This window comes from Amblyomma americanum, chromosome 8, assembly GCF_052857255.1.
Source record: "Amblyomma americanum isolate KBUSLIRL-KWMA chromosome 8, ASM5285725v1, whole genome shotgun sequence".
Taxonomy (NCBI): Eukaryota; Metazoa; Arthropoda; class Arachnida; order Ixodida; family Ixodidae; genus Amblyomma; species Amblyomma americanum.
The window spans coordinates 82232068-82376246 of record NC_135504.1 but is presented as its reverse complement, the minus strand read 5'-3'; the positions used below and the strand labels follow the sequence as shown (position 1 = coordinate 82376246).

The following is a 144179-nucleotide window of genomic DNA, read 5'->3' as shown; positions in this document are numbered from 1 at the left end:
TCTGCCGCCCCCTGCTATGCTTACTTTCTCTTGGAATCCACTCCGTTACCCTTAAGTATCAGCGGTTATCTTGCCTTCGCAGTACATGCCCTGCCCAAGCCCATTTGTTCGCCTTGATTTCGACTAGGATGTCACTAACCCGCTTTTGTTCCCTCACCCACTCTGCCAGCTTCCGGTCTTAGTCGTAGTTTTGAATGGCATCTGAGTCGAATAACATTCGAGACTTGGAGTGGCATTGATTCGACGGACTCCCGCGGTACTAAATGACACTTTCCAGCCACATTCGAAAACTTCTGCTCATTTTCAGCGTACAGTGACGATGGTGGCGGTCACCGCGGTCACACTAGTCCAACAACGGCGCCGTCACGATCAGCAGCAGCATATTACTGCAGTGTGTCGTTTCTTTAGGCCAGCGGCACCAAGGAATCCAATTGTTGGGCGGTCAGCCCTCATGTCCTCGGCACGTCGGCGGCTCAGCGAAAACTCGCGCTGATGAGGCGATGGTGTGGATATATTCGGGTTCCTGCATTATCCGTAATGAAAGTAACAGAAACGAGGGGCTACATTTGACATCTCGACATACGGATGCTAACCAGCGATATACGCTTGTCAAATTCTTAAATTTGAAACAGCGAGGAAATCGGTCTATGAATTAGGCGGCTATGGAGAGCGAATTCACAACGAGTTATAACGTTCAAGGAGCGTAGTTTTGATAACAGTGACCCGAAGTAGTCATCGCAGGACGCTCATATAATGAACTGGATGCGCCGGTGTGACCCAGACTGCCGAGCAGTGCTTTACGGCCAGCAGGAGCCGTTGAAGTTACCAGCTTGTGGATAAAAAGTTGAATGTTTTATTTAACGCAAAAGGTCACCGAATATCAAATCATCATCAGCCTCACTACACCCACTGCAGGGCAAATGCCTCTCCCGTGTCTCACTAATTAACCCTGCCTTTTGCCAGCCGCATCCACCCTATGCCTGCAAATTTCTAAATCTCATACGCCCCCTAACCTTCTGCTGCCTCCTGCTACGCTTACTTTCTCTTGGAATCCACTCCGTTACCCTTAAGGACCAGCGGTTATCTTGCCTTCGCAGTACATGCCCTGCCCAAGACCATTTGTTCGCCTTGATTTCGACTAGGAAGTCACTAATCCGCTTTTGTTCCCTCACCCGCTCTGCCCGCTTCCGGTCTCTTAACTTTACACCTATCATTTTTCTTTCCATGGCGCGCTGCGTTGTCCTTAACTTAAGCTGAACTCTTTTCGTCAGCCTCCACGTTTCTGCCCCGTAAGTGAGTACCGGTAAGATAATGCTAATTGTACACATTTCTCTTGAGAGAATATACACCGAATATACATCAGGATAAAATGCTTTAAAATCAAGCACTGGCCACGTTGAAGGTAGGGACAATCAGCGAGAGCAAGTGGCCCTACACCCGGCTGTCAACAATCCGGCTGTCAGGTGTTTCCTTCAGGGGTGTGATCGTATCGGCGCTCTCCACAGATTGCCGCACTTCGTAAACAAGCACAGGTAACACCGGTATAAAAGAGGAGAGATTACTTAATAGAACTAAAGCGCAGATTCTGTGTTATGCCACGCAAACGAGGACTGTGCGCAGCCTCACCGGCGTCCTGCAGCAAATTCCACCATCACGCAGTAAGCGCTCAGTGGTGGACTATTTAAGCGCTCAGTGGTGGACTATTATCTTCAAGTACTCACTGAGCAAGCGCAGGAGCCTTTTTCCTAAACAAGCAGCAGAAAAAACAGCCACAAAGCCGAAAACAGTATTGTAGCGCAGGTGTGGGCGGGGCGACGTGAGGCCGAAGGCTATTGGTCGGTGCGGGCTGTGTTCGCGTTTCGAAGGCATTCCAAAATCTCGAGTGTCACCGCGGAGCCCCATGGACCCGAATATCATCTGAACCGAATGCCGTTCTGTGTAGAAGCGTAAGTTCGGCAGTCGAGTCAAATGACACTCGGTTCGAAGGCATTCCGAAAGTCCGTGTAACTGCGCCCTGACTGTCCGCTACAATTATCTAATTGCAACCCAGCGCTAATGAATGAAACTAAAAAGCCAAGTATCCGATATTAGTTGAATGCCCCAGTGATTAAATTCTCACAATGTATTATGACCCCGCCATTGCCGTCGCTATAGATTATTGCGAAAAAATAAGAATTCTATCTCGAAAAGCCTATTTGTGAAAATTGCACTCGAGACCTAAGCGATTTAGCCCCGCGTCAAAGCCCCACCGTAAAGGCTGTGGCCACAAGCGTAAGTAGATTTGCCGCCTGCTCGTGTCAGCGTATCATACACGTTAATAAACATAGCCATAGAAAGTCGACAACGATTTTCGCGCTGTCTTATTGCACTGAAAAACATAGAGAACGTACAAATGTGCGGAAACAAACTATTGAGAGGACAGTTCGCCATGTCTACACCAACACTGCACCACTCTCTAGCACTAAAATCACTAAAATAGAAGAGATCTCTTCCACTCCTCAAGCATTATTGGGATTGCTTTAGAATTTGCGGTGACAATTGCTAGCGGCATAGTTCACGAGATAAAAGCTCGCAAGGCACGTGTCTCCTCACGAGAACGTCGGTGCCTCGCGTCGCGACCTCAGACAAATCGCGATGGACGGTGGAAGGAGATGGAAGGTCAGCAGAAGAGGTCTCTTTCTCCATTCATAAGATCCTTCTTGTTTTCAAGTGTAATTAAGCTTGTAGCACTAGGTAGTACACCGCGCATAACCCAGCCATATGTTTTTTCCCTTAGGGCCTGTTTGCTGCCCGCCACCATACCAGGTGTTTTCTCTAAATATCTGCGGATTTTTCTGCAAAAAATTGTGACCGATACGACAGTGCGGTTTTGGCAAGTTGATTTTACAGCATGAAGGACATTATATACTTGATAGTGCTCGCAAATCAACGCTTGACTAAATAAATTTACTTAATTGACCGTTTATTTCTGATTGTAGGGCTCAAGAATATATGGCAATTTTGAAAGTCGTCAACAATGAAGCTGAGCAGAGTTCTTAACTTGTTGTTCGAAACTGGGTTTGCCTAGAAGGGGCGCAACGGTGTTTGCGGAGCCTCCTCCAAGCACACACCCCTGAAGAAGCCGGGCGCCGGACCGGGGGTGGCTTGTACCCACTTTTACTGGTGGGTATCTAACAGAAACCGAGGCCTTAATGAGGACGATGCCATGCGCCCGGTACGCGCGTTCGTCGTGTCGCGGGTTACGTACTCCTTCCCGTATCTCCAGCTGACGAAAGCGAATAGGGACACCCTAAACACGGTGCTTCGTAAGGCAACGAAGCAAGCACTGGGCATGCCCGTATACTCATCCACGCAAAGACTGCTAGACATGGGCGCCCACAACACGGTTGAGGAGCTCATCGAAGCCCACCCCTCTAATCAGAGAATCCGGCTCAGTCCCACGGAACACGGACGAGCCGTCCTACGCAAGATAGAATGGCAGATCGAGCCAGTACCCATCATGGCGGCCCTTCCGGAGGACTGGAACACGAACATTGAGACCAAACCCCTTCCCAGGAACATGATGCCGGGCAAGGACGACGAGAGGCGCACCGCGCGAGCCAAAGCCATAGCCCGGAAGCTGGAAGAGAACCCCAGGGTACTCTACGCGGACGCCTCGATCCAAAAACACAGCGACCGTGCAGCGGTGGGGGCTACGTCAAAAGACAGGCTGATCGTCAGCGCGTCCCTGAAGACAACAGATCCCACAGTTGCCGAAGAATTGGCCGTGGCCCTCGCACTCGCAAAACCGAATGTAGACACTGTGGTCACTGACTCAATGACAGTCTACGGAAGCTTACGCGGGGGGGGGGGGGGGGGGGTAATCTCCTCCGCGGCTCGAGCCATTCCATCCAAGTTCAAGCCTCCTGGAAGAGCCATAGAGCTCGCGTGGGCCCCGGCTCACTCGCAGGTAGCAGGCAACATCATCGCCGACTACCATGCCCGAGAAATGTCAATCCGTGCCGAGCACGGGCCGGAAGAGGTACCGCACCCGGTCACCAGCTTTCGGGACATTATCCGGATGTACCGCGAGGAAAGGTGCAGACAGCCATAACCGTACCCCAAACTCACCAGGCAACAACAGACGATCCTGCGTCGAGCGCAAGCGGGATAGCTTGCACATCACGTACTGATGAACCGCATGTACCCTGCGGAACACGATATGCTCTGTCCCTTTTGCAAACGAGAAAAGGGCACCCTGCCGCACCTCTTAGCAGAGTGCACAAAACGCAAGACCCCCCTCCTCCCCTTCCCGCCAACGCCCCCAATCTCCAACCCCTTGAGCGATGGGAGACCTTGTTGTCCAGCCCCACCCTACCGATTCAGCTCGCATTGACGGACAGGGGCCAGGAGCTGCTGGAAACATATGAGTCCCGTAACCAGGGAACCACCCCATCTGGTGCCTGCGTGCACCACCGATTTATTTCGGGCTTAATAAATGTTGATTCATCATTCCATGCGCCCATAAATCGCAGCGGCGTACGCATAGTGTGAAGGCCCGTCGCTTTCGAACAACGCTATATAAACACCAATTAACACCCGTTCGTCCTTGTTCAAGAGAAAGAAACACGGTACGAGATAGTGGAACAGTAACGATGGTGGGAGTACCACTAAAGCCACTAGAGCAGAATTCTAGCCGCAGAAAGGTCACGCTCAGGCCATCGAGAAGAGAGGGATGGTTGGCAACAGTGATCTCTGTCTGACCCTCCGATGCGCAAACGCATTGATCGCTTGTTGATCAGCGCCGCAGCTGCTAGACCGCGCGGAAGATCAGTTCGGTCACGGATCGCGTGCTTTGGTCACCTCTGCGCACGAAAATAAATTCGTGGCTTCCTATTAAATGAAATAGAGCAATAGCAGTCTCACGTCTCGGTGGACACCTAAACTGCACCGTAAGGGAAGGGAGGAAGGTAGGAATAAAGGAAGAAAGAGATGCCATAGTGGAGGGCTGCGGAATAATTTAGACCACCTGGGAGTCTGTAACGTGCACTGAAATCGCACAGCACACGGGCGCCTTTGCGTTTCGCCTCCATCGAAATACAGCCGCCGCGGCTGGATTCGAACCCGGGAACTCCGGATCAGTAGCCGAGCGCCCTAACGACTGAGCCACCACGGCGGGTGTTTCTCCGTCCACGGTAAGAAATTCGCCGTTTGCCGTCATCTATGGCACGAAATTAGGATGCTAAAGTAGACCGGTGTGCGTTGTCACAACACATGTAGCTAACATGTAGTCATCAACGATGAAACTAAACGTACAAAGGCCTTGTCATGACTCATATTCATTTCGCAGTGCAGTCTAACTCAGCACTTTATATGTAACGCAATATAAGTGTTGTCGTCAGCCTTACTACGCGCACTGCCGGGCAAAAGCCCCTGCCATGTCTCTCCAATTAACCCTGTCTTTTGCCAGCTGCGCCCACCCTATGCGCGCAAACTTGTTAATCTCATCCGCCCAGCTAACTTTCTGCCGCCCATGATACGCTTGCCTTCTCTAGGAATCCACTCCGTTACTCTTTGCCTAAATCACAAACACTTGTTCTTTCCCACCCTCTACCTGGACAAATGCCTGAGCTACGAAGAACACCGACCTACACTTTATGATTCCGCTTGGGCCTGCACAACAGCACCCGACGGCGTCTCACCCATAACCCTTCTCACCGCTTCCTCTAGGAAAGATGCTCTCTCAAACACGGAGCCGACCGACCAGCGCCGGCTCATGGAGTGTGCCGAGAAAATAGCGGTGGATATCTGGACCACGGACTGAGAGCTCTTCTTGAGACCGCTCTGACCGGCACGAACCCGCTAGACCAGCGACGGCAGCTCTGCCTGCAGTATACAGCGGCGGCACATGGGAGCCCTAGACTGAAGGCTCCACTCAAGAAGATGAGCACAGTACAGTTCTGTAATAAAATATTTCCCTCTTCCTCATCAACAAAAGCGTAAGAGACTGGGTACGTGACGAAGACGACGGCATTGCAGCCCGGGTGTTAAGATTTCTCCTAGTTGTTTGTTCTTCTGAGGGAAGTGTATGAACCGACCGACTATAAATCGGAGTGGCACTCCCTCTTGGTGATGTGCTCAGGCTTTCCTCGCTCTAGCGCTCTGCTGCTCTGTATGTTTTCGGTGTGTTTCATGGCGTTTCCTCAAAGCTTTGTAAATTATTTAATGTAAATGGAATATACTTTCAATGTAATGAATATCATGCTTAAAAAAGATGTGGTGGCGTAGTGGTATGATGCAGCGGCCAGCGGAACTGACTTGTTAGCGCCGCCACGTGTTCGGATCCCACTGCCCTGCACCAGCTGCTAAGTTTTTTATTTCTTTAGTGTCTTCCTTCAGTGCGATGCCGGCCTTCCGTTGCAGTGAGGATCTGGTGCCGTAGCTTAGAGTAAACCGTTATTCAGGCCACTCGGAAATCAAACGGGTGGCTAAAATGCAGCATTTGGGCTGAATAACATTAATCACCAACTCCCCGAGCCTGGAGTGAACGATTCCTGTTTTGCCATTTCGTCCCCTAGCGGTTTCACTACGTCGAAAAGCGGTTGTCTGTCTATCTGAAGCCTGCTTCTAGCACGTGGGTCAGTTCTGTCGCGTGCCGTTGTGATGTCATAACCAGCTGCCACCTGCCATCGCAGGGCAGTGGCGCGTAGCTCAGCCGCTGCAACTCTGCGCCTGGAGCAAAATCAAGACTCCCACGGGTCCGTGAATGCAGACAATGACAAATTTCACCGCAGTAAAAGTCTAAAATGATGCAATATTCCGAAAACTTACATCATATGATATATCAGCCAAAGTAAGCGAGTACAGATCAAGCAAAACCAAACAAAAGTCAAGTTAAATCATGCAATACAAGGGTTGATGGTGCTAGCGCACGATAATTCGTGGTTGACCCCATGGTAAACGGCCCATGATTTTGCTTGCACCTCCTCGCATTGCAGGACCTTTTTCTTATACCACAATTCCACCGAAAACAAAAGTAGCAAGAAGATAGGACTGTACTTGACTACTCACACGAGTACTCACACTAGTACGAGTTCTCACATGAGTACTGTCGACTGTACTTGACTACTCACTCATTCACACGAGCTTCCACGAAGTGTACCTCAGAGTAGTTAAAAAAAATAGCTCGCGGTTCAGCGTTACTAAGCACGAAATGTTGTGCGAAAGCATAGTTTTTGCAGTTGAACACCACAGCCACGTACTTCAAGCTCGATTCTGTCCACTGACACAGGGAGCCGGTTACACGCCTTTACTTTCATCAACATCAACAAAGGCTCCGCAAGTGGGCCGGAGTTCCCGGACTTGAACCCGGCCACAGCGGCCGCGTTTCGATGGAGGGTAAAATCAAAAGGCGCCTGTGTGCTCTGCGATGTCGGTGCACATTGGAGATCTCGAGGTTGTTCAAACTGTTCCGGCGCCACCACTAGGCACCTCTTTTTTCTTTCACTCCGACCTTCCTCCCTTCCCTTACCGTGCGGTTAAGGTATCCACCGAGATATGTGAGATAGTTCCTGAGCCATTTTCCCTTCTTCATAAACAAAAAAAATCTCTTCTAAACCTTCCATTGGTTCTGAGATAAGGAAAGGCACATACTTCCTCAATTTTTACATGGACGCCACCGGCTACTCGAAGCGAGATTGAGGTGTGTATTGAAGCAGTGAGCCAGTTACACTTGCTACGGGACGTTTCACACTCATACACAGATACACACCACTGAAACCCGGGGTGTGTGGTTAGAAGTGCTTTCACACTGAAAAAACAGCCGTAGTGTTCCCCCTCCTATCGTTTAACCCCTCCTACTTTCTGCACGTGGCAGCGAGCGTGGCTCGGCTTGAGCCAGTAGACAGGTCCATGCACTTTCCTTTTCCTTCTTCTTCTCAGCAACAACAGTCAGTCAGTAGAGCTGCCGGAATTTCATGCTTAATCACACAACGCAGCTTCTAGCACCTTTCGCTGATGGCCAGAATGTGCAAATTGTTAACAGTCTAACGGGATTTACAGGGGAAACAGCCTAAGGAGAGCTAGCCAAAATGGCAGTCCGGCCTCTGAACATCAGCACAACGATCTCCAATAAGGAAGGCCGTCAGGCAAGGAGACACGATCTCGCCAGTGCTGTTCACCGCATGTTTACAGGACGTATTCCGAGGCCTGAATTGGGAACAGTTGGGAATAAGAATAAATAGAGAATACCTAAATAATCTACGATTCGCTGATGACATTGCCTTGCTGGGTCACTCAGAAGGTGAACTGCAAATCATGATCAATGAGTTAGACAGGCAGAGCAGAACGATGGGTCTAAAAATTAACATGCAGAAAACCAGGGAAATGTTCAACAGGCTAGCAAGGGAACAACAGTTCACAATTGGCAGCGAGAGCCTGGAAGTTGTGACGGAATTCGTCTACTTAGGGCAGGTAGTGACAGCTGATCCGGATCACGAGAGGGAGATAACTATAGAAGGATAAGAATGGGGGAGGGGGGGAGGAGCGCATATGGCAAGTTCTCGTAGATCATGAGTGGCAGTTTACCAATTTCCCTCAAGAGAAAAGTGTACAACAGCTTTATCTTACCGGCACTCACCTACGGGGCAGAAACGTGGAGGCTAACGAAAAGAGTTCAGCTTAAGTTAAGGACAACGCCGCGAGCCATGGAAAGAAAAATGATAGGTGTAACGTTAAGAGACCGAAAGCGGGCAGAGTGGGTGAGGGAACAAACACGGTTTAATGGCATCCTAGTCGAAATCAAGAGAAAGAAATGGGCTTGGACAGGGCATGTAATGTGAAGGCAAGATAACCGCTGGTCCTTAAGGGTAATGGAGTGGATTCCAAGAGAAAGTAAGCGTAGCAGGGGGCGGCAGAAGGTTATATGGGTGGATGAGATTTAGAAGTTTGCTGGCAAAGAGTGGATGCAGGACAGGATTAATTGGAAAGAGATGGGAGAGGCATTTGCCCTGCAGTGGATGTAGTAAGGCTGATGATGATGATGATAACGATCTCGCGCTGTGCGCTCGCGGTGCGGCTGCCGTTACTGTCCACCTTGCTCGTTACAATCACCGCCGGCTGAAGGCGAAGCCATCCTGGCAAGTCAGAGAGACAAAACACACGGGTCATCGCACGGCTTCAAGCGGGACACATGAACAGCATCGCGGTTACATCGGCATTGAACTGTCACGGGTCTACAATGTAGTTCGCCGAGGAAATGCGCTCTACGACGCGATAAAGTCCGTGATACTTGGGGAGAAGCTTTAAAGAGAGGCCTCGTGTGGTAGAAGGCACGCGTAGCCAGACGAGAGACGGGTAAAAAACTGTCGGCAGTGTGGGTGGTGTCGAAGCAGAATTTTTGACACCCCTGCTCGCCGGACGTTAACGACCGAGCTAGCTGACGACACTCTTCGGCATGCTAGGAAGCTTCTGAAATGTTGGTGCACTCAGACTCGTCAGGCCGGTAAGGAAGCGCAGTATCTAGCTGTGAGGAAGGCTCTCGCCCGTAGAGGAGAAAAAACACTTGGAAGCCAGTGGTGGTCTGCGTGGCGGTGCTGTAGGCGTAGGTGATGAAGGGGAGGACCCTGTCCCAGTCGGAATGGTCGGAAGGCACGCACGTGCACAGCATATCGCCCAAGGTGTGGTTAAACCATTCCGTCAAATGCTAGTCTGCGTATGGTAGGCCGTTGCGGTATGGTGAGCGACCTTGCATTGCCTGAGCATAGATCCCACGACCTCGGACAGAAAGACGCGCCCGCGGCCGCTCAGCAGTTCCCGCACTCAGCAACCCAGCGGTTGCCAGCATCAGTGTAAGGAAGCGGTCCGTAGAGGTCAATCCCAAAAGGTCAAAAGGCAGAGAATGGCAAGGGAGAGGCTGCATCAGGCCGACTGAGTGGTGAGGACCGGGCTTGCGATGCTAAACAGGCAGGCAACGAGCGGACGTACTTGCTGACGTAGGTGAATATCTCCGGGTGGTCCCCAGGTGGTAGAAATTATCCGGAGACCTCTCCTGCGGTACATCTTTCTTCTTTAACTCCTGCTTTATCTCTTCCCTTATGGAGCGGGTCAGGTGTCCACCGAGATATGTGAGACAGTTACTGCGCCATTTACTTTCCTCATAAACCAATTTTCATTTTATTAGGCAAGTAAAACTTTCGGTTCAAAAAATAAAAAAAAACATATATCCATGACTCGAAGACGAACTCGCGGTGGCACGAGCTGGTCAACTTCAAAGACCACTGCGCGAGGCGACTAGGCTACGGCTGCAGCCGAACACGACTCGTGTTAAACTGCAGCACACACTCGCGCTGAGCACTGCAGAGCGTCGTCGTCAACTTCTATCTGCGGCGCGGAAAAGAGCGAACCAATGTTTCGCTGCGTGTTGCCAGTGGTTAGGAACGGCGCCCCCAGGAACCGGATCTGCGTCTATAGAAAGATTTTGACTCTTTGTGTAAATAATGTACATAGTATATTTATTTTGCATTTATAGTGTTCACTTTTAATGTTTTTATGCAGTGTATATTTATTTTATGTAGTGTACTATTTACCTCTCCCCATGTCTTTCTTCTGTCCCCTCACCTCTTTTATTTCATTTCTCCCACGTGCCTGCTATCCTTTCTTTCCGCTGCCCCAGCTCAGGTGCCGCCGCACGTGATGGCAGATGCCGGGGCTAGCAAAAATCTTTTACCTTCCTTTTATGTTATTTTAAATAAACCACTACTACTACTACTACTATAGAAAGAGGCAGTTGCTGCGCCGAGCTCTGCGCATCGCCGCGGCCTACCTCCGTTGCATCGCTAGACTAAGATAGTTTATAGTTTGTGGGGGTTTAACGTACCAAAGGGACTCAGGCTATAAGGGACGCAGCAATGAAGGGCTCCGGAAATTTTGACCACCTGGGGTTCTTTAACGTTCACTGACATCGCACAGTACACGGGCCTCTTAAATCTCGCTTCCATCGAAATTCCGTGCACCGGCGCAGCCGGCATCGAGCCCGCATCTTTCTGGCCAGCAGTCGAGCGCCACATCCACTCAGTCACCGCGGCGGTTACTAAGATAGTAATAGTCGTGTACTAGTTAAAGTGGGTATAACCATTACGATATCATAGTATGGTAATCAGCATTATTAGCAGCAAACATACAAAGTCCACATGTAATACATAAGTGGAGACAGGAAACTTGGCTTAGTTAAGTGACACTGAAAATAAAGATTAATTACCGTAATTAATCAGTTGATATGTTGGTATAGCAACGGAAAACTACGAATGCTGAACTCGTGACGTGACCTTCAGCTTCACCTTGAAAAAGAATTTAGCGAAATGTGGCAATGGGTGCACGGATGCCATCATGTACGGTACAATGCAGTGTAAGTCACGTGACAGCACGAAGTCAATCGGCGCGCTGAAAAGGCGCCTACTGAGGGTTCTCTCGCCAGAGACTGCAGTGGCATGGACGGGAATGAAGACGCAGGCGCTTCGGCGAGTTCCGGTGCTCGCAGTTGTCCGGAACGCACTCACCGTTACGGACGCCAAGCCGCGTCTAGTTGCCCGATACATCACAGCTTCCGCTCTCTAACCAGGTTCAACAGTAGTTAAACCACAACTAATTTTTCTCAAAACCAGTTTAGACTCCATTGATTCTGAAGGAAGGAGACGGGCATAACTGACACTTCTGAGTCAGTGGACACCTCATTCGCGCATTGTGGTATGTGGCGGTGGTGTCCGTCTGCAAAAATTCAAGGGGGCACTTTCATGACCTAAAGTGTGGTGAGGCGAAAGCTGCTGCTTGTGCCACTGATGTGTGGTGAAGATGTTGATTAAAGGCTACACAATTGTTGACTTCACATAAAGAGTGCACAATTGTTCGCTTCACGACACTTTCGCTGACGTTCATTAGCGCGCACACGCTCGGTTGCTGGAGACACAGGAGAGCGTTTAGGCGGCATCCTTCCGGATCGGCATAAAGGAGGCGTCTGGCAAGATTGCCTGGGGAGCGCTCTTCTCGAATAATGGAGGCGCTGCTCAATTACGTCACACGCATGCGCAGTAGGCTGAAGAGCAGGTGCATTGTCTGCTGGAGCCTTGCGTATGCGCAGTGCATTGTCGTATACTGAGTTCCGGAGTGACGACATAATACACCAACAACCAGTATTACTAAATAACTGAGACTGAGAAAAGAAAGAAAGAAACAGGTGCCGTAGTGGAAGGCTCCGAAAAAACATTAGAGGGCACTGCGGCAACCGCCTTGGAGTAGTCAGAAAGCATTGACGCCTCCTCGGCACTCGTCGTCTCTATTTGCTCCTCTTTGCCTCTATTTGCTCCTCTTTGCCTCTATTTGCCCCTCTGCATCTATTTCCCCTTTTTGCCTCTATATTCTCTTTCCTCTTATGCATGCAGTTCTCTTACCCCCTTCTATGCCCATCATACGTCACTGATTGGCACCTAATTCAAACCTAATTCACATTTAGTTCAATGCATTCACATTTGATTCACTTTAATTCACACTCACCTAACTACAATTCACAATTAACTCACAATTGGTTCCCTTAATTCACATTTAATTTCGTCAATTTACAATTATATTACCCAATCCAGAATCATATGTAACTCACTTGCACTTATTTCCAACCTAATTAGCATTTATTTCACTGCATTCATATTTGATTCACTTCGCTCCACACTCACCTAACCATAATTTACGCATTGATTCACAATAACTTCACTTCATTTGCATTTAAATCATTAGATTAGCACCTAGTTCATTTCATGTACGATTAATTGCTTTTATTCACAACTATACCACTCCAATCCAGTCACTCAATGCTTGATTAAGTAACATTGCAATCATTATGAACCACATCAAGTATGCTTAATTCGCCTTAATTCACAATGAATGCACATTAATTCATCTATATTCACATTTGATTCACCCTTATTCACACTCACCTAGTCATAACTCACAATTAGTCCACTTGATTCGCATTTAAATCATTTGATTCACTGTTAACTGCATTGTTCACAATTATACCATTCTATTCTAGCTACTCAATTATTCATAAAGTAAAACTGCAATCACATTGAAGCACATCAAGGATGCTTAATTCGCCTTAATTCACAATGAATGCGCCTTAATTCATCTACATTGACTGTCACATTATCATGTTAATTGATTGGATTCGAGTAACTCCACATCACATCGACGCATCAGAATTAAAGTTCCCGACATTCAAATTGGCACCACTCATTGGCTCTGCCCACCCTTCCGGTCACCTGTTCCAACACGTGGTACGTGACATGGTATTGCACTTCCTGTGATTTAAATTTCGCGCAACTCGTTCTCGACCACGCCCACTTTTGGTCACTTTTTGGCTCTAATTACCTAGTGCTCCGATCGTCACCAAATTTTTCCATCGCATGCTCACATCATCTTCCTTCGATTATAACCACTTATTAGAAGTTCTCGCTGTTTAGTTCCCCACAATGGCCGCACCCGTTTGATGACACGAAACCGCCGACATAGCCTAGTAAACCTTTCGCTTTAATAATTTCGACCACCTGGGTATTTTTAACGTGCGCTGACATCGCACAGCACGCGGGCGCCTGTTGCGTTTCGCCTCCATCGAAACGCGGCCGCCGGGCTCCGGTTCGAACCTGGCTACTCCGGATCAGTGGCCGAGCGGCCTAACCACTGAGCCACCGCGGCGGGGTGAGGAATGCGAAAGCATTTGTTTTGAGGAGAGGAAAGGCCTTTGAGAGAAAGAAAAAATTGAAAATTCTTTTCGGGGAAAGGAAATGGCGCAGTATCTGTCTCACATATCAGCGGACACCTGAACCGCGCCGAAAGGGAAGGGATAAAGATGAGAGTGAAAGAAAAAAAGGAAGAAAGAGGTGCCATAGTAGAGGGCTTCGGAATAATTTTGACCACCTGGGGATCTTTAACGTGCACTGACACTGCACAGCTAACGCGCGGCTCAGCGTTTGGCCTCCATCGAAACGCTGCCGTGTTCCAATACTACCTTTTCACTTGCTCACCTCATGCACCGGCTCACTTCCTTGTCTCCTCTTTGCACACAGAGAGAGCGAATAGCTTTCATCGAAGAAAAAAAAAGAAATTGTGGTGGAGGCCTAAGCCCTCGATGGGAGGGAGAGAAACATCACTGGTCGAGTGGTAGACGAAAAAACGCTTATTAGGCGAAGACCCCCATATTCACACCATTAAGTCTCATGACACCTATATAAGCCAATTACGAAGTGCACAACTAAAAAGACAAGACAATCCACTCAACTTAATCAAGAATGAAAACCATCTAAACAACGCGTACTGATTTTAACGCGACAGCGTTAAGGAGCTCGTGTAGCAGTGTCGGCGTAGGCGGTGTCGGCCGTGAGCGAAAAATCCTCCTCCTCGCAATGTACGCCACTGCCCACTGCCCCAACAGATAACGTGGCTCCTTCGCTCACTCAAACCCCCTCTCCCCCGCGACTCGGCGCGCGGCGAGCACTTCCCCTCGTTTCTCTCCCACTAACCCCCACCCCCAGCGCAGCGATCATCCTCTCAGAACAGAGACAAATGCACGCACTGTGTCCCCCTTTCCACTACCAACAAGAATCAACTCGCGCGACGGCACCGCCTCCCGCTCGTCTCGTTCGAGCACAGTGGGGCCGTGCGGGCACTCAGGAATCACGCGTTGAGTGGGGAACAACGCAGCGCACATCCAAACAGCGTTCACCAAGAAGCTTGCGGCTCGCTGCCCGTTCCTTCGGGTGCAGAAGCTATGCTGGGTGTGCTCCCTGCGTGCGGCTCTAGCTGCTCGGCTCCCGAGGTGGGACACGGCCGCCCGTGACAACTGTGGACGGCAGGAATCACGGCTGACCCCCCATCCCGGATCCGTCTGGACCTCGGAGCCAGCCGACCACTTGGCCGCCGTCTCAACCGAGGATGCTCTTCGCTGGCGCGCGCGGGCCCCACGCTGCCCAGGTGTTGTTATGGACGTCCCATATGCTGTGCCGCATCCCGGCCTGCCTTCCCCCTCCAGTGCCCCTTCTCCACCCCAGACCCGACTCCTCTCATGTATTCTCTCATCCCCCTACCCAGCGAAGCCCAGTTGTAGTGACCCATTCCATGGAGGCAATTACCGGGCTGAGCTATCCCATATTTCCCCCATCCCCACCCCGCCGTACCTCCACCAACCGAGAATCACAATATATATATATATATATATATATATATATATATATATATATATATATATATATATATATATATATATATATATATATATATATATATATATATATATATATATATATATTCGTTGGCGTCGCGTTTGTCGAGAACGATATGCCGACGAACTACGACAGCAACGAGTCCCGCGCGTTTCGGCAAGGCGCCTGGCAGCGCTTCTACGCGGTGTGCCGCTCCGCGCGTTCGTTTCACTGTACGTAGCAGAGCGATTTGTCTAACGGGCAAGGCATCGCGCCGAACGGGCGATGGCGTTCCGTGGAAGAGTCCCTCGCAGTGCTGCAACACGCTGTCTCGTTCCACTCTTAAAGGCGAAGCTTAAAGGGCACTGCACGATCACTTTTTTCCCGCATGCGCACGCGTCCTTGCGACCATGCGCACGGCCGCGCCAGGGCGCGTTGCGGGTGAGGTGCTGTACGGTCAGGTTTGCAGCATGCGACCGAGCGGACGACTCCGGCGTTCTGATTGACACGCTCGTCAGTGCCGCCCGTGCGGCAGCACAGGCATGTGCCGTAGCAAAACACGAACATACCTTGCCGTACGAATACACACACATTGATATGGTGGCTCACCCGAGACATGTTTGGCTGTGAGATTTTTCGTAGCTGGTAGAACCGCGATCGGCTGTGACAGCCATGAATCTCGGCGCGGCCGATTCTGACGTCCACGAATGAAGTCGCAACAAACTTTGCAACACCGCAGGCGAGGTTCTCAAACAGCATCGCGGGAAAAGATTAACGTTTGCGCTATTTATACTTCAGAAATTGATAAAAGGCATCACAGCGCGATCGTGACACAACTTGCTCGACCGCTAGTCGGCTAGACTCCGCTGAAGACCACCCATATATGCAACCGTTCTAACTACGATCTAAGGCTCTCGGCTCCTATTTGAAGAGTGCTCCCATTGAAAGTTACGCTATACCCTAACATGCAATAACTATTTCAGAACGACGACGCGATTCGTATCACAAATGGTCGGAGCCAAGGACACGGGATTAGAACAAGCTATAGGTTAGCAGTACACATTCGATCGCTTGAAATTATAACAGGGAAATTCACACAGCTGAGACAAGGCACAGGTGAAATCATCAGTTATTCAAACTAGCACACCGCAGTCTTTTTACATGTATTTTAATTGCCTTTATTTTGTAGCTTTTCCATTAATCCATGCACACTTTAGTTGACAGTAACAATGTCAAGTAAACAGGCCTCCTTGCTGTCTCCCCACTTAACTGTTATTGCAAAAGACACTTCTCTATTCGTCGATATATGTAGTGTGTATCTGAATTGTGCATGTATTAATAATTTCATATTTTAGTACTCTGCGGTCCAATACGAACCCAAGCACACAAGAATATAACAACATTCCCAGTAATTTGGAATATGTAAAATCAGTTGTAACTACAGCAGTTGTGCATTTCACAGAAGAGTGACCGTGCAACAGCGCTGCTTTCTCTCTGTAATGTTATTCAGTCCGTTAGAAAAGGAAAAATTGAAATAGCACAGTGTGGTGACAATTTAAGGGGCTAAGCCATCTATCACTGCGCTGAAATGCATAGCTTTGTTTTTTCAGTGACAGCGGGCGACCAGTTTTATTTTAGCAGTCATTCCTTATCTCATATTGCAATGACAATTGCACAAGCTAGAATGCAGCAGTGCAAACAAGCCTGGAGAGTTGTGCTGAGAGCCAGTCAATGGTGACACATGCAGGAACAAGCTGGCATGTTATTTATACAACTCCAAAAAATTCTGAAGGTCCCCATGTGAGTGAAAACAATGTGGTTGCTTAGTACTTAGTAAAAGGCATGCAATTAAGCCTTTTACCTTCAGTGTAAACATAACATGATGTGGGAGTTGGTAAACTGGCTTACATCTGGACAGCTCCTGGTTGAGGTTGGGGAAGAATACTTCATATATTCAGGGAAACAGGATGCACTGACCATGCATAGTGGTTATCTCAAGCAGAATCTGTAGTAATATATTTACAATGTGAAAGCTGTGTTGCAGCAAAACACAATGAAATAAAAAATAAGCATATATGTGTGTGTAGGGCATACATGCGTATATCCTCTCATATAGCTTTACAGTAATGTTTAATATTCTTTTCTGAGTAGTAAACAAATGAGGGATCGTAACAGTGATTCTAATTCCCAGAACACCAGATAAAGGTGAGCATTTCCTGCACAACTTGTCATGTATAAAATTTTTGACCATGCTAGCTGTTGTTATTAGTAACATCTTCTGCAAATTAAAGCTTATTTCATTGCTTGAACTCATATTTTCTAGCGCTTAGTGAACACAAGGGACAAGAACACAAATACACAGGACGTACGCTAGTCTTCAACTGTCGTTTAATCGAAAAAACATTCAATATAAGACATCTCAAATGCTGAGATTCACACACGCGCAGTAGCAACACCACTGCGTTCTGTCTTTTTCTGCGTTCTGTCTTTTTAGCATACATTGACCAACGCATTGTCGCGCGGATTAACACTGACAAAGTTAAACGCATTTTTAGATATGTTGATGACTACCTTGTAGTAATGAATCTAACACAGTCTGACAAACCGAACGATGTGGTGAAAAATGTGCTTGATGTTTTTAATTCCTGTAGCCTGGGTCTAGCCTTTACAACCGAAATTCCAAACGACGAGAGGCTGCAGTTCCTTGTTATATGCATTAGGTTTGAAAAGGCACGTGTTTGCTGGATGTATCAGCCGAGAACAAAAAAAGAAATTCTCAGTTATCAATCGGCGCACTCTAAACTTGTAAAAAGGGGTATTGCCATGAATGCCTTCCGCGCTGCTCTCAACAAGTCGTGCGAGCATTGCATCACAGAAAGTGTGAGACTGCAAAAGCTTCGCCTAGAGAAGGCCGGGTTTCCAGAGGAAACTCTGACATCTGTTGCGGAAAAGCTGCTGAAGGAAGTGAGAACTGGGAAGCAACATAACCGTGACGATCCCCAGCGGCGGACTCAGCTTGTGGCTATGCCGTATGTTCACAGCATGTCGCACCGTCTAAAAAAGGTGGCGAAAAAGTGTGGCGTCGATCTTGTTTTGACTGCCCCAAAGAAACTAGTGCGCTTGTGCCCACTCGTGAACAGCGAGGCAAGGAAGCCAATATGCACTAAGAACCACCAAAGGAAGTTCGTACCATGCAAAATGGATGTTGTCTATAAAATCCCGCTCACTTGTGGCAAAGCTTATATCGGGCAATCAGGAAGATGCGTTAATGAAAGGCTGAGAGAGCACAGCTTGGCAACAGAATCCATATCGGCGGGGGGGGGGGGGGGGGGGGGAATCTCGCGGTGCACTGCAAACGCTGTCTCATCGAACGGTACCCTGGCGACCCTGACCCTGTACCCTGCACACCAATCTTGCATGAAACAAGCATTCTAGGAACACTAAAAACGCAATCGGAACGGGAAATTTTCGAAGCTATGTGCATTGATAAAGAAGGTGCAAAATGTGTCAGCACCCCATCTGTTTATCTATCAAAAAAAGAATTGTTGTTCTTGAAACGTGGCGTTGCTACTGCGCGTGTGTGAATCTCAGCATTTGAGATGTCTTATATTGAATGTTTTTTTCGAATAAACGACAGTTGAAGACTAGCGTACGTCCTGTGTATTTGTGTTCTTGTCCCTTGTGTTCACTAAGCGCTAGAAAATATGAGTTCAAACAATATCCAACTAGCCCAAGTTTCTGCCTTACTAAATATTTCATTGCCATTTTTAGGTATATCTTTTGTTAAAATGGCTTACTCGTAAACCTAACTGCTTGAAGATCTTTGCCAAGGCTATGCCCACTTTTCGGCTTCATACAGGGAGAGCATGTGAATTTAAACAGTTCTAGAAGGGCTGCATGTATTAGGGAAACAAATGTCTTGTTTTGTGGCCTCTTTTTTCAAAATAATACACCAAAATGATAATCCTCCTAAGGGCTTTATATGAAAACGCTTGTTACTAAGGTAAGGAAAACAGCAACTCTATGAGTGAATTAACACTGAGTACAGGTTTGTGCCCATCCGTGCGTTTCACTGCCGTCAATGTAAGAAATCACATTCACACGCAAAATTCACAGCAGCTGTGATCAGACTCCATTCATGACAACAGAACTATCAGTGAAATTTAGCTGTATTGTAGAGGAGAAAGAGGCACTCTTTTATAAACACTGTAAATGCTGGCCTCATAATGTACCTGGATGGCCATTCTAGATGAGGTTAAGGATCAAATGACACATGTGCATAAAAGTCACATGCATAAACACATGCACATAGCATTTTAACCACATCACATAATGGAAGTCTCCACATTGCTTCGCTTTAAACAGGGTAGGATACAAGCTTAAAGGAAATACTGACACATATCAGCTCGCAATGGAAACGGGTATGGCTGACATTAAAAACTATTAATGCAGTCCTTTTAACTTTGCCAAATAGGCCATTCCCGAGTATGCAGACGGTTGTTGTGGAGGGTTGGAATGTTGATATTGATATTGGGATGGCAGGCCATATAGCAATCAATGAAGACTAGTTAAATGAAACAGCGAAAGGAAGCAACGCAGCAATGCGGGCTAGTTGGTTGCACATTTGATAGGAATAACGCACTACACACAGATGAGAACCGACAACTAAAAATGACGGATACAGGACAAGTGTGCACTAACCACTAAAATCTATTCTGGTACGAGGGCACATAAATACATTTCATGCACATGCTTAAAACAATCAATTCATTGCCACCGGCTGTGTCGCACGCTCCTTCGTTTCTTGATTAGATCTAACTCCTCACTTGATAACAACACCGAGGGTGTGCTTATGCACTCATCTTCACCTGCCTCCCGTATCTCAAATGCTTCTTTTTTTTCTTCCCTTACATGAGCTAAAATTGTAGGCTGTTCAAAGTAAAGTGAACATTTGTGATTTGCCCAATGGGGGAGGGGGGGGGAGGCTTGTCCTGTGTCCATCGTTTCAGTTGTCGGTTTTTCTCCGTGTGTAGCGCATTAATCCCATCAAGTGAAACGAAGGTCATTAATGAATGTAAGAAAAAGGGATGGGCCAAGTACAATACCTTTGAGGTTGCCCGAGATTCCAAAAGAAGAAAGGCAGGATGACCAAACGTCATCATGGGCCAACTGCTGTTAACTGGTTAGGATCACTTAAATCCCACTCAGAACAGTACGATGCAAGACATTATTTGATAAAGGATTTTATCACATGCTTTCTCAAGGAAACTAAGGAGCAAGTGTATGTCATGAAGAACGAAAAGTTGGCTATCACAGGAATTCGTTTCAAAAAGCGCACCGACCAGGAAGGAACAATTTAATGGGCCACAACAATTTAGCAGTGTGAGAGTATATAGTATTTTTCACGATTGGGAACCCATGCTAGTCATAGAAATGGTGCAATGATTTAGTGCTTGTGACATTATCAGAGCTAAAAAATTTAACACATTCTGCTGTACATAGCCATACTTCGTTAATTCCACCCTGTGATATGATGGCTTGAATTATGGACAGTTTTTCTCGGGATGAAACGTTATCAAAGCATGCATGCCTTAACGTGGAAACTTGCTGTTTGGACAAATGACAGGGCTTAAATGCGCAAAGCCAATTGGGACCCACGTATTTTTGTCGTGTAATATGGACTGCAATGCGAACGTCGACTGTGGTAGCCAGATACTATAACATAGTGCAAGGACTGTTAGAAGTGTTTGGCAACAAATACAGACTGAATCATATGGCTGTTGCACACTGGAATTGCCCTCATACCACTTACAGCATAGCGTGCAGTTTTTGTTAAGCATTGAACTGCCAGGCACGCCGACTCTCTCCGCTTGCATTTGCTGACTGACAAAGCACTTCTCTTTCTGGTGTCAAAATCATTGGCACTGAAAGACTGGGCGACTCATTTCCTGGCGCACTTTGTTCACTGCACAAATATATAATTAAGCAGCTTGCTAACTGCATAACCTTTTTGTTATAATTTCATAGATGTTTACTTGCAACACTAATGTTTTTTTTTAAACAGAGCACACGGCAAGAAAAAGAACTACTCGAGTTAAAGCATTTCGGCCATGAGAGTTCAGCACAGGTGCAATGCAGGGAATCTGCAAATACAATCCAAGCAGTAAGGAAATGGGTTGAAATTAAATGTGATCTCAACCTAAACAGGTCGATGGCTGCACCGACACAGTACGACTTTCAGAAACGGCTCAATGTCAGCATTGCAGGACCAACCACAGTGCAATAGCGCATAGCACGTTTTGAAAAATCAAAATAAACCTTGTTAACGTGGTTTTGGCAATATGCACAAATGTGGCCCTGTCACGAGCATACGACAAAGGTGAACAGATGTGCGTCTACAGAAACCTATAGCTGAGCATTGTGGAAGGTGCAAACAAGCATCTACATTCAAGCAAACAAATTTACAAATGCAGCAAATGTAAAGAAGGCGAAGGAAATCTAGGAAGCATTCCACATTTCTGAAAAATACATTCTCATTCTCACAAACACAGCAGATGCCTGTGCATTGATGAAATATGGTTTTAAAGGCTTCGAGAATGTCTCACACAAGCTGGTACAGCTTACTTAGGAAGCGCTAGTTAACAGCTGTTCGACACCAATAAAGCCAAGTTGTTGAGCATCTCGGCAACTGCAGTGTAGTGAAAGCAACAATAAATATGGGATCAGGTGCTTATTCAAAGAGTAAAGTTTCTATCCCGATTGTCATGGCTCACGGAGCACTTCGTGATTGCTGCATTCTACCAATAGCCAAGGCAACCATGATAATGGACTTAATATTGCAAGCATTTGTCTAAAATGCATTTTCACTGCACGCTGCTAAGCAAAAAATAAATTGTAATCACAGCAGTTTACTGAAAATGCTTTTCATTTTTAATCACGATTGACTGCTATGGAAAACTCTATTTGTACAGATCTGATACAGAACCAAAGTGTTCATATTAATAAGGCACAATTGTATATGAGTTACTTGCTTTGAAAAGCTTAAGCATCTGATGTGGTCTTTTTTGGCATCAGATGAAATGCTCATGAAAAAGAGGTGCATTAGTGGGCCCACATTAAAGACTTCTGCATTGTGAAACACCGGTGAATGAGTTGTGACAATGGTTTTTGTTCGTACATAAGTGTTCCTGATCTGGTGATACATTACAACCCAAACTTAACACTAATGCTTTGGCTCAGACCATGATCACATGCAGGGGAGGCTGGATTCATTCAATTTGTTACGCAAATATTTACTACAGATATGGGCCCGCGCAGCCAGCAGGAAATAAAAGCAAGACTCTCCATATGTGAGAGCTGCTAAGCACACCGATGTTTTCACGCAGATTTCACAGTGCCGCCAGCTTACCTTTGTAGTCCGGCCACTCATAGTCACAAATTGCACTTTATGGAGCACAATGCCGCAGATTGCTGACGACGCGTCTGTAGTCCCGGTCGAAAACAGCCCAACGGCTGTGCAGCCGAGGTCGTTTCGCATACTCAAAGCACAAATTTCAGAATGGTCTCGTCGCACTCACGGCGGTTGTCTAACACAGTACACACGAACTACGATCAATATCGGTGATGGATATGCCGCAGTACGACGACTTGCGCTGGCGATCACTGCAACCGCTGCAACGAATGCGACTCGCTACAGAGCTCGAAGCTGGTAAGTTCATTTCGTCACGTAGCACTCACGGCAGTTCTCAAACTCGGTACACACGCGTGCACCCGAACCAGGATCTACTGTACAGCTCTAAGTTCATTTCAGCACTCGGAAAACAAGGCGTGCGTAGTAAGCTTTTCAAACGTAACTATACTTGCAGGCGATATCACTGACTTACGAAAAAGCACTCGTTCCGATTGCAATCACTTTCACTACACTGACGCTTGTCACTGCGCTGTGAAGCTTGCTGTATGCACAGGAAATTCATCCTGGGGAGCTGCTTCTCGGTGCTGTTCGTGAAGATCGTCGTGCGAATAAACAACACTTGAAGCTATCACAAATGGCTCCAAATAAACATATCGCGACACGGCACTGTTACGTCTGGCGTACCTGCTCAGTCATCTCAGTGTAGACGGCGCCAAAACAACTAGGGGGAAAGCGCCGCTTGCCGCTGTTGCACACAATAAAGCTCGAAGTCGCTGTGAACACTCGTAATAGTAACAGGCGGCCAAAAATATGTTTCTCGGCAGAGCTACTACCTACATGTCCTGGATTTTCACTCCGCTTCGCGGGGGCCGTCTTGCTGAGGAGGCGCGGCCTGGCGCTGGTGCGCTGCTACGTCACCGTACAGCAGCCAATAGCGTGATCCGACCATCCGCTCGTGCGGAAAATGTTGAAGTTGAACCAACTTTTGCACACAGTCGGATGCGTTCATGCGCTCCATTGTTCGGCCCTTGCGCAGCCCTTGCGCACTGTCTCAACGACCCGTAGGCATGCGGAAAAGTGATCGTACAAGTGCTTTTAAGCGTCCTCCAATTTTTGTTGCAGTTGGTCTGTTCTCTTGACTATGTCTGTTGCCTTGTCGCCAGAAGCACTGCTGATGCGGACGGCGTCGCATGTGTCCTCTCAACAAGTTTTACTGCGTCGAACACCCCTGCGTCCGCCCCTGTTTGTTTATACTGCGTCGCAATACGGGCACCCGTCAAGAACATCACTGATTATCCCGGTCTTTCACGGACACCCTCGGACGCCCCTCCCATTATGAACTGGTCGCAAGTCAGCTCCAGACGCGCCATAGCAGCACGCGTTCACTAATTCCCGCAGAGCTGAAACATACTCGGAAATTGTCCATCCTGGCTCTTGCCACCTGCGTTGAAAACGCTGGCGCTCGATGATGACATGTGACGGTAGGGAACAGAGTTGCTTCAGAATGACGACCGTAGCTCTTCGTCTGGGGCGTCCTGGCACGTTGCGTTCGTCGTCGTTGCAGGTGGCTGAGTAGCTTAATTTTTTCGTGCATAATAATTGACACCATCCTAATCATCGATGGGGATAAATGAGGAGTGCACCTTTATGATCTGCTGGCAGTGGCGAGCCTTCTTACAGCAACCCTTGGTACCAACTAATGAAAAGCCGGGACCCAAGGCCGGCCCGGCTTCAGTATAAACGCCGGTAGAGGCTGCATGTTGAATTTCGGTATAACCGCGTGCTGAGGCATTCTAGAAAACTCTGGAGTCTTCCTCGAAGAAAAAAAGAAAAGTTACTGTTTTTATGAACGCTGACCTTCCAAGTCTACTACGCAGCGTGGAAAGGAAAGGAGAGGGCGACGGACGGTCTCCGCACCACCACTGCGCGGGCATGAAAAAATATAGGAGGCTATGGTGGAACTCTCTTGGTTCCGTTAGGCCTCGCGTCTGACCGTTGCCGCCATGCGCTTCCCACCTGTCGGGGAAGTGGACGCCGCCGTCGTACACTTGCGATTCATGTTATAAAAGACTATTTTTTGGTTCCCCACAAAACTACTATGTGCTTGGCACTGTCCTTCTACTTGTCCCTACATTACGCCTTGAATTAAGGCCGCTTGGCTGTATTTTCTGTCGATGCGAACGGATTGTAGAGCTGGGATCTCGCATGCCCGTTCTGTTGAGACGCCATATTGTGTGCCGGAAGAAAACGCGTCTGCGTCCATAAATGAAGCACTCAACATTAATTTCAGCGTTTCCATTCTAAATACTTGTAGCTATACAGTATAGGCTTTCTATATACTTCACTTCTTCACTTTATTACCTTAAAGGGCCCCGGGATTGGGGGTGTTACATAAGTAGATTATGCAATTTCTGCTGTAATCCGGATCTACTTCCCGATGTTCATGGATTTCGAAGTGATGCCTTCGCACCGCGCTTACCACAGGGTACCAACGATGCCTGCCAAGGCAACATCGAAAACATGAAAAATAAATAAAAACTCCATCAAAAAGCAGAATGCAGATGAGCAAGGTACATGAAACGGAACATCCCTGTAATGAACCATTTTGATCCCTGTTGGAGGGCGACGCTCAGTCCAGTCGAGCAAAGGAAAATGACGTGAAGGACTCACATTTGCTGTCGAAGTTGCGCAGACGAGGCTTGATGTGGCACCAGAAGCATACGGACACAAATCACTATTATTTGCCATAACTTTGCAGTGGCTTGTGCCGTACGACCTAATTATATCAATAGTAAGAAACTCTATGAATTATATAACTAGGGACCAATGTCGGCGAGATTTTGAACGCAGGCCGAATCAGTCAATGCGGTGGAGGCAGAAGACACCGAAGGGACACACATGAGGCTCAACAGTCAAGTGCTATACGAATGCCCTGAGGAAAGGACGCAGTAGATGAAATGAATATTGGCTTTTGAGGAAAGGAAAAGGCGCAGTACCTGTCACACAACTGGGTGGACACCCGAACCGCGCCTTAAGAGGATGGATAAAGGAGAGAGTGAAAGAAGAACGAGGCGTGCGTCGGTTCAAATCTGGCATGGTGAAACTTTTTTTCGCACATTTTTTTTTTCATCGCAGTTTGCATTTAGCGTGACCTTAATGAGAAATCTTGTTTTGTTCAGAATCGCTTGAATATTATGTCGCGTTCTGAAATGAACTGCAAGCATCCTTTCTTTTAATGCATACCACGTTTATGTGAGCTGTCGAAAATCCGTTGTTAGTGAGCTGAGCTCGCACCAAGTTTCGAAAGCTTTCGTTCGCAGCGCCGCCAGACAGGTGGTTGCGAGTAGTTTACCTTTTTTTTTTTTGCCTAAATCTCTAACGATCAGCTGCCTTAGTAATTAGAACAAAATTTTGCCTCGTTTATTGCACCACGCATATGGCAAAAATAACGTTACTAGTTTTCTTTTAAAGCGTTTAACGTTACGCGACTTTAGCGCCGCCTTTTCCTTCACCGGTGGTAGTGTTCCTGCATATTGCACGGCGCAGGAACACTAGCCGGTGGCGGTTTGAGCGCACCAGGCGTACTGTAGGCTGTGTGCTACACTACCACTTTTAGTACGCTTAAACGCAGTCTGCGACGATTGCTGGCGGTTGTAGATGTTGTGGCTTTCTTCAGCTTGTGTTTGTAGAATGTGCGGCCTCCTTGGTGCTCTGGTAGTGTAACTGAACTAGAAAGCTGACGTATGGCCCCTGCGCCGCGAAAGACGTTCTTACGCGCATGGAGTTCTCAAAAACTGCTCTGACGTACCGCACCCAGTATCACGCCGGAGCGGCCGGAGGGCCCGGCGCGCGACGTCCGACTGAGTGATTTCTGACGAATGTAAGTACAGAAGTGTAAAATGACTTCTGTGGTGCGTCGTGGGGATGCATCAGGGCTGCGAATGCATTTAGGCTTGGTCTTTACGTCTGGTATGCGAGCACGACACGATCACTTGTAGAGAGTAGATGTTTTGACAGGCTCGCGTGCCAGCTATGTGGCTTTTAGATTCGGCCCCTTGCGCTCTTTGCGTCAGCACCGTTGCGAAAAAGTCATGTGATAGAATTTCGTAGCGCGCTGAGGACTGTGAGGTGCCGCTTGATTTGTTATTCTGACTGAACAGGAGCAGCGGGTAAAAAGTAGACCATTAGAACGAAAAATGCTGTAGCGGCGCGCGTCTTTTGTTCTGCTGCCTGAGTGTGTACTCGATATGGAACATTGCCCGTCCTACGTCGCAGTCGCATGAAGTGCTGCGTTTCTTAATACCTTTGGTCAATGAAACTACGTTTAATAATATCAGAACCATTCCCTGGCAGTGCAACTGAGGTAGTGGCTCACTGGAATGTCTGTTGTCGTTTTATTTGAATTACGTTCAATATACTGAATGGCATTCCCCATTTTCAGTCTGAAGCGATAAAAGTATAACGTGATTCGCGAATAATAGCTCTAAGGAGAGTATGACTGGCTTTGTAAACCATTTTTATGCAAAATAATGGACGCATAGGTAATTACTCATTAGCATCTACACCTGAATACATTGGACTGAACCGCTAGAGGCTGTAATGGGATGTTGCTTCTTTCATTATGTTTACGAAAGCATCTCTATCTAATTCAGCCTTTCTTCAAATGTGTCCGCAGTGAAGGACTGTACAGCTACCCCATTGTTATCATCACGCTGCTATTGCACCTCCTTTCATCCGTCATTGAGCCAACGCTACCTCAACCTGAGGTTAATGGCATCATCGACCTGCTGGTGCAGCCTATGAGCCATTGATACCGGATATCAAGCACGACACCTATAAAAGAAAAGGTATGTGTGGGTATCACAGACAGTTGTTTTTTTCTTGTCGTTGCTTGTAGCCTGACAAAAGTCTTCTGGTCCAGGATATGTCTCTCTCTTTCATTTGTTTTTCATCTTTTGAATGAGCATCAAGAAGGAAGAGAAAAGGTATTGCAGGCGTCATGAGAGCATGGCTCTAATCAAACGCATTGTGTTACAGTGTGTAATGCTTTTTTTAGTTTTTATGCTCACGCTTCTCCTGCTTGGGAATCTTGACCACAGTATAGACCAAATAAAAAAAATATATGTGCTTCATGACCTTTCTGTAGTAGTCCAAAAGCAGCAATTAAATTTCATAGCTTTACTTCACCAGTACCTACCTGTTACAAGGCACAGCAGGTTTGAAGTGAACCAGTGGTGTGATAACTGGTAGACATAGCAGAATGGGCAGTACATTATTGAATATTAGCGTTCGAGTGGAACACTATGCTTTAGAAGCACAGGTGTGGCTAGCATGAATGATTCGTACCATACGAGATCGTCCTTGCATTAACATTAAACCCTGTGAAGCTTATATTGAAGCTGTACTATTTATTGAAAGGCATTTGTTCGATATATCATGAGTGTCGCTAAGGTTATTGTTCTTTCACACTCCCTTTGTCACAACTGATTGCACTATAGTGTTGAAATGCATTTGGAATCTTTAGAATATTTGTTCATTCTTGTTTTTATTCATACAGACATTCAATTTCTGGTTGCACTACACTAGCTGAGCTTACGTCAACAGTTATTACCATGACCTTAACCATACCCCTTGCTTTACTTGAACCGATGCATTTGTCGTTGCCCCCCTCCTGAGCCGTCAAGTTTTGCTATAAGGTGTGCAAATTATTTCATTCACTTTCACGAGGTATTTATTGCTGCAATTAGTGGCATGTAATTGGCTAAAGAACATCCTCGGTACTCATTTTTATCTTCTTTGGAACACATTTTTTGTTTACTTGTTTTTCTTGTATTGAGCATGCCTCAGCACTGTAGTGATTCGTTGTTGGACAAGTAAAGAACTGTCAGTCCAGCTGTTCCCTTAGGGGCACATTGCTGAGACTTTTCTTGCTTGTAGGTCTGTGTGGCTTTACTTACAAGCATTGTATGTGACAGTGTGTGCCTTAATGTTCTGATATATATGCTTTAGAAAGGGCCACCCTGGCACTCCGACAACCTTGCTCACCCGTCTACTGTTTGTTTATACATTTTATGCCCCACACACCTGCTATAGCTCCAAATGGTGATACATTACAGTGGTGGTCCAACTGCGCCATTTGCGTTATTTTGCTGCAATTCTACTTGTCTGCACCTCGCTGCGCCCAACAAAGTGCAACTTGCGCCAAGTGCGCCAAAGCGCCACATTTGCCTTGCTAACACCACCGTAGAATGCTTAAAGCTTCTATTTGATCTTGTTCTGGCAGCCAGCCCCAGACATGACGATCGGCTTGCTTGTCAGGCTATGGCTTGTCCCTTGTCTTTCAGTTTCCCGCGCATTCGTCCAGTGTTGAGCAACAGGAAATCGCCAACACACAGTTCGGAGAACGAGCAAACGTAAGTATGGTCCCTTCATTAGGCGCTTGCGTTGTTATCGCAGAAGCTGTTATCGCGAAGTTGAAACGAGCCGGTAATTACATTGCAGCAGTCGAAACAAGTTGTCGGTGAATCGCATCATGCAAACGCGTACTACCACGTTGGTACTAAAGCGACAGCGAAGCAAACGTCATGAAACGGCATAGTCTGTGGCATATATATATATATATATATATAGTGTGAAGGAGTAGTATTATAAAACAATGTCTTCGGCGATAGTTTCACGGGATTAGCACCGGGCACGTCGGCATCTACGAGCGAAAACATTTCTGGTCTTGTTCGCTCGTAGCCGCTGATCGCTCGAAAGCGCCGATATCATCGCTAGGCGCTTGGGAATTAATAACCGACGCTCACTAGCCGCAATATATTTTTATCGTTGTTGCTCATCGCATTAATTGTACACGAAGAAGAAAATGCGCTTATATCGGCGGCGCCGTCGGCTGCGATGCGAGCACAGGCTGGGTTGCCTGCCGTCGGTAGCCGTGTGCTCAGCTGAGCTCGAGAAGTATCAGAGCTTTCGTTGGTGTTTAACGTTTGACAGTGGATATCGTTTTTCATAAAATGTAAAATTTAGGCATCGCTTTATCTAGCGGAAATTGTTTTGCTTGAAAGGAGCTGCAGCCGATGTTTGTGTTGCCGGCGGCAGAGGCGCGCAAATTTGCAGTAGTCTAGAGTTACTCTATATGCTCGCTTATACAGTAACTCTATTGTAGTCGATTAGCCCGTCGGTTGTGCAGTGCGCCGGCCGAACTTTGGACACCTCTCGCGCGGCACACGTCTACGGCACTGGAGACTGGTTCTCCGTTACGGCGTTTTCCGCTAGCTTGTAGGGTACGTTAGTTTCAGACTACAGTGCGACGCCAGCTCTTGTAGGTCGCGTACTACTGGAAGGGTTGATAGTCTTGCGACGGTGTGTTGCTTTTGCTGCGCAAGAATTAATATGACGTTCAATAGTAAAGAATGTTCGTGTAAGGAAAAGATATTCATATATTTACTTTTTAGCTTGGTGTACTGGGAAAGAATGTCGCCAGTGCGATTATTCGGAATGATGATTTTTTGTTATTAGAGTTGATGGTGTCCTAATTCTCATTTCTAGAATATAAGTTAACTGGTGTATTTTCTTGTTCTTTCTAGGGCGAAGTACCAAGTTCAAGGAGTCTGCTCAATGAAATTGATAGCAATAATGACCCCATTCATCTTTGGTGCAAAAATGGAGTTGAAGACACACAAGCACTCTGTATTGTCTGCAATTGCAATATTGATTGCTCACAGCACGGTATTGCTGCAGTAAAATGTCATGCGACAATGACGAAGCACATCCATGCGACTGCAAAGAACAGACAAAAAATTGAAGCCTCCAGCCTCCTAAATTGTTGCAAGCGGCTTTGAACTTTTCACCGGGAGCATCTCGCACCTCTCTACAAGATCAAGTTTGGAAGGCCGAAGCTCTTTTTGCCATGTCGATCACAACCAAGTGCATCCAATTTTCATGGGGCGACACCGCAACGGAAATCTACCACAAAATGTTCCCAGACAGCAGTGTTGCCAAGGGCTTCAGATGTGGCAGGTCAAAGCTGTCATGCATTGTGTCTGATGGACTAGGCCCATATTTCAAGTCAAAAGTGGTGGATGAACTATGTCATCCGGGTATTTTCTATTCTATCATGGTGGATGAAACCCCAAAACCTGACCAGCGAGTGCCGCAACCTGATGTGCTTGCAAGGTTCTTCTCTGAAGCAGAGCAGCATGTTGTCGTGGAACGCGTCTAGTCATATAATATTGGACGGGCCACCGCTGAGATCATTCTCCGGTGTGTAGGAGATGCACTTGTTCAGCTTCCACGACAGGGCATCATTTGTTTCTTTAGTGACGGTCCTAACGTCATGAGTGTCAGAAGCTAGAACAGCATCTGACATCAAGCATTGCCGGTCACTGCAGTTTACACAAAGTACACAATGCTTTTGCAAAGGGCTTAGATGCTTTTGTATCTGATGTAGAAGTGGTAAGAAATGTTTACTATTACTTCAAATCTGCTATCCGCTCGGAGCTATTCAGAGAAAGCCAGGAAGTCCTAGGTATTCCTTCACGTGTGCTTTTGCGACATGTGTCGAACAGGTGGCTCACTTTACAAGAATCACTGGGCCATATTCAGGAGCAATTTGATGCCAATAAAGACTACTTTGAAACAGCAAACAAGACTGGCCAGCGGTCTGCCACCCAAGGTCTTCATAACAAACTGGCCGTAGCATTATCTCAGAAATCACTCTATGCTGAGATACTTTTCCTGAAGAACTGTGCTGAGCTATTCACTGGCTTCTAGAAGCTGTTTCAGAAACAAGAACCCCTTTTGCACACTCTTCATTCGGAATTGTTATTAGTTCAGCGAGTTCTTAGCCGCTTCTTACGCAGTGAAGCTTACCATGGCAAGACTGTTGATGATCTGAAGAGTCTTAACCTGCAAGACTCCACACTGTGGAAGACAAAGCCCGAGTTGGGTACGGATACAGGTGATGCAATGCAGACAATGCAGCATTTGCGTCTTGGGGCCCGCGCTTTTTACATAGTGTGCTCACAAGACTTGCTGCAAAAGCTAGCTCTTGAAAACAAACTGCTGCAACATGCAAGCATCCTTGGTTCCACATAACTGCAGCGTAAAAAATTACGAGCACAAAAAAGGGGAGAAACACATACGACACGGACAAAAGCTGCACTCACAACTGATATTATTTCGCCAGGGATGGGAAATATGAAGGTTCCGCCGCGGATGCGCGCGCAGCAAGTACACGTACCTCGATCACAAAAACCAAAAAACTAAAAACAAAACTTTATCACACCGTGAAACCCATCTTATCGCCTGGCAGAGAAAAGGCCACATTCCGCTTTATACAGATGAACAGAAGTATCGCTTACGCAAAAAACGCCCTTTTTCTTTATATGGTAAGCTTCCAGTAGTTCACGTGCAGTTTGATCTTTGCTTTTGCCTAGAATCCTTGCATCTTCAAAATGCGGCGAACAATCCTGACAAGACCTGCAATGTTTAACTAAATTAACATCTTCATCTCTCTCTAAATTTCTTTCATGCTCCCTCAATCGATCGTTGACACATCTGCCAGACTGGCCGACATAGGCTTTTTCGCATGACAGCGGAATTTCATGAACCACTCCTGCCTAGCACTCTACAACGGGCTTAGTATGCTTTTTCCCGCAGCCAGTTTTTGTTGCCTCCTTACCGGAGATGCGAGGGCATAGTTGGCCGAGCTTTTTCGGAGCTGAAAAAAACCAGCGGCACCCCAAACCTGTTTGCTACTTTCTTCAAGTTATGCGAAACTGTGTGCACGTAGGGGGCTACTTCCGGACGCACCGTGCGCTCAACTTCCCTTGTCTTTGAGGACGTCGCCTTCTTCTTCACCTTTTTCAGGAGGGTTTCCGCAACGCTCGGAGCTCTGGCGTCAGGCCCGGTTGTACCAGGACTGGCTGTCGGCAACGTGCTATGACCGGTATCCACCTTGGCTGGCGGAATCCAAGATGCGCCATATCAAACGGACCACAGCTCATCTGACTCAGCTCTGGTGGAGCTCCTACCTAAGGTACGCCATTCGAGGTCCTGAGTCTACAAAGAGGAACTTACAAGCCAGTGGAAACCTCACGGTGTTAGGTGGGGTAGAACTGCCCCAGAACATACACGGTCTACTCGACAAAGGACCCAAGTACGGGCTTCCACCTTCTGTACCTGTTCAAGACCTGGCAGCACTCAACCGCCGTATAGCAAAAAAAGCGCCGACCGAGCAACGGGAGAAATGCTTACTCGAAGGTGTGGACACTCTTTTGAAAACAGCTGGTTTTTCATATAATAGTCATGTTGGCACGTCTTTGCGGAAGGTGGTTACTTACTTTCAAGATAACGGGCTCTCTCTTCTCCAGGCCGACAAAAATGGAGGGTTTGTTCTTTTACCGGAAGGTGTTTTCCGCGAAAAAGCCCTTCAGGCTGTGCAAAAAAACTTTACCCTGAAGAAAAGCCGTCCCACAACTGTAAACTGTCCAGGCAGATTATGAATTGTAAAGGCAATGCTTTGAAAGTGTTTTTTAGTGCCAAGACACACAAACCAGATGTACCGTTCCGAACTATTGTTAGTGAAAATGGTACATGGCAGGTGCTTGTTAGTCGGTTCCTGCAGAGATCCTTGCGAGGGCTCACCATTAATGACCTTTTTCTTATAAAGAATGCTAGAGAAGTTGTTGATTTTCTAAAAACCAACCGCAGCATTGGCTTCGCTTTCTCTGTGGATGTTGAAGATTTGTTTTATTCGATACCCCACCAGGAATTGTTTGCTTCACTGAAACAGTGCATTGACAAGAGTGGCGTCATCCCCTTCCAAAATTCTGCTGGTATGTCTGTTGACAATTTTCTAACACATTTAGAATTTTACCTTCAAGGAACTTTTATCGCTTTTAACAACCAGCACTACTTACAAACCAAAGGAATATGCATTGGGTCCTGCGTAGCACCCGTGTTAAGTGATATTTTTTTAGCTAGTATTGACCAGTTGTTAGCAACTGTTTTTAAACCGGACGAGGTCACTAAGGTGTACCGATATGTTGACGATTTTTTTATCTTATTGGACAAGCAGAGCCCTTTACACTACTGCGCTATTGTTGATAAGATTTTAGACGTTTTTAAACACCATGGAAAGGGACTGACCTTCACTTGCGAAGTGCCAAACGATAATTTTCTACAGTTTTTGGATATTCGTTTAAAGTTCGGGGGGGATCACGTGTGTTGGCGGTACTCTCCACGTGTGCAGAAACGTCTTTTGCCATATGATTCTGCACACTCTAAAATAATTAAAAGAAGCATTGTGAACTTATGCCTAGAATCTGCACTAGATAAATCGTGCGAACATGAAATGCAGACCAGCTTTGACGGCCAATTGGCAAGAGTATTGGACTCGGGCTACCCTCAGTCGATCGTGACGGCTGTTGCGGAAACCCTCCTGAAAAAGGTGAAGAAGAAGGCGACGTCCTCGAAGACAAGGGAAGTTGAGCGCACTGTGCGTCCGGAAGTAGCCCCCTACGTGCACACAGTCTCGCATAACTTGAAGAAAGTAGCGAACAGGTTTGGGGTGCCGCTGGTTTTTTCAGCTCCGAAAAAGCTCGGCCAACTATGCCCTCGCATCTCCGGTAAGGAGGCAACAAAAACTGGCTGCGGGAAAAAGCATACTAAGCCCCATGTAGAGTGCCAGGCAGGAGTGGTCTATGAAATTCCGCTGTCATGCGGAAAAGCCTATGTCGGCCAGTCTGGCAGATGTGTCAACGATCGATTGAGGGAGTATGAAAGAAATTTAGAGAGAGATGAAGACGTTAATTTAGTTAAACATTGCAGGTCTTGTCAGGATTGTTCGCCGCATTTTGAAGGTGAAAGGATTCTAGGCAAAAGCAAAGATCAAAATGCACATGAACTACTGGAAGCTTACCATATAAAGAAAAAGGGCGTTTTTTGCGTAAGCGATACTTCTATTCATCTGTATAAAGCTGAATGTGACCTTTTCTCTGCCAGGCGATAAGATGGGTTTCACGGTGTGATAAAGTTTTGCTTTTAGTTTTTTGGTTTTTTAGGTTTTTTGGTTTTTGTGATCGAGGTACGTGTACTTGCTGCGCGCGCATCCGCGGCGGAACCTTTATATTTCCCATTCCTGGCGAAATAAAATCAGTTGTGAGTGCAGCTTTTGTCCGTGTCGTATGTGTTTCTCCCCTTTTTTGTGCTCGTAATTTTTTACGCTGCAGTTATGTGGAAGCAAAGTAACCAACTTGCCCAAAAGCTCGTTTTACTAAAGCATTCTTGGCTTGCACTTCACACATGCAGACTTGGAAGCCCGCTCACTGCGATACCTTGCTTCAAAACTGCCACAAGTGCTACAGCTGAATGAAGTGTCTTCATTAATTGATGAATGGTACATGCCTAAATGCGATCCAGTTAACAGTACTGCAATTGCAGTGCCTGAATGGATTGACAGCTCGTGGGCTTAAGTATATCAACGAAAATCAGCTGCTGGTGAGCAAAAGTACCCACTGATTGCCAAACTCGTGAAAGCCCTCCTGTCTCCCACATAGTAATGCAGATTGCGAGGGAGGGTTCAGTAAAAATAAGAGTCTGCTTGAGGGCCATGCCTGTTCGTCTCTTAATAGCCTGAATAGACATAGACTACGGCAGGTTAAGACGTATTTGCAAAGGTACAACGAGGATGCCACCAAACTACCCCTGTCACCTAAGCTGGTCCGATGTGTAAAGAAGGCAAGGACATGTTATGCAGATAGGCTTGAAAAGGAAAGTGAAGATTCGGAGGTGACGAAGCCTGCAACCACACAGACCCAGCCCAATGTCATTACTGTGGAACGACTGAAAAAGGGCTTATATGAAAAGGTTGCGTCATGCCGTGCATTACTTAAACGCGCAGAAGAGACAATCTCTACTGGCTTGGATCACAACAGCATGGAGCAGGTCCAAAGTGGGCAACAGTAGTTAGCTGAAGGGAATGCGAGCGTGGCTACTGCACTCCTCGAGTTTGACGAGCTGAGAAAAAGAAGTAGCAAAAATCACTGACTGAAAGAATTTTCCATATTTTCATTGTGCAATATATGTGGCTTAAATAGATAAAATTATTATTTATGTTTTAAACCCTATTTTACCGTGTAAACAAGACATGCTCAGATGGTGCATGTAGGCACGTCTAATAGCAAGATTATTTATACTTTTGATGCAGCTGTGTATGTCTAGTCATTCTCTTATTGCTGACAGCACAAAATTGTTTTTTGGCATTTATAGTCACTTTCTTATTAAGTTTTGTTGCATAAAACTGTTCTCACTAGTGTAAAAGTGCTATTTACATAGCGAAATAAGGTCTGTTTGCAACATACCATGGTTTCGTGCTGTGGGCACATGAGTTAAATGGCTGCGCTGCGTCAATCTGTCTTGCTTGTGTCTGTTTGCTGTAAAGAAATACTGAACAATTGTGCAGTAGTAATAAGCAGCACCAAATGTCATGCATTTGCTTTCCTCCTGCTCCAACTGATCCAAAACGCAAAATTTTGTGCTCCAGAACTGCTACAAAATGCAAATGTGGCTGCTCCTAAATTGCTACAAAACGGCCTTTTTCCTGCTCCAAAAATTGCTCCAAATCTGAGATTGGCTGGACCACCACTGACATTATCTAAAGACAGGTAAATAAACTTAACGGCAAGTAAAGTTGAGTTACTTTCTCCTAGCTGCTCTAAGAGAAACAAACATTATATTTCAGTGTGTTCGAGCTACCGCTTTTGTGAGCAAAAGCTGCCTGAAGTTTGGTATATACCGGTCAAGAAAGATGAAATAATTTTCACATTTGGTGGTGGTGTGTAAGTTATCTTCAAATGACTGGAATGACTAAATATCTCTTTATATTAAACCAATTAGGCATAACATGTTAATGTCATTTCCTGTGTATATCAGTGGGGGGCAGAATTGAGCACAACAGCATGTTATGGCTTTTTCTTGTTCAAGGAAGCATTGCATTTCAATTGTCTGCTGCTTGTGCTGTTACTCAGCAACCTTATCAAACCTGCTCTGAGTGCTGCGTTTTAGTGCTCATTACTCAGCAACTTTATAAAATTCGCTCTGAGTGCTGCATTTTGATGCACATTTAACTGATTGTTGCCTCTCCAAGGTTTGATTATGAAAGAATTCACTATAACTGTATATCTCGAAGTTGTTTCTTACGCACTTCTCTTGCCGCTGCATTCCGCCATGGAGGAAGCTACCTATTGGTGCTGTTGCTGCACACATCTCATGGCTAGGACTCTACCTCTTCCTGCTGGTAATGCAGACAAGTAACCACAAGGGGTCTGGCTGATATTGCGGACAAGGGACAGAATGGCGCACCAAATAACAAACCAACCAGGTCAGTTCAGTATCCTTGTGATAATGTATGTTCATTGAAATCACCTCAAAGCTTGATATCTACATCGTTGTGGATTTTTAGCATATATTTAGCAGGACTTTTATTCGTTAGTGTTAGCAGCCTTGAATGTCAGTCTTGAGACAGAGTAAGTACTGTTTCACTGTGAGAGATTTTTTAGCTATTTAGAGAGGTAAATAATCACATCCTTAGAAATATGAGCCTAAATGTGCATATTGTAGTGCTCTGAAGTGTTGAAAAAAAACATGTAGCTTTGATGCTTGTCAAAGGTAAAAGTTCACATCTTGTTACATGGAGCAAATCACATGTCTGCAGTTCTAAGTTGCTGCACTTCAAACATAGATGTGAAGCACAGGGTGCTTCACATCTTTCATTTTGTCATGAGTTTATTTGGCTGTCTCGACTGTTCTGGATTGACTGGCATGTCAGGAAGCTAAAAAGGAATCGGCCTTGATTTCTTACTGTTTAAGCAACAGGGCTTCACAGTGTGTGCATGCACAAAGTTATTTCCAGAGGTTTGTTATGTGGCTCATGGAACCTTCATGTTACAGAATAAATTATTTAACTTCTCTGTTGTACAGGAAAGTGAGCAGTGATAGTATATACACCAAGTATTTCAGAGAGAACGAAGTAATTTTCAAAAATATGCTTTTTGGGTTAAAAATATGGCTTTTGCAGCATAGTATTACCAGTGTTGGTGGACACCGGAAAGCCAGTGAATTGTATTTAATAAGCTGGTTAACTAATTTCTGATAAACTTTTAAATATCACAGTTAAGTAATTGGTTGCAATTAGAAGTTGTAGCCTGTCGTCAGTATTAGTGATATCAGTGTTTAGAATTTACAAAACGCGATTACCCTCTCCACTGTGGCTCATCAAAATTTGACTGCATCGTGCAAAAATACATGCGCTTTTGAAAGCAAGTAGGCAAAGCAACTGCTCCAGTGCATTATACTAGTCAAAAAAGCCAAATTTTGTCGAGCCACAGCTCAAAGAGTACAGTCGAACCCGACTATCTCGAACTCGTTTATATCGAATTACCCCGTATATCGAACAATTTCTGAACACCGTAATGTTACAATGAGAGTATGTAGGAAAAATTACAGTTAAATCGAACAAATATAGCAGCTGCACGCGATACATCGAACTTCAACACCGCAAAATTTCCCCAGAAGTTGGCTTTCCCGCGCGGTCACCGGGCCAGCTGCCGACACCCCCATCCCAAAGTAGTTTAGCCCAACTGCGTGTGTGTGGCGCGGCTCTCCCTCCCTCAGACAGCTACCCCCTAGAAAAAGTGGTTCGACCCATCTCTCTCTCTGTCACAGCCACGTGGCACGTGTGCTTGCACACAGTTCAGTTGCAAGTCACGTCCTCGGAACGTAGTGCTCGTCCGCTCTGTTTAACGAGGTGGCTGCCGTGAAACGGCAAAACTTCACAGTATCCGCAAAGATAGAGATTATCAAGAGTTGAACGTGAAGAAAAGAACTTGGATGTCCCTGCAGCATACAGCATCCTAAGAAGCACGATGAGTGTGGTCTTGAAAAATAAGGCCGACATTAGGGCTAAGGCGGACAAGAGGCGTGGTGCTACCGGCGCCCGCCGCGTACGCGCGGCTGCATATGAAGGCGTGGAGGCAGCAGTGTACAAGTAGTTCCTTGATGTCAGGTCATGGAACATCCCTGTTTCTGGCCCCGTAATTGAGCAGAAAGCAAAGGATCTCGCTTTCATGCTGAACAGACCCGACTTCAAAGGCTGTTCAGGTTGGCTGCAGTGCTTCAAAGAGCGCCACAGCATTGTCGGCCGGGCTGTCACCGGTGAAAGCCGCGCGGTGGACGTCAGCAGCGTGCAGAAATGGATTGACGGAAATTGGAGCGACATCACGGCAAGATATCATCCCCGTGATATATAAAGTCAGCAATAAAATTCCAATAAGGAAGGGCGTCAGGCAAGGAGACACGATCTCGCCAATGCTGTTCACCGCATGTTTGCAAGAGGTATTTCGAGGCCTGAATTGGGAACAGTTGGGAATAAGAATAAATGGAGAATACCTAAATAATCTGAGATTTGCTGATGACATTGCCTTGCTGAGTCACTCAGGAGGTGAACTGCAAATCATGATCAACGAGTTAGACAGGCAGAGCAGATCGATGGCTCTAAAAATTAACATGCAGAAAGCCAAGGTAATGTTCAACAGCCTAGCAAGGGAACAACAGTTCACAATTGGCAGCGAGAGCCTAGAAATTGTGCCGGAATACGTCTACTTAGGGCAGGTAGTGACAGCTGATCCGGATCATGAGAGGGAGATAACTAGAAGGATAAGAATGGGGTGGAGCGCATATGGCAAATTCTCGCAGATCATGAGTGGCAGTTTACCAATTTCCCTCAAGAGGAAAGTGTACAACAGCATAATCATACCGGTATTCACCTACGGGGCAGAAACGTGGAGGCTAACGAAAAGAGTTCAGCTTAAGTTAAGGACAACGCAGCGAGCCATGGAAAGAAAAATGATAGGTGTAACGTTAAGAGATCGGAAGCGGGCAGAGTGGGTGAGGGAACAAACACGGGTTAATGACATCCTAGTCGAAATCAAGAGAAAGAAATGGGCTTGGGCAGGGCATGTAATGCGAAGGCAAGATAACCGCTGGTCTTTAAGGGTAACGGAGTGGGTTCCAAGAGAAAGTAAGCGTAGCAGGGGGCGGCAGAAGGTTAGATGGGCGGATGAGATTAAGAAGTTTGCAGGCAAAGGGTGGATGCAGCTGGCAAAGGATAGGGTTAATTGGAGAGACATGGGAGAGGCCTTTGCCCTGCAGTGGGTGTAGTAGGGCTGATGATGATGATGATGATGATATATTTAATGCCGATGAGACAGCCTTGTTCTGGCAAATGCTGCCTAACAAAACCCTGGCGTGTCGTGATAAGTCCGACGGCGGGAAAGTTAACAAAGTCCGAATATCAGTGTTGCTCGCCACCAACGTCGATGGATCGAGCAAGCTTCGACCACTTGTGATCGTCAAGAGCAAATTGCCGCGGTGCCTGAAGAATGCACTCTCTCTTCCGGTGACCTACGTGTCCAACGGAAAAACTTGGATGACAAGCGAAGTTTTTGGCAAGTGGCTAAGTCCTGGGACGACGACCTGGTAAGCAAAGGCAGAAAGGTCTGCTTACTCGTTGATAATTGTTCTGCTCACCATTGTAAGGTCAGCGTCAGCAACATAGAGCTTCGCTTCCTGCCACGGAACACAACGTCGGTGCTGCAGCCTTTGGATCAAGGTGTCATTCGTGCACTGAAGGCAGGCTACAGAAAGCGCCTTGTGCAACGATTATTGCTAAATCTCCGCACGGGCTGGGAGTTGAAAATTGACCTCCTGGGCGCAATAACGATGTTGAATGCATCGTAGAACGACGTCAAAAAAGAAACAATTCGAAATTGTTTCCATCACTGTGGACTCTGCTTCCGGCGAGGCAGGTGCCAGCCCAACTGAAAGTTGCGATGAACCCCTCGACATCGATGAACCACTCGAGGAACTTGACGATTTGTTAACACAGCTGTAAGAGTTCCCAGGTGCCGTTTCTGATGGGACTGCAGCTCCGTTGACGACGATGTTGCGACTACCGGAGAGCTCGCTGACGAAGATACTGTTGCCGATCTGGCTAGGGATCTTGCCGGCAACGGTAACTGCGAGGACCCAACGAGTTCTAACCCACCCACGTGATCTGAAGCACTTCATGCGCTGAACGTTGTTTGCCGCCACTGCGCGTCCATAGAAGGCTGTGGACTTGGCTGTTCCCGGTCACTCGACAACATTAAAAAGTGCATGCTAAACAATTCTTTGAAAGCGAAAAAGCAGAAAACGATCGGCTACTATTTCTCGCGCTAATATGCACGCCGTACATGTCTTTAGGTATTAAAGAACAGTTCTTGATGAGGTGCGTATTGTACATTGTCAATTTCTTTAAACATTCTATATCAAATTACACGATTATCGAACTAATTCCGGTTTTTTGCGAGTTCGATATATGCGGGTTTGTCTGTAATTGCGTTTTCAAAATTCCTTAAACTGATGTGGCTATTACTAATTATCGGCTGCAAATTTCTTAACTGCAACTAGATGCCTAACTTTAACAGTTAAAAAGTTTGTAATTGGATGATTCCACGAGAGAGCAAACAGTCTAAATATTTCAAATTTTAAATTTTTTTACTATTTTATATATTATGCACACATTGTTCAGTAGCTCAACAGTGAATTTCGTTTTGTGAAAATGCTACTACTTCAGGAGAAAAAGTATAAACTAAAATAAACGACGTCGTGGCGATGGCAGCATTTTCAAGCACAGCTCAATTTCGCAAAGTTGCAATGACGTAAACATCTAGATAAAAAAGCCATGATGTATTTTTCGAGCTAAACGTACAGGTGAGAAGGAATATGTTGGGCTTATTTCCACCATTTTGAGGAAGTTGTCGCTTACTAGAAAAAATTTTGAAAACTACAAGTCTCAAGCAAGGCTATTTTCAAGAATTTTTTCTCCACAGGTATAAAGCACATCTTCAAATTTGCAGATTGGATAAGCATCGAGGTGCTAATAAAGTGTACAAACTTTCATTTTAATATAATACAGGGAAGTGCAAGAAGTATTGCCCTAAATCTGTCATTTATGAATATAGTAGTGTTTTTACAAATCAAAGGAAAAAAACCCATCTTCAGTTTTTTTGAAAACTCCTGAAACAAGTCTCTAGAAGGAGGTGAAAAAGAATACGAACGAGCGTATTGCATTATTTTGTTTCTAACAATGATATCCAAGCTCAAACTTGTAGCTTTTTGAGCATCCGCAGGAGTTCCTAATTGAGGGCGCGGAAACAGCAAACACGCCCCCCGCTGCTCTAAATTTCTCCAAGATCTCAAGACTGAAACATTTTCTATCAAGAGAGAGCATACTTAATTTCTTTTTGTGGACAAACACCGATCTGGGGTGTAACCAGGGTTCGGTAGCACCACTATCGTCGAGTGCAGGTAACAACTTGGAGTTAGACGCTCCTGCCGATGCTCAGAAAGCTACAAGTTTTAGCTTGGATGTCATTGTTAGAAACAAAATAATGCAGCATGTTCTTTGGTATTCTTTTTTGCCTCCGAGAGACTGATTTCAGCAGTTTAAAGAAAAATTGGTGATGTTCTTGAAAGCACTATTTTATTCAAAAGTGCCAGATTTAGGGCAATACTTCTTGCACTTCCCTGTATTATATAAAATTAAAGATAGTACACTTTTTTAGCACTTGATGCTTATCCATTGTGCAAATTTGAAGATCTGCTTTATATTTGCAGAGAAAGAAAACCTTGAAAATTGCCTCATTTGAGACTTGTCTTTTCAAAATTTTGTCTAGTAAGCGACGTTTTCACAATGGTGGAAATAAGTCTGACATACTCTTCCTTAGCACGCAAAATATATCCATCATGGCTTTTATATTTTTATTCCTACATCAAGCAAATTCGTGAAATTGAGCTTTATGTAAAAACGTTGCTTCTGCCATAACGCCATTTACAGTTTCTTCTGAAATATTTGCATTTTCATGAAACTAAATTCACTCTTGGTCTGCTGAATGTGTGCACAATGCATAACATAATCAAGAATATTTAAAAACTGAAATATTTAAGCAGTTTGATCTCTCGTGGAATCACTCTATTAAAAATTTGTTAACCAGCTAGCTACTCAACACAATTCACCAGTTTTCTATTTTTTTGAGGTAAAGATATGGCTTTTCAACACAGTATTACCAGTGTTGGCGGGAACCAGAAAACTGGTGAATTGTCTTGAGTAGCTAGCTGGTTAACAGATTTTTAATAGAGTGATTCCACTCTATTTTTTTGAGAATTGCTTAATCTTCCCTGAAACACCTCGTATATAAGAAAATAACAGGATTTAATCCATGACATCTCAACTAGAGGACCAGCCTTTTTCAAGTGTACTACAGCATTCGAAGCACACAACGTTTGTTTCAAATGCTGTAGTAGGCTCAAAAAAGGCTGCTTCTACAAAAATGTCGTGAATTAAATCCTGTTATGTTTTCAATTTCTGCTGATATTTTCTTGCATTGATCAATCAATGCCGTCACCACGTAGTGGTGACGGCAGTCGAAGCAGTGATGAAGACGGACAAAAGGTCTTCTAAAAGAAAACTGTTTATTGGGCTGACTTGCGCTCAAAATGGACCGAATCACTTGGAGGCGGCGAAGTGACAAGCGTGCTCGGCAGTCATCGAACAAAATGTCCGCCGCTGTCGGCCGTGCTCAATTTAAAGCTTATAGCGAACTTTCAAGATAAAGTGTGCAAAGTTACTAGAACATTCCGGAACAACATAGAATCAGCTCTGCCTGGCTGTGATCCATCGAGATAAATCTAGTCGCGTCTTGCATTGCAAACAAAGCGATAAAGTGGTGTGGCGGAAGATTTGAAGAATGAACAAACACTGCAAATATTCACGGCAATATATATATATATGTTGAGATTTCATATTAATAAGAAAAAGCCATTTCTATCTCTAATGCCTACAGACAATAGCATTTATTCTTGGTGGATCAGGCCTTTGCATAAAGGATATAAAATCGTTAGACAGTTTCTGTTTGTCATAGTTAGCAAGAGGGAACTGAAGGGGCTAGGGCTTCTGTGTGGAAGGGAGCATTCTGTTCCCCTATTGTTCTCCGTAATATATTTTGATGTATGATGCATATCTTGCAGTGCTTATGTATATTAGTGCTTGAGTGCAATAAATGAATGTAATAATTTGTATTTTGCTTCTGTTATTCTTTAAACAGTCTAGGATAGAGAGTTCACAAAATGATTTTGAAGTGCGGAAACATTGTTGATCAAGATGTTATACAGTGTAGGTAACACATTTCCAGACGTTGATAAGTTGATAGGTGGCAATTATACTTTCTTCATATTTGAGCCTTTGGATAACGGTGGCCAATTGTTGGAAGACCGTTGATAGGGTGTTGGTAGTAGACATTGTTGGTAAGTGGTGGATAAGAAGTATGTGGAATGTGTTGATAAGGGGACGATAAGAAGTTTAAAGACTCTATGTACTTGAGTTTTTGGATAACGGCGGCCAATTGTCCGAAGGCCATTGATAGGGTGTTGGTAGGCATTGTCGGTAAGTGGTTGATATGAAGTATATAAGGAGATAAGGAGATTATATGAAGTATAGAATTTCTATGTACTTGAGTCTTCTGGATAACGGTGGCTGTTGGAAGATGGTTGATAGGTTGTTACTACAAAGTATAAAAACATTTAAAAGACTGTCTATTCCATATCTATATGTTGTATTAACATTTGTCTGAAGACTTCCTAAAGAATGTTACTAAAAAGTTTTGTAAAGGTAGATCACGCGGCTGGGACAATACGTTTTTGAAAATTTTGGTTACATTTAGCAGGGACACATTCTTTGTGTGTGTATGGTGTGTGTGTATATATATATATATATATATATATATATACACACACATACTTATGAACTGACACACTACTTAAAAACTTGGGTTTACTGACGTTTCGACTGGGGAGCAGCGCAAGTAATCCCAAGGAAGCGGCACATCGCTTAACCGCTGCATGACTGCGCCAGGAGTGGTAAAAGGCCTCCCAGCAGTGTATCAATGTCAATAGACAATGACCAATTCCGCATTTACGGGCATCAACCCATTATTGCTATCCGAACAACTTTCATCCGTGTACAATAGATCCGAACACCTAAGGCAAAATAAAAAACGAAGTGTTATTGCACCTAATTCTCATTTGGCCTGACTACGCAAATCGACCATCACTTTTTTTTTACTAGATTGTCGGCACCTTGCACACACTGAGCACCTGCTGTATTGTCTTCACCAGGCACGATGAATCTCATTCGGTGCTGAAAGAAAGTCTCAATGGTTTTTATTTTGTTTAATGTCCTGCTTTGTTAGATTGCTATGTTAAACATATTTGCAGAAGCATGCTTCAACAGATTATGCAGTATAGAAATATTGCGAGTACTTTTTAATGTGGAATTTTGTAGGGTAGTGAATTGCTATATTCAGTGATAGTGAACAACATTTAAAGCATAATGCCCAGCAATAGATAGTCTCCAAGACCACAGATTTGCACGTTTAAGCATGTGTAGCTTGCAGGCTTTGTAGAGGTCGTTCGCTCTGCCCGTCTGTGCTTACAAGTTTGTTCATTCCAGGTTGCGGTCCCGGCGGGCTGTTGCCCGCTCGGATCCCGCCCCCGAGCGACGTCTGAGAACCAGCTGTTCCTGCCCCGGCGCCAGGCCTGCTGCCTTCTTGTCTAGGGCTCGATGACCCTCCTGCCTCCTGCGACGCGCCCCACGAAAGCAAATGTTTCTACTTTACCGTGCCGGAGCTTGTTCCGGCAGACGACCCCATCGAGGCGGTTGTCGGTGTCATTGGTCTGCAGTACCTGCAGCACCTCAGCGGAACAAAGTTCCTTTGTGCCATGAGCTCGATGGCTCAGGTGACGAAAACGGTAGCGGCGGGCAGCTTCCTCATCGCTGGAAAGCAAGCGCCGCTGACGCAGATCGCCGCGCCAGTGGTGTACGTGACAGTGCTCCGTCTACCGCCAACAGTCACGGACGACACCCTGGCTGCTGCCCTGGGCACCTACGGGAAGGTGGGAATGGTGTCGGAGCTTGTCTTCAAGAGCCGGGGCTACGTCCAGAACAGGTGCCGCATGAGATGCAGCGGGCGCCGCCGAACTTCCTCACCGTCATGGGCCACCGTGCCATGCTCGAGTATCGTGGCATGAAGCGGGTGTGCTCACGGTGCGGAGGAGAGGGTCACCTGGGCGCCGCCTGCACTTCCACGCGCTGCGGTCATTGCGGCGCATACGGCCGCGAGACGGAGACCTTGCAGGCGACGTGCAAGCGCTGCGTGGGGATAGCACGCGACCTCGGACTGCGTGCAGCTTCGCTCGTACGCCTCCGCAGCCGCCACCGTTTCCAGCAAGGTGGCAGGCGCAGCACCTATGAGCTACAGCGAGCCCGCTGCTCAGCGGGAAGAGGTTGCGGCGATTTCCGCTGAAGACCAGGTGGAGAAGTAGCCGACTGACTCCTCGGCGCTACAGTCCAAGGGTGCCTCCAACACCGCGGAGTTGGCCTCACCAGACACGGAGGCGTCGCAGTTCCAGTCGCCCCTGGCAGAGCCTCCAAGCCCGGTCGCTTTGCCTTGCGCCCCCCGTGCGCTGCGAGGATGGCCCGGGCTGGCGTGTGCGCAAGGTCCTGGACCTAGACGAGCCGAAGTGCCGGCACACGTCTGATGGGGGCGTTTCGTCATTGGCCGATTCGACCTCCGAAGAAGGTGAGGACGGCGAACGAGGAGAATGCCCTCATGGACGTTTTTTAAGACGCTTGTCTTCGTCACGACGCCTTCGATTAGGACCTCGGGTCTTAAAGGCCCTCTTCCTCCACCCCCACTCGGTGGTAGCCTGGGCGCCGCCATTCTGGCGCTCAGATGGTGCCATTATCTTATCGACGCGCTGGCTTTGTCGGCACAGCCGACAAATGATAGAGGGTGTTTGCGCGGGGAAATGTGGCGGTGCGCGTGTGACTGTGTGCTTCTTCCGCAGTCGCGAGCATCGGCGGGACCTTTTCACCACGCAATCATGCGCCTATCCCCTTCGCCGGTGTTTTACCGCACCCACAGTCTCTACCTGCAGAGCTGTACCATGAGTTCGTCACAGTCACTGTCGCAGAGGGGTGACCAGGGCGAAGGCAGCCCTGAGTGGTCCGATGGTTGACCCTCTTCCACGGAGCAAGACTATACAGGACGTGAAACTCCCGTCTGCGCGAGCAAGTGCAGGCGACCAGATAAAGTCACAATTGTATGCACCGACGGGGTCGCATGCAGTGGCGGCACCATGCGGCGCTTCGTAGAAGCTGCAGGGGAAAAAAAATTAAAAATGCAGCGCCCGGCCAGGCAACTCCGGCGCGTGCTCAAAGCAGACGACAAGCAGTCGAAACGGGTGTTTGCTTCAGCGGACACGCCGTGACGTTGTATTTCAGTGGTTTCATTCCAGGCCGCCAGACACCACCAGCAGGATAGTGGCACCGCGGGCTTGTGACCTTTTCTGGTCACGTAGACGGCGGAGTTTCCACTCCTTATAGTCTTCCTCCGTGCCCCCTTCCAACCAGTGCTTACATTACGGCTGCACTCTTTCGCATGTATACTTTAATGATAGAATTTGGTGCATCAGCGCTTACTTCATTGAAGATTTTCAGCACCTCCTGTTTCCTTGCAGAAGTACTGCCTGGCAATCCCGCAAACGTGAAGTTTCCATCACACGACTACGTTGCTGGCGGCCACATCTAAATTTTTGCCTCTACAGGCCTGGTCTTGCAATCTCCCCATTGTGTCCATATTGTGCTGAGCCGGAAACAATAGAGCACTTTCTTCTATATTGACGTTGCTACTCATCGCTCAGGAGGCTACTGTTAAAATTTCTATTACACAGTCTCAGTTTGTGTCTGTCTTCTGCGGATGTTCTGTCTCTTGGCGCTTCTATGCTTGGCCATACCAATGCGAATATTTGCTCTGCCGTTCAAAATTATCTGCTAGAAACAAAACGTCTACAATCATTAGCTTTCGTATTTGGGTAATTCCTTTTCGCAATTCCTTCATTTTTTATTTTTCCCTCCTTTTTTCTTGTAATTACGCCCTTGCCTAAATTTAAGCTTGTTAGACCCCCTAACCACCTGCAACCACCTCTGTCACAGAACCAGAGTGGGCCAATTTTTTAAGTCATCCTATTTTTGCTGCATGAAATCTACAATGCAAAGAGTCACCGCCTGGTTATGGCCACTCCCCCTTGTGGTATGTGCCAATTTGTGAGACAAGCAACAACATTAGCAGGCCAGCCTACTGCCACACTTAGTATCCTGCGAGATGCTCCCTCTTCCAACAGGCGTGTGTGCTTTGCGTGATCACGTTCTCTTCTCTTTCAACTTATAGGGCGGAATGGGGTTCGCTTCCTTTCATGTGCAGGGTTTTCGCTCTCCCAATAAGCAACAGGAGGTGCTTCACCTTGCGCGATCGTTCCTCATTGATGTTTTGTTTCTGCAGGAGTGCAATTTCCGCACCTCTGCAGAGGTTATTTCTTTTTGTTTGCGTTTTCGTTGTGATGCATTCTTTTCATTGACGGACTCGTGGTGTTGCAACGTGGCCACTGGAACTAGCCCTGCCTGCTAAGACCAGCTGCCTCCCTCTGCTTGGGGAGGCGACCCCTTCTGCGAACTTGGGGCAGCCCTTGGTGGTCCCTGACCAATGACTACCTATTCATGGCAGTCCTCGAGGACCGCTAGTGGTTTTTACACCTCCTTTTGCAGTATTCGGCCGCTTTTCGTGGCTTCGGACTTAGCCGCAGGCTGCTCGGTCTGGCCAGAGGGGAAGAGGAAGCAGAAGTTGGGCCGTGGCCCAGCAACCCAGGCTGTGGGGCAGCGGCTAAGTACCTGGCGGTGTTGCGCTAGCTTGCTAAATTTTTTTCTTCTTTTTGTCTGCGCCTGCTTGCTCCTGTTCTGGGGTGATTGGGCACGGGACGAGAGCTTAATGTCTACTTCTCCCGGCCAGGGGTTTTACTCTTGGTCGGGATCTCTTCGTGAACACCAGCTCCCAATTGATCTCTTTTTCGCAGTGGAGTTCCGAGCATTCCGGTCGCTTTAGTGCTTTCCGATGGAGGCACTATCTGACTGAACAACCCGGAGGCAGTGCAGGCGGCTCTTCAGTCCGTATCAAAGCACTTCATGCACATTACCGATGTCCGGCAGTTCGGCAGGGGTGGTATTTTGTGCAAGTCACTGGATAAAGGCTGCATTGAAGACCTGCTAAAGTGTACGACCCTTTCCAACCACCCGGCGAGTGCATTCATTCCGCCTCATCTAGCATGTTCCAAGGGCTTGGTCCGAGGGGTCGACTCTCGATTGAGCCCTGTGGAAACGCTTGAGAACCTCTCGCCTGCAGGAGTGATTGCTGTCCATCGATGCGGCAGGATGGTTGACAGAGTAAAAATTCCTACAGAGTCCGTCATTGCCACATTTGCAGGAATATTCTGCCCGTCAGAGATTAAGACTGTACTCTTCGCGCCTTCACCCATCTTCGCTTCTCGCCGACACCTACCTCTTCCATTTGCTGACCTTGACATATGCCACGGTGCCACCGAACCCGTCATCTTGAATTCCTTGCCCTATCAGTGCACCTTGCTCTGTGGAGAATGTCTTGGACACATTGAACACCTTGATTTGCTCATACCGTTCGACGATGGGGCTTTTTGCGGTGGTACCTCCGTCGCCGCCCTCACACTGCTTAGTGCTGTCTCCGACTCGCTCTCCCAGGAAATGTTTCACCGTTCAGTGGCCAGCGACCTTGACCCAGCTCATCACAAGAAGCTCCTTGCCCGGCTTCACAAGTTCCACTCTTCCTTCGACCACCAGACAACCTCTTTGGGCCGCGTGACCACCGTCGTTCGCCCTATTGATACAGGCCCTCATGCCCGTCTCCCCCAGCGCCCCTACCATGTGTCGCCTCCAGAGCGCTGCGTCATCGCTGAACATATGGACGACATGCTCCACTGCGGTGTTATCCAGTCTTCTTTTACTCCATGGTCGTCGGCCGTCGGCCGTCGTGCTCGTCAAAAAGAAGGATGGTTCGATTCGGTTCTGTGTTGATTATCATCGCCTAAACAAAATTACGTGCAAAGACGTCTACCCACTACCCCGTATTGATGACGCCCTCGACTGTTTGCAAGGAGCCGAGTTCTCCTCGCTGGATCTCCGTTCCGACTATTGGCAAGTCCCCATGGCTGAATCTGACCGCCCAAAAACAGCTTTTGTCACACCTGACGGCCTCTATGAATTCAACGTGATGCCGTTCGGCCTCTATAACGCTCCTGCAACATTGTAGCGCATGATGTACATCTTGCGTGGCCTCAAAGGGCACATTTACCTGTGCTATTTTAACGATGTCGTTTTTTTCACCTGATTTTCCAACACATCTCAAGCGCTTGCACAATATACGGCACTGTCTCACCGATGCTGGTCTCCAAGTCAAGCTCAAGAAATGTCGATTTGGTGCCCGCAAACTGACCATACTTGGCCATGTCGTCTCCAAAGATGGCATCCTGCCCGATCTGGAGAAGCTTCGTTATGTCACAAACTTTCCCAAACCGACTTCTGTTAAGAAGTTCCGAAGCTTTTTGGGCCTGTGCTCATATTTTCGCCGCTTTGTGCACAACTTCGCCTCTATCATCACACCGCTTACGAAGCTCCTGGATGGGCCCGCTGATCTGTCTGCTTGGAACTCAGCCTGCAACGCTGCTTTCGCTACCCTACGTCGTCTTCTGATTTCACCACCGATCCTGCGCTATTACGACTCCAGTGTGCCAACCGAGTTGCACACTGATGCCAGTGGCATAGGCCTCGGAGCCGTCCTTGCACAGCGTAAGGCTGGCTTTCCCGAATATGTTGTTGCTTACTCAAGTCATACGCTCATAAAAGCCGGGTCTAATTACATCGTTACGGAAAAGGACTGCCTCGCCATAGTGTGGGCACTCACAAAATTTCGTCCTTATCTTTATGCCCTCCCCATCGATGTTGTTACTCACCACCATGCCCTCTGCTGGTTGGCTGCCCTCAAAGACCCTTCTGGACACCTCGGCCGCTGAGCCCTTCGTCTTCAGGAATACGATATTAATGTTGCATATCGGTCGGGCTGCAAACATTGTGACGCTGACGCCTTGTCGCGCTCACCTCTGCCATCTCCTACGCCCTCGCCTCGGCCTTAGCTGCGCTCACAGCCATGGACCTCTCCATGGAACAGCGTCGAGATCCATGGATTTTTTCACTCCTAGATGCCCTCAATGCACCGACTACGGATTCGTTACCTTGGGCCCTTATCGACAAGCTTCTCATTTCACGCTTCGCGACTTTCTCCTATATCGCCGCAACTATCACCCGGATGCCCGCAAATGGCTGTTTTTTATTCCTGACCATTCCGACCCACAAAGCGCTCATGCAGGATTGCTGAAAAAACCTACGAACGTTTGCGCCAGCGATACTACTGGCATGGAATGTACGATTTTGTTCGCCGTTATATACGCTCCTGCATTGCCTGTCAGCAACGCAAGTCTGCCCCTCCCCCAGCCCGTTACAGCCATTGCCTTGCCCAGCTCGCCCCTTCGATCGCGTGGTCATCGATCTGTATGGTCCCCTGCCGTCCACGCCTGCCGGGAATCGACGGATTATTGTAGCCGTGGATCACTTCACTAGGTATGCGGAGACGGCAGCCCTGCCCTCGGCTAGTGCTCGTGACGTCGCATTCTTCCTCCATCATTTCATCCTGCATCATAGCGCGCGCCCCTCGGGAACTTCTCAGCGACCGCAGCCGTGTTTTTATCTGACGTCGTTCACGAGCTACTGGATGCATGCCACACCGTCCATCGCAAAACTACTGCCTACCATCCCCAAACGAATGGCCTCACCAAACGCTTCAACCGGACTCTTGGAGACATGCTCGCCATGTACATTTCCTCTGACGCCTCCAATTGGGATCAAGTACTTCCATTCGTCACTTATGCTTACAATACCGCCTCTCAAGCCACAACCGGTTTTTCTCCGTTTTTTCTTTTATATGGCTCTGAACCTTCTTGTCTCCTGGATACCGTCCTTCCGTACCACCCCGACAGCTCGGAATGCACTTTTCTCTCTGACGTTGCCCGTCATGTCGAGCAGTGCCACCAGCTGGCTCGCTCGTTGATGAGTACCACTCAAGGCCTCCTCACATATGCGAGTGACCGCTGCCAGTCCGCCCATGACTTTCCCGCTGAGTCGCTCGCCTGGTTGTCTGTGCTGGCTGCCTCCAAGTTTGCTGTTAAGTACCTTGGGCCTTACCGTGTCTTGGAGCGCACGTCACCTATGAACTGTAGCGTCGAGCCTGTGACCTCCTCTTTGGATCACCGCTGTCAGGGCCGCGAAATTGTTCACGTCAGCCGGCTAAAGCCGTACTGCGACCCCCTTGTCATCTCTTTGCCTTGAGTTGCCAGGATGGCTCCCTCTTGTCACCGGTGCAGTTGCAATGAAGAAGACCACAGTGCGCACCATCGACGATGACGAAGAGGTTCGGCTGGTGCCACCGCTGCTCGGTCAGTTTGTGCAACGGTTACGTCGCCAGCCCTTTCAGCTCTACAATAAACTGCTCTTCAAGAGTATTATCTCCTGGTAAAAAGACAGCACCAGGCCCAGACAACGTGTACTACATTACTTTTGCCCATTTTTCTGAGGCTGCCATACGGGCATTGTTGAAATTCTTTAATAAAATATAGACAACTGGGAAAATACCTGAGGAGTGGAAAGAAGTCATAGTATTTTTCTGAAATGTGCAAAACCACCAACAAGTCCTAACAATTACAGACCGATAGCCCTCACCACCTGCATTGCTAAATCTTTTGAAAGTGTAATAAACATTAGACTGACCTTCACACTTATTGAATTTTGACAACTCGTAGACTTACATCAATGTGCATTTAAAAAAGCATGCTTGACCAGTGATCACCTTGTTCGCCTAGAAAGCACCATCCAGAAGGCGTTCATCCACAAGCAGCACTCTATCGGGGTGTTCTTCGACTTGGAGAAGGCCTATGATACCACATGGAAGTTCAGCATTCTCCGTGACCTAGCAGAGCTAGGTATCCGTGGCAGGATGCTGAACTGTTTGAACGACTTCCTGGCTAACCGCACATTCAGAATCCGCCTAGGAGCAACTCTATGACCTTCACCCAAGAGAATGGCGTACCCCGGGGGTGCATTCTAAGCAAGACACTCTTCATAGTAAAATTGAATTCCTTAGCCAAAGTAATACCCAAATCCATAATATATTCGGTTTATGTAGGCAACCTACAGATAGCATGCACTTCCTCCAGCATATCGTCCTGCAAGAGACAAATGCAAATCACGCTAAGTAAACTACCTGCCTGGGCAGAGAAAAATGGGTTCAAGTTTTCTCCCCAAAAACAGTAGCTGTTGTGTTCTCATTGCGACAAGGCCTACAGGTCGATCCCAACCTATACTTGAATCAAACCACACTACCAATCAAACAAGACTAAATTTTTAGGCATCACTTTTGACAAGAAACTCGCATTTCTACCACACATTAACAACCTTAAAAAGAAAGCATTCCAAGCCATCAATGTATTAAAGGCGCCCTCGTGAAAACAGTACGGGTTCAATAGAGCATGCCTATTAGAAATCTATCACTCTTTGGTACACTCCAAGCTGGACTAAAGGTGCATAGTATATGGTTCAGCAAGGGCGGCCTACTTGAAATGACTGGACCCTGTTCATAATCTTGTTCTGCACCTATCAACTTGAGCATATAGAACATCCCCGGTAAACAGTTTTTACGTTAAAGCTAATGAGCCCACACTAGAAGATGGAAAAGTCACACTTGCATGCGCATACGTCCTAAAAACCCGTTCTCTTCCTAAACATCTCTGCCATTCCATTGTTAGGAAGTGCCTATCTAAAAGATTATTCAGCAATAGACCACATTTTATCAGGCCAATAATAATGCACTTTGAAGATAAATGTGGAGTTAGCAGTACTAGATGTCCTACCGAATATTACACAAAGATATGAATATTTGCCACGATGGTACAGCCTCCCTTCAGTATGTGACTTCACACTGGCACACTTAAACAAAATGAAATGCCACATGAACACATACTACAAGAATTCTTTGCACTACAAGAAAATCATGATACCAAGACAACAGTCACGTTGGAAGTGCAGTAATAAAAAAAAAATGACACACCTGCCACAGTACGCATGGGTTTTACTGCCGAGTGTCATGCCGTCTTTGTAGCAGTAGAACAAGTAGTAAAAGAACACATAAAAATAGCATGATTTACACACATCCCCTGAGTATGCACAAAGCACTGCACTCTCGAAATGCCGCTGAACCCATAATCGAAAACATCGTACACAACATACTTAAAATAACAAAACAAAAGCATAGCATTATACTCTGTTGGGTCCCAAGGCACATTGGAATTGAGGGTAATCAGAGAGCAGATGCATGATTAGCACAAGCTCGAACCGGTTAAGTAAAAGAAGTGAACGTACCACACAGATTTTTTGAAAATACTTCACAGTATACTTAGAAATAAATGGCAGGTTGCATGGGAAGAACAGACAAACAACAAACTGCATTTTATGGAGCCCCTTTTAGAAGAATGGAAATCATGTAGACATCAAGAACGTTTTACTGAAGTTATTTTATGTCTGCTACACATCGGACACACACACACACACCTTACACACAGCTTCCTGCTGACAAATCAAGACAAACCTCTCTGTGAAATGTGTGCCAATGAACTTGCAGTAAACCACATTTTAATTTCATGTGCAGAACTTGAACAACTAAGAAAGAAATATTTTAGAACATTCTACAATGAATACATCCCATTACACACCATGTTGCTTCTAAGTGATCAAGCACTGGTTGACTTTTTATGCATTTTTAGGTTCTCAGAGAAGCCAGTGTTTTAAACAAACTCTAGGTATAAAAAGCGTCACCTTTAAGAAAAGCTCTGTGTTTGATTGCATCATAGCCTCAGTTGCTTCTGCGCCAATAAAACCAATATAACTAACTCTTTTTGGAGAGGTGTATGTTTCGCAGTTATCATCATCGGCAGCAACCCAACCACATTCACTGCAAGAGAAAGGCCTTTCCCGCTGATCACCGGTTGGCATAGTTCTGCACCAGCTATAGCGTTCTTAATATCCTGTGACCATCTGACTCAATTCTGTATGCTTCTGCCATGCGTACCTTCATTCAAAATCCGCTGTCTCACGTTAACCCATTCACTTCCGCCATTACATCTATGACAGCGCATTGTGGATTGCTAGAAAGAATTACCGATAACTCGCACTAAAAACATGTCAAGAACATGATTAATATGTTCAGGCTGACTCAAACGGGGCAGAATGCAGAGAATTTAGCAGAACATGTTATCACTGGAAAATAAAATCGATGTACTTCTGCTAATCTTGCCCAACAAAGCAGGCACTGAAAGCCTCTGTGAAAGTGCTGTTGAGAAAATTTAGACTTTCATACTTGCTTGCTTGCTCAAAAAAACTTGTGACCAGGCAGGACTAACGTAATTTGGAATAGTGTAGCTTTCACTTCAGTATGGATATTCTTGGCACCCAGCAGAAAAGCAAATTTGCATGTTCAAGCAAATTGGCATGTTCAAATTGAGCCCCGCCGCGGTGGCTCAGTGGTTAGGGCGCTCGACTACTGATCCGGAGTTCCCGGGTTCGAACCCGACCGCGGCGGCTGCGTTTTTATGGAGGAAAAACGCTAAGGCGCCCGTGTGCTGTGCGATGTCAGTGCACGTTAAAGATCCCCAGGTGGTCGAAATTATGCTGGAGCCCTCCACTACGGCACCTATTCTTCCTTTCTTCTTTCACTCCCTCCTTTATCCCATCCCTTACGGCGCGGTTCAGGTGTCCAAAGATATATGAGACAGATACTGCGCCATTTCCTTTCCCCCAAAAACCAATTATTATTATTATGTTCAAATTGAACTAAATAGTAATGAGTGTGAGGCCGATGTCTCTGACTTATGGGGGTATCACAAATTTCCTGGATAATTCTATAGAATTATTCACGAAATTTCTGCTATACCTCGAGCTTGGTGCATGATGGCCTTAGTTGCTTGTGTGCCATAAAACCCAACACAACACAACAAATGTGCTTTGGCTGCGCAGATTTGTGCAAGTATATAGCTGCAAATGTCGTAGTGAAAAGCGAGCAGAAAATTTACAATACACTTTTAAAAATTCTTGCTTTTGCACCTCGCGGCGACATGCGGTGCCGGAATTTTGTGCAAAAACCTGCGATACGACATCACGTCGTGCAAATGACGTCAACAGCCGGGGGGGTTATATATGGTTCATAGCGCCAAATTCTTTCAGACATCACGTGCTACTGTGGCCGCAGTCACTCTGCGCGTGCCGCAGCCGGCGGAGGTAGGGAGGGGACAGAGTGAGTGGGGCCGACAAAGGAGCACCGCTGTTTTGGCGTGCGAGAGGAGAGGGAAAGGCGCGATGATGCGGAAGTTCCAATTTTTTTTTGTATATAACTCAGCTTCCACAAAACGCACCAAAATAATTCTTGCTGGAAGATAATTACAAACCGTCGTCTTTTAACATCCCATACATAACGCACCTTTATTGAGAGCACCTTTCTGGGTCCCTTTAATGAGAATAGTTTTTATATATATAAGTGTGATTAATTCAAGGAGCGTACTGTGTGGGTCTAGTTCATACAGCATGATTTGATAGCATGAAAACTGAACAAGCTATGGACTCTAGAGCATAGAAAAGGTGCAGGCAGGAGAAACAATGACTTTCAAATACTAGTCATAGTTGAAAGCTTGCACTTGTCCTGTGAATATCTTCTGTGCCTCATTACTTGCGGAGTTTTTATTTTAAAATGAAGTCTGATGAAGTGCATCTGCTACACTGTGCCATAAACGATTCCTTTGATTTGGTTTGCTTCACCAAAACTGCACTTTTTTTTCAGCAGTGACCATGTTCTACTTAATGGGAATGATTTGTATCTTACCTTATAAATCTTGCTGCTGCCCTGCACTTTTTGTGTAATTGCTTGAGCTGAGCTGTTTTCTTGCAGGCATGTCTGACTGGTGCTCCAACCCCTTCCACAGTGGCTGACCAAGGCAGTGAGTTGACCTTTTCGATTCGGAAGCTGGTACAGTGGAATCTGATTAATTTGGACTGACTTAATTCACGCTTCCAGTTTATTCCAGTGGCGGGAAGAGGCATCTCTCCTTTACTCTCACTAGCCAATGCCGTGATTTTGTGCTATGTCACTTCTACCATTGTCACAGTTAAATGCCTTGAGAGTTGGCCATCCGATAAGTCAATAGAAAATAAGAGTGGGCATTTGCAACATTCAACAGCGTGAAACATGTCCTGATTAGAGTTGATATACTTGATATACCATTGCCAATACAATGCCCTGCAGGTCTGTGTTCTGGCCTCTTGCTTCAGAAATGAACATGTTCAACTTATCCACAGATTCGGCCCTGCCATATGCAGTAAGCATTCAAAAGATATTTAACCCTTTTATGGCCAGTGTCTCAAATTCTCGACACACTAAATGTACACAACATACTCATTTCTGAAAAAGAGCTTGGACGCAAATTTTTATCTCAATGTGTTCCCACTAGTCAGTGCTTTGTAGTGAAAAGCTTTGAGGAAGCAATGTGAAGGAAAAAAAGGATGGCATTGTATGACAGCTGGCCAGTTTTCAATGACTCCTTGTGGCTCATTTTGTGAGAACTGTTGCCAGAAGTAGAGCCGAGCATTTGTCACAGAAAAATCATTGGCACAGGATGGGCCCTGGATGGTTGCTTGTCATGGAATGCATGTTTTTTATTCAGGTTTGCATATTACTCTTTTTCACAATTTTGTGGCACTGGTAATGGGTGCTACTTATTTTGAAGTTGGAGAAATGTATTGAAACTCAGTCTACTGGTGAATTTCCAAATTTCTCACAAGTGTTGTGTAGCATTTATGGGCTCACAACACCACAAGTGAACTTATAGGGGCCCACAGACAAGCACAACACACTCTTTCACAGGGTGCCACATACTTGACACCCTCCAAGTTCGCATACAAGTCCACCGCCCCATACACACACAGCTCCTAGTAGCCCCCCCCCCCCCCCCCCCCCCCTCCTTGGAACACCCACGCCACCTATCAGTCAGTCCACCAAATAGCCCATGCAAAAGCTCCACGCAAACACTATGTTTCGGAAGCCAACGCCGTATGGGTAGACGCAGCCTGCACAGACGAAGATGCAGTCGTTAACCACCACACACCCCAACCCATCGCCGCTCTCCACCTTCCTGCAGCATGCACTCCGGAATTTTCAGAAGAGGCAGCAATCGCGCTTGCCCTTACATGCACTATAATGCCCGGTATGTCCTTACCAGTGACAGCAGCTGCCATCATAGGGCAGTGGCGCATCGTTTAACCTGTTGTGCCACTGCACCAGGCATCTGTGAATGTAAAGTGGGCAAAGACCGATTCCGCTTATATGGACACTGACCCATTAATGCTGTCACATCGTACCTTTCAAGCGGAGCTTAGGTGTCCCTGCTTGACCTTGAAAAACAAACCTCGAACTGAAACTGAAGTGAATGCCGAATTTCTTGCACACCTATCACATTTGGCTTAACCATGCTAAATTGTTCGTCATTTTTAAATGTCGGTACACTAGTTTTCACAGTGTAGCTGTTACAGTTTTGATGTTTCATTTCTTTATAATTGGGTCATTAAAGCTTTAAAAGCATGGCCACAACTGCAGGCACAGGTCTGAAGGAAGTAGAAGACCAGACTTTGCTAGGTGACATGTGTTGCCTTCAGCTTTTTGCACTGGCAAAGTGCACTTTCTTGAATGTGCATTTTTTGAGTAGCATATGGGCTCAGTCTGATTTTGAAATGTCTGCTCATGCAGCTGGAGGGGGTCCAGGAACCGAGTAAAATTGGTCCCTACCTGAAAATGAAGGGCACTGTTTATACATGCCTTAATTAGCTGAGACTGTGCACTATGAAAACATAGGTGTTTCTCAAAGGCTTGAATTGCCAACTTGAGAAAAATTCAAATGAATGAGAATAGAAATGGCATGCATACTTATTAGCGTGCAGATTTCACTCTGGTGTTCTGTATCTGTAACAAAGCAGCATATATAGGCTTACTGTGAGTTGTTTTGTTTTTCCAGATTCTATTCTTTTCCAGTCTGGATAAAAACGAGATTCGCACTCTGGAGATTGCATGGGTAGCATCCCAGTGGAGGGCATATGTACTCAGGTGCAGACAGGCTCTGTTAAGGTCGGAAAACAAAAAATATTTTTTAGCTGTACTAAGGACAAATTGATATTTATTCGTTTCAACAGATTACAGTGTTAAAACAAAGTCCACTTGCCCTGCAAACGGAGCTGTTACAAGATAGAGAAGGCCTAACTTTGAAGTACTGGCATAGCTGCCAGCGGTCGTTCTCGCAAGCAAACTGTGGTGACGGTACATTTCAACACAGATCTCTGGCACTAGGCCACACTGCCATTCCCTTCCAAATGTGCCATTTACTTCCACGTGTTAACGTCACAGTAATGAATCAGCTGGCAGCGGAAAAGACACTGCATATTTAAATACTACTATTTTCTCTACAACCAATGTTTCCTGCTGCCCAACAAAGCTCAACATATCTGCAAAGTGCCAAACAATTGGTTTTACCAAAAACTGTTGGAATCATCCACGTTGTCTCTTTGAAGCGAAATGCAATTGAGCGAAGTACTGACAGGCATGATTTTGTTCTGGGGGAAGCTGCCTGTGACTGTAAAATCTACAGCAGGGTTAGGCGATGGAATTGGCCATCTGTTTGACCGTCTCTCTTGGAGAAGCACCACTGCCCAGAACCAGCTTTGTTCATGTAGTCCTTGGAAAAGCCAGCTGCACAGATCAAAATTAAGCTAGAGCTTTGACAGCATTGTACATTCTGTGGCTGACATGTCTGTGAAGGCCGTCCTTACGGTGTGGAAAGAGCTCTGCCAAGATTTGATTTGACTTCTTCCATCTCACCTGTGTCTAGGCTATCTTGAAAACTTCTTCAGCTCAGTAAGGAGGAAGCTTCGCTGCAGTAACATCCGAATGGGCTACATTCTATTGGTAGCATGAATCACATTTCATTTGGGAGACTGATGCAAGGCCCCTGATTTTCTGCAGCAGAAAATATTCAGTTCCGCAAATGGAGAACAAAGAACCTTTAATATTTCGTGTGAGCCTTCCGCACATTAACGCTTGCGACCTTTGATGCTGCCGCAGCCTGCATGCCACTGCTTCTTGCCTCACTGCTTGGCATTTGTTTCGTGCTGCACAGTTCTGAAAATGAAAAAATGAAAATTGGATTTTGAGGAAAGGAAATGACACAGTAGCTTTCTAAAGAAGAAAGGAAGAAAGAGATGCCAGAGGTCTACAGAATGATTTTGACCACCTGGGGATCTTTGATGTGCACAGCACAGGGGGCTTCGCCGCCATTGAAATGCAGCGTTTTCCGAATTGCCCTTTCACTGCCTTCTGTTTTTTTTCAACAGCTCTTGGCGCCTTCTCTCCTCATTTGTAGCAACCCTTTCTTGTCACTGCATGCTGCGCACTTCGTCTCAGTGACCAGGATGGAGAAGGTTACTTTTTCTCACAACTCATGAGCTTGGTGGGAAAGCTCGTTGTGGTTATAGGAAAGAAGGAGGGATAAAAAATGAATAATTTGTGCTATGTTCAAAGCATAATTGTTCACAAATATAGTGTGAGGTGCCTTCTGAAATGGATGATTCAAAAGAAAAACTGACTTATTTTCTCGCAAATACTGTAACATTGCTTTTGACAGGTCCCAGTATCATCACTCGTCAAGTGCTTGCTGCACTTCCATAACTGCAGTGCAAAATAAATTGTGGTCAAAATGTTTTAGGGGCCAGGACAAATTTTTCTTAAACTACGAAGTTTCTGAGAAAGCTGCATAGCTTTCCTTTGTAGCCCTATGGCTGCACTTGGCGGAATGTCAATGAGTAATTACTCCCTTATTACAAAATAAATTATACATTGGACCAAACAGCAGCACGCAAAATGGCTGCTGTCTTGTAGCCTCCCCTGCTCAGCATTGACAATGCACATTTCTAACTTCGCTGACAGCTGAAATGTATTTGCAAAAATCAGTAGTGCCATTGTCTTTGAGTTTATTTTGTGAATGGTGGTATAAGTGTACATCCCGTGCCTGTTTTCACTGTTACAGTTAATAAAACTGGCGGGAGGTGCAAATTTTTGTGTATAGCTCTATTCGATGAGGTGTTTACAGGCTTGAATTACCAACTTCATGTGAAAATTGTGCGCATACTTGTTCTTTTGTAATAACAGCAGGAATATACTAGACCAACTGTGTTTTACAATTTTTATCACGAAATTGTATTGTGTTTGTGCTATGTTGGAAGCTGCAATTCTCAGAGAAAATGATTGCCTTTGGCGGTGAGTGAAAAATACTCCTCTGCAGTTTTTTTACAGTGGATATACATTTAAATTGTGGTGTTACAAATTTCTGAGCAGTATGAACTAAATTCCACTCCCTTAGTGTAAAGCATTGAGTTGTATATGCTCCTGATCTTAGTGTTGCAAAATAAACATTTACTACTGAGCTCTACATTACTGAAGGCTTTTAGAGGAGAAAGTGAAAGTGTAAAATATGGCCCAAAAAGTTAGACTCTCAAGCAAGGCAGCTTAGAAAGGCAGCCAAGCCACAACATGCTCAGATGTCTTTGAAGCATGCTCGGACAAAATAAGGCAAGATGTCAGCAGGAGGAACTCGCTCCAAAGTCCTGTACGAATTTGTCATCATCCCAACTGCGTCTAGTGCAGGGCAAAGGCCTCTCCCACTAATCTCCTAATTCACCTCGTCTCGTACAAGCTGCACAAGCAGCTGTCTTAGTATCCCCACCAGCTTCTCAATCCCATCCGCCCAGCAGACTCCGTGTCCTACTGCTGCCTTCCCTTGGAATCCGCTTTGTTACCCAAAGCAACCATCAGTAGTCTCCTCACCTCACTACATGGCCTCCCCATATCCCTTTCTCTCTCTTGATTCAACCCTGATATCAATTTGTATTTGTTCCCTAACCCACCGTGTGGTTTTCCGGTCACTTAATTTTATTATTTTCTTTTCCATAGGTGCTTTCGTCGATCTAATTTAAGGCGATTCCAATGGTCTCTTGGATTTGGCCTCAATGGTGAGTGCTGGCAAGAACTAGACTAGCTTCCTGTCCTGCCGTCAAGATGTCACTTTATTTTCTTGCAAACCACACAATTTCAACAATGAAGAGAGCCTAAGGACCGTTGACATCGAAGTGTCACACTGCGATCCGAATGAAGTTACATGCAGAAGCCTTGCTAGGTGACAGCTGTGATTAGGGGCCAGGCAGCCTAACCGGTTGGTCATAATTCTGAGGGATAATTCTGATTTACAACCCCAGGCCAGGACGGCAATTATTCTTGGAAGGTTGCGCAGGTATTCTTTGCAGATTAGTGCTCAGATTATTGCTGCTGAGTAATTACTCCGTTGTTTCATTTGAGCTACTTCACATTGCAGAAGTCCCCTATGCACACTAGAGATGCATTCTTATTTATACTACTACTGTCATCATTAAGCATAACTAGTATCAAACAAAGAAAAACGTGCATTTACCACTATCCATTTGTTATTGTGGTGTGTTATTCTGCTGTGTCCTTGCCCTGTATCTTCAAACAGGTCCCAATAAAACTGAAATTTCTACCTAATGCCTCATATATGAAGGGGGTTTGATGAAGTACTGTGTGTGCATGTAGTAGCATCTCATGTTATTGCATGACATTCTTCAGTATCAGTTACGTTCAGACGTGCAAGAATTACTGTAGAAGGGCATTTTCATGCTTTTGTGTAGACCGTGTTGCAAATCAATGCCTACAGTGCAGTGAATATACCGTGCAACAGAAACGCAGTAAATGTTTAAAGAAATGTGCTTGATAGCAAAAATACGAATTGGTTGGAAAGGTAGCTGTTACAAGTGGCTCTGATAGATGGTGCCACCGCACCAGCAGCGCATGTATTTTGAGTCAGACATGCTACCTCTGCGCCATGCAGGCACATTCGTATAGCTTGGTTCTAGTGGGTCTTTACATGTATGTCATGTGGTCTTTCACGTAATGATTGTGACTGTGAAAGAGGAGACTGTGTCTGAATAGGCTTAGCTTAGCTTAAGTGCCACACGTGGGGGCATCTGCGTCATGCAGATGTTGATGAGTTGTGATACCATGGGTTCTTGAACATCCGCAGGGACATCCCCTCAGGGGGGTGATGGTGAACGGTACATCACCACGGACCCGAGCACCCATGCTTAGCTGTGTATAGCATCGCCATGTCCGGGGAAAAGGGGACCGTGGTGGTTGAGCCGATGCCGAGTGTTTAGACATTTAAGGCCCCACGGCGTAGGCAACACACCACTTTGGCCCTAGCTTCCCGTAGACGGCACCTCCGTCCTGACTCGACCGGCTGAAATCGGCAGTTGCCTTTTCCTCTCCTCCCCTTTATCTTTCACTTACCTATCTTCTTTCTCACAACTGTCCTGTCCTCTCCTCTCTTACTTACTTTCCTTTCCAGGCACTGAGGGTTAACCCTGTGTGAGTAACTACCCTGCGTTACTTTGTACAGTAAAAGCTCGTTAATTCAAATTCCACGGGGCCACCAGGCCAGTTCAAATTAACCAAAATTTGAACTAATGAAAGTGATCAAAAATGGACGCGTTTGATGCCCGGAGGGCACGAAAAACATTTATTTAGCAAAACAATCTGTTATCATCTTCTGCTTCTTCTCTGAGGGCTACCGTAGTCACTCGGTCTTCTTGTGTCCACTTCTTTGGCTTCTCTGGACAACACCCGGAAGACAAGATTATGTCTGTCTCCAAAGCGGTGAAACCATCCTTCGGAGGCGACAAAATCTTCCACATTCATGCGCAGGGCGAAATCGGCCGCCTTCGCCATGATAATTGGGCCGCTCAGTGGAATGTCCGCGCTTCTCATTTCCTTCACCCACGTGATCACAGCGGTCTCAATTTCCGGATACTTGGCTAATCGGAGCCTTTTTCTGTTGCTGGCGAAATCTTCGGCTTCGTAGGCATCCTCGATGGCCTTCCTATTTCGGACGTAGGTCAACAACGTGCTTGGTGGAATCCCATGCTTTTTCGCGATTTCCACTTTGCTGGCCTTCCGTTCGTCCACCTCGTGTAAAATCGCCAATTTGTCCTTCACCGTCTTGGCGCAGTATTTCCCACGAGAACACATCTCGCGGACACAAGCTCACAGCAAGCGGTGTGCAAAATGAGGGCTAAAACACTAAAACGTCATTCCTCAAAGCAGTCGCGGCAGGAAAGACTGGTTAGTACTTGTTCCAGCACCCTAGCGGCGCCCCGATGGTTGTGCCATCTATCGTTCTGCCGTGAAAGCTTCCAACGATGGTTTTCAACAGCGGCGCTTGGCGGCGCGCAGTTTGAATTATGGGTGACAGCACCAACTTTTGAGTGAATTAACGAGCTGTTACGCGCGTAGACTTCTATGCACTGCGGACCGGACCACGATGACTATTTTGAATTATCCAAAATTTTGAATTAACGAGTTGTGAATTAATGAGCTTTCACTGTATTGGGCAATAGTGGCGGTGTACAGCTGACGGTGGCAAGTCCCCTTGTTGAGCTCCATGGTAGGTGGCTGGCACTGTGCCTGAACAACATGAAGTTTTTCCAAAATATCACGTGGCCCACAGTCAAGATCCTGAAAAACCAAGAAAAAATTACCTTTCATGGTTGTTAAAGGTCTTAAAGAAGCATTGGGCCCCAGTTAATAGGTCACCAAACTAGCCAGCGGTTACTTGCTCCTAGAAATACGTGACAAAGTGCAGGTAACTTAACTTTCGAACGTTCTGTCTTTTGGGGACATTCATGTCTCTGTCACACCCCACGGGTCACTAAACACAGTCTGTGGTGTGATCTCAGGAAGAAATGCTTGAAGGCCTAGCCGATCAAAATGTCACCAAACTTGAACGAATCAAAATAAACGAAGACAAAAAAATCCCAATGAAGCATGTTGTACTTTCACTTGCTGAACACTCCCCGAATTCGTTCAAGTGGGGTACACAAATATCGCTGTGAGACCGTACATTCTCAACACCAGACGCAGTTTCAATTGCCAAAGATTTGGTCACGGTCCCCAGAGTTGCCGAGGCCACAAAACCTGTGCAAAATGTGCTTTGAAAGAACACACTTCTGAAATCAGCGAAGCAGCATTCTGCTGCGCAAACTGTGAAGGCAAGCACCCAGCCTACTCCAGGCCTTGCCCATCGTGGAAGACGGAAAAAGAAATCATGACTGAAAACTAAAGAAACCATTTCCTTCAAAGAGGCGGGAAGACGTGTCAGGACGGCAAACAATTTTTCTTTGAATCTGCACACAAGCTTTGCCGATGTGGTGCGACGGGACGATTCATCACACCGGCCTCCGGCACCTCCCCAGACTTCACGTAGTGAGGCTGCAGCAGGGCCATCCTCGGCCCAGGTGGAAGTAGTTAACGCTACTCGACTACCTCCAAAACAGGACACGATGCCTCTTGAGGCAGCGGGCCTCAGTACCTCTGCCCACGAGGCGAGGTCTCGCATAAAGACCCATGTGCAGTCTGCACGATCGTTCAATGCCTCTAAGGAGATAATGGACACGAGCCAGGGTAGCTCCATGCCGTCGATGTCACAGGTACGGCGGTACTCTATGGATCGAAAAAAGAGAGACAAACCTCGAATCATGGGGCCAACCTTAACCTATCTTCTCAACCCACATACATAAAACAAGATGGCATTCATAATACACTAGAACTGCAGAGGACTTTTAAATAATTTAAGTGACTTAAAAGATATCTTAACTTCATTCGCCCCTTTTGCTTTGTGCTTGCAGGAAACCAACCTACATCTCCACCATACAAATGTACTACAAAGTATTCCTCCATTGCCGAGAGCATGCAAACAGGCTATCGGGAGGGGTAGCCATCATCATGCAGAATGGTATAGCAGCCCATGAAGTAAAACAACTAAATTAGAGGCTGTAGCAGCCACTCTGCTTACATACAAAATTCTTAGTGTGCTCTGTATATACTTAGAGCCGCACCTGAAAGTTACCCACATTGAGTTAGAAAACCTTTTAGCAAATCTACCAGAGCCTTATCTGGTAGTTGGAGATTTTAACGGACATTCCTCTTTCTGGGGAAGTGAAAAGCAGACTAGAGCTGAAATTATATAGGATTTTATTCTGAGCAGTAATATTTGCTTTTTGAACTCTGGTAAAACCCCTTACTGCTCTCTAGCTTCAGGGAAAATGAGCTGTTTAGATTTATTTTTTAGTTCAGCATGCATTTTTAATGATTTTAAATGGGATGTAATCAACAAGCCATATGGCAGCGATCACCTGCCGATAAAAATCAGTCTAACATATGCACCGGAAATCATCCCAACAAAACCACGACGTTGGGAGCTTCATTTAGCTGACTGGCAATTTTTTAGAGCAGAAGCCAGTTTAGAAAAAATAGCTTTATAAAATATTAGCATCGATGAGATAAATGCAAAGCTCACAATTTGTATTATAGCAGCCATGCACTTAGCTATTCCTAACTCTTCTGGAATAGTACAGAAAAATCAAAAGGTGTGTTGGATACAGGATTGCAATTATACAAAAAACCACGCAATAGAGCTTGGGATATTTTTTGCAGATACCCCACACACTAGAAGCTTGTAAATTTTAAAAAGGCCAGAGCTAAAGCTCGGTACGTACATAGTAGTGCCGAGAAAGCATCATGGCAGAGCTATGTGTCAAACCATATTAAGAGAATCTGGGAGCAAGTAAGAAAATTACTAAATGGCAGCTTCTCACCATTCACAATTCCTCTTTTAACAACCCCCTGGCACACAAACAAATATAAGGGAACATGCAGATATATTAGGGCAGCACTTCGGTGCATTTTTCAGTTCGTCACATTACACCTAGTCATTTCTAAAATACAAAACACCGCCAGAAACAAGTGAAGGTGCTAATGAAGAATACAATATATTGATTACCCTCCAGGAAATCAATATAGTGCTATCTGCTAGCAAGAAAATCGCTCCTGGACCTGACCAAATGCGTACACTATGAAATGCTGGCCCATCTTTCCCAGTCTGCTGTAGAGGCACTTCTAAGAGTATTTAACAAAATTTTGGTATCAGGGATAATACCCGCAGCCTAAAAAAAGCTAATATTGTACTGTTTCTTAAATACAGGAAGCCACCAACCTCCCCCAGCAGTTAGACCCATAGCCCTTACCAGTACCAGTTGCCTCGCCAAATCTTTTGAAAGTGTCCTGAATATAAGACTAACTTTTGTCCTTCAATCTTGTGAACTTCTTGATATCAATCAGTGTGTTTTTAAAAATAGATGCTTCACTGCAGATCACTTAGTTCGTGTAGATAATACTGCCAGAGATGCTTCTGCGCACAAACAACGCTGTCTTACAGTCTCTTTCAATTTGGAAAAGGCATATGACACAATTTGGAGGTTTGGGATTCTTCAAGACGAATTGCTGAGCTTGGCATCTGTGGTAGGATGTTAAACTGCTTAAAAGACTTCTTGTCTAACCACTCATTTCATGTACGCCTAGGCTCCACCCTTTCGAAGAATTTTATTCAGGAGTATAGAGTACCTCAACGATGTATTTTAAGTGCAACACTCTTTGTAGTAAAAATGAATTCTATTAGGAAAATAATCCCAAGGTCCATATGTATTCTTTCTATGTTGACGATCTTTAGATAGCATGCACATCCTTCAACATATCTACATGCAAAAGACAAGTACAGCTAACAATAAATAAACTGGCAACATGGGCAGACAAGAATGGTTTCTAGTTCTCTCCACAGAAAACAGTGGCCTTACTTTTTTCACTCGAGTAAAAGCCTATAGACATCTCCCACGCTACACCTAATTGAAGCCGAGTTACCTTTGAAGAACGAACATAAATTCCTAGGCATAACTTTCGACAAGAGACTTATTTCCTGCCTCACATAAAGGCGCTAAAGCAGAAAGCGTTGCAGTCTTCGAACGTACTGAAAGTCCTTTCACGTAAACACTGGGGTTCTGAACGGGTATGCCCTCTACAGATTTATCACTCTGTATTGCGTTCCGGTTTAGACTATGGTTGCATAGTGTATAGTTCGGCAAGGCCGTCTTACTTGAAACGTCTGAACTCAGTGCACAGCTTAAGTTTGCGCCTTTCAACTGGTGCTTACAGGATGCCGCCCATAAACAGTCTTTATAGATGTGGAAACCAATGAGTCACCACTAGCAGACAAAAGAACTATGCTTACATGCTCAAACATTCTTAAAATTCATTCCTTGCCAAAACACATGCTACCCAATAGTTAAGAGTGCCCACCTCAAACACTGTTTACCAACAAATCTCTTGCAATCAGACCACTTCTACGCTTTGAAGAAAAATGCCAAGAACTAGATGTAGTGTACACATTGCCTAATATGGCCCACAAACCTGTCCCACTCCCACCTTGGTACTGCCTGCCTTCTGTGTGCGACGTTACATTAACACAATTTTTAGAAAAAACAAGCACCGCATGAGCATATATTACAAGAATATTTGGCCCTAAATGAAAAATACAGTGAATACACAGCTTTTTATACTGATGGATAAAAATTTGCATACTAAGTTGGAAGTGCTGTGGTTCAAATAATTGGGAAAAAAATTTTCATGGCCGAGTGTTACGCAGTCTCTGTAGCTGTATAAAAAATTTTAGGTGAGAACATTGAGAATAGTATCATTTGCACTGATTCTCTGAGCCTGCTCACCTCAGTTAACCATACAAATGCAGCTACACCACCAATTGGTGACATCGTACATAACATAAGAGCCACAACACAGGGACAAGGCATAAATCTTTGCTGAGTGCCAAGCCATATCGGAGTCGCAGACAATGAGAAGGTGGACGCATGTGCTGCAAAAGCTCGGAACAAAGAAGTAATAAAGTGAACGTCCCATGCAAAGGTAGCATGAAGCTGGTACAGTGTAAGCTCAGAGATAAAGGGCAGTTTCAATGTAGCATTGATAGAAATAATAAACTACACTGAGTAAAACTCATCATAGAAGAATGGAAGTCATGCTCACACCAAGAACATTTCATCGAAGTTATTTTATGCCGTCTCTGTAATTTACACACCCCTCACACACAACTTTTTACTTACAAAAGAAGACAGACCTGTTTGTGAGAAGTGCGGAGATGAACTTACAGTAAAACTTTTATTATTCTCATGCAGAAAACTCTAATCACCAAGAAAGAAATATTTTACTGCATTTTACAAACAACACATTCCTTTCCATCCAGCATTAATTTTAGGTGAAGATACATACGCAATTGGTACGTCACATGTTTCTAACTGTAGGCCGCCGCGGTGGCTGAGTGGTTATGGCGCTCAGCTGCTGTCCCGAAAGACGCGGGTTCGATCTCGGCTGCGGCGGTCGAATTTCGTTGGAGGCGAAATTCTAGAGGCCCGTGTACTGTGCGATGTCAGTGCACGTTAAAGAACCCCAGGTGGTCGAAATTTTTGGAGCCCTTCACTACGGCGTCCCTCATAGCCTGAGTCGCTTTGGGACGTTAAACCCTCATAAACCATAAACCATATGTTTCTAACTTTTGAAGTGAAGCCGGCATTCTTAAAAAAGTCTGTTTTTCTGACCCTGTGCTTCCCCAGGTGCACTGATACACCTCAGTCAATTTCTCATTCTTGAAAAGAAGGCTGAGTTATTTATTAGATATGTTGGGAGCCTCGATATCTTTGTGCAGACAAGGATGGTTGCAGAGGTTACCCGACTTTTTTAAAGGTTTCTTGACACATAGTATTCTCACTGTCGGACTCTTCATTGATTCTAGTAAGGCTTTCGATTCTCTAAACCATCTAATTTTAAATCAAAATCTTACTCAAAATGGAGTTTGTGGAACACCTTTAGACCTCATCAAATCATACCTGCAAACTCGGAAACAGTCTGTCTATATTGATAACCATCGGTCTTTTTTTCTGGCAGTACGAAATGGTGTGCCTCAAAGCAGGAGTCTGGGCCCGTTGCTTTTTAACATCTATATAAATGACATTGTGCATCTTCGTGATAAAGTGAAATTTATTATGTATTTCGACAATAGCAGTATACTTATCGGTGGTCAAGACATAACAAGTTAATAGAAGAGTGCAACGTAATCCTTACAAAACTAGAGAACTGGTCCTCTTTTTATTGCCTCCAGATTAACCCTACAAAGACTAAGGTAATAATTTTCCGTGCAAGGAACAAGCCAGTCGAACTACAACACGCTCCTAAATATGCAGGCCAAGAAATTCAAACTGTCAACAACCACAAAATCCTTGGAGTTTCTTTCTCGTCGCATCTCTGCTAGGATCGGCATGTGGAAAATATCTGTAAAAAGCTCTCTTCAGTAGCAAGTGTTCTATCACGATGTCATTGGCTTCTTCCTGCTCGCGTGAAAATTCAAATTTATCATGTTTTTTTCGGTTCCGTTTTGAATTGTTTTAACTCTGTTTGGGCAACCACCACAAAAACAAATGTGATAAAAATAGAGGTTCTGCAGAAGAAAATGATCTGCTACATTGCAAACCTTCCTTATCTTTCTCCAACGCAAACTGTTTTTAGAAATTTAGAACATAATTCGTTTTGAACATATGTATAATTTTCTCATTTTGACGTTTTTTTACTATTCTTCTGCTTATATAGATTTCCTCATACGTACTGCACATTTAATGAACATTTAATGACCACTTCAAGCCAGATCTACATCCAAAACACCGATCTCTGGTATATTTCATATTTTCGAAATAATTATAAACTACAGACGCTTGAACATAATTTGCCAACCACTCAATAAGTACAAAGTTTTGCTAGTGTTAAACCAAGTGAGTTAAAAATATAATTTGTTAATGCATAGCCAGGTTGCATTTTATGTACCTCTGTTGTCTGCTGGTGCCATGTATGCATACTGAGTTTTTTTTCTCTACTTTTCTTGGGTCCTCTCTTTGTTTTCATGCGTCTGCAAACTGTTGTTAGTGAGCATACATGCTCATTGTTTCCATTGCATTGAATCGATATGTCACTTGCTTAGTTGGTTCTGTGTTTGTTCAAGCCTATATATATTTGTAAACATTGTTTTTCTGCTTAATTCTTCTCTAATTAAAGTGTGTTTGTCGTGTGCTGCCATTTAGAGGTGTTTGGGCCAAGTCAAGCTGCTTTTTAGCAGCTTTCAGCCCTTGCATCTCTCTAGGATGTAACTTTAATTCTGGAAAAATAAAGCGAATTGAAATGCAATTTCTTTCCTTTGGCATCACCACATAGTAAAACTGGCGTATAAGCTGTATACACCTCTGATCATTTTTATTTATTTATTTATTTATTTATTTATTTATTTATTTATTTATTTATTTATTTACCCTAAAGACCCAGAAGAGGGCATTACATAGGGGGGGAATGATGAAAAGAAAGCACACATAACAAATCAACTCATAACAAATGATGGTAAATATACAGAGGGCAGAGTTTGGGTAACATTTGGTTAAGTGCAGTATAACATATTGAAACCACAAAATTCAACACGTTCAAACAAGTGAGTAATAATTAGGGCAAAATAAGTAACTAAAAATACAATGGCACATAAAAGAGGCTCCGGAGCTGTTCAGCACACAAGAAATGGCAAAGCAAAAAAAGACCGCCAAAAAGTCACGGACACGGTAAATCATTCAGCACTCTATGACGCATTTTCCGTGTTCAGAAATGTTAGTAAAGCTGTTTGAAAAGATGATAATTCAGTATGGCCGACAATGCTGGGTGGCAATGAGTTCCATTCATTTATTGACAAAACCAGCGGTGACCTCTGGCATTTTAGTGTGCGAGCGAAAATCGGACGTACCTTATGCGCATGATCCAGGCGAGCTGAACAATGAGGTGCAGGAAAAATATGATTTCGGGAGAATGGCGTTTCGCTATAGTATAAGGTGTGAAATAATGACAACCGGGCGAACTTTCTACGTGTAGCAAGAGGTTGAAGATTCATGGCTTGCTTCATTGCTGATACGCTTTGATGACGTGAGTAGGATGACAGTATGAATCTGACGGCTTTATTTTGTACTGCTTCTAGAGCATTTGTAAGAATCGCGTGGGAGGGGTTCCATATATCAGAAGCGTATTCAACAGATGATCTGATAAGCGTTGTATAAGCGCTGTGCCGTGTTTCAGCGTTCGCAAGGGGTAAACGGCATTTCAAGAGACCAATTTTTTTAAAGGCTTTATTAGTTATGTATTCAATGTGAGCATCACAGGTTAAGTTCTGACTGAAAAACACTCCCAGATATTTTATACACGACACGGAGTCAATTCCACTATTATTTAACCGGTAATTATTCTGTGATGTTTCTGCTACGCTAGAGAATCTTACATGCTTAGTTTTACTGACATTAATATCCATCTGCCACGTTGAACACCATTCAGTTAGTTCTGTTAGATCTGATTGGAGAGCTAGTGCATCAGTCGGGGTGGTTATCTGCCTGTATATTATGCAGTCATCTGCGAAAAGCCGTATTGATGAATATTAGAGGCTATGTCGTTCATATAAATTAGAAAAAGTAATGGCCCTAATACTGAGCCCTGTGGGACACCGGATAATACGCGAGTGGGTTTAGAAATGAGGTTCTCAATTTTGACCGACTGGTAACGATCGGTTAGGAATTGCTCGATCCATGTAGTTGTTTTGTCGTCGAGCTGTAAATTTCGGGTCTTTAGCAGTAAGCGTTTGTGGGCAACACGGTCAAAAGCTTTTGTAAAGTCAATGAAAATGGCGTCTGTGAGATGAGACATGTGTAGGGATTGATGAAGGTCAGTCACAAGCTCAAAGAGTTGCGATTGGCATGATCGGTTTTGCCGGAATCCGTGCTGGTTCTCGAGAAGTAAGTTATTTAGGTTCAGATGGTTCATGATGTGGGAAAAGAAGATATGCTCTAGTAGTTTCCAGCAGATACAAGTAAGTGAGATAGGCCTGAAGTTGTTTGGATCGGTGTTACTTCCTGATTTGTGTACGGGAATGATGTGTGCTTGTTTCCAGTCGTCCGGGAGCTGTCCTGTATCCAGAGATTGTTGAAATATCAGCGCAAGCAAACCAGATGATTCGTGAAATGTTAGTTTCAGAATCTTTGTACTGATCCCATCGGGTCCTGGGGCCTTTTTTAGTTCTAGCTTGTCGATTGCGTGGGCGACGCCATTTGTTGTGATAGTAATAGGTGCAAATTGAAACCGTATGTATGTTGGAAAAATGGGCGGTAAATTATCAGTGGGGAGTTCATTTGTGAACATGTCACTAAAAGATTTGTTGAAGATTTCGGCGCACTCGTCTAACGGTAAGGGCGAGCCCTCTCCTGTAGTTAGTGCTGGTAAAATGTTGCTGCTTTTAGGATTTACAGTGCGCCAAAAATTTTTGGGATCACTTTTTAATAGTTTCGGAAGTGTGTCGTTATAGTATTTTTGTTTCTCTTCTTCGAGTTTTCTTTCAGTAAGCGCAGCAATTTCCTTATATTTCATCCAGTCGAGTGGTGCATTGGTTCTTGAAGCTCTTCTGTATACCCTCTTTTTTCTGTTTAAGTACCTTTTGTATTCATTAGTGAACCAGGGATCATTTATTCGGTTTGAGATTGTGAATTTGGGAACGCATATCTTCTCAAGTTCTTTTAATTTATCACGAAATAAGCACCAGTTTTCATTCGTAGTACGTTTAGTGAAGTCGTGGCGGAAATCAGCTGCAAAGCTTGTTAGAATGCTATTCATTTTAGGTATATCTGCACGTGCGTAATCCAGTATCTCTTTGCTGATCCTTGCGTTATCAGGGCGAGGCAAGCTGAAGCAGCAATGAATAATCTTGTGGTCGCTGATTTCCTCCAGCACAGAAGCAGACGCATGGTCAGGATGGTTGGTGAAAACTAGATCTAAGGTATTATCGCCGCGTGTGGGTTCACGAACCAGCTGAGTTAGTTGATAAAGTTGCAACAGATAGAGAAAGCAAATACATTCGGCTCGGTTATTATGATGGCTGACAGAATAATCCAACCAGTTGATAGAAGGATAGTTGAAATCTCCGCACAGGACAAGAATTGATTTGGGATGTTTAAGTGTTATCTGCTCTAAGGCTTCATTCAGGGAATCAGTAAAATCAGATGCAGAGTCAGGAGGTCTGTGAAGAACTCCTAAGATAATTTTTCTAGTTCCAACATGTGCCGAGACCCAAATCATTTCCAGTCCTGTGTCAATAGGTACAACGGTCGGGCGGAATTCCTTTTTTATTGTTATGATTACTCCTCCCCCTCGAGAACCGATCCTATCTTTATGAAAAATTTGAAACGAAGGCGGAAATGACAATTCAGAGTAGGGGATGTCGTCCGAAAGCCAGGTTTCAGTGCCGACAATGACATCCGCGGAACATGTGTAGATGAATGAATTGAGAACATGAAGTTTCGGTAGTATACTGCGGAAGTTTGCCAAGAGAACCGAAACGTTATTGGTGTCCATGTGTTTGCTATAGCCGGGCGGGGGAAGTCAGTCTGAAATTTTGTTTGGTTGCTCTTCGCTTGGCTGAGAGTTGGTTTGGCTGGTTTCGGCCGAGGCTAGTTCGTCTCGTTCTGTGCTCGGCCTATTTTGGCGTATTTCTACAACACTGCTAGTAGCTGCATCATACATAAAGGTGCTCCCCCTAAAATGCAATTTGTTGAAGCGTATGCGGAAACGTTCCTTTTCGTCCCGATTTGCCTTGACGAAGTTTCGCAACTTCTTGCACGCTAGCTGAATCTTGGGAGAGAAATCCTCCTCCAGCCATACTGTCATTGATTCCAAGTCCTTCAGTTTGTGAGCATTGCGCAAAGCCTCTGTTTTTGTTTTAAAGTTGAGAAATATCACAATTAATGGCCTGTTAATTCCTGAGTGGCGCTGTCCTATACGATGAGCACGTTCGATGTCAGTGACGTTTAAATCGAGGTGGGTGGAGAAGAAATTCTTCACAATACGTTCAGATTCAGCAAAACCCTCCTGTTCTTCTTCAGGGAGGCCTTTGATGAGCAGATTGTTTCGTCTCATGCGGTTATTCATGTCGTCTACTACATCTGCCAGCTCTTCACTTGTTTTTGCAATGCCCAACTTCACCGCCTCGACATTGTTCCCAATTTCGGGACACTTCCGATGTTCTGTTCAATGTTTTTAACCCGTGTTTTTATGCTGATTATGTCTTTTTTGATTGCAGCTAGGGTGGCTGTGGTTTCACTATGGCATTCACTGATGAGAGCTATAATGTCGTCCATCTTTGGACCAGGGTTTGCCTCGACATCCCCAGAACAAAGCATTAACAGTGAAAAAAGAGTCAGCAGCACCACAGACGGTCTTCGGCAAAGCACGCGGATTAGTCCGGGTGCCCCTCTCCAGCCATAATCATGAGTGTGATCACGACGCTGGTGAGCGAAAAACGTGCCAATGCGCGCTCGGTACGTACACACATCGATCCCCATTAAATAAAAAGCAGGGAACCAAGGGAAAGCAAATCACAGAATCACGAGTCAGATGGGGATCAATGGCCACAAACTTATAGAGCAAGAAGACGGAATGAATAGGGAAAATTCCTACCTATGACAGCAAAAAGCACGTCTTAGTTGGTGAACAGCGTGGCCACGATTCCCGAGGCGGCGAAGGCGATCATCCCTTTTTGTAGTAGAGTGGTGTTGTCTTCGATGTTACGTCACAGCTTTTATCATGCATGCGTTGTCGTTGCGTGATGTGTCGAGGGCCGGGCGGCTGCTCCTTCGACGACCAGGGTCAATCTGCAGATGGGCAGCACGGCGCGAAGCAATCCTACGAGAGCAAAAAGGGCGTCTTAGTTGGTGAACAGCGTGGCCACGATTCCCAATTCCCCAAATTTTGCAGTAAACTTTCCTGTAATACCTTGTGCTTGGCGCATGATGGCCTTAGTTGCCTGTGTGCCATTAGGCCCAACACCGACATAAACTACGACCGTACATCCCCAACCCAAGACACTGCTTCAAATGCTAAAGGTATGCCCATGGCTCCCAGAGCCGCCGGGACAAGTCACATGCGCAAAGTGTGCATCACATGACCATCCCACTGGTCACTGCGAAGTTGAACCGCATTTTTGTATAAACTGTGAGGGCAGTTATCCTGCTTGCTCATGCACCTGCCTAACATGCAAACAAGAAAAAGAAATAACGCTCAAAGTCAAAGAAAACATTATTTTCAGGGAAGTGCAAAGGCGTTTTTCAGTGGTTGAACATCCTAGTTACGCTGTTGTGGGGCAACAGGGCACGGGAACACAGTGGCTTCCGGCTCCTGCTCAGGCCACATGCCGTGAGCTTGGTGCAGGGCCACCCGTGCCCCAGGTGGTACGATGGCCACCACCCACAAAACGGGTTGCGCACACCTGCAGGTCAGCGGCCCCCAAGGATCCTCCCCACATGGAGAAACCCAGCACAAAAACAGCGGTGTGTACTGTACGGGCATGCAGCGTATCCGAGGATGTGATGGGCACCAGTCAAGGCAGTCCTGGACCGTTGACGTTGGAAGGACGATGGGGCTCCTTGGATCAGCACGAAAAGAGAGGCCCTGGATCAGGATGCCCGAAGACAACTAGTTCTTTCACTACCCACATAATGCAAGATGGCTTGCATACACTGGAACTGCAGGGGACTCCTACTTAATCTAAATGACATAAAAGAATGCTTTAGCCACACACTCACCTCTGGCCTTGTATTTACAAGAGACAAACCTCGGCTCGAAACAGAGACACTCTCAAAGACTATGAGGTGTTCCACCGCCACCGAGAGCAGACGAGCCAGCTTTCGGCAGGAATTGCAATCATGGTTAAAAATGGAGTCCCAGCTCGAGAACAGAAACTCAAAACCAGGTTAGAAGCTGTAGCGGCCATCCTAGACACATTTAAAACAATCACATTGTGCTGTGTATACCTGGAGTTATATCTTAACGTAACCTTTCATCAATTAGAAGATCTTTTAGAACAGCTACCTGAACCATATTTATATTACATTTTAATGCGCACTCCAGATTTTGGGGCACTGAAAAATTGACACTAGACATCAAGTTATTGAGAGAGAGAAATAACATTTGTTAGCACCCGTCAAAAGGATGATGGGTATCTGAGGTGCCGCTCGGTCCCAGCCATGTCCTCCCCCTCAGCCGTCGACCGGGATATCTTGGATCTCAGCAGCAGCAAGGGAGAGACGGATGACTTCTCGTTGATTGTCGTCCTCGTTGTGAAGCAGTGCCTCCCAGGACTCATCTGTTCTGTCAAGTTGTCCAAAGCTCGGACATGTCCATACCATATGGATCATGTCCGCTATGCCGTCACAACGTTTGCACCTGGGGCTGAAAATCTCAGGGTGCCACTTGCTTTAAAGCTGAAGGTTAGGGAATACTATGGTTTGGAGCTTGCGCCACACAACCTCTTCATTTTTGGTTAGCTGCTTACTTGCTTTTGGAAGTACCGCTCGGCCTAATTTGTAAAGGTTTAGGATTTCCTGATACGTGTTAAGATCGTCATAGAGCTGTAGGAGCTCCTCATCGTGCAAGGGGGATGGGGTTGTGCACAAGACGCCACTGGGATCCCGGAAAGTAGCTAATCCTCGGGCCAGTGCGTGCGCTTTCTCGTTTCCCCTCAACCCTTGGTGCGCGGGTGTCCAAATGAGCGCTACCTGTTCTGTCGGTGGTGGACTGCCGGCCAACACTCGTGCTGCTGTAGCTGAAATGCAGCCGCGTCAAAGTTTCGAATAGCTGATTTAGAGTCACTCACGATAATTTTAACCTGTTGTTGAGTTAGAGCCAGCGCAATGGCCAACTCTTCCGCCTTCGTTACTGTCGAGTGTCTGGTGCTGCAGCACACTACCGGGCCTCCGTTTTCCCTAGTGGCTACCGAACTGCGCCCTGTACTGTTTGTGCATTGTGCGGCATCCGTATACAAGACATCCTGTCTGCCCTGAAAGCGGGCTTGCAACGCTACTGCTCTTTCCTTCCTCCGGCTCTCATGGTAGATGGGATGCATGTTTTTGGGGAGTGGGGGTATCTAATTTGTCCCTAACCTGTCTAGGAACCGGGTTCGTACGTCTCGAGCACGCTCCAGGCTCGTGCTCCAGCTTCTCCAGAATGCTGCGACCAGTACGACTGCGCAGAAGTCTCTGATATGGCGAGGTCCTTGCAGCCTCAATGAGCTCTTCGAGGGTATTCAAAACCCCTAGACTCAAAATCTTGTTTGTTGGCGCACAGGGTGGTTATTGAGGATTTTGTGATGAGTAATAATATTTGTCTGTTAATCACCGGGAAATGAGCATATTGTTCACCTAGTTCAGGAAAGATGAGCTCTATAGGTTTATCTTTTAATTCACCTATTTTTATAGGTTTTTAATTGGATGTCTTAGACAACTCATATGGAAGTGGTCATCTCCTTGTATTAATCAGCTTAACATCTTCACCTGAAGTTATCCCAACTAAACCACGACAGTAGAAGCTGAACTGAGAAAACGTCTGGCCGAGAAAAGGCCGGCCTAGATAAAATAGTTTCGAGCAACCTCAGTGTAGGCGAACTTAACGAACTTTTCACAAACTAGTATTACCACTGCACGCCAAGCTATTCCTCAGTCCTCTGGAGTAGTAAAACAAAATAACGAATATTGGTACACAAAAGAATGCAAAGAAGAAAACAAAGCCGTGGACATTTTTTATAGATATCCAAGAGAATTTCACAATTTTTAAACAGGCGAGAGCGAAAGCTCGATATACTGTTCGTAGTGACATGGAAAAATTGTGTGCCATCGATAAACAGCTCAACTGCATCAAAACAAATGTGGGAAATGGTTAGAAAGTTAAATAACAGTTACTCTCCATTCACAGTTCCACTTCTGACAGCTCCCGGTATACAGACAAATATAGAACAGGCTGACAGTTTGGGTAAATATTTTTCTGCAGTTTCCAGTTCATTACACTACACAGACTCATTTATAAAACACAAAATCGCAGCAGAGTAGCAAAGGCTACCGACAAGCGGCACCACAAATGAACGTTACATTAACATAATTACACTTCAAGAAATCAATATTTTACTTTCCGCTGGTAAACAGACTGCTCCCGGCTCAGATTAAATACATTATCGAGTGCTAGGCCATCTCTCTCAACCTGCCGTAGAGGCACTTTTAAGAATCTTTAATAAAGTCTGGGTATCGGGAAAAATTCCCGAAGCCTAGAAAAAAAGCTATTATACCGTCTCTTATACACGGGAAGCCACTAACCTCTCCTAGCAGTTATAGACCCATAACCCTTACCAGTTGCCTCGCCAAATCCTTGGAAAGTGTCCCTAATATAAGATTGACTTCTTTCATCCTTGAATCCCATGATCTTCTTGACAGCTGTCAGTGTGGTTTTAAAATGGGAGGCTCCACTACAGATCACCTAGTCCATTTTGGAAATGCTGTCAGAGAAGCTTTTGTACACAAACAACACTGTCTTGCTGTATTTTTCATTTTAGACAAGGCATATGACACAACCTGCATGGAGCTTGGCATCCATGGCAGAATGTTGAACTGCCTAAAGATTTCTTGTCTAACCGCTCCTTCCATATGTACGTCTAGGTTCAACCATTTTGAGGAATTTCATTCAGGAGAATGGAGTACCTTAGGGGTGTATTTTAAGCACAACTCTCTTTGTTATAAAAATGAACTCTCTCCAAGGTCACTTGTGTACTCAGTCTAAGCAGATGATCTCCAGATAGCTTGCACTTTCTCCATCATATCAACATGTAAAAGACTGATACAGTCAATAAAAATTAACTACTGGCAATGTGGACAGATAGAAATGGTTTCTGGTTTCCTCCACAGAGAACAGTGGCCATTCTTTTTTCACTCAAACGAGGCTTACAGGCAGATCTGACCCTACACCTTATCAAAATCAAGTTACCCGTAAAACATGAACACAATTTTCTAGGTGTAACATTTGACAGAAAATTCACTTTTTTGCCTCAAATAAACACACTGAAAAAGAAAGCCTTTCAATGCTTGGAACATACTCAGAGTACTGTCACGAAAACACTGGAGGGCCGACAGATCAGATCTTATCAATATACCGCTATGTAGTATGCTCTATCCTGAATTATGTATACATATAGTGTATGGGTCAGCCAGACCAGCATACCTTGAATGGCTAGATCCAGTGCATAATTTGGGTTTGCGTCTTTCCACTGGTGCATACAGGATGTCGCCCGTAAAGTCTTTATCTTGAAACTAACGAACCATCACTTACAGACAGAAAAAGCGTGCTCACATACACTCTGAATATACATTCCTTACCGAAGCATATCTGTCACCAAATAGTCACAAAGTGCCCATCTAGAGCACTCTTTAACAACAAACCGCAAACTACCAGGCCACTACTCTTGTGTTTTGAAGAGATTTGCCAGAATCTCGGCGTACTGAACGCATTACCCATCATTCCGCTAAGATGAAATCCACTGCCTCCATGGTACAATTTTCCTGTGATGTGCTATTTCACTCTTGCACAGTTCCCCAAAAGGAAACTCCACAACAACATATAGCTCAAGAATTTCTTTCACTCGACGAAAAATACAATGGTTTCATGGACTTTTGTACTGATGGTTCAAAAACAGTTGCCTTCGTAGGAAGCGCAGTAGTGCGAGGAATTGTGAAGGAAATAAAAAGATTTCCACAGTGTGCATCTATATTCACAGCAGAATGTTATGCTGTGTGTGTAGCCATTAGAAAAATAGTAAATGATAACCTCAGAAACAGCATTATTTACACATACTCACTCAGTATACTTACAGCTCTCCACTCCAGAATGCAATCACTCCAATGCTTTGTGACATCATATGCAATATAACTAACAAAAGCTACAGATAGAGCACAAAGCATAAAACTTTGCTGGGTATCTGGGTATTCAGTGATGGCGGAATTAAAGGCAACGAAAGAGCAGACCTCTATGCTGCTCAAGCTCATGACAAGCAAATAAAGAAAGTAAATATTCCCTTTAAACATTGCATGAACTTAGTAGACAGTAAATTAAAGAAGAAATGGCAGCTCACTTGGAAAAATGAACCAAATAACAAATCACACTTTTTTAAGCCAGTTTTAAGCAGATGGAAATCCTACACCCACCAGGAGCGTATCAAGGATGTGATATCTCCCGGCTTCGCATAGGACACAGACACGTACCTCACATATAATTTCATGCTTACAAAAGACAAGCCTCAATGTGAATCGTATGAAGATGAACTAACGGTAAACCATGCTTTATTTTCAATAAGAAAACTCGAAACACTGAGGAAAAAGCATTTTTCAGTTTTTTACAATTAAAATACATATACCATTCAATCCAGCAATGGTCTTAGGTGAAGATGCACGTGTTGATTTTTCACGTTTTTAAGTTTTTAAAGCGAGCAGGTGTATTAAACGAATTGTAGATCTGATAGTATATTTAGTAATTTATTATAACAAACAGACTTTTTTAAGCACACCTCAGTCAATTTCTCATTCCTTGTGCAGGCAAGGATGATTGCAAAGGTTACTCAACTTTCTTTAAAGCTTTTACTACTGTCCATTTTTGAAATGTCTTTCCTTTGGCATCACTAAATAGTAAAACAAACATTTTAGGCCACCTACTCCTCCCTACAGGGGGGCTTCTGCTTCATGCAGATGCTGATGAGTGGTGACACCATGAGTTCGAGCATCCGCAGGGACATGCGTGCAGGGGGATGATGGTGAGCAGTGCATTACCATGGACCCCAGCACCTGCGCTTAGCTGTGTATGGCACTGCTGTGTCCAGGTAAAAGGAAATCCTGGTGGCTGAGCCGATGCTGAGGGTTTGGACCTTTGAGGCCCTTCAGTGGAGGCAACACACCACTTTGGTCCCAGCTTCCTGTAGACGGCACCTCTGGCCTGACCCGACCAGGGAAAATCAGCAGTCGCCTTTTTTCCTATCCTCCCCTCCATCTTTCACCTATCTTCTTTCTCATTACTGTCCTGTCACCTTCTCGTTCTCGGTTTTTCCTTTGTTATAACGTTGTGTGGCGAACCAACAAGTTACACCATATTATGTTATAGTTGCGCTGTAGAGCTTGCGTGGGCAGGACTTGCTAGCAACTCCCTGTCCCATTGCATGTTGGGATGGCTCTGTGGTGGGTGGCTGCAATCGCAGCTGACAAACAATTTTCTTTTATAGGTCTTTTCCTTCTAGAAATGATCGTTTTCACAAATGGCAAACCAATGTCACTGCACTGTTTCTGCAAAAAAAAATCTTCCTCAGATACCACGTCATACAGAGTGAGGTACCAGAAAAGGAAGCTAGAATCATCTCTCCTTTTGTAGTTTCGAAATCTCTCACAGAATCATTGGGCCTTAGCTATGACAAAGCTGGCCAATGGCGATCTACAATTCTCCACATCAGAAACAAAACAAAGCATTTCGGACTCTAAAACATAGTAACCTTTGTAGAAATACCTGTTTCCATTAGTGCACATAGATCCCTCAACACTGTCGAAGGTGTGATCTCAGAACAAGACTTTCTCACTCTGACTGAAGCAGAAGTGCTGGATGGCCTCAAAGACCAAAATGCCACAGATGTAATATGCATTAAAATCAGAAAAGATGAAAATTCCAACAAAGCACTTAACTAGTTCTGACTTTTGCCTCCAGCCAACTCCGTGATACCATAGAAGTAGGTTATATGAAAACAGCAGTCTGACCATACATCCCCAATACTCGCTGGGGTTTCAATTCAGGCCAAAGCTTTGGCCATGGATCGCAGAGTTGTCGTGGCTGCCAAATCTGTGCCAAATGTGCATCTAATGAACACAAATCCGATGTCTGCAACACAGCACCAAAGTGCACTAACTGTAAAGGGACCCCCCCGCTCCCCGCATATTCTAGGTCTTGCCATTCCTGGAAGAAAGAAAAGAATTATATCTTAAAACTAAAGAAAGCATAACATTCCAGGAAGCACAGAAACAATTTGCACAAACCCAGGGAACATTCTTATTTTATTCACAGTCGCCTGCAAGGCTTCTCCCAGTCAGCAGAGGCCTACAAACAGTACACCTGTGGGTTCTCCACGGTGGACCAGAGCCTCTAAGGAGGCGACGGACATAACACTGAGCTCACCTGCACTGCAGCGGTGGCGGAGCTCTCTTGACAGAAAAAAAGGAGAAATCCTAATAACTTGCCCCAAAGAAATAGGGAGCTAAGTTTTCAAAATACATACCCAAAAAATCATAATTGCATTCCTAATACACTGGAATTGTAGGGTATCATTTAATAACTTGAGCGATATAAAAGACATCCTAGCCACATTCTAACCTGTGGCCTTATGTAGTCAAGAAACAAACTTGGGTCTCAAAAGCACAAATGTACTCAAGTAACAAAGTATTTTGCCGCAATCGAGAGAACGCAAGCTGGCTCTCAGGTGGTATTGCCATCATAGTAAAAAATGACATCCGAGCTCGTGAGCTTATACTAAAGCCAAAATTTGAAGCTGTGGCAGCCACCCTGCTTACACACAAAACAATAACAGTGTGTTGTATATATATATATCTTGACCCTCATTTCATAGTAACAATACAAGAATTAGAAGATCATTTATAGCAGATATACCACAGTCTTATCTGGTAGTTGACGGCTTTAATGCACATTCCTCCCTCTGGGGGAGTGGAAAAATGGACACCCGGGGACAAATTACAGAGGATTTTATTCTAAGCAAAAATATTTGTCTGTTGAACTCTGGTAAAACCACTTGCTGCTCTTCAGCCTCAGGAAAGATGAGCTGTTTAGATTTGTCGTTTAGTTTTCCGTCTGTTCTTAGCAATTTTAAATGGGATGTTATTGACAATCCATATGGCTCTGTTTAGCGTCCATACTGGAAGTCATCCCAACAAAACCGCGACGTTGGAAGCTTCCTTTAGCCAACTGGCAACTCTTTAGAGCAGAAGCCACTTTAGAAAGAATAGTTTTAGAAAATCTTGACATCTACGAGATAAATAAAAAGTTCACTGATTGTATCTTAGCTGCTGCACACTTGGCTATTCCTAAGTCTTCGGGAATGGTACGGCAAAACCACAAAGTGTGGTGGACCCAAGAGAACCTCGTAAGTTTTAAAAAGGCAAGAGCTAAAGCTCAGTACGTGCATCGTTGTGCCGAGAAAGCATCATGGCAGAGTTATGTATCATCCATAAACAGTCGGATCACATTTAAAAAATGTGGGAGCAGTTCAGAAAGTTAAATGGCAGCTTCTCACCATTCATAGTTCCTCTTTTAACAACACCTGGCACACAAACAAATATAAGAAAACAGGCAGACATAGGGGAACAATTTGCTGCAGTTTCTAGTTTGTCACATATTATACCCAGTCATTTCTAAAATACAAAAATATATCTGAAATACAGGCTCCCAAGTGGAGGTGCTAACAAATAATACACTTAATTACCCTCCAGCAAATCAATAGAGCATTGTCTGCCGGCAGAAAAACTGCTCCAGGACCCGACCAAATACGCTATGAAATGCTGGCCAATCTTTCTCAGCCTTTCGTAGTGGCTCTTTTAAGCTTCTTTAACAAGGTTTGAGTATTGTGGAAAAGACTCAAAGCCAGGAAGACACCTAATATTGTTCCATTCCTTAAACCCGGGAAGCCACCAACATCTCCTAGCAGTTATAGGCCCATTGCCCAATCCTTTGAATGTGCCCTGAATATAAGATTAACTTTTCTCCTTCAATCCTATGAACTTCTTGACAGCCATCAGTGCGGTTTTAAAAAGGGATGCTCCACAACAGATCACCTGGTTCATCTTGAAAATACTGTCAGAGATGGTTTTGTTCATAAACAACACTCTTTTGCTGTATTTTTCGATTTAGAGAGGGCATACGACACGGCCTGGAGATTCGGGATTCTTCAAGACCTTGCTGAGTTTGGTACACGAGGCAGAATGCTAAACTGCCTTGAAGACTTCTTATCTAACCATTCATTTCATGTCCGCCTGGGTACAACCCTTTTGAGGAATTTCATTAAAGAAAACAGAGTACCTCAGGGGTGCGCTGTAAGCACAACTTACTTTTTTGTAAAATTGAACTCTCTTACTAAAATAATCCTGTTATGTATTCATTCAGTCTATGTAGACAACCTTCAGATAGCTCGCACATCGTACAATATATCAGCATTGGAAAGACAAATACAAGTAACAATAAATAAACTGACAACATGGACAGATAGAAATTGTTTCCGGTTTTCTCCACAGAAATTGGTGGCCATTCTTTTCTAACTTAAACGGGGCGTGCAAGCAGATTGACTCTATATCTGAATGAAACACAGTTACCCCTAAAAAATGAACACAAATTTCTTGGCATTAATTTTGACAGAAAGTTCTTTTGTGCCTCACATAAACATGTTGAGAAAGAAAGCCTCTTGATCACTGAACACACTCGAAGTGCTGTCGCGAAAACACTGCGGTGCCGACAGGGCGTGTCTCTTACAAACTTATCATTCTCTAGTACGTACGCTCTACCCTGGATTATGAATGTAAAGTGTATAGGTCAGTGAGACCATCGTACCTTGACTGATTGGACTCAATTCATAATTTAGGTTTGCGTCTTTCCGCTGGTGCATACAGGACGTCGCCCATTGACAGTTTTTATGTAGAAACTGACGAACCATCACTTACAGACGAAAGAACGAAGCTCACGTGTTCATACATCCTGAAAATCCATTCAATACCTAAATACATCTGTCAGCAAAGGTCACAAAGTGCCCCTCTAAAGCACCATTTAACAACAAGCCACAGACTAACAGGCCACAGCTCTTATATTTTGAAGATATGTGCCAAAACCTCAGCCTAGTAGATACATTGCCCAGCACTGCTCGAAGATGAGATCACCTCCATGGTATTTTTCCTACAATCTGTGATTTTACTCTTACACAGTCCTGTAAAAAACAAACTCCACAAGAATTTTGTGCACTTGAGGAAAAATACAGTACTTTTACGCCATATTATACAGAAGGCTCAAAAATAGATTTTTACATTGGAAGCGCAATAATACAAGGGAATTGGATTGAAATAGTAAGGCATCTACAGTGCACATCAATTTTCACTGCTGAATGTTACGCCGTCTATGTAACCATTGAACAAATACTAAGCGAGAACCTCACAAACAGTATTATTTATGCAGACTTCTTAATTTACCTACTGCTGTCCACTGTAGAAACACAATCACTCCTATGATTGGTGACATCATACACAACATTGTAGCAGCCACAACTCAAGGACAAAACATAACATTGTGTTGAGTTCCAAGTCATGTGGGAATAAAAGGCAACGAGAGAGCAGATCTGTGTGCTGCTCAAGTTTGTGGCAAGGAAATAAAGAAAATAAATATACCCTTTAAGGATTGCATAACTTAGTAAAAAAGAAATGAAGGAAAAAATGGCAGACAGCTTGGAACAATGACATAAACAGCAAACAGCACTTGGTGAAGCCAGTTCTAAGTGAGTGGAAGTCATATTTGCACCAGGAGCGTTTCATTAAAGTTATTTTATGTCATCTCCGTATAGGCCACACGCATCACACTCAATTTTCTATTGTCAATACAAGACAAACGGGTTTGTGAAAAATGTGTAAAAAGCTAACTGTTGATCACATATTATATATACTCATGGCGAAACTTGAAAAACTTAGGAACAAATGTTTTACTCAGTTTTATAATAAACACATTCATTTACACCCATTGCTGCTTTTAAGTGAAGATGCAATTGTTGACACGACTTGTGTTTTCAGCTTTTTAAGAGAAGCTGGTTTTGCCAGCAAGCTCTAAATTTTTACCCACTGATTCAATTCATTTCTTGAAACACCTCAGCCACCTTCTCATTCCTGAGAAGAAGGCTGAGGTTTTGTTTTACTGGTTGGGAGGCTCAACACCCTTGCCCATCCAAGAATGCCTGCTAAGACTCATCGACCTTCTTCAAAGCTCCTAATACTCGCCATTCATGAAATTTAGTTGTTTTTCATGATTAGGTAATACAAAGACAATGTTTTATGCCCTGTACACCACCGATAATTAATATTTCTAAAATAGTCTGCAATACAATTTTTCTTACATTGAGCTTAGCGCATGATGCCCTGAGTTGTCTATGTGCCATAAAACACAACACAACTAGGCCGTCTACACCACCGATCACTTTTCATAATTTTAAGAATTCTGCAGAAAACTATTCTATACCTTCTGCTTGGAGCATATGACCTTAGCTGCCTATGTGCCATTAACCTAACACAAGCATAAACGCTTAGCTTAAGTGTACCTCCAGCTTTTAGTGAGAAGGAAATGAGTGGGCATGTTTTGTAATCCAAAGTGTTTTTGCTTTCATGTAGTTTTCTGTGCACAGTTTTCGCTATTTAAATTCTGTCCCGACTTTTATGCCACTGGCTTCATTTCATTCGTGCTCCGATTTCAATACTTCCCTCTCTACTGTGTGTGTCTATTGCTCTTGTATTTTTTCAAATACAGCCTGTAGAATATGTGCAGTAGCATCACCTTCCTCGTGCCATTCCATCTCATCTGCTCCACATCAGCCCAGGTCCTTTTATACCCGCTGCTTCGTCTTCTCTCATGTACATTGCATTTTTAAGTAGCGACATTCTACCCTGTTTGATTTCCTTCATTATCCTTTCGGCATCATAATTTTTTCTGTTTGAGTTATAACAAGCGACCAATTGTGAAACATCTGGGCCACCAGTTCCTTATTAGGCAGACAGAAATACCAGACCGAAACTTTGACGACAACCTTACGCCCGTGGCCGAGTAGGTAGGACATCCATCTAGCCAAGAGACACTGGTCACAATCCCACTGAAACCTAAGTTTTCTTTTGAGCGTTTTATGTTTGTGTGTTTTGAAGTGGTGTGGATAGATATACAAAAATTTGGACAAGGAAGGTGAAAATATAGTCGTTAAGGGTATTCCTACTTAAAAACACAAGGAAAGAAATTAGCCCCCACTTCCACTACCCTCCTACCTCTGTCTACTCTTTGTTCTGTAATTCTACTTTCACTGGTGGCACTTTTTGACCTAGTCAGATGGGAAATGTTCTGGTGACGCGTAAAAATACTAACTTTTTGGCTCTGTGGCTAAACTTATGGCATACATTGACGAGACATTGCGATGCGCTGCACAAAGTTAAATACCAGAGGGCTGTCTAACCTTTGAGAATGAAGGCAGCGTGAAACGCGTACTTAAGCCAATATTACAGCTGCAAGACATGATCCAGAAAAGCAAAAAAACAGGCACACATGTCAGGTAGGAAAGGATTCTTATCTGAATGATTAGTGATGGTAGCACTTGGTGATTTCTGCAGCTGCCAATTTATTATACCACAGCTTGACTGCCACAGGTGTCTCACCCTGAAAACTATATTAAACTGCGAGTAAGTGACTATTTTCTGCTCGCAGCACAAGGTCCAAACTACTACATGCTTGTCAAGTATGCATTTCATATGTCTGCTCATAAATATTTCTGCGAGTTGGATCCCGTCGACATTTTTTCAGTGGCATAGAACAACTGAAGTAATTACTGAGGATACTTAAGGCACTTGCATGCGAGTAATCTAAAAGCATTGCAATTCTATTCCAATTTTATTTCAGTTGCTTTCTATTCCTTTGTAGTTGGTGCACTTGTAAGTACTAGTACGAACTATTGCTGGTTAACATTTCCTATTTTCCCGCCTTTGATGATGTGACACCATTTCAAGACTTGAAACATTGGAACAGGTGTGTTTTTCCAGAATCATTTCAACAATTTCTGCATTTGGAGGGTTTGATGAAATTTTAAGCAAGTAGAATTGTATGAAGTTGTAGATATTGAAATATATTGCAGACAAATCAGTGGTGATTGTAAAGGTATGCTGGAAGTGCAAGAAAACAACTGGTATCCAAGCCCAACGCAGCATATGCAGAGCCTGCTGCTAATGCAACTTAAAGGCCATGGCGAGAGGAGAAAGGCGTTCCTCCCCTGTGCTGCAGCTGCTGTCCTCCTCGCCTGTGAAAACAGTCCAGAAATGTGCCATCCTAACAATTTATACAAGTGACAACATCGAGTGAAACACTGTAGTTAAAAACTTTTGCTTCTCTGCAGCCGATGTGTATTCCTCATATCTGATGACTTAAAATGCAGGTTGTGCCGGAAGCTCTCGCTGCCAACATGATTTCTGTGCAGAGCACATCTCTGCGCTGTTTGCCCTCAGTGAGTGGAATCACTGAGTCCGCCGTGCACTCGGCCACCTCCTGCGAGACATGCATCAACCAATTCTCCATGTGACACCTCTTGGAGCAGCACCATTAGAACATGCAGTCACTGAAGTCTGAAGGGAGGCACGGCTGTAGATACTGCCTACAGACCAGCGACTACAGGTAAGGCAAAATTTGGTCATTCAGCGTTGTTAATGGTAGATATACATCTCAGCAAGACGGTTCTTCGAGGATTTTTTAAGGGGCCTTGAGCACTGCTTGTAAAGTTGTGGAATGCTTGGGATGATAACAGGTGCCATCTCACGAGTAGTATGCTCCAACCACAATGATGTAGTTATTGAGCTAGTTTGTATACTTGCCTCTGAAGGTGTTTCACGGCCCCTTTAATGTGGAATAAATGGGCTTGGGGACAAGGGCGATATTTAAGTGTTTCGACAGGGAAGTGCACGGTCTGATATAGAGTATTGGTACTCGCAAAAAAACTCCGTACTCTCTGCGGGCAACGGAAAGTGATAGCTGGGTGGCAACAGATGGGTATACATTATGTAGTGTGCATTTTTGTTTTCTCTAGGGCTGTGCGAATATTCGGAATTTCGAATACGAATCGAAAATTTTTGATATTCGGTTCATATTCGTATTCGAGAAATGATATTCGTAAATTTTCGAATATTCTAAAATTCCCGAATACTTGGCAGAGATCGTATACCGCGCCGACTTTCGTAAATTTGATTGCGGCAAAAGCACAATATCTGGCAAATGATCTGAATATAGAGTTTAAAGTTCCAGGAAAACAATATAAAGGCCCTGTTCTCTTTCTTCTCCATCGTTTATCGCGTGGACCAATCGCATTCCGATGCCGCTAGGCTTGACCATGTGCGCAATTCCGCAAGTGGGCTTTCCCACATACCACACGTGCTGCGAACAAGATGGGGGACAACCCGCTTCTAACAGTTGCAGCGCGAAAGCGCGTTTATTTTTATCCTTCCGTAATATGTTATCTAATTAAAGCCCACACCCATGGCATTCGTTCTGTCATCTTAACTCTCTGAGCGTGACCACCGCCACTTTGTTTTGGTCAACTAAGCTATGCGGGAAAGCCTACTTGCAGAACTTCGCGTGAGGCTCCTTAAGGGGCGAGTAGAGGTGTCACAACAGGGCAAGCGATCCTGTAAAAATCCCGCCTATTGCATGGTGCACTGTAACCCATGCACCTCTTAAGTGGGCTTAACGGCAGGCGTGATAACGTTCGGAGGGTCCCTGTCACTAGGTCAAAAAATAACTTGGCCGCGTAGTTTTGGTTTCCGAGTTTCGCCACTCGCCCGTGGCAATGGCAACGGTCGGCCCGCGCATTCGCCAGTAGTCCAGTGTCTCAGTACCGTGCCGCTTTCAGACGCTGACTGACGCATCGCTGGTCATTTTTTTTTTCTTTAGAAGCAGTCTTGCCATTCTGGCATCAATGTGCGTTCCCATCTCGCTTATGTTCGCGATGTCTTCCAGCTCGCCGAAACACATGTGCTCGTCACGGGATTACACATATTTGCACAATAGAGCCGCCTCATCTGACTGCCGCATTTTCGGTAGTTTTTTTGTTGTTTTTTTCGGGGCCGCGGGGCTTTTTATAAACCGACCTTCGAATAAGCCGGGCATTTCTGTCGGTTCTTTGAACTCCGAATTAATGAGGTTTTACTAGCCATCATGTTATTTTTGCTTCCAGTCTTGTCGTGTTATTGATTGCATTTTGCCTGACTACATTACAGGTTGGATACTGTTATACCAATGTTTGCTTGTTTATCTTTTCTGAATTTATTTTTTGTGCTGACCAGATATTTGATCCATTATTCGAAGCCATTTTTTCTTCATATTCGTATTTGATTCGTATTCGAAAATTTCAATATTCGCACACCCTTCGTTTTCTTGATCCCTTGTGCCATCGGCGAGGCTAGTGTGTTCATCATGTCAAACCTGCTCGTATTTTACATGCAGATGTTCCTCCTTGTCTCGACACTGACGGCCAGCACACTGCAAGCATCAGCATGCTCGGTCATCGACACACCGTCCCCTTATGGAGACTGCGCATACCAGCCATCCTGTCAAGCTTCTGTGTACCCGGTCATCCAAGTGCCATTCTCCCACAGAGCTTGCGCAAAAGAACCACCGTGCTATGACGATCGATGGGCACTATCACGGCCAGCTTCATCGACATCAACTCCGGCTATAAAAAGAACGCTGCCTACAAGTTCCTTCAGTGGGCACGTCGGCTGGCTGCGTGTCAGCATCATGTCAAACCCGCTCGTATTTTACATGCAGGTCAGTAACACATTTTCTACTGTTAAAACAAGCGACCGACGTGTCATTCAGCTGACGTGCCCACATAGTGTCGTTATGGTCCTCCTTGATTTAAATGATTTTGTTTTATCTTTGCTGATGCTTTGCAGCGATGTAGAGCCCAACCCCGGGCCCCCGACTGAACAAATGCTAGCTGAACTACTCGAAGGCCAAAAGAACATCCAAAGGCGCCTAAATGAAATTGAATCTAAACTAGAATTTGTAGAAGCCCCAGTAACAGCCATCAAGGAAATGAATGTAAAAATATGCAGCCTTGAGAAGACTATTCGAAATTTAGAAGGCAAACTGACTGATTTAGAAGACCGCTCAAGGCGGAACAACATCCTGGTTTATGGTATTCCCGAGAAAGACGAACAAACACATGATGACCTAATTAAAAGTGTAGTCGAGGACGTATTTGATACCACGCTTGGTGTGCGAGTAACGTCCGCTGAACGAATACACAGGATAGGCCAGATTCAGCCAGATAAATCACGGCCAATTATAATAAAACTGATGGACCATGGTGAAAAAATGGATGTACTGAAGAATTGCTTCAAGTTGAAAGGCAAAAAACTCTCAGCCTCGGAGGATTTTTCAGTGCCCACTAGGCAAAAGCGAAAGAAATTATGGGACAGCACAAGCGAAATTGGAGCAAGTAGAGAGAAAGTTAAGCTGCTCTACGACAAAATCAAGATAAATAATGAGCTGTTTCAATGAAACGAAGACAGCAATAGAAGGGTTCCTGTTGGCAAACAAGCAAGCAGGCATAGCCGTCAAAGCTGAACCGAAACTTGCAATAAAAGACCTCTTCGATGCATCAACCTTAATGCTCGGAGCATCATAAATAAATCTGAAGACCTGGAGAGCATAGTATCAGCGTACAAACCGCTCATAATTGTAACAGAAACTTGGTTAAACTCTAGCATTCGCGACGACGCGATTACACCGCCAGGTTACAGTATGTTTCGAAAAGACAGGGATTCCCGAGGGGGTGGTGTGGCAATTATATTTCAAGAAGTGCTAAATGTAACACGTCTACCTGACATACCTGCGATTGAATGTGTTATCGCGAAAGTACATCTAAAAGAATTATACTTCATCGTAGGCAGATTCTACAGGCCCCCAAATAGCAATATTACGTTTTTTGATCAACTAAACGAATTTCTATGTTCTACCAAAAGTCTTTCGTCAAACATGTTACTTGGCGGCGACTTCAATATGCCTTCTATTTGCTGGGACGGCCCATTTCCCGATCCCCTGTCTGGGGCAGCTGAACCACTTGTTGACCTAATAATTTTGCACGGCTTAACACAACTGGTAAGGCAACCAACCCGCATCCTGAACGACACTTCTTCGATATTAGATCTTTTCCTGGTCAGCAGTAGCCTACTTCAGCATGATCCAAAAATACTTGTTACTGAGGGCATATCTGACCACAAAATGATATGCTTAAACTTGGAACTCAAATATGTGACAAAAAACAAAAAGGAAGAACGTTTGGTGCCAGTCTTTTCACGTGCTAGTGACGTCGACATATTAGATGCCTTAGATAGTTCCTTCTCTAACTTGGTCCTTCTTGCTGAATCAACTGAATGCTGTGTGGACAACCTGTGGTGCTTTTTCAAAGAACTTGTTCTGAGGTGCATCAAGCACTTCATTCCCGTGCGGCTGAAGAGAACACAACATATGAATCCCTGGAAAACAAAAGAAATTGTACGTCTGGGAAGAAAAGCGAAAAAAATTAGAAAGCAGCATCGCAGGTGCCCTTGGCATCTAATGCAGATAAGCTTTGCGCATTACGTTTGCAGTTGAAAGACAGTATCAGTAAAGCCAAAAAACACTTCTACACTGTTTTTATGAAGAATTTTCTCCTTTCTTCCCCGGCAAAGTTTTGGCGCCACTTCTCTTCAAAAAAGGAGCCCTTGCCCAGTTTTTGCATAAATAATGAAACAGTGACCGATAAAGCATTGATAGCAGTGTCATTTAATGAGTTGTTTTGCTCTGTGTTTACAAACGACGATGGTATAAGACCAAGTTTCAACCTACCCGCTAATTGTCCTCCTATCGATAATGTCTGCATATCAGAAGAAGGCGTTCTGTCATTATTGCTTAACTTAGATACTAAAAAATCCCCGGGAATTGATGGCATACCAAACGCCTTCCTTGTAAGGTATGCCGAATGGTGTTCAAAATACTTGTGTTTACTATTTAGCAAATCCTTGTCGCGAGCAGAGTTACCAAATGATTGGAAATATGCCAAGATTACACCAATACCCAAAACAGGAGACCGCTCATTAATTACTTCATACAGGCCCATCTCAATACTCTGCATATCTGCTAAGACATTCGAGCATATTATCTTCAAGCACAATATGACGTTTGTCGAAATTAATAACATCATAGATTATAGGCAGCACGGGTTCCGTAAAGGGCTATCGACTACAACGCAGCTAGTCGAAACTGTTCACGACATCGCAGCAGTTCTAGATAGGCAAGGCCAAGTTGACATGATTTTCTTAGATTTCGAAAAGGCATTTGGCCGCGTGTGTCACCAAAAGTTGCTTCTAAAATTAAAACCGATATTAAAAAATGACTCACTGCTACAATGGATAGAGGCATATATTTCATCAAGGAAACAAAGCGTGTTCATTGATGGAATGTGTTCAAGGCCAGCACTTGTTCGTTCCGGCATCCCACAAGGATCTGTTCTCGGCCCGTTATTTTTTCTTATCTTTATTAACGACATAGTAACAAATATACCGGTGAAAATCAGGTTGTTTGCAGACGACTGCATCCTTTATAATGAAATTAACAGCCCAAGAGACCAGGCCGTATTAAATTCTTCACTTACCGCTATCGAAACATGGTGCTTGACATGGCAAATGAAGATAAATACAAAGAAAACAGTAGCAATGACAGTCACCAGAAAACGGCAACCATTACCCTTTAAATACTGCATCAATGGACAGGTTCTCTCTTCTGTACTAAGTTACAAAAACTTAGGTGTAATTCTAACATCTGACCTCAGATGGAATGAACACATAACCTACATCACAAAAAAGTCCATGCAGAAACTGGGATATCTGAGGAGATGTTTGCGACAGTCAACACAAGAAATAAAACTTCTAGTGTATAAAACCTACATTAGACCAATCCTTGAATATTGCTGTATTGTATGGGATCCATGGACCCAGCAAAATATCAATAAGTTGGTGAGCATCTAAAGAAAATCGGTAAGATTTATATTCAGTTCCTATAGCTGGCGCACTTCACCAAGCGTACTTGTTAAACAGGCTGGCTTAGACCCACTACGAATCAGACGCTATCGGGAAAGGTTGAAGATCATGTATTTACTGTACCATGACAAACTAGGAGTAGAAAAGAATAAGTACATTGAACCAGTCACTAGACGCCCAATGTGATCGCATCAGTCAAAAAAATTAAAGGAATATTCTAGTAAAACCGATGGTTTCAAAAATTCATATTTCCCACGAACGGTCCGAGATTGGAACTTGCTGTCTCCAAACACAGTGGAAAGTCGATTGGCCGAGTCGTTCTGCAGCGCGCTAAAGAAAAACTTAGGTATGTAAATCTTGTATTGGAAACAGATGAAGTATAACCTGTTTTATTTATTTGTTGTGATTTTCTCTACCACAGCGATGGTCTACAATTAGCATTCATGTGCCTACATTTTTTTTTACTTTTTTATGCAAAAACTGTGCTAAAAATGTTTTGCAGTGCTTTTTATGCTGTGTTATGTTTGTTTCTATCTTATTTCTCACTCCTGCCTAAGGCCTCAAATAAAACTGGCAGTATCTTCGAAATAAAATAAATAAATAGTGTGCCCTCTCTGCTCCTCCTTTCATCCTTTCCCACACAGAAACAGTGTTACCAGATACACGCAGGCCCATACCTGAGAGTGGCCCATCGTCTGCTTACCACTCACCTGCTGGTCCACTTGGAGGAGATGCCGCATGAGTGCACCAACTGTGGACAGCACTTCAGCCGAGCGGCTAACCTGGCGCGTCACCGCAGAATGCAGCACTTTATCAATTATAAGGTTATGTTGTGTGTTGCCTATGCAGAAAGGGGGCGTTTGAACCACTTTTGTTTGTGACAATGATGGGCATTTGTGATGGTGAACCAACACGCCCAGACATTCCTTCCTGATGTGAATGTCTACTAGGTTATCAAATGGGTAACTCTCAAGGCATTTTACTAAAACAGTAAAACTAGTTGTGCCATCCCACAAAATCACACCACTGACAAGTGAGGGTGAATGACAGATGCTATCACTTGCCAGTAGTGCCACCCACTAACCCACCAATCTCTACAACAGCAAAGGCTGCACCCTGCTGTCCAGAAGCCAATGACAGAAGCATCATGGGTAGTCAAGCAAAGGAAATTTATTTCACAACTTTACAAGGCACAAAGATGGCCAGAGGAATCAGATGAATGATCCTGAGTAGTGAATTAATTGAGCCCAGACTAATGATATTCCATTGCACTGGCTTCAAAACCGGAAGAAGCTTAACTCACTGCCTTGGTCAACCACTGCTGAATTCAATGTAGTGGCAGTCACGCATGCCTGCAAGAAAAGGGTCCAGTTCAAGCCACCACACAATGTGCAGAGTGACAGCAAGACTCATGATCTAAGACACAAGCATATCCACTCAGTGCAATATAATCACCATCGGACTGAAGCTTAGGCTTTGTGAAGCAAATCAAAGATATCTTTTATGCCAGACAGCAGCAGATGCACTCCATCAAACTTGGTTCTAAAACAAAAAAAATTAAAAAATATAGTAGAGTACATGTGTAGTATGGTATCAAGCTTAGATGTCTTCTCACTGATGATTCTGGCAGAAAGCATATAGAATGGTTATTTGAGAGTGTAGCCTAAGAACTGATAATGCAATGTCAGAATTTTTACTGACAATCAAATGTAAGAATTACAATGATTGAATTTGGCAGTGGGAAGAGAGTGCAAACAAGTTCTATGAAAGAAGTGTACAAAAGGATGAAATGTCACGATCATAACAATGACAAATAAAACTCACAGAATTTCCTTGGATTGCATTTCTAACTTGTTAATCTCTGGCTGCTTATGTGGGTTTCAAACTAGAGAAGCATCATCAAAAATGGAGGATTAGAGGTCTACACATTAGTAACATTGTGTCTTTTGGAGAGATCCTTAGCTTTCACTGTAGATAATCTAGTTTTGTTAGAGCTTTTGGTACATATGTAGTGAATGCGATTAGACCACGACATGATATGCGCAAAAATGACAGCAAGACAACTTTTACTCCGATACCTTATCTACAGCACGGCCACTGAAAGAATAACTAAGAAGTGAAAGATAATGTTTGTCACAGAAAGACATCAGGATGTTTTTAGCAGAATTTATGTTCATTGATGTTCAAGGGAATACTCCTATCTAAAGCAAACAGTGACTCCAGTGCCACACCATACGAGTGAAATAATTAGGAGAATAAGAATTGAGTGGAGTGCATTTGGTAGACACTCTCAGTTGATTAATAGTAGCTTATCAATATCTCTCAGGAGAATAGTATATACCAGCTGTATCTTAAAGGTACTCACCTAAGGGGCATAAATGTGGAAGTTCCAGTAAAGGGCTGAACTTCAGTTGAGGGCAAATCAGTATGCTACAAAAAAAGGAAAATGGTAAGTGGTAATTATTTGCGAAAACCCGTCTAATTATTTTCGAAAACCCGTCTGTTAGCATAGGCTCAAACTCAATCCTTTCAGCTGATCACGTATTCTTTTTAGGCATAGTACTGGACAAACATCTTAAATTTCAGACCCACATCTGATCTATTTTTCCGAAAAATGGCGTATGGTATTAGAGTATTAATTAAAGTTCGCCCGTATTTCTATGTTCCCATTCTCATTTCCCTCTATTACTCGTTCATCCACTCCTATATTCAGTATTGCATTTCATCTTGGGGAAACACGTATCATTCGCATTTATCTTCTCTGCAAACTATTCAAAATCAAGCAATTCGAATTATCACTTTTAGTCACAACTCTGCAAATGCCCCTCGTCTGCTCCTATCATACAATATTTTATCAGTGCCCAAAATAACCGACTACAAATTATGCACCCTTATGTAGAAATGTGTTAGAAATCTACTTCCCTTTTCGTTAACTAGCAGTGATCAAAATCTGCGTCGCAACAACATGCGTTTTGCTAATAACATCAACTTTTTACTCCCTAAACCTAACACTAATTATGGAAAGCAAACAGTTCGTTTCACTGCCACTACATTATGGAACTCATTACCAGTTAGCATTAAGCAATCACCTAATATCTGTGCCTTTAAATCCGCTCTTCGTCAGTTTTTACAATCCTCCTAATAGTATTTTACTTGGTATATGGTACTAGTTTTTTTATTTATATTATTCAATGAGTTGTCTTTTGTATTGGTCTGTATGATATTAGGTGTGTAATCATTTTTTATTCAAATAAGGGTTTGCATTATTTCTCGTATTTCACTCACTGCTCATTTATGATGCCAAAAACTAATTTTTTTTGCATCTGCTGCCTGTAATTCATTTTTACAATTGTTCTTACAGGAGGTCCCGTCCACAGTCTCTGATTTTGGGACCTCCTTCTGTATTCCAATGTTTTTCTCTAACCTTGTGCCATAAACATGTAATAAACGAACCTTGAAAAAAATACAATAAAAGACCAGAAAAGAGCAGAGTGCGTGAGTGAACAAAGACTTGTTGATAGTATTCCAGTTGAAATTAAGAAGAAACGGCCACGGGCGGTGCATGTAATGTGAAGGCAAGATAACTGATGTTCCCTTGATCCATTTGCTTCTCAAGATGCCGATTTGCCATCTCCACTTTAAAATTTTTCTGCAATTACACATCAGCAGATGGCATCACATACTTACTGCAAATATTTTTGCAGTAGTTTTCATGCCACATTACAGTGTAGTTGCGAATTTCGAAAATTTATTGCAGGAAAAAATTCTTTTTTTCACTGCTTCTTTTGAACACGGCCGTGACAATACAGGAAGACTTAAGCTTCAGGGTGACATAAATTGATGTGCTGCTTTTTGGCAGAGAGGGGATGCAGACTGCAAATACCATAAACTTTTATATGATACTGAGAGCAGTAAGTGTGACTTTATCTGCAAGATGGTCATTAGGACTCTCAGCATGGCACTTGAGATGTAGCTTGAGTTCCTGTTTAAAAACCTGAAAGCTTGCAAGGAAATATTAGTCACTGTGATGTATTTTGCTGTTTACATCAGTTAGCAAAAATCATCTGAAAATGAATGTGCTACACCAAGCAGTGTGTTTATCTCGACGAAAAGACTGTTCACTTAGCTATGCTGCCCCGATACAAGAACGCCAGAAACTTCGTCTAACTCCGTCCCAAATGCATCCAGAGGTTTTTGAATGACTCATTTTTATTGCCAAATACCTCCAAATGACGGCATAGCAGAAAGCATTCTGAGATTTTTAGTGCGCAAAAGCAAAGAAAAAAGCTAGGGGCACGCTTAAGCTATGCATTTAAAAGTAGAATGCCATAGCTGGTTTGTGGGGGTTTAATGTCCCAAAGCAGTTCAGGCTATGAGGGACATTGTAGTGAATGGCTCTTTAAATTTTGCCCATCTGGTGTTCTGTAACGTGCACTGACATCGCACAGTACACATGCCTTTAGAATTTCACCTCCACTGAAATTTGACCGCTGAGGCCAAGATCAAGCCCGTGTTTCTCGAGTCAGCAGCCAAGCACCTTAACCAACGAGCTACTGCTGCGGCAGAACGTGATAGCAATAATGGGTTAAAGCACATGCATGCAGAATTGGTCTCTCTGCTTTACATTGACAGATCCCTGGGAATCCTCTCACCACTTTTTGTACAGTGGCGCAGCAGTTACTCAATGCACCACTGCCCTGTGATAGCAGGTGCTGCCATAGGTGCAGGTTGCGAGACCCAGGGTGCTCTTCCTGAACAACCTCTCTCAGCTGGTCATTAATTTTATTGCCACCTGCCACGGTGGGCAGTTTGCTCACAAACTGGTGGGCAGATTGTGATGATGTAACAAGGTCAAGTAACCAAGGTGGCCCACCTGTCACCTAGGTTGCTTCTCCACAGATCTTTCATAGATTTTTCACTCATGGCCAAAAATGCCGAGGCCAGTTTTTTTGCGACACAGTGCCCTTAATGCCGTCTCGTTAAAACAGCGAAAGCTCTAAGGGGTGTGACAAGTCCCACTGTGCAGTTTACAAACGTGCTGCTTTAAGATTTTTCACAAACCAGAAAACTTTTACTGGCACTAGATTTGTGATTGTCTTGGAGGCTGAATAAAATAAATAATTATTATCATTCTTGAAAGAAATTAGCAGGCTGCATCTGAAAGATATTGTGACGAAGACGTCGAACTGTGAAGTGGCACGGGCAGGAGCGCTCACGTTAGGCCAGCAGCCATTAAATCATCTTATTGCCATCGATCATTGTGTCTCTTTCTTCGGCTGGCTGCCGTGTAACATTTGGTGGAGCTTGAGGGGTATCATTGACATCCTGGTCCTGGAGCTTTGGCGTCCTGCATCAGCCATGGTCGCCGGCCGCGAGTTCTTAGCCTGCGTCGCTCAGCTGTGCCCCAGCCTTTCAGACCTGAATCGACCTCGTTGTTGTAAAAAAAAATTGCAAACAGGCAGAACATGAAGCTGAAAGCCAAAGAGGCGACCTTCTTTTAGGTGCTAATATACACTGCAGGGCTCAAAAGTTAGCCAAATTCACCTGCCAACAGAATGCTATAGTGCTTCCGACTTGATCACAAGATGGCAGGAATCACATCAGTAGTATAGAGATAAACAGGAATTAGGGATAAGGGAGTGATGGAGGCCCGTCAGCTCAGTGCAGACGTTTTTTGTAAATGATATTCTCATACGATGTACTCATCTTCATGACGAGAAGAAAGTTATAGAGAGTAAAGGCAGGTAAACTGCATCACACTGGCTGGGCATCTGAACTGCTCCAGGAGAGGAAGGAATGACGGAGGTGAAGAGTGAGGGAGAGAGAGAGAGAAGTGCACATAGTACACACCAAGCAGCGTTTAGAGCATGTGTGGGTAAATCCAACCCGGTTATGCTCAGGATCGTTGTGTCGCAGCTTACCTGCGCACTAGAGAAGCAGCGGTGGGTCTCTTGGCTTGCTCACAAACATAGGGCGTTGGGCTAGTTGGTTCTGCATGACTGAAAAGTGGGACAGCAGTGCAAAGAACGGGGAGGAAGGGTGCAAGCAACGGTTGGTAGAGACAGCTGGCCTAAATGAGTGTCTGCTTTTCTGCTTGCTAAGACTATATTCATGCTGATGTCTGAAAACACAAGCACAGTGCACACACAGTAGAGCAGGAAATAGAGAGATTTCAGCTTGAGTTGAATGGTGCTATATATTAGTAGAAAAAGTAGTGCAATTCTGTAATACTGAAAAATGCACGGAGTATAGGCAAAAAAACATAGACAAACACCTTACACTACAGATGATGCCCACTTATTCCCTATTCAGAATGATTTTTAAGACCAACCTTGAATCAATGATACAAAGGCAAACCTATTATTAGGAGTGCGAATGATGGCTTAGGTCTAAGCAAAAGCAATTGAAAAAATCACATGGCATTTTTTCACTCATGGGTCGAATGCATATTTCACTATTAATATATATTTGCACCCATATGTTTACAGGGCATACTTACTCCACTGTACCAACTGACTCACAGCATCGGATAGCAAAGTATGAGCGGCCACATTTGTTCAATATCCACAGAGGAGTGAGCTCTAATTGCAATCTGAAAACACCTTGTGCCATGGCGCTCTTTGGCCATAGATGCCCTTACTCCATAAAAATCCACAGTCATCATCTAATTGCAATCTGTTATGCAGTGACATGAACCGACAGTTCCTTAGGTAACAGAGTGGATTACGGGTGAAGCAGACATACAAGACGGCACCGACAGTAAGGTAAGCAGCAGATTATATTGGGGAGTCTTCAGGTATAAGGAGGCCACTTGAAGTAGGCATAGCTGGGCCAGTGATCACAATACAGTAACATTGCAAATGATGCTACAAGGACGCACACAATTCATCATTACCCTCATCGCAGACAGTGAACTGGCTGTTTAATATTTGAATTGCATTCACCCTACATTCAAGACACAGGTGTGGAGCAAAGTATAAGTTTAAGCATACGAATAACAGTAAATAAAAATAACACATAGATAAGAATGAGGAGTAAACAATGGGCACAAAGAATAAGAGTCAAAATAGGATCAGCAATGACAGAGCAGTCATCTGTGCAGTATGTGTTTCTTTAGGCCTTGGTCCATTTTCGAAAGGTGAAAAGAATTTTATTCATAATTATGCCTCAATGCAACCAGCCACATTGACGATTGCACAGTAATTAATGTGGTAGTTTTTTTCAGCCAATTTCCTGTGTAGCATAGGTAGCGAGAACATAATTCAAAATAATGCCCAACTGTGACCAACCTCCAGAACGCTCAGCCCCTAGTCGTACCTTTTGCCAAGGTAGAATTCGGCATGAGACTGCGATGACCATCCTAATCTTTATGTGGTGCCTCTTCAGTCACAGTTGCCCTTACACTCTCTTCATTGCTTAGAACCTGTACTTTGCAAGCAAGCACGATGGCATCAGTACTTACGTAACCGTTGGAGCTGAATAACAACTCGATTCTGCTTAACTTGCAATGTGTTTGTGTTTCTACACGGCGTCACTGTTGCGAGTCTATAGTCTTCTGGCCTGCTTTACTTTTACACATCCACCAGTTTAATTCAAATCCTCAGTAATGTAGACATCAGAGGTGAATGCTTCTTCCAAGACAAAGTTCATAAACACATACGTCTTTAATGCGCCAAGAAGATGGGTCGGCACTCTGGTGCTGCAAATGTGCTGAATGATAGATTCCTCTCCCGTCCTCTCCACCATGAGAGAGAAGGCGTAGGAGATGGGAAAAGAGACTGACAGGAAGCCAGTCCAGGAGAAGAAACTGGTGAGCCAGTGGGCAGAGAATAATGCATTAGTTGATATCGAGATTCGCAGCTGCCTAAATCCCTGTCTACATCGCTGTCTACGGCGTGTGTCAACACATTTCAACGGTCTGCAGTCGGGGAGTGAAATATGTCCACGCTGCAGAGAAAATCGTAAAACCTTATTTAAAGAATATATCCACAGCAGAGAAATTGTAAACATCCCTTTCACTAGATGTCCTGTGCGCATACACTGGATTCGCGGCCATGCCCAGGATCCACATAACATTCAAGCGGATGCTATGACTCATCTTCATACATTAGACGATCCGCCACCTTCCCCTCTTCCCCCAGATCCGTTCCTGTCCCACGTTTCCGATTCCGAAGTTCTGCGCCAGCGAACACGCGCTCTAATTCCTCCGTGTTCGCACCCTCTCCCCCGTAGTCTTACTCGGCAGGAGGAGGTATCCGTGCGCCGGATTCGGGCAGGGGCGGCTCTGACACCATCTGTCCGTCAACGGTGGCGTGCCAAAGATCTGCCACTACCTGACAGGTGCCCTCACTGTAGCGCTGCACCGGACATTTGTGATGTGCGGCACGTGTTGTGGACGTGCCCAGCGACGGCTGCTATCAGAATACGGCTCCTCAGGGAGGTGTGCCTGCGGTGGAACCACGAAAGTGACTACGTTAAGGGGACAATGGACAACCGTTTCATTAACAACCTCTGCGACTACCTCAGCGCAACGGTTCTTCACTCCTTCTTTTAACTTTCAATCCCGTGCATTCCTTCCCCCCTTTCCTTTTTCAACTTATGCCTCATGGCACACTTCTCGAATAAAAAAAAAAAAAAATGTCACAGGCCAGAATACAATATGCTGGGCGAGTTGGTTTCTAACTTCCATATCTACAGCGCTAAAGAGGAGACCGAATGAACACGCACACACCAGCGCTCTAGCTGTTGTGTGACGTGCGTTTTCCTTCTGTCTGGACTATGGCATTGTAGATGTGGACGTCACAGGCAATGATCAAAGAAGTGAGTCACGAAATTGCTTTTCCCTCACTCTCTTGTGCGATGTTGTTGCATCCAGATGTTAACGTGGAGTGGTAGCGGGCCGGTCTCGTGAGTGACCCGGGGGACGTACTTCGCGACTGGTGACAGATTTCGGCCTCTCCACTTTAACTAAAAAAAAGACAAAACTCCAACACTCTCGCGACTCCGGACCACCGTCGGCCACCACACGGCCAACCCGCCCGGCCGCCGCTCAAGCAACTCGCTTCTCTAACTCTGCGACCCCGGGACCACCACCGGCCGCACACGACCGATCTGTCCGGCTGCCACCGACCAACCACCCCGCTCTCTCCTTAGCGCGCGCACATCTCCTTGTCCTCCCGCCAAAACTACACCCTCAGCCAATAGGTGACTTTCCCGCCACATTTCGGAAGCAACATACCACTGCACAAAAGAAAAGCACACAATATAAAACACACGCCCTGCAACGCAAAAGAAAAGCACAAAATATCGAACACACGGCTCGCTGCAAGCTGCTCTGGCTAACTAGAAACATGCCACAACGAGGGGGGAGAAACCATTTATGACACATGCGTCCTGTTAGCCGCTCTGGCCTAGGGTGCCCGGATGCCCGCTCGCCTCCGGCGCTGGCCCATCGAGCAAGTTTCCGTGGTTAACGGGAAACATGCCACAACGAGGGTAAGAAAAACCATTTACGACACATGCGTCCTGTTAGCCGCTCTGGCCTAGGCTGCCCGCTCGCCTCCGGCGCTGGCCCATCGAGCAAGCGGCCGTGACTAACTAGAAACATGCCACAACGAGCGGAGAGAAACCCTTTACGACACATGCGTCTGATCGGACCATACCCCCTCGCTTAGGCCGAGGCTCCCGACACTCGCGCGCGACGCCGCCCTGAGAGCCTCTCCCTTTTGTCGGCGCGTTCCCCTGCTCCCCTTCGGCGGCCCTCCTCCCGCCTTACCACGACGTACGCCAGCTGCGTCGTGACAAAGTGCATCTCGCAGTTTGGACCAAATGTGATTTTTGATCTTGGAAAGTACAAACAAGCAAAAAAGAAAAGACTGCAGTTCATACTTGTCCAGTCAATACGCGAAAATACGTCTCTGCACAATTTACAACTTGGAAATGCTTCCGCCTGAGAGCTGGAAATTGAAGACACCTTCCTGAAGAGCAATGCACCCAGAAATACAGAACTTGCACGCATGAAACTACATTTGCTCTACCATTCGCAGCTGCCCTAAGCGTATAAGCTGAATAGTTCATGAACAGGAGTCCGAACAAAAATTTGCACATATTATACAGAATCGCTCACCCCACCAGCTCAATCAACAGATTGTAGCTGCTGCGCAAAGTTCAGGCGCTCAGGCACAGAATTGAAGAAGAAAATCTTATACCTACGTCGAACAGTGTGCGTCAGGCTTGTATCGATCGCCGCAAAGTTATGTGCGCTGCATGATATTGAAGGCCCGCCTCGCCACTCAAACGTAGTGCGCGCTTTTCAAACAAGCGGCTACGAAGCGGTTCATCGCAGAAAATTATGAACGGCGCTCGAGCTATGTTTCATGCCGTGAAAATTAGATCGACGCCTGTGAGCCTTACCACTATATCCGCGCGTTTCACGAGACTCTACATACTTCCGCACAACGCGCCTGAACGAGCCTCCAACCAACCTTCGTTTATAAAATAAAAACTAAAATAAACTTTTTACTTCATAGTGGCCAGATGAGTATTTAGATCCCGCCAAACGTTTCATTGGCTGAGTGGTTGTTTGTAATGCATAACTTGTGTTAATAAGATTCATCACAAAACCTTCAGAAAATAATTACTAGATGCGTGATAGTTAACCAAAACTAATTTTGCATGCCTAAACTGCCTTATCGTTGCATAAACCGCTAAGCGCTCAAGCAGACGACAGCCTTTGCGAGCGGCAGTTACGGCGCAGTTGAGAGAGATATTTGCCGAGGCTTTCGTCCGTCGATTGAGATGGCGAGCGAGGACGACTTTACAGAAAATTCGCGAGTATTTCACTGACGAAGTATGGAAGAGCCTCACGGAATACATGAAGACGCGGTACGCGAACATAAAAGAGAACAACGAGCTGATGGTGAAGCTGGGTGAGTGAACTCTTTTTACTGCCTTCCTTCGGAGCTGTTTGTTTCAAAATAGGTCTTGCTTCAGCAATTTTCCGTGAATAATACACCTCATGGCTACCAGAATGACGCAATTTTCAAACACAACAGCTGTGCATATTAGAAAATTGCATGATGCCCCTCGATTTGAAAATTTGAATGAATTTTGTGGCCAGGATTAACGGCTCACAGTCGTGCACACAAACAAGCTTCACTGACTGCTAGCATATATAAGAGGAGATAGAAACAAAAAAGAATTGCCGGAAGCAGATATGACCCTTACCTGTATTTTTGCAGACCTGAAACCACCGCTTCCCGAATTTATGAAACCAAAACCGGCCCCAGCTATACCGGCTAAACCTCCAAAAAAGTCCAATTCCCGTAAGTATATAAAGAGCTGTCGCAGTGTTAAGTGCTACGATAATTCTTTTTTATTATTTTTACTGCCACTTTCTTGCTTCATATGCTGAAGGAAAGATGCACGTCGTATCTGAGAGCGATATATCGGAGAGGTCCGCGACACTGTATACGCTTAGAATGAGTTTTGTTCGATCTTTAAAATAGATGTTGCAAAATATGTTCAACCAATATTTTGTTGGTATTGAGGAAGCAGCTTTTCAGATTGGACGGTCGCATAAGTTGTTAGTGTGAGCTGCTTCTTTCCATATGCATATCATAATAAATAGAGCGTGTTACGCAGTCAAACGCGCGCCGTAGAATATGCTTTTCTCAGCTAAACTAGGTGAGTTGTTCGAGCTCAAATTCCGCACAGAAAGGGCAGCAGGTCGGCAGAATTGTTGTATGCTGCATTTGTTTTGGGGTACTTACCTGAATCGATAAAAAAAAAAAAGTCGGATATTCGCATCGTCTGCGGCGACAACCATAAAAACTGGCCGTTATCTCAGGGACTGCACTGGTGGCGCCATCTCGTTTGCCGGCTGTGTAGATTCGGCAAAGAATAGGGGTAGGGTGCTTTTGCGGGAGGTTTGAAGACGCTTTTTCAACTGCTTTAGCTGGCACCACGGAGACTAAAACCTTTAGCAGTGGAAACGGCTGTTTGCGGCGACCAGAAAAGGTCACAAGCCCGCGGAGCCACTATCATGCTGGCGGCGCCTGGCAGCCTGGAAAGAAATTACCGCCGTTTCGGTCGAGACCTACTGAACTAGAGACCTGCACATTTGGCACTGCTCCAGCGCGCACGTTCCAGTTTAAGGCTTTTGCCGCTAGGAAACGTCAGCTACGGGCGGCCTGGCGCTACAATTAACCTTTTAAGCAAGAAGGCGTCAGTTATTTTACTTCAAGGATGTAATAGTTTTGTCATTTGTCTACGTTGTGAGTATTCATCATTCATCTATTGCATAGCAAAGGTGCCAGAAAGTCTCACGCCTGGAATGCGAGCAAACAAAATATTCACCGCTAGAATTTAAAGAAATGTCATATTTGCATTGTTCATTGCTAGCTTTAAAAATAATGAGACGGGACAAATGCACAGGGAGGCAGTGAGAGGAGAGAAATCACTTGTCGAAAGCAGGCGATGATGAATATCATGACAAACGAACAGGTCAATTGAGCGCCCTAAACGGCCAAAAAGTTAACGAAAGTTGGCGCACGCAGTCCCATAGGACGCCGCCAAATGTGCAGGTCTCTAGTTCCGTAGGTCTTGGTTTCGGTTGCCAAGGCAACCGGTCGAGCGTGTCGCCTCCGTTCAGCCGCGCGCGCCTGACTTCTATTGAGGGCACTCTCGCGCGCTTCTTTACCGCTGGTAGGCCGAGAGCAACTGGTGCTGCGCTTCAAACATCTGAGGACAGACACCGACAAGAACTGTTGCTGTTTGACTTAAGGGCGCAGAAATACAACGTCACGGCGTGCCCGCTGAACCAAACAGCCGTGCCGTCTGCTTGTCGTCTGCTTTGAGCGCGCGCCGCTGGAGAGAGCGCCGGAGCCGTCTGCCCGGGCGCTGCATTTTTTTTTTCGCCGCGGCTTCTACGACGCTCCGCATGGCGCCGCCACTGCATACGGCCCATGGAAGATGATGAAACGGCCCCGTCGGCGCATACAAGTGTGACCTCCGGTCCGTTCGATACGCCTACACTACTTGGAACTGGTTCTCGCGGTGCTGCACTTCGCCATTCGTTCCAGCGGTGCAAAATGGCGCCGCTGCACGACGCCATTCGTTTCAAAAAAAGTGCAGGTCTAGATTAGGAAAGTGGAGCTGCAGCCGCCATGGAAGCAGACGACGGCTTGCTGGACGATGGCTTGCGCTTTGCGATAAACGACGGATATACTCAAATTATTCCACAGTGCCTCACACGGGCTTGCCGACTCTCATGGAAAGTGAGTGGCCACCCGAGAAGGCGGCGACGGAGGTGGGGACGGCGGCCCTCGCTGGCACCTCGCATCTCTCGACTATCGTGCTCCCGACGGACCCGTAACTGGCGTCTTTTCTTTCTACTAATAAACTTATATTAGTTCTCGAAGCCGGTTATGTTAACTAAAAAGTAAACACGTGCATGCAGCGCATGATGCACGTTGTTGCAACAACCACTTAGCATGCAAGTCGGCACGCGCGCAGCTCAGTCGTGTTCAGTAAAAGAACACACGTGCGTTTCGCTTAGCTGCCGCGAGGTTCCATCGAGGCTGATTCATGGTAACACTTCGCTGCGATGTGCTGTTTGAAAATTCTTCACGCGGTTCGGGATGTTGGCGGCCGTTGATTTGGTGCGCCACGCTGCTAGCTGCAATTTGGTGGCGACGCCAAGGCTAGCAGACGACCAGGCCTGCACTCGACTATTCGTTTTGGAAGTAGGCAGCACTTGAACTGCTGGAACTGGCGCTGCACGCTCGCAGCACCGTCACGGAACTTTACAGAACTGCAGCAGGGAGTGCAGGCGGATCGAACGGACCTCTGATCTTCCTCCGTGGCTGGCAGCGCTCGGGCATCTAGCAGACGACGGAGAGGTGGTTACAGTAGCGGGAAGCGCGCGCGTCCGTTTTTATGTCGACTTGAAGGACCGCGGTTGTTCATAAGATGTTTTGCGCGATGCAGGCGCTTGTTTCGACTAGACCACGGTGCATATAGTCTGTGCCGCCTGCAATGGCACCTTTTGCGATAGTTCTCGCTGTTTATCTATTTGTTTTGCTTACGTGTGTGTGATCGCAATTCGATCGTCTCACCACCTCGCAAGCACCAATGCTCGCTTCATAGTAAGATCGCATAGTTCTAATTCACAAAATATTTCGGCAGTTAATTTCGTGCGCCTGCCTGATATTGCGATGGTGTTCGCGGCCTTTCATGAGGGCGGCCGCAGATTGCAGCTCCAAGTACGCGCTCTGACGCGCGCATATATGCATAATAATAATAATAATAATAATTGGTTTTTTTGGGGGGGAAAGGAAATGGCGCAGTATATGTCTCATATATCGTTGGACATTTGAACCGCGCCGCAAGGGAAGGGATAAAGGAGGGAGTGAAAGAAGAAAGGAAGAATGAGGTCCCGTAGTGGAGGACTCCGGAATAATTTCGACCACCTGGGGACCTTTAACGTGCACTGACATCGCACAGCACACGGGCGCCTTAGCGTTTTGCCTCCATAAAAACGCAGCCGCCGCGGTCGGGTTCGAGCCCGGGAACTCCGGATCAGTAGCCGAGCGCCCTAGCCGCTGAGCCACCGCGGCGGGTCATATATGCATGTGCTGAACGTGTTTGGCGAGGTGTTAGTTGAGCGCGATAAGAGCGTGGTCTTCATTATGATCTGTGCAGTGGAAAGGCGGATATAGTTTGAGAAACGCTTGACTGATTGGAACATGTCCTCTATTGAAAGCCCTCACGAGCACATTGCTCGAGTCATACAGGCATATCCGATTGAGGAGAGTGCTCTATTCTGCCATCGCCGACTGTCGTACAGCTTGATGCTGGGACCTTCTGCCACAAATATGTTTGTGGCAGAAGGTCCCAGCTGGGAAATTCTTTTTATCTCTTTAATGAGCCATCCGTGAGGAGATGCATGTGTAGGGTACTTCTCAGATATTTTAAGTGCACTTAAAATATCTGAGAAGTACCCTACACATGCATCTCCTCACGGATGGCTCATTAAAGAGATAAAAAGAATTTCCCAGCGCGGATAATCACGCATGCATGCACACGGCGGTACGTGAGGCGCCGACACGCAAGGCCGGACTATTATTGCAGCGCCTTTCATTCAAGTGCCAGTCCTCTGCGGTAATGCTGTAGCACTACACATACGACACGCAGCTAAATTTGTACAGTACACCCGCCTGTTCTAGATGAAGGTTCAATCAGCTGATCGCTTTTGTCGCTCAATTATGCGTGCATTCCTTGCCGGCAGCAAAAGCCGGCGGCCGACAGACTGCAGCTGAGCGGAACCTATACCGATTATTTTCTGATTACAGCCCTCATGAATTCTCGAACGTAGAGATCGCAACGACGGCAGCGCAGAGTCAATCACCACGCGGGGCCGATCGTCTGCGGTCATATATACCAGTCATACTTACTGCGTGGTAAACAAACACCGATACATATTTGAACAGCGCAATAAAACAACGGGACACAACGAAGAAAGGACACCACAAGCGCTGACTCGCAACTAGAATTTTAATTCACGTCCAAGCATCTTAAATACTAAGAACGCCAAACACAAACAAGAGGGAAAAACCAAAAGAAAAACGATACAAAGCTGCTAATCATTCTAGTTGCTAAAATTCTAGTTGCGAGTCAGCGCTTGTGGTGTCCTTTCTTCGTTGTGTCCCGTTGTTTTATTGCGCTGTTCAAATATGAATCAATACCAACTCGCCCAGTTCGCAGCTTTAATGAAACACCGATAATCCGAGAGTACTGCGTGTCGTCTGATGAACAACGCACGGGCAGTATTTGCCTCCGACGTGGTGTCAACTGAAGACGTTAGACTGCGATTGCTCATTGCATGCTTTTGAGGATTTCTCGAAGCTCACACAGCAAGCACGCTGTGCACCGAAGGCCACGCTAGCGTTGTCGTCGCCAATGTGTACGGGTGCGAGCACGATCAGCTGTTGGTTCTGCAGTCTGCGGCAGCCCTCAATAACTTCGGGTCGCTGTTTTAGACCTCAAGCAGCCTATTAATTTCTGTCGTACGCGCGCCTAGCAACGAAACACAGCAGAACGCGAATCCATGCAGAGCATCTGCCCCTCCGTGATCCGTGTTTGGCTTGCCGCCGTGATTGCCGCTGGCTGGTTCCGGTGGCCGCCAGCCCATGTGATGATGATGCGCTTTCCTGTCAGGGCCGAACTTGCTGGCAGCCACGGGCTGCCAGGACGCTGTAAATCGAAGAGACCCAGTAATGATCACAAAGAAAAAAACATAGTTTGCCGAAAACTCCGCCAAATATAACCCCTTTCGCTAAAAAGCGTCTCCCACCCGACTTCTTTGCCAAATATCCACGACCGACAAATGAGATGGCGCTACCGGTGCAATCGCTGAGAAACGGCTAGTTTCGTTTCTTCGTTGCCGCAGGCGATGCGAATATCCGACTTTTTTATTGATCGATTCAGGCAATTACCCCAACCACATGCAGCATAAAACAATTCTATTGCCATTTCTGGGCGCGATTTGAGCTCGAACAACTCACCAGCTTATCTGAGGGAAGCTGTATACGGCACGCGTTTAATTGTGCAACAAGTCTGCATCATGTTGCAAAGCTACCTGTGTATTGGAGGCGCCGTAGTGGAGGGATCTGTATTGATTTAGACCACTTAACTAGCTATAGGTTATTTAACGTGCGGTGATATATGGCACAGAACATGTGTCTTGCACTTTGCCTCCATGAAAATGAAGGTGCGCTTTGGTCGGGATTCGATCCCGCGTCCTTAATTGGGGCTTAGCAGCCGGGTGCCATCCACTGAGGGCCCCCAGCGGGTAAAATATAGAACACAAGAAGCGCGCATCGCTGCGATAGGTATCGAACCCACGGCTTGCCCCTATACATGTCGCGTATGGTAGCCTCACCTCACCTACAATAATAATGGTAGTTTTAAAATACTTCGGGCCTTCTTAACCACATTCAAATAAAATGCGATTGCACTGGAAAGTTGGCCCACCCCGAATTATTCCGAAGGATCCCCAAATTTTGAAAGTAAGCCCTCCCCATAAAATGAATTAAAGTGGATTAATGCGGATTAACGGGTTATATTAATTCTGATAGGTGGATTGGTGGGGTTTGAGAGCGGATTGATGTGGGAGGATGTGTCGCTAGGATAATTCAGTGGAAAGTACTAGAAAATTGCCCAGATTTTCACACTTGGTGGTGCTGATGACGTAATGGCCCCCTCGACCAATCAGGGAATTACTCTACGGAGAAACCCGATGGTTTTTGCATGAGGACGACCTAATTTGGCATTAACAAATGGCACACACCGGCGTGCGCGCACACACACACACGCACGCGCGCACCCACCACACATACGCAATTACAAATACACGGCCACTGGGCAGGGTAAACCATGCCTTCGTTCATTGGCCTCTTGAATGAATGAGCTCCTTTGTGTGGATGGACTACTCTTCCAAGGAAATTTTTGCAGAGAAAAATGCGCGCACTATTTTGCAAAAGTTGCGTGGAAATGCAGGCGATACGGTTCCTTTTCCGTCAGTTGAAGTTGCTGCACTAGTAAACCAATTCGGAGATTCTCGGTATGACTACACGCCCGGCACGTAGTACCTGTTTTAACTACGCCATGCCTAAATTAGTGACGGAATTTATAATCAAAGGAGCCCTGAAACGCATTTAAGAGAGTACATGATCGCGCTCAATCACTACATTCCTTCGTCATGAACACCTCTGCCAAATAATGCACTTCTACATACAGCAGAGAACCCACAAACCCGCGCGAAAGCTGGCGAGTCCTTTCCGGCGTCCTTTTTGTGCTCGCGCCCTTCTCCGTCACACGCGCCTGCGTAATTCTGTTCAGAGACAGCAGTTGGTCAGATTCTTTCAGGCGTCACGCAACTACCATGGCCGCGGCCAGTCAGCAGCGTCGCCCCGATGGGTCAGGAAGCTCCACCCCCTGGGGAATCCGCCTTTTTCATTTTCCTGTGCTGCCACCTCGCGTACAACGCTGGAAGCTCACTGGTAGGGTACTGCGCGCCCAACCCGGCCGGACTGAGTGCCGCTGCGGAGCACGTTTTGTTGGAATCTGTCAACGATGGCGTGTCCTGGGCAGCACCTGGTACCTGGAGGATTTCTAGGGTTGACTGATGGCTTGGTGCAAAGTCCGAGGCAGGCTGTACTGCCCACCGAAAAGCAAGTTCTTCAGTATCTCCGATCATCCGGCATGCGATGCGAACACCAGCTAGCAAGGGCCGCCGCTTCAGAGATGAAGGCTACATTCGGAACATAATGTTCAATGAAATATCCCCTATCAGTGAGGTTGGCGTTTTCTGCTGTATATGCCTGCCATTCATGAAAGGTGGATACTACATCGTGCACGCCGTAGTACAGAAAAAGACTGGGGACAACAGTTTTCACAAGCAATCGTTGTGCTCAAGCGCTGCCGAATAGCTACACGAACTATAAAAGCACAAGCGTACTCGCAACATGGCAGCTCAGCTAGAATTTCACTTTATTTTCTCACAGCACACCGCTGCATAGGTTAAACAAGCATGTGCGTCCATAAAGACGAGCGCGAGGGGCGCACATTGAGTCATTACGGCGATACCACGCAGAGCTCTTCATCATGGATATGATGCAAACACACGCACCTTCTTCACCTTCTGCCTCTTAATACATGGCACATACCCAAAACGGGGGATTGGCCAGGGTGTAGTGGCATAAACAAGGAAATTTCCATAGGAAATTATGACAAAATTTTAGCACCATGCGTGAATGCTCTCGTAGGTTCTTTTTCGTTGCCCGCTCCATCGCGCGTTGAAAGCGGCTCACAGCACTTGCCCATTTGGCCTTCTTGTTTGAGAAAGCAAAAAGCGCCGGAACGAAGTCTGGGTGCCGCGGTGACATTCGATGCCTTCCTGCCCATTAATAAAACACTTCGTGATAGACTGCACACGCATTTAACCGCAGTACCTCGTCCGTACCTGTCACAAAGTGATTCCCGCACAGTCTTGACGTGCTTGACGGTTCCCAAGGGCGGCACGATCGTCGAGCCGGCGAACTGCTTTTATCCACGCTTCGCGTCGAAGGCTGTCCCGGGAAGCGCTCGGAAAGCGAAAAAATCCAAGTTTACTTCCCTTTACATATTGGGCATTGCTGCCGTATGCAACACATTTCGTAGGTATCGCCAAATGCGTCGCGCTGAACGCCTGACGGCCGCAGCAAAGCACCCCGCGTAGAATGCCGGTTTGTTTACACTTCCACGACCGGTCTCGAGTGGAGCGAGCGACCCTTCCAATATGTTTCGCGACACCGCCGCCAGGGGATGGGCGCATGCGCAGTCACGTCGTGAAAACGGCGGATACCTTCGCGAGGAGCGCCGACCTTTGAGCGTGCAAAAAGTGACGAGAGGAGAAGGAAATGCACGAAGAGGCTGACATTTAAATTTTGTCCACAGATATCTCAGCTTATAGAAAAGACATTTTAAAAAATTCTTGCTTTAGAACATTCGTCAAGCGGCATCTTTTAACATCACAGGAATACCGCGCCTTTTTGAGAGGCCCTTTCAGAGCCCCTTGAACACCCTTGGAAACGTTCCTCCGATTCCCGCCGGTGCTTACTGTATCACCACCGTTACGGTGCGCCCATTAATCTTTCAGGTTAGAGTACTCAAATATTACCACAAAACTTCAGCACTAAACGAAACCGCATTAATGACCTCTTAAGGACAGGCAACTTGCAGTTACACTGCAGCATATCTCAGAAAAAGTTTACAACTGTTCTTCACCTGTGTGGTAAAATTTTTAACTTCTCCATAATGGAGCGTTCTTTTATCGTGCAACGTGGTGGGTAAAAATTTACAATCAACCTTATACTGTGAGTTCTTGTATCTCTGGCGAGAGGAATATATATATGCATTTTTTATTCAATTCCCCTGAACACCTGAGCGGGCATAACATAAAAAGGGTGCTTTTATTTATTTATTTATTTATCTATACATGTACCTACATTCGCCCGCAGGGACATTATATGGGGTGTACCACAGTATCCTTCACTACATTAGCTCCGAGGAAACAAATATACAAACAGGTAAAACAATAATAGAGGATAATGCAAGCACTCCGATAGGACATAGCAAGAGCATGCGACAAAATATCAGCGTAAATGAACACTGGGAATTGACTGGAAATACATGGCAATGTCGCCGCGCACACTAAGAATTAGGTAAGTGTAAAACACGGTAACTGAGAGAACGAATGTTCTCCCCACCATGTCGACATACAGACTACGGTAATAAGTGTTAAACCAGACAAGCCTTTAGCGCAACAGAAAATTCTCAATCGGATGTAGCCACAGCTATGTCGCGGAAAAGATTATTTCATGAAGTGATTGTGCGTGGAAAAAATAAATGTGCAAAAGCTGAGGTACGCGCTGATATTTCTTTAATCATATCCGGGTGATCTCGACGCTGGTAAATGTAAGTAGGTGGTAAAAGATCGGCATCTTTGTTCAATACGGTGCGACATTGAAATCAGTCCCGTAAAAACACGAGTCGAAAAAATTGCCGACATGAGGATAGAAGAGGCCATCCTAAGCTACTTTTGATGTCAGTGATACTGCTTCGCTGCGAATATTTGTGGGACACAAACCGGGCGGCTCGGTTGTGAATTTTTTTTCCAATCTGTTGTTAAGAACATGCGTGTATGGGTCCCTTATGACCCAAGCATATTCCACGATTGGGCGGACATTTGTTACGTAGAGCAGCTTTTTCACATCTTGTGGAGCATATTTAAAGTTTAGTTTGATAAAATATATAGAGCGGGCAGCCTTCAGAGTTAAAATGTCTACATGGTGGTTCCATGCCAAGTCGGAGCCAACTGTTACTCCTAGGTATTTTGCCTCGCTTACTTGAGAGATCATTTCATCGTTTAAAAAGTATTGTGTATTGATCGGTCTATGCTTTCGGGTAAAACGAACATATGCTTGTATTTAGACACATTTAGATCCATAAGCCAGGAGCGACATCAGGATGAAATACTGTTCAGGTCATTTTAAAGGTAGATCCTGTCGGAATCATGTTTTATTTTTCGGTAGAAGAGGTAATCTTCAGCGTAGATTCTTATTTCGGAGGTTATACCATAGCCAATGTCATTTACGTAGATCACAAACAGTAGTGGGTCGAGCACTGAGCCCTGGGGCACACCTGAAAGCACGGAAACGTTTGTCGATTGGGAGCCGTTATTCAAGACCTTTTGACCGCGTATTGTCAAATAATTTTGTATCCAGAAAAGTATGTTGTGCGGCAAGCCGAGAAAGGATAACTTGTGCTAAAGAAGAATGTGGGAGACGGCATCGAACGCCTTTTGGAAATCAAGTAATAAGCAATCCGTCTGTATGCCCAGATCACAGGAAGCTAAATGTCATGCGAAAATTCGATTAACAGCGTAACACAAGAAAGGCCAGAACGAAACCTATGCTGGTAGACAACAAGAAAGTTATTTTTATTAAGGTGTTTGATTAAATTTGAGTAGATAACGTGTTCCAAAGTCTTGCAGCAAACACTAGTTGAAGATATCGGCCTATAGTTTACCACTTGGTTCCGAAGTCCACCCTTGTGAACAGGCACAACGCTACCCATCTTCCAGTCTGCTGGTAAATCACAAATAGTAAGAGACAGGTTAAAGATTATGGCTAGATATTCGGATAGAATTGTTGCGCATGATTTGAGAACGAAGTTCGAAATACCGCCAGGGCCTGAAGCTGAATTAGATGGTGTATTTCATGCAATTTTTCAAGCATTCTGCAAAGGCACACGCTTTGTCGAAATTATTATTTTTTTATTTCTTTGCTGAATCAGCTTCGGCGTTATAAAAATAACTACAGCCAACGTCACCACTTCGCGCACTTTTTCGTGCGCTCCCAGACGCCCTTAGAGAGTGTGGGGGTGGCGGCCTCGGTCACAGAGGAGATGCCCTCAACTCAGCCGGAAACCAGCTACCAAGTGACAAGGGGGTTGGTCGTTTGGTGCCCAGCTTTCGCCGGTCGCAAGCCAGAGAATGGGTCGGAGCCAAAGGTTCACAAAACAAAAAAGTTTACACAGCTAAGAGACGATACAGAGGCATTTACAATCACTCGTACGAGCACATACAAAGAGATTCACAAATACAATGCTACTCATGCAAAGTCACAACACAGAGAGAGATACAATTCAACAAAATCTTTGCACCCAAAGTGCACTAACACACAGAGAGACAATTAAACAAAGCACTATTTCTTCACCGGGCACTGCGACAGTCCGACGACCTGAGGAGCACGACGAAGCCGATCCGCAGACTGGCGCACGTTGCCTCACTGGTCCGTCCTTGGCTGGTCGAGTGGTGTTCTCCCGGGAGTCGAGCGCTTCTCGAAAGCTTAAACGGCGGCTTGCGCTCACAGACAGCGGTTGCAGCCCCTCATTTATAGGCGCGGTCCGCGTCGGTTTGTTCTTCGCGCCAGGGCAGGCGCGCACATACACGCAGCTTCAACAGCACCAACTCCTTCTCCTTCTTGCGCCGGGCGCGCGACCCCATTGGTCGAGCGCGGAAACCACCTTCTAGAACAATCTAGGTCATTCGCGGCACGCTGAGTCATCGGCGCCGGAGCGAAGTGGGGGGGAGGGTATCAATTGGTGCGCACAAAGTTACCCCCTTCCGTCGACAACAAGCAAAAACTTCTCCAACATTCGAGAAGAATCGACGCTGCGCGTGTCTATGTTTACTTTGTCGCCCCGCCGGCGAGCTGAGTGAAAAGCACCGCGCGCTCCGGGGTCCTTCTTCGGTGTTTTTTTTTGTTTTACTTTACCGCGCGCGGGCGCGATTGCTTAGGCGCAGCGCCTGTTTGTTTCGAACATGCGCCGAATTTTGTGACACCCACCAATAGTCAGCTTGTCATGCCGTAACTTAAATACTGAGTCTTGTTGCCGACCGAATTCGGGTAGTTTCTAGCGAGCAGTACGAACAGAGTGTGAAATATCCTCGCGAATTAAATACACGGTGCATTTCGATTTGCTACAGGCTGCCAATACTTCTTCCCGCTCCTTAAATCTTGCAAAACATGTGACTATTGGCTGGTTAGGAGGGCTGACATCGATAATTCAGTCTGTGATCCTGCCACAGACATATCTGGACCATAATTGATTTCTACATCACCCGACAAAATCAACAACAAATGTGACACAGCATCATGCATTACTGCTGTCAAGTACTGCTTAATAAAAAAAAGAAAAAGGTTCTTTGATGTCAAGTGGGCACGACACCATCGCAAGGAAGGGTTTCAGATCTTAGTGCATAAATTATTTAAATAACAAACCTGAAGCAGAACAGATGAGTGCATGGCGCGCGGAACGGTGTCTTGCCCCAATGACGGTGGCTGCGGTGGCCGTTTAAATACACGAGGTGATGTCCCGGGTTGCCAGACATGAGGGCAGATTTTGTCTAATCTTGGAGGGAGGGCTGATTCACCGTGTTCGTTCGTGAATACATGTTTCAAATAGTCGGCGGATCGTCAAGGTAAGGGCTTGCACCGTGAATTTCGAAAACAGTTGACGATCCGTGGACGAAGATACCCGACCGGAAAGGCCAGGTAGCCAGAATATCCTGAACCAGAAGAACGGGTGAGTGCATGGCGCGCGAAACGGTGTCTGCCCCCTTCAATAAATACCTGTTCAACAATAAATATTGACCACGCAGAACGTACACAATAACGTGCACAACATTTATTCCTGAAAAACAAGAAGCGTATATATATATATATATATATATATATATATATATATATATATCCTTGTTTTTGTGATACCTTATATATCCACTCGACTGATTCGTTTCAGGAACGCCGACCCGAAACCACAGCAAGCAAAGCAAGGACACGCCAGTACGTACGGGTCCGCTCTCTGCAATCTGTAGTGGGCCAACGCTGGCGGTCAAGCCGGTGTCGCCTTATCCCTCACCCTCGGTTCTTTCTTTGTCTTTGGAAGCTGCAGATGAGTTTGGCTTTGAATACTGTAATGGCGTGCAGTATATCATCTTAAGCATTTTAAGCGACGATAAAATATGCGCTAAACCTCGCAGTACATTGTCGCTAATTACATTACAAAACAATTCACTGCCGCCTTTTTCTTCTTGTAATAACAAGAATATGTTTTTTTCGATAATAATGGCAACTTTGAATTGCACTCAAGTCTTCTTCATGAAGACTACACAGACTACGCAGTATAGACCGCCTAACAGCATATTGAGAGCCCGAGCACTGCACGTGCCCTGTCCAGTTTGGAGTTAACTTCTCTTCCAAAATTTAAATTATTGATTGCTGAACAATTCGCCAGTTTTATATTCATTTCTACAACCACAGAGTAGGACTGATCAGATTGTACCATTATTTTGTTTTTGTCTCTGACAGTAGACAGACCCTTTAAGATGCAATAAGAACGTCTGAGACCTTAGGACCCGTGCGGGCGAAGCAATGTGCAGTGAATGTATGAATATGCTGTAGCAAGGTGCAGTACGGTGATATACTGTGTGTATGATGTACTGTAACTGTAACAGTACAGTACGGGTGCTGCGCTGCACTGTATAAATATTGCACTACACTCCGGAAAGGTGATACTGTAGTGGGTTCCTCGAAGATTGCTTAGCCTGCAAGAAAACTCAACTTTACTGGTTGTTAACGTAAAGTTGTAAATGAATGTGCAACTAAGCCCAGATAGCACTCTGAATGGCCATCAACCACACTTTCTGGCGATATCTGAGCTCTACTATATACACTCGTGGACTAATCTAGATGGTATATTATTCCTACAATTTCGACCAAGTATTCGTTTCCTTTTTAAGCGTCATCGCTGTCTTCCGTTTCAGTTATTGGACCATGGAATGGGTATAGCGATTTATTTGTGAACCTTATTATTATCATGCACGGCTGACAAAGAGCTCAATACAGATAAAGAAGCCCGCTGCTTGGAGCCGCCAGCTGTGGGCTCCTCCCGTCAAGCAACATCGTGCCGAAAGAGAAAACAGCGGACCTTCGGAAGATGATTACCGTGTTGAAACACGTAAGTGATCAATTTCTTCGCCCCTGCAATGTGGGATGGAGGGAAAAATCATCTGAACATTGCATCTGTTTATTTGCTATAATCGCCAGTGTTTCGGCGACTACTTTCTAAACTTTCGAAAAACAATATGTTCGAAATAGAAAATCTTTCAAGGAAAATAGTCTCAGCCACGGCAGATGTCAGTTCACGAGGAAATCCTACAGATTAGCTAGTTAAAAAAATTAAGATTTAATAACTGGCTTTTCATTAGCTCGCTCTGAAGGTTAGTGGATTTCACAAGGTTACTTTGCCTACCTCTGCCTCCCTCTGAATCGCGCTATCATCTTTTAGCTTTCTTTATCGTTCCCTGGTTGGGGTTAAACGCCTTTGGTTTACACAGTGTGGAGATTAAAAGCCTCTTCATGTTCTGTGGGGAATGATTGATGCCGCAATCTGATATATGCAGCTTCCCTAAACGTGTAAACAAATGAAATATGTTCCTGGAATGACAATGCTTTACGCACACAAAAGAAGCGGTATCCATCTCCGCCTTTCGTAACACCGAACATACTCCACCTTATTTGACGCAGTCACCGGTGCAGTTGGAACTGACGGCAGGCGCTACCCAAAGCGTGCCGCCGTCAAGGAAGTCAGCTACGCGGAGGACGGTGAAGACAGCGGCCAGGGGTCTTCCGGCCAGCCCTCCTGTGAGTGTGCGGGTTCGTGGACCCATCTACATGAAGTGCTGGGGCGGCAGCTCTAAACCAACCGGAGAACACACATTGCATCGCTATTTATAGACCAAAGGCGAGCAGAATAGACCCGGTCGGAGCTCTTTGACTGTTACGAAAAAGAGGGCGACACAGTAAGACTATTTCAGGTGAAAATAGAGACTAGGCAGGCTTTCGTCATGGGTACTAATGCTGGAAATGTACTTTGCCAGCTGAATTCCCAGCAGGAATGACACTTTGAGGCTGCTGAAGAGAGTCTCCTGCTTGGAAATTTTCCAGCTGGGAGCAAGAACTGTTTCAGGTGGACGCGATGCCTGGCTCTATAATCCAGCTGGAAACAAGCATAATTCATGCAGGAATTTGAAGGTTTTCAGTTGGAAAGGCATTTGTTGCAGTTCAATAATCCAGCTGCAAATTGTGTTTTCTTTAATTGTGAGTTTTACGAGCTAATTTATTCGGCGAAAATTAACTGCGGACGCAATCACACAGTTTTCAGCCAAGCTCTCACCGATTCTCGCTGAAAAAGAGTCAGTCTGGAGACATATAGGTCAATAAAGCGAATATAAGCGAGATCTCGATACTCCGGCCAGGAATCAGTAGAGATTTGAGCGACGTTATGGGCTTAAGTTTTGAAACATCTCTTAATTACTAATGATTATATGTGGTTCGATGTTTTACTGTGCTGGGAACTGCTGTTTGGTTTTTGCTGTCTTTAATAGAATGTAGTAAATGACACTTAATTGGTCTGCAGCATGTTTGTTTTTCAGCGCAGAATAGTAGCATTCCGTTATAGCAGCTCGATGCGCGCGATTATATGCGACAAGCTATGCTTGCAACTATCCTTGGGTGAAATGCAGCCTCGCCCGAGACGTCTTCCAGCGGGTCCCGCTACCCGAGACGCCAGCGAAATGAGGTCAACAACTTGGAATGCGAGGAAAACTCGGACGAGGAATACCTGTGTGAGTTGTCTGCGAAAGCCGGTGTACTGGCTTCCAACACGAGGATGGGAAATGCACACTTCATTGTAAATGGGTCTTTTAGTATAGCTGCTAATGGATGAACTTATGAAATGCAGAGCGGCTTGTCTACAGCGTCGAGAGCTCTGAGCACAAATATTCTTGGCTATTTACATCCTTCACTTTCTGGAGCGGCCAGTCGGGCAACTTCTTATACAGTTAACGTGTGACGCACAAAAGGAGTGCTGTGATGAATTCACTTTTATCGTGGCCTGGATGAGTCTTGAACACCGAGACAGGCATATTTCAGGCGCAGTTCGATTCCACTCCTGTCAGCGAGCATTGCGTATAAAATGTGGTATCCTCTCGCATCTTTTTCGGAAACCATGGTCTTGGTAATCTGCTTCCAGTCTGCGATGACTGCGGCATCGACCATCCCGGCGACTGCCCCGAACACGGACCACTGACCCATATCAAGGACGCGGAGGTGAGTGCCAAGCACGCGAACTTTGGATGACGATTCTGAAAAGCTGCCTTCAGACCGCGTTCGCAACTGCCTGTTTTCGGCCGGCACATGGTGGCCCGGTGAAAAATACGACAGCGAACTTGCCGAGCGGAGATAGTGCTGCGTAGTGCCAGTGCGTGCCTTCGTTTTATTGCAGTTCTCAACTGTGGTAATTCCCTCTCCCTCCTTTTACAGAATATTTCATTATATTCCCGACTGCGTGGTTCCGGTTCCCGCCTTGATCAAGACCGTTCACTGCGCCTTTCCATTTGACCCCGCCCACATATCAGGCCTTCTTTTCATTATTTCATAACACTGCATAGACTGCTTGATTCATGCAAACATAAACGAGAGTTTTATAGTCTGAAACTTCAGCTCCGGAGAATATTGGAAGTGTGGTTTGTGTGTTTCCAGTGCTGTAGAAAAGGGGAGCCAATGGCATTGCAGGCAGCCTGAAACGGCCACGCCGTTCGCAGGTGGATGCCGGTGACCAGCTGCGCGCCAACAAGACGCTCCCCGAGGGCCTGTCCATCCGTCGCTCTACCATCAAAGGGGCCCAGTACGGCGTGTTCACTCTCAAACCACTGCCCAAGAGGGTCTACTTTGGTCCTTACGAGGGCGTCAAAGTGGATGACAACGAAGAGGGCAACGGCTACACCTGGCAGGTGCGTCGGGCACAGGACCCCTTTGGAACCATTGAGGCAGTGGTTAGAGAACCTGTTTTCCCGGTCATTTACGACAGCAGTTAAATAGTTACCAACAAGAAATATTTCCACTCAGTGGCGCACTGCCATAAAGTATGATGCAAAGGAACTTTTTGATGTGTAGTCTAATTCGACCTACATTCCAGGATAGACACCCATCACCTGATATACCATCGAAATGCTCAATTCGAAGCTCTCTCGGCATTCTCTTTCATTTATTTATATAGTGATCATTTATTTATTGAATACGGCGGACATGCAGTATTTTCAAGCAGCGGAGGGAAATACGTACAGGGTAAAAAGCAAAGCAAATACGATAGTACCGAACAATATAGATATAGCACAAAAACTGCAGTGTAAATGTACATTTGAAAATGTGGTTACAGTACAGCTACAAAGCCGGTAGTGAAAATATCAGGATTGATTAGAAAGCAGCGGAGAGCTGTCCGGTAGAGCATTCCATTCAGAAACTGTTCTTTGGAAAAAAAAAAGAAAACTTGTATGTATTTGTGCGTGCAAAAATATGTTTCAGGCAAATGGTATGCTTATGACGCGAGGCTCGTACAGAATCATTAGCGATGTAATTTTCGCGTTGAACACCATGTCGAGAAAAGTATAATGAATGAAGGAAGTTGAGGCGGCCTTTCTTTTATGTTCAAGTGGTCTTAAGGCCACAAGTTTCAACATGGCGGAAGGAGAGTTTAGGCGCCTGTAACGGTTGAAAATAATGTGAGGCGCAAGACCTATTTAAATTGTTTCTAGTTTTTGAGTGCCATCTGTAGTGTAGGGGTCCCATACCATGAGGCATACTCGAGACTTGGCATTACAATGGATTTATATGCTTTCAGTCTTAGGGCGCTAGGACAACCGCCCATCCGAAACTTGAGAAATCCTAACCTTTAGCGGGCGGAGGAACATATATTATCATTGTGTTTCGTCCATTTGAGCCGTCTTCATTGTGACACCTAGATACTTATATTCTTTTACCTCTCTGATTGCGTTGTTATTTATGCTGTATGTAAAATGCTTTGTCAAAGTTAATAACCATTTCCTCTTCCTTACACCATTTCGCTAATAATTGTACATTTGTATTTAAGGTAGGCTGGTCGGACACAGATTGCATAGAATTAAATATAATTAGTCATCCGCAAACAGCTTCACGGACGCACAGGGTTCGAGAGCTTCTGTTTATATAGATATTGAACAGCACTGGACCCATAACCTATCCCTCAGGCACACCTGAGTAAACCTCTAAGAATCCAGAGGTGGCTCCATCGATGTCGAGTGTTTTGATCAATATTGTCACGAAGTGACGACTGCAGTCCGGAGAGCAGAAAGGGTGCGAAAATGGTGTCTAAATAAAGCTCTTTATTCGGGCTGACTTGCGCCCACATGAATTCCATCACTCGGCGGCGGCGTAGCAACAAGCGTGCTCTGTGGTTGCCGAGCAGAATGCCCGCCGCGGCCGGCCGTGCATGTTTCCTCCAACTTGTCAAGCAGCCCAAGAACGTATGTGTATGTTGTCTTGAGATCTGACGCAATCTCTTTATTAGCCCACAGCTCCTTAAGTATTGTAAGTGGAGCTCTAACGGTTCTCCCATACATCTCGAAGGGCGAGAAACCAATACTCATTTGCGGTACTTCGCGGTAAGCGAAAAAAAAAAGCGCTGGTAGCTATCTTTCCAAATCAGTAGGTCTCTCCTGGCACATTTTCCTGATCATATTTTAGAGGTTGCCTTGAACCACTCTACAAGCCCATTACTCATAAGATGGTAAGGCGTTGTCAGTAACTGCCTTACTGACAAATAGCGGCTAACCTAAATAGTGGCCACTTAACTTTGTCACGGATCCCCGGAGAACGCTCTGACCGAAAGAATGGATTAGGCGACAGATGTGCCCACACAGAGGCACATTTAATACACCCTACGTGACACGAGAACTAGCACACAAAACTAACAAAATTAACACAAAACACAGAGGCTACCAATACACACGACCCGGGAACACTACTACCAGAGTTTACTACTACGTTCTACTACTAGCGTTCGTGCTCACGGTTCGGTGCTGATGCTGCGTTGCATGGGTCCAGTAGTCGGCGTCGAGGTTGCGTGCGAAGTGCTCAGGTTAGCGTTGCTGGCAGCGTTGGCGGCGTCGTAAGAGCTCCCGGTTCAATTGCCCGTGGACGTGGTGCTGGTTATGTTGGCGTTGGGGACACCACCGGGATGGGTGGCAACAACGCTGGAGGTACCACTGGCCGTAGCAGGTGGTAGAGTTATCCGTTGACTCCTCGGAACGGGCTCAGGAACGGCAGGAAGTCCACGGTGCGAAGCCATAAAACTCGAGCTACCGGAGCAATAGCCGGCGTTGCTCTCTTCCCGCCGAAGCGTTCCTAACCCGCCGGAGCCTCGGCTTCTCTGTTCTTCCCGTGCCTCGCTCTCCCTCGCGCTTTTATAACCTTGGCGTTGGTCCACGTCATCCTTGTCATCTTTTTTATCTCCACCAATCATCTCTTCCCACCTCATCGAATACTTATTCTTCATCTTTTTTATTCTTCGGTTAATACACGTCATCCTTATCGCCATCGTCGTCGTCTTCTTGAAACCTCTTTCGTTCATAGTTCTATTTCAAATTCAATATATGTGACAGCTGCGCAGCGAATGCTCCATTCTTTACCTAGTAATCGGCTCCTGTGTCGACTAGAGTGGTAACTTTCCGGCCATCGATAACTACTTCTGAGTCGGACGTCCTGGCACTTGCGTTGCACGTCGTCTTGGGCGTCGGGTCACGGCATCGTCGGGTATGGGAATCGCGGGTAGACAGTGTCGTCGAAGCGTTTTTCGGCAGCGGCGTCGTTTTGAAGGCGGTTCGCGTCGTGGTCGAAGTCATTGTATGCGGCGTCGGCGTATCCAGGGTGGCGTCTTCGTGCGGCGTGGTCGTCGGAGGATCTTCGATATTTCGCTCGTGAGCAACCTCACCTCCAGAGGTTGCTGTCTTTAGTTTCCCCTACGTGGGCTGGGAGACGTTCCTCGTACCGCCACTGCGTAGCTGCGGCGTGGCGACGCAAAGCGCGAGGCTGACGGCGATGGTGAGCGCGAAAAGCGGTTCGGCGAGTACTCATCGCGACACAGGAAGTCGTCGATATCTTGCGGACGTTGGCCGAAGCGTGCTCGTGGTGCGTCAACGGCAAATCCACGAAGACAGATACGTCGGTACGGGCAGTCACGACGAATATGGCCGGCCTCACTGCAATGGAAGCACAACGGTAGGTTGTCGGAACAGGCGTCGCATTTCCTGGGGTTTCAGCGTCGTGCGTAGGCTGGGCGGGCGGGGGCAGGGAGGCGGCGTTCTGGAACAGGTGTCTCGTCTCAGAGAGTACTTACAGGGTGTCGCTGGGTCTGAGGAGTGCGTATTGCAGCGGTGTAGGTGATGGCTTCGGGTTCTGTAGCTGCCGGGGTGCCAAGTGCCTGTTGCACTTCCCGCTCCACATCCATGAAAGCCGCTGCTTGGGGCTGTGGGGAGGATGGCAGTAACCGGCTTAGCTCCTCGCGGACGATTTCGGGAATGACTCCCCGCAAGTTTTCGCTGGTGGTGGTTGTGTCCGGACGGGTTGCACAGAGAGAAGGGCGTTTGTACTGCCGAGCCCAGATGTCGAGGGTCTTCTCGATCGTGCAGGCTTCTTGCATGAATTCCTGGACTGTTTTTGGCGGCTGGAGGACGAGGCTGGCAAAGAGTTGTTCTTTTGGTGTTGTTGTTGCCTTGGTGACATGGCACATACCCACGACGGGGGATTGGCCAGGGTTCAGTGGGGACACCCCATAGAATAGGCTAAAGTGGTGTCAAGCTGTTGACTGTGACTTGGTTGAAATTTCAGAGTAGTTTAAAAGGAAAGGAGAGAGAGAGAGAAACAACTTTATTGTAACACCAGTCAATGAACGCCAGGAGAGAAGTCCATCTCCCCTGTCGGCCCTAGCCGTCGGCCGGGATCCCTTGGGATACAGCAGCAGCAAGGGCTTGACCGATGATGTCTTGCTGGACGTTGGGGTCTGGGCTGCGGAGCAAAGCCTCCCAGGATTCTATAGTGCGTGAGCTATCATATTTAGCCGGGCACGTCCACACCATGTGGACCAAATTTGCTGGCTGATAGCAAAATTTTCACTTTGACCTGAATACTGTAGGATGCCACTTGCTGTAGAGTACTGGGTTGGGAAAAACCCCTGTCTGTAATTTCCTCCAAAGAACCTCCTCTTTTTTATTGAGCGTTTTGTCCGCTCCCGGATAAATCTGACGATTTAGTCTGTAATACTGTGATTTCCTGGTATGCGCGCATATCCTCTGTGCTGTTTGTACTTCCAGAGATTTGGGAGGTCACAGGGGTCGACCGGTAAGTGAGACCTCGGGCGACCGAATGAGCCTCCTCGTTCCCTTTAAGTCCTTGGTGAGCTGGTGCCCAAACGAGCAGAACCAGTTCTCTGGGTCCTCCTTCCCTGCTTAATATACGGATGGCAGTCTCCGTCACCCTCCCCGATTCGTAATTTCTCACAGCGTTTTTTGAATCGCTAATGACCACCTTGACCCCTCCTTGGCTGGCGGCTAAGGCTATCGCCACTTCAAGGAAGAAACAAAATATCGGGAGAAAATATCTGAGAATTAAATTTATAAATATATGAAAATTCCCAAACGCTCTTTTGAATGCGGAAATTTTCGAAACAGTTCGCAAGTAAATCTGCCGGTAGCTGATATATAATTGGGGAGGTATTCGCAAACTTGATACAGTGCAAAACTCTGGCGCTCGCGCCGAAATAGTGGAGGAGGAGAACCGACAAAGTGAGACCCCATTTTGTAATGGTAATTTCTAGGTGGGCTCTCCTCTGATGTGCAAACTCCCGCAAGAGAATAGGAAATGCTCCAATGTCTCGACTTCACCACAAGCCGCAAAATGAATTGTGGGACTGAACCCGCATCTACATAAGTAAAGATTTGAACGGGGAATCCTGCACCGAATGAGTGTCATCGCTACCTCACACTGCCGGGTTTTACACGCACGAGCCTTCCAGGGTTACATGAGATGTTGGTAGACAACAGTAGAGAATAAGAGATCGTTGCACGTTGCGCTTATAAACTGAAAACGCTGAAATCGAGTCGTACCGAGAAGAACAAGATTGGGGACGTTACAGGCAATAAGTGCATTTAGAGCTCTTAGCAGCGTCTTTTCATTGTCGAGTGCTGTTGGGAGGGCTCCGAACTCAGGCTTCTCTCGCTGAAGACCTGTGCTGGCTCCGGTGCGATGCGCAGAGGACTGGTGTCACGACTTGGAAGGCTACCCAGCACCTCCACCAGATGTCAGGAAGCGGTGACTGCAGTCCGGAGAAAAGAAAGGCTGCGAAAATGGCGTCTAAACTAAGCTCTTTATTTTGGCTGAGTTGAGCCCCCAATGGACTAAATCACGCGACGACGGTGTACCAACAAGTCTGTTCGGCGGTCGTCGAACAGAATGACCGCCGCTATCGGCCATAGGTCAATTTAAAGCTGAAAGCGAACTTTCGAGATAAAGCGTGCAAAGTTACTAAAACATTCTGGAACAACGTAGAATCAGCTCTGCCCTGATGCGATCAATCGAGATAAATCTGGCCGCGTCTGTATCGTAAACACAGCGATAAAGCTGCGTGCCGGGCAGCTTTGAAGAATGAACAAAAACTGCAATGATTCGCGGCAATATGAAGTGACCCAATGAATTATTTGATCCGGAACGCCTATTATTTCGTTTTGGTTGCTAGTTTATGATGAGGGACTCTATCACGAGCTACGGAATTTAAAAAAAAATTATGTTGACCTGATCACCACAATCTAGCGCTTTGGGTAGTTCATTATAGTGACCACTAGCTGTGCTGTAGTGGGGAGTCCTCGACGGAAGCCACGTTGGGCTTTGGTCATTATTTCCGTCTGGTATAAAAAATTGTTGTGGCATTAGGTGAGTACATGTTCCAGCACTTTGCAGGAGGTAGAAATCAAAGAAATAGGGCGGTAATTACCTAGTGGCAATCGGCTGCCGCTTTTAAAAACCGGAACGCATGGGGGAAAGTATTTCATTCACCTGGTACATAGCCGATTCAAAAAGTTATTAAATATTATTATGTAAAATTTGGCTAGCATTTCAGCGTACACTTTAAGAAAGGTAGTTGGAATATTATCGTAGCCGAGAGATTGGTAGGGGTCCAGCCGCAGGAGCGGTTTTACTATTCCTTTTATGGTAATAACACTTGTTAATTTTGAGACTGTTCAGACAACAATCGGTGAACGTTGTATTAGATTTAGTAAACACGCTTTGGAATTAAGTATTGAAACTTCAGCTACCTCTTTTTTATCTGTAGTGGCAGTGTCATTGGCAATATTCTTGTCAAGTTTTCTAGTTCTTTTGTTTGAGAGAAACTGCCAAAATTTACTGGGATTTTCTGTCACGAAACGACCAAGCGTCTCACCATCGAAGCCAGGTCGAAAGTGTGAGTCGTAGCTTACTAAAAAAAAGGGCGTCATCGTCTGGGAGGCGTTGAAGTAACGAGCGTTAGATGTTTGGTCTACTAGATGAAGAAAGCGAAGGAAAACGCGCCGCTGGTCTCGAGAAACAGAATGAAATACCCTTTGAAACGGGGTAGATTGCCACCATGCTCGGCTACGCGTGCACACACGCCGCATAGCGGAACGAGCGCCGCCTGGCGCCATCTATCAAAGAAATTACGATGCACGTCTACTCATTGTCGAGTTGCACACCCTCAAGATACGTCCCAAGCGGAATTTGCTTCTTTTGGGGGGTGAAGGTGTGCTTAGCATTCGGCTTGCTTTGCGATATAGTAACGCTTCAATTAGTAATTGTAGTATACAATGTTTACCAATTATTTAATTGTGGTTTTATTTTTATACCACAACCAATAGGTTTAATTTGCCTTCCAAATTCGGCATACAACTGTCCCCGGATCGGTGCCCGTTGTTGTCGGATTATATATAGCTGAACGAATGTAAACATGTATAGCGGTCCTGTAACGGCAGAGTTTTCCTACCGTTTTAGAATATTTTTTGGTCAGGAGGGGAAATGGATGAGAGGGCACAACCAATTTTAATGGATGCGATCTTGGATTAGAGAAATCGAAACTATGTCGCCATTTCGTCCCCTGACGTCATACTCACATAGTTACACCTCTATGCATCTTATTGGACCGTGACGTCATCATTGGCATGCGGCAGGAAGTTGTTTCTATAATGATATTGTAGATGGCGCTACAAGTCTCAACGTGAGATGCGCTGTTTTCTAGTTGTATCCGCAGATGGCTCTTTGATCTCAGGGTGGTAGGAGACCTCACGAAATCTCGAAAAGTGACGAGTAAGAGCTAACGCTCTTCAAAATCAGGGCGCCATAGTTCTGTACAATGACGTGGTATGCAGTACTTTTTGGTTTAAATCAGCGTCACCAGTCGCCACTGTGGACATTGCTGCTATCTTCGAGGCTTTAGCATTAGCTAAGATTGACGAAAATGACCGTTCAAACTTTATTTTTGTAAAGTTCCTTTGATTCTTCACTCTGTCAGCTACTGCAGACTAAAAGACAAAGGCTTCAAAAAGATTCCAGTGTGTTTCAGGGCGCCCCTAAGTTAAAGCTGAGGAGAGAGCACCAAGGTGACTTTCTTCCCGGCTTGTACGCAGGTTCGCAAAAACGACGAGATGTTCCTGGTGGACGGCCGCCCGCTGGACAAATCCAACTGGATGCGCTACGTGAACTGCGCGGCCAGTCCGCAGGAGCAGAACCTGGTGGCCTTCCGGCGTTACGGCAACATCTACTACCGGACACCCAAGGCCGTGGGGGCCGGCGAGGAGCTCCTCGTGTGGTACGGCACAGCGTTCGCTCGGGAACTGGGGCTGCTCGGCAAGCGACGAGGTTCGGGGCCGTCCGCGAAAGGTGAGGGTCTCGTCTTTTCACGCCAGGGACGAGCAGTCGCAATTGGATGGGGTGATCTGATTTAGATTTTTCATGCAGAGGCTGATGGGACACTTTGAATTCGTAATGGTCATCAGAAATGTATTACTGCAAATGACATGTGTTTAAAGAATAGGGACGTCAAGTAGAAGTTGACTTCAATCGACAAGGAAACTCGTTCAATCACAGAGACCACTGTCACCGGCAACGGAGTTGCTATAATATAAGAAAATGAAAAAAAAACGAAATACAGCTGTCGGCCTCCATGGCCGGTTTCGCAAGCATAATGCGTGCGTCGACACCGAATTCCGGGCGTGGATCCCAGAGGCCACACTATCACTATTCACTTTAGAACAGTGGTAACCCGCTCTTTTTGGTAAAGACGTCATGAGTTTGAATCGATTAGTGGGAAGAATCTTAGGTACAAATTTCTCAGCGACGAATGCGTCTTTATAGGTTGGTAGAGCACCGGACGCGTAATTCAGAGGCTGTGGGATCGGATTCCATTGATGCCATGTCGTTGTGTTTTTCTTCTGCTTTCTAATAAATTATCTTTTAAATAATTACCCAGTTACTCTTCGGTTGATGAACATCACAAATTAAAAAGACTGTCTTTGCTTCTTGGTTTCGGTGACTGTTCGCTTCCGTCATGTCCGTTCTTTACAGTACGCGAATATCGGTGGTGCTCACCGCTGCTTGTTGCTTTCTTAGCGCTTGTCGAGGCATGGCAGAGGAGGCCAAGTGGAGCGTGTGCCACGGAGATAGGAAATTAACTATTACAATTCAGTTCATCAGTTTACTAGTAAAAGCAATACACCAGTTTTCCGGTGTCCGCTTAAAGCCGCATTACTACTTGCCAAACGCCATACTGTTACCTCAAAAAGCCTATTTTTTAAATTAGTCCCAAGCATTCCCGAGAGACCTGGTATATCGCCTGCCAGGAAGAGCGCCTAACAAGGCCTACAATATCGATTAATGTTCTCCTCGTCAGGGTCTCACGGAAGCGCTGGGCAAATGTTTAATGAGTCCGGCAGGTTTCCGGGGTACCCACCTCCAATAGTCGCGTCCCTTTGGCATCCTCACTGGCGTGAACGCTCACTGCCTATGCTTTTTTTCTCAGCTTCGGAAAAATCAAGCCTTGAAGCAAGTGCCAGATATGGTAGTAGCTTATAAGAACGTCGAGCAGTCATGCAGTTGTCCTTGCCAGTACAGAGGTGCGCTGGTGGTAATGTGCGCAAGCAACTGCACAAGGAGACTGAAGCGAAGCTCCTCAAACCGTAGATCGAAAGTGGCCTCAATTTTGAGACTTATATTCCTGCCTCGGGTGTCCAATCTGCAATCCCGATTGAGTCAGTTGAGCGTCCAACCTGCTTTTGAGGCTGATCTTAATCTGCTGTTAAACACAATTACTCGTCCAAACAAAATTACAACCCTGAAAGTTGAAGGTACGGAACTAAGAAGATCGTGCTTGGCCAATGCTTTTAACGAATTTTTTACCTCAGTTGGGACTCGCTCTCACAATCGTGCCTGTTCGAAATTTTTGGGTAACAAAATTTCACAATCCTTGTTTTTTGAACCGACTAATGAAAATGAGGTGTACATTAATCTAAAAACCCTGAAGGACAACCCCCCCCCCCCCCCCCCCCCACGGCAAGCCTAACTCTTGCAATTTCCAAACCCGTCCAATAAAGTATGTCTTACCTGAAATTGTGCCATGTCTAACGCACATATTGTACGCATTGTACTTTCTACCGGCAATTTTCCTGCTGCCATGAAACTTGCCAGGGTGTCCGTAATTTTTAAAAAGGGAGACAGAAATAATGTAAGCAATCATAGGCGAATATCAGTTTTGCCCTTGTTCTCTAAGGGGCTAGAAAGTGTAATTCATTTCCGTGGTCATAATTTCCTACAAAAACACTATTATAAATGACTGCCAGTACGGGGTCACCAAATATTGATCAACAGAACAGGCATTACTTGATCAAAAGGAGTGTATATTAAGCAATACTGAATCCCAGAAGCTTGCATTAGGAATTTTTGTAGACTTTAGTAAGGCTTTTGATACGATTAATCATAAGACTGTTTGTAAAGCTTGAACATTACGGTATACGCGGTCATGCCCTTAATCTTCTGAAATCATACATGTGCTCGCGATCACAATATGCTTCAATCAATAATTGGCATTCTGAAATTCTACAAATTTCAAACGGTGTGCCCCAGGGCAGTGTTCTAGGTCCTATACTTTTCAATATATATATATATATATATATATATATATATATATATATATATATATATATATATATATATATATATATGCCGTCGATCAGCACAAATAATATATTTTATCTCTTTACTTATGTTGATTATGTCCTTTATATATATATATATATATATATATATATATATATATATATATATATATATATATATATATATATATATATATATATATATATATCGACGGCATCAGTTTATTCTGCTCCTCCTCAGATACGAAACAACTGACAGATACCGCGAACACTGCACTGGATAACTTGAGAGAATGGTCTTCATTGAATTCATTACTAGTAAACCGAGAGAAAACAAAGGCAATTATATTTCACTCCAAGGGCAAGGTAGTCGCGAATCCTCCACCAATCCTTTTTAGCGGCACAGAACTAGAATACGTCGAGGCATTCACCTCCCTTGGCGTAGATTTCACTCCTACAATGTCATGGAATACCCACATTAGCAAGATATGCATCACCTTGTCTAAATTGATAGGTATCATCGCTCGTAATAAACATATTTTTCCCGCGAAAACGAAGTTCGACCTTTATGAGGCTTTTTTATTCTCATATATAGATTATTGTTACTTGGTATGGGGAAATACTACTGTGTCAAGTATACAAAAACTTTTTACACTACAGAAAAAAATGCTACGGACCATTACAAATGCTTCCTTTAACGTCCCGACTCGCTCCATAAGACAGGTATAAAATTATTCCGGTTAATAAGCTATTAGATTACAGGTTTGCCTGTTTTTATAAAAAAATCACGGCACGAAATGACCCTTTATTGAGCCGCATTGTTCCCCGTGTACCATATATGACACCCTATGCAACTAGAGACAAGGGAATGTTTGCAATACCCAGATGCAGAAGAAACTACGGTTGAGCGATGTCAAAATATATTCTTCCGAAATTTTTGAACACCCCTCTCGATAGCAATTTAACAAAAATGACTTCTTCTGCACTTAGGGAACTGTTCATTGACTCGGTTGTATGTTGTTACTGTGTTGAAATGTTTTTACCTGTCGTTTCCGTTTTTGTCTTCTTTCTCTAACAATGTCTACAATGTATAATGACTCTCCTGTGTAACTGTCTCTGCTAATGCTGCCGACTTCTACGGGTGACGAAGCTTGTCAAGCGGTCATTGCGAACCGCTTTTTTTTTTTCATCACCCACGGTTTTTGTGCGACAGAAGCTGAAATAAACTTGACTTGTATCCAAGATCTGCTGTGGGTATGCCCGGCGCTGCAGCCGACGAGATTCCGGCACCTGGCGCGGCAGGGAGTGTCTCGCCGACCAATCCTTCGTCATATATGGTTTGGAGGCAGGGACCGCATCATCGTTCACTCGTCGGCTTCATTACAACTTACAACATTTCTTTAGCCATCACTCTCTTTCAACCAACATTACAGACGCCTTTTATGCCCTCAGGATATAAATATCGATAAAAAAAAGCAATCAAACAAGAAAGCGATGGTAATAACTCTTCTGTGCATGTATGTAGACGTGAATTTGGCATGGCTGGCGATTAGTGCTGAAACTCTAGTTCGTTCCCGAGCTCTCCACAAATTATCTGCTGTTTCTGGGCACAGAAGACGGAGACAGCGAGGCCAGACCGCAACCGGTCTTCTCCTGCGACACATGCGGCGAGCGGTTTTTCGCGCGAGACCACTTGGAGCAGCACAGGCGGCGCAAGCACCCGCAGAGGCCAGAGGGAAGGCACCGCTGCGCCCACTGCCCCTATTTGAGCGATAACAGGTAAGGCGCGATTGGACATCTCGCCTCGTTTTGGTTCTTCTGTGTGAGGTTTTAATTCGGGGATACATATGTTCTCCTTGATTAACCGCGGCTGACACGATTCAGAAGCGGCCGGGCCCAACCCCGTAATCTCGCGCGCTACCGAGCGCACGCCAACCACGGTGGGCCTTGCTCTGTGTGGGAACCAAGGAACAACACTCTGGCTGACACAAAGAGACATTTATTGCTACAACAACAATAACGTCAGCTAGCAACCAAATACGCGAATGAATCGAGGTCGTCCTACTCACCAGCACAGTTACGAGCGAATGTTCGCCCACGCTAGGGCAAGCGAGAAACTCCGAGGTCGCAAGGGACGAGCTGGCGGGTGTTCCCAGCACGAGGCCTCGCTCCGCTAGCGAAGAGCGGAGTGCCGCGCCGAACAGTCGGTGCGCGTCGGGTTCCCGAGCCGAAGATCGGGTGCTATGCCCCGCTCGCGCGCGCAGCAATCACGCCGTTCGTGGCGCTCGTTTCGATGCCACGCCGGCGCCCTTCCTTGTTAGTTAAAGTAACTAAAAATTAGGGAGGAGCCATTCACCAAAGGGGACGAATCCTCACAGTCAATATATAGATACACCTGCGACTTGCGACAAACAGTTATGGTGTTCCGATATTTATATTCAAGAAGAGCAGAAAGAGGTGAGAGAAATAGCTGGGTGTCACAGCAGGAAAATGTCACAACAGGGTGGTGCTGCATTATTGAAAAAAAAATACTCCCTTTCTTTCTTCTCTCCTTCCGGACGAAGTAGTGTAGTTTAGAAGTGGATCCGCGGCCATTCGCGGTAGCATATGAGTGCATTGGACATTTTAGTTTATCAAATAATCAAGCTGACATGCTCTTCGCTCCTCGTTTCGTTCGCTTCCACCTAGAGGAAACGTCACCATGCACGAGCGCACCCACACGGGCGAGCGTCCCTTCGTGTGCCAGGTGTGCGGGAAGGGCTTCACACGGCGGCGTAGTCTCACCGACCACCTCCTGGTCCACTCGGGGCAGAGGCCGCACGAGTGCCCCGAGTGCGGACAGCGCTTCAGCCAGGCGTCTACCCTGACGAGTCACCGCAGGGAGCAGCACTGTGTGGACGGCGGGGCTACATACCACGTGTGTCCCCACTGCGGGAAGGCGTTCACCAGGAAGGGCAACCTCACCAAGCACCTGGTGACGCACACGGGGGAGAGCCCCACGCCTGCTCACAGTGCGGCAAGACGTTCACGCAACGGACTCACGCCCAGAGTCATGAGAGGGTGGTGCACGGCCGCCAATACCAGCTGCACTGCCCGCACTGCGGGAAAGGCTTTGTGAAGATGGCCGATATGAGAGCCCATGTGCGCGCAGCCCACGGCTCCGCTGGGGATAACCAGTGAGGGGCTCAGTGCAGGTGGATAGCATGTAAAAGCGATTAAGGGAGGTAGTTTGCCAGTCGCCGAGCCGACTTGAAACAAGTGTAAACAATGAAAGTAAAAGCGAAGGCAGTTATATTTAGCGACCGCTCCTCGTGTGCCCTGTCTTCTGTGTTTCTTCACAGAACATTAACATCTGTGAACAATTACACAAACTAGAATTACTTTTAAGGGCAGAAAGACACCACACGAAGAAACGAACTTGACAGTACTGAGCGCTAACTAACAACTCGGTTTTTGTTGACAGATCACTTGTTTTTACACAGCAGCTGCTCGTATTAACAAAGTGAAAGAAAACAATTCACTCCAATCCTCCTCGAGGGATGACGGGATCCAACTTGATCTCATATGTCCGCGTGCGAATTCTTTTCCTTCACTTTGTTGATAAGAGCAGCTGCAATATAAAAGCGAGCGATCTCTCAGTAGAAACCGAGTCGTTAGCACTCTGTCCTGTCAAGTTCGTTCCTTCCTGTGCTGTCTTTCTGCGCTAAAAATAAATTCGTATAATGCACCAACTAGCCTGCAGATACGTTTTCGCAAGTTACAACAACTAGCCCCACAACAAGCATAACTCATCCTATGTAATTAATTGGGAGCAATTAAGTATACTTTGCAGAATGCCAAGTGTGTACCACTAAATCTAGCTGCGTCGCCATCTCTCAGCAGGGTCGACATACACGCGAGAGCAAAATAATAGTTTTCTTTCAGCGAACACGTTACTCGGGTGAATTTCAGCAAAAACTAAAGAAAATGATGTCCATGACGAATTCATATCTTCATATATAGATACTCTAAAACAGGCAACAAAATGCACTTGCCTGAGGTGCAGTGATCGGAGCTGCACTGCAGTTTCTAAAGAACAATAAAATGAAAAACCTGCACGAATATTTCATTAGCGTAAGTTCTCAGTCAACCGTGCCTGCTTAAATTTTTCCTCTTGCTGCGTTCGAATTGAGTGCGCTTAACGCCTATGCACATCATAGCCGCACTGAAGGCGCCTTGACGTACAACGACTATAAGGCGGCTTCGTGCTGTAGTGTTTGTCCACAAACTGACCATATATTCTGTTCGCATTTGGCCTGTTTCTGTTGTGCTGCCTGGAAAGCGATGCTTTTCATTGTTTCATTAATAGAGGTGGTTCTGCATGCGCCAAAAAGAACGAGGAGAGGGTGTCACGATAATTAATCTTGCACTGTTTTGAAAGCTCACCTTTTTCTTGTTTAACACTTGATTAGGAAGTGTCAGTCTCATGCTGCCATTATTGTATTGTTCTCGTTTCACTGCCCTCCATTGTTTGCATTCGATGTTCAATGTGCTCGTGCTATGTGCTCTTGCTGCTGTATTTGACAATGCAACTGAGTTGCGACAAATTTGACATTGGAGCTTTTATTCTAGATTTTTACTGTTGTTTACGGCTGTGGTTGAGAGCACTTTCTGAGGTGTATATTGCGTTTGTGTTTCTAACCCGCCCTGTAAAGTTCATACAACTAGCAATATCAATAAAAATTGAGTAGATAAGAAAGCACATGCTCTTTGATCAGCATAGCATGGATCTGACCGCCAGTATGTCAACAGCATGAGCTGTTCATATAGCTATATTTATCGGCAAAGCCCAGGCTAATAGTGACGAAACAATACTGATTAATACCAAACGCGAAAAAGAAAATGTGGCTGAATCTTGCTTTTAGTTTTCCTGAAGTCTAGATTGCGTGCTTCACGCTAGTATTTACAGCAGATCATCGGCTCACGTATAGGATCTTGCCTAGGTGAGTGTCGGAAGCTTTCTTCCTGAGCGAATGATCAAGAAAAGTTGTTTGTATGGCAGTGTGTGCCTCGTGTTCGATGTTGTAACAGGCACTACAACCTCTTTATGCCACGTGGTGCAGAACTACAACACCAATAATTGAGCTCCCTGTTCCTAGGCGAAAAAGTCGGGACAAATGCTGGCAACTACTTGCGCAGACTCTCATCTGTCCTTTCCGCTCCTGGTCGGAGAAGGCATTTCTAAAAAAAATCCCCGCTTCCGGCAAACCATATACCTAAAAGCTTCACCAGTTTCACTGGCAAATAAGCAATAATTGATGCCATTCCTAACCGGTACACTCTGCGATGCGATCAAGGCCACGCATATTTACCTTTCGAGAAAAGAAAAAAATATCTTCGCGGGTATACACCCGAAGAACCTTGCATGTGATGTCCGCTGGGTGGAGGCTTCATACTTACCGCTACCTCACGGAAACTACACCGCGATTTTGCGGAATGTTGCTACTACTGTTGTCGCAGCAAAATAAAGAGGGGGGGGGGATAAACTATGCTTCGGCTTTGCTGAAACATCCGGCTACAGCCGTGATGTCCTTCAACTAACATTCCTTTCCTCTTTCTCTGTGTCTTGAAGGGGCTTGACTTCTGCGTTTTATTGCATTTTCTTTCTTCTCCTTGTTCGTAGTCCTTCGATAGTCTTTATTCTGTCTTTCCTCTCTTGGCTCATGGATTCCTATGACAACGACTGCAACGGCATTCAGTTGCGCGTGACTACTCTGGATGGCATCGCAGTAACGGCTCTCGCCGTAAAATTGATTGTGCTTACACTGTACCGCGTAAGCCATGAAGCCCAGCGAGAGCAAACGTAATTGGCTGCATTTTGAATTTATCTCTTTTACCTCTTTAATAATCCTCTAGTGGTGTGGTCTAGACACCCACCCAGTGTAAGACTGCTACAGCGCCTTTCAACTACTCATCATCCCAACGTAGATGCGCAAAAAGAAAAAAGAATGGTTATCAGGAAATGAAAGTTGCTATAACTGCCTAACTTCTTGCCGGACACCTCAACCGCGCTGTGAGGGAAGGGAGGGAGGTGGGGGCGCAAGAAGAAAGAAAAACAAGCCGTAGTGTAAGGCTCCAGACTAACTGAGACCACCTGGGGATCTTAAACTTGCCCCTGACATCGCACAGCATATGGGTACCTTTTCATTTCGCCGCCATCGAAAAGCGGCCGTGTCGAGCCCCTGTACTCCGTCTCAGTAGCCGAGTGCCCTACATACTGAACCAGAGCGACGGGTGCTCAAAAAGGCGCCCGTGTGCTGTGTGACATCGGTTCGCATTTCGATCCCCAGGTGGTATTATTTCGGGGCCTCCCCCCTCCACCCGCCATTACGGCACCTCTTTCTCTCTTTCTTCTTTCACTTCCTACGCGCGGTTGAGAACTAAGACAGTTACTGCAACTTTAATCTCCTCAAATTCATTTTTCATTTTCAGATGACGTCTTAGAGGCATTTCGAAGCGCTTGACGGCATCTTACAAACGGGCGTCAACGAAGATTGCATGATGCGCAAGGCATAACTGCGCGCACGATGTGGTCACCTCAATGAAGTGAAAACCTGTGCAACAAAGGTAGCAGGAAACACGTGCACGGGGTGACCCCGCGATAGAGGAGTGACCCGCCTCTGTTTCGGGGCCAGTCGCAGCAAAAAAGCCAGTGCTAAGTGAACGACACAGCTCCGGCGCAAACTTCAGCTTCTTTTCCCGACGGCGTCCACCTCGTAGCTACCCTCGCAGATTCAGTAGCCTTGTTTACATGAGCCCGACAGCGGCGGGTCGAGTAGGGCCGCGCCAGATGTCCGGCTGACCACCCGACGCGACAGCGTTTATAATTGTTTTTTTTTTTTGTGGAATTGAAATGGCGCAGTATCTGTCTCATATATCGTTGGACACCTGAACGGCGCCGTAAGGGAAGGGATAAAGGAGGGAGTGAAAGAAGATAGGAACGAATAGGTCCGTAGTGGAGGGCTCCGGAATAATTTCGACCACCTGGGGATCTTTAACGTGCACTGACATCGCACAGCACACGGGCGCCTTAGCGTTTTTTCCTCCATAAAAACGCAGCCGCCGCGGTCGGGTTCGAACCCGGGAACTCCGGATCAGTAGTCGAGCGCCCTAACCACTGAGCCACCGCGGCGGGGAGCGTTTATAATAATAATAATAATTGGTTTTTGGGGGGAAAGGAAATGGCGCAGTATCTGTCTCATATATCGTTGGACACCTGAACCGCGCCGTAGGGGAAGGGATAAAGGAGGGAGTGAAAGAAGAAAGGAAGAAGAGGTGCCGTAGTGAAGGGCTCCGGAATAATTTCGACCACCTGGGGATCTTTAACGTGCACTGACATCGCACAGCACACGGGCGCCTTAGCGTTTTTCCTCCATAAAAACGCAGCCGCCGCGGTCGGGTTCGAACCCGGGAACTCCGGATCAGTAGTCGAGCGCCCTAACCACTGAGCCACCGCGGCGGGGAGCGTTTATATGAACCCATTTTCTGTCGGGCAGAGATCGCCGCTACCCCTAGCGTCGAGCAAGCAAACCACGCGCGGATGCTAGAAGAAGAGGAGGAGCGCCCATGCTTGCGCAGCGCCGCCATACCAGAGAGGAGGCAGGAGAGGAGGCGCTAAGCCGATGCGGCAGCGTATACATGGTCTTTTCAACCGGTTCTGGCCAACGCCGGGACGAGTCAACCCACCCCCTGCAGCCGGGCTGGCCCAGCTCGACTCGACGACCACTTATCTCGACCTCCTAGCGTATACATGAGCCCGACAACCGGTTTTCTACCCGACAGCCGACTTAACCCGACTTTTGTCGGACTCATGTAAACCCCCAGAGTTTAACGCTTCCAAATACTCGGCTCGGCAGCCCTGCAGCCGTATCCACGAGAAGGAGCCAGTTCAGTTAAGAGATAGAAAGAGAGGCCTATGCCAACGGCACCCTTGTGTTCCCGCACACGAAGGCACCAAGCAACGAAACCAGCGAGAGTTATGAGCAGCGCGGGAAGCACTCTTACAAACGGCGACAGCCAGTCTGGTTTAGCAACAGCGACAGCGAGTCTCGCCTGTTGGCAGCCGACACTCTGGGGGTTTACATGAGCCCGACAAAAGTCGGGTTAAGTCGGCTGTCGGGCGGAAAACCGGTTGTCGGGCTCATGTATACGCTAGGGGGCCCAGCTAAGTGATCGCCGAGTCGAGCTGGGCCAGCCCGGCTGCAGGGGGTGGGTTGCTCGTCCCGACGTTGGCCAGAACCGGTTGAAAGGACCATGCATCGGCTTAGCGCCTCCTCTCCTGCCTCCTCTCTGGTCTGGCGGCGCTGCGCAAGCCTGGGCGCCCCTCCTCTTCTAGCATCCGCGCGTGGTTTGCTCGCTCGACGCTAGGGGTAGCGGCGATCTCTGCCCGACAGAAAATGGGTTCATATAAACGCTGTCGCGCGGGTGGTCAGCCCGACATCTGGCGCGGCCCTACTCGGCCCGCCGCGGTCGGGCTCATGCAAGCAAGGCTACTTATGCTTCGACCGGGTGGTTAGGAGCTACACGATGGTGATCGCTCCCATGCCTGCCGTTAACGACCACGCGGAATGGACCCAGGTGTCACCTGGTTCCAGTTACCGAGCTTTTCCTGGTCCGAGTGTGGGACCCAAAAGACAAGCGTTTGCGGGTCGGTAGGCTAGAAACGCTGATTGGTCAAAAAATGTGACGTCACGTTTGTAACGTCATGGTCACGTGACTTTTATTGACGTCATGTCCGGTTGGAGACGCACATTTTCCCTAGATTTTTCTCGGAATTCCCCACGTTTTTCCAACGCGCGCGGGATAAAAAAAAAGCGCATCTTGCACGTGTGCACGTGTCTCTAGTTAAGCTAACTGCGCCGCTGATTCCGCATTGACTATTCCTGCCGAAGAGGCTCCAGGGAAGTCTGCCCTGTCTGCGTTTGATTCCGTTTATTTGTTTATTCGTTTTGGCCAGCGGCACGCGAGTACATGCATCTATAATTCTTATCTGTTCCGCGAATCCGCCACCGTCTGTTTCTGTACTTGACGCCGCTCTGCCTTGAGGGCGCCTATTCTCCCCTCCTGCTCCTCATTTTCCTTCTTTTTATTTCTCTTTTTTTTCTGCCCGCACCCCCACGGCTGCTCCGTAGACAGGGGGCGACAGCACGTTTTTCTTTTTCTCTTTATTTCTCTTTCTCCTTTGAAAAACAGCGAGCGGCCATACTCCTCTCTTCGACAGAGGTAAGGAGGAGGGTGGTCAAAGGAACAGACGAAAAAAAAGGGGGGGGGAATAGAAAGCAGAGGTTAGAGACAGCGGGCGCGGAGAGGGGTGAATTGTCCGCATGGGAAATTGGGGGGGGGGGCGCCGACAAGAATTATTATGGGGGGGCAGCTTCCTTCGGCGGAAGCGAGAGGTTCGAACACGAGGAATGAAAATATTATAAACAAGAAAACAGCAAGAAGAGAACAAAGAAACGGAAAACTACACTGCGCTCATATGCCTCAGAGCGCGATGCGCTCTCCGCGGGTGAGGCTGTTAAACAGTTAAAGGGACACTGAGGAGAATTCTATCAATTTTTTTTTGTTAGCAAAATCTGACAGTTCGCCATTTCGTGGCTTTGTTGCCGCTTGTCCGGGCGCGAAAGATGCATTTATTTCAAAGAAATTAGGATTCGAAGTTGAAAAATTTTTTCCCGCCGCTCTGATTCAAACTCAGGGAACTCTTATGACGACACGGAGAACTCTTATGACGACACAGAACGGTGTGACGTGATCGTGACGTAAACGCAGACTCCGTGATTTCTAACGGCTAGCGGTGCTGTGCGCAACCTTCCTTTGCAAGCCTCTGAGATTCGAGACTTCCATGAAGTCAGGAAAATTCCTCCAAGGTGGCGCCTCTTGTCCAAGGAAGTCATCACGCTTGTACTTGCGAGATTGGCCTGTGGCGGCGATACCTGTATTTTGGTTCTTGCTATTTTCTACATTACAAGAGCTTTGTTTTCAGGAAGAGTGGCGTTTTTGTAATCAGGAGCTGCTATTCTATGGATACAAGCCAACTTCAATTTCTCCTCAGTGTCCCTTTAAAATGTAAGTTACAGCGGCGGTGCGGCCGGCCAAACGCACTGCAGAAACCCGATCCCGCAGCCGGGCGCCGCAAAGCGCAAATGTCTCCGCGCTGCCTGGCGTCAGAAGGGCGCCTCCGCCCCGCGTTCCGTCGCGGAGACAAAAAGAGGGCTCCTTCCTAGAAACTGAGAGAGAGGAGAGTAACAGATAGAAAATGGGGAACGAAGGCGCGAAATCGCCCAAGTGTCCGTTATTGCAATGGCTTACTGTCCTATGTGGAGCATAGCGCTCTACTATCTGCAAAGTAGGAAAAAAGAAATAAAGAAAAATAAAATATATCAAAAATATAAAAAAGTTGAGGGGGGAATAGGCAATATGCTTTGCTCTCAGAACTGTTTTCTCTGGTCGTGAGCAAGAAAGACTGGCAGGGGGAGGAGAAGGGCGGCATGTGGAAGCGAGCACGCAAATTGGCATGACCTCAGGCGATACAGTCGGGGTGCTGTGAATTTCAGTAGCTAGGACTATGACCTCTGAAGTGTGGAGAGAGTACCAGGGTTTTCATTCATACCGGCCTGCACAGTATTAAACTTATATATAAAGTATGATTCTCGTTGCTCACGCTCACGGGTATTTTGGAAGCCGCTCTGTAGCAGCGTAACTTTTAGTTTGTGAAACTAATGACCTTCCTTGGAAATGTGTTTCGACAGGGGGAGGAGAGGAAGAGATCTGGTGTGCGCGCGGTGGTTGTTGAATTGAATTCGAAAGGAATTCTCGGTTTGGCCAATGTATTGCATATGGCAATCACCACACTCGAGCATCTACACTACGTTACCACTGTCACAATTCAAGTTTTCACGGATGGAGTGTTTGAAGTTAGAGTGTATGCTTTGAGCTAGTGTTGTTGTCAGCATATGCTGGCAAACTTGACATCGATTCTTCCTGCAAGGTAGGCAACCAACAGGCTTTCCCTTATAGACAGTAGAGTGAACTACATAATCATGTGTGTTTTTTTTTGGTAGCCTGGAGGTAACGTGTGGAACTGTTGGAAAAATTTTTGACAGTCTATCGTTTTGTTCGATTATGTTGAAATGTTTTTTCTTTAGAATTTTGTTGACATTACGAAGGTTGCTTGCGAAGGTTAAGACGAGATTAGAGCGGTGTCATCTGCGGTTGCTGATGGGGGATCCCCAAACATTT

General features: G+C 45.7%; 1 protein-coding gene, 1 long non-coding RNA gene and 1 pseudogene across 4 annotated transcripts; 2 read left to right on the top strand and 1 right to left on the bottom strand.

Annotated features, from left to right (window-relative positions):
• Positions 1-26178: 26178 nt before the first annotated feature.
• LOC144101958 (uncharacterized) lies at positions 26179-95696 on the top strand. 2 transcript variants are annotated; one of them, XR_013308117.1, is made up of 10 exons: positions 26179-26512; positions 27308-27479; positions 32503-32671; positions 36868-37015; positions 45242-46370; positions 56754-56802; positions 61854-61912; positions 89089-89282; positions 91104-91427; positions 95329-95696. XR_013308117.1 is itself a non-coding variant. In XM_077635199.1 (10 exons), the coding sequence occupies exon 5, from the start codon at positions 45511-45513 to the stop codon at positions 45817-45819; it is 309 nt and encodes a 102-aa protein (XP_077491325.1). In that variant the 5' UTR covers positions 26179-26512; positions 27308-27479; positions 32503-32671; positions 36868-37015; positions 45242-45510; the 3' UTR covers positions 45820-46370; positions 56754-56802; positions 61854-61912; positions 89047-89282; positions 91104-91427; positions 95329-95696. The 2 variants fall into 2 exon arrangements, 1 of the variants encoding a protein (XP_077491325.1); XM_077635199.1 differs by having other exon boundaries at positions 89047-89282.
• Positions 95697-95836: 140 nt separating this feature from the next.
• On the bottom strand, positions 95837-105122 carry LOC144101959 (uncharacterized). The gene is made up of 3 exons (XR_013308118.1): positions 104897-105122; positions 100606-100683; positions 95837-97114 (listed from the first exon to the last, which is right to left on the bottom strand). It is a non-coding gene; the product is annotated as an uncharacterized LOC144101959 (long non-coding RNA).
• Positions 105123-105557: 435 nt separating this feature from the next.
• LOC144102548 (histone-lysine N-methyltransferase PRDM9-like) lies at positions 105558-136079 on the top strand (annotated as a pseudogene). The gene is made up of 9 exons (XR_013308218.1): positions 105558-105612; positions 105925-106008; positions 120379-120495; positions 121377-121478; positions 121886-121962; positions 122457-122645; positions 130377-130629; positions 134513-134678; positions 135588-136079. The product of XR_013308218.1 is annotated as a histone-lysine N-methyltransferase PRDM9-like (transcript).
• The last annotated feature ends 8100 nt before the right edge of the window (positions 136080-144179 follow it).

Bases quoted from the DNA above. Each gene is read 5' to 3' on its own strand.
- LOC144101958 (XM_077635199.1), top strand. From the start codon at position 45,511: ATGAGCTCGATGGCTCAGGTGACGAAAACGGTAGCGGCGGGCAGCTTC.